Source organism: Clarias gariepinus, chromosome 26 (assembly GCF_024256425.1).
Source record: "Clarias gariepinus isolate MV-2021 ecotype Netherlands chromosome 26, CGAR_prim_01v2, whole genome shotgun sequence".
Lineage (NCBI taxonomy): Eukaryota > Metazoa > Chordata > Actinopteri > Siluriformes > Clariidae > Clarias > Clarias gariepinus.
Genome location: NC_071125.1, coordinates 21,501,032 through 21,629,394, shown reverse-complemented (window position 1 = coordinate 21,629,394; position 128,363 = coordinate 21,501,032). Strand labels below are relative to the sequence as shown.

The 128,363-nt window shown below is 42.9% G+C and overlaps 4 protein-coding genes across 7 annotated transcripts; 3 read left to right on the top strand and 1 right to left on the bottom strand.

The window, feature by feature from the left end:
- Positions 1 to 58,620: 58,620 nt before the first annotated feature.
- On the top strand, positions 58,621 to 75,209 carry gramd1c (GRAM domain containing 1c). The gene is made up of 18 exons (XM_053488376.1): positions 58,621 to 58,641; positions 59,625 to 59,732; positions 60,619 to 60,727; positions 60,907 to 61,007; positions 61,113 to 61,211; positions 61,379 to 61,459; positions 66,895 to 67,019; positions 67,113 to 67,275; positions 67,691 to 67,850; positions 67,953 to 68,096; positions 68,958 to 69,076; positions 69,159 to 69,301; positions 69,378 to 69,481; positions 71,089 to 71,256; positions 72,470 to 72,536; positions 73,128 to 73,247; positions 73,823 to 73,928; positions 74,137 to 75,209. Exons 1-18 carry the CDS (start codon positions 58,621 to 58,623, stop codon positions 74,203 to 74,205), a joined length of 2,007 nt encoding a protein of 668 aa, XP_053344351.1. The 3' UTR covers positions 74,206 to 75,209.
- Positions 75,210 to 78,139: 2,930 nt separating this feature from the next.
- zdhhc23b (zinc finger DHHC-type palmitoyltransferase 23b) lies at positions 78,140 to 83,645 on the top strand. The gene is made up of 5 exons (XM_053488250.1): positions 78,140 to 78,429; positions 80,451 to 80,634; positions 80,996 to 81,682; positions 81,820 to 81,987; positions 82,354 to 83,645. Exons 2-5 carry the CDS (start codon positions 80,498 to 80,500, stop codon positions 82,625 to 82,627), a joined length of 1,266 nt encoding a protein of 421 aa, XP_053344225.1. The 5' UTR covers positions 78,140 to 78,429; positions 80,451 to 80,497; the 3' UTR covers positions 82,628 to 83,645.
- A 317-nt stretch (positions 83,646 to 83,962) lies between these two features.
- ccdc191 (coiled-coil domain containing 191) lies at positions 83,963 to 96,315 on the bottom strand. Its single transcript, XM_053488251.1, has 16 exons — positions 96,077 to 96,315; positions 91,919 to 91,957; positions 91,697 to 91,865; positions 91,198 to 91,335; positions 90,697 to 91,099; positions 89,975 to 90,113; positions 89,491 to 89,681; positions 89,096 to 89,345; positions 87,293 to 87,645; positions 87,103 to 87,191; positions 86,325 to 86,407; positions 86,155 to 86,244; positions 85,545 to 85,688; positions 84,576 to 84,728; positions 84,276 to 84,430; positions 83,963 to 84,176 (listed from the first exon to the last, which is right to left on the bottom strand). Exons 1-16 carry the CDS (start codon positions 96,152 to 96,154, stop codon positions 84,005 to 84,007), a joined length of 2,646 nt encoding a protein of 881 aa, XP_053344226.1. The 5' UTR covers positions 96,155 to 96,315; the 3' UTR covers positions 83,963 to 84,004.
- Positions 96,316 to 96,676: 361 nt separating this feature from the next.
- Positions 96,677 to 115,584, top strand: qtrt2 (queuine tRNA-ribosyltransferase accessory subunit 2). Of its 4 annotated transcripts, none has more exons than XM_053487414.1 (9): positions 96,677 to 96,726; positions 98,882 to 99,117; positions 99,198 to 99,253; positions 103,038 to 103,114; positions 103,275 to 103,484; positions 106,055 to 106,254; positions 108,261 to 108,430; positions 111,812 to 111,917; positions 112,640 to 115,584. In XM_053487414.1, the coding sequence occupies exons 2-9, from the start codon at positions 98,918 to 98,920 to the stop codon at positions 112,860 to 112,862; spliced, it is 1,242 nt and encodes a 413-aa protein (XP_053343389.1). In that variant the 5' UTR covers positions 96,677 to 96,726; positions 98,882 to 98,917; the 3' UTR covers positions 112,863 to 115,584. The 4 variants fall into 4 exon arrangements, with proteins under 4 accessions (XP_053343389.1, XP_053343390.1, XP_053343391.1 ...); XM_053487415.1 differs by having other exon boundaries at positions 96,698 to 96,726; positions 98,885 to 99,117; XM_053487416.1 differs by lacking the exon at positions 96,677 to 96,726 and adding an exon at positions 96,767 to 96,869 and having other exon boundaries at positions 108,261 to 108,412.
- The last annotated feature ends 12,779 nt before the right edge of the window (positions 115,585 to 128,363 follow it).

Sequence of the window (128,363 nt, the reverse complement as noted above, 5' to 3'; positions counted from 1 at the left end):
ACCGCTCATCGCCAGGCAGAAGGGCCCCACCCAGCGCTCGCGGGCACCGCTGCAAGACTTTTGGGTGGGGGCACCTATGGGGCGAAGGGGCGTGGACACTCACAGCCAGCTCGGCTTTCCGATGTCATCTACCGGGTGCGGTTGGCAGGGCGGGCACGAGTTTTGCCCTACCGGGACCGTCTTGCGCCTGACCAGCCGCACGCCGGGGAGACATCGAACTCTGTGGAGGCCGGACCGCCTCAGGACTACGTTCGCGTTCATCCCTCACCTGCCAAAGGACGCCGGCGTTCCCACCGCCAGCGCCGACCGCCTCCACGCCTCCAATACAAAGTTCGTCATGGTGACCAGGGACGGTCACCGCTCGGGTGGGGGCAGTGTGGCGTGGGCGGGGCGGCGGCTGACGACCAGCATGCCTTGCGGGGATGTCGGTGTGTTCACCATATTGGGGAAAGGTGTTTTGGTTAGTGGCTTCGGCCCTGTTGTGTGTGAGGCGGGTGTGACGTGTGAAATGTGCTCCAGTTCAGGCTGGCGCTGAATTGGATGTAGGCTCCTGAGTGAAGGTGCTGCTCATGCCTGTGTGCTTAAATAAAATACTCCCAGCCATTGCATTGGGTTGCAAATGAGCTCACTCATCTCTCCAGCATTCCTTCCGGCGTAAAAATGCTACAATACTTTTTTTTCCTCTTTGGAAGCAGTAGGGGTTGGGTGCCATTTTCTTTAAAACCCGTTTTCTCCTGTTTTGTGTTTAGTTAGGGAGTTAGGTTAGACTTATGTATTTTGTTAATAGTTTCTTTTTTCTATAGGTTAGTTAACTTACGGGAGGAGATAGGGAGGGGTTTTGTTTATTGTTTTGGCCTTGGCCCAACCCTGAAGCCAAGAGCTTCCTGTGTGTGTGTGTGTGTGTGTGTGTACAAGAGAAGAAAATAAAAGACCACGCACACTCAAACCTGGTTGGAAAGGTTTCTTTTTTTAATTTTATCTTTTGTTGCGGCCCTGAACCCTAGACTAAGGGGTTGTAACAGCCTCATAAAATATAGAAAATAAAAGTAATAAAATCACACTTTAATCCAATAAGGACTCAGGACCAGATGAGACAGCAAACACGCATAGAATAAACCAGGTTACTAACAAGTAGATTTGTATGGTGGTTCAGGGTTCATATGGCTAAAGAGCTGAACCCTGAACCTCCCAATGATGGGGTGTCCCCTCAACACCCAATCATCCAATGGTAGCACCTGATACCCACTGATGATGGAATGACTCCAGCAAAGACGTGGAGACACCCTGGCCCCTGTCATCGGTGCATGAGGACAAGAACCCCCAAAACTCCACTGCCCTATGAAGACTGTGTGACCCCATGACCCCCTAATGTTGGGGCAATCCCCTAACAACAGAGTGGATGCCCCTATGATTGAAATAAATAGATAATTTACATGAAACTATGTGTATTTTTGTTTCTTTTAAATAAAGAAATAAGTAAAGATTCTCAAGTAGCCAGTAATGATTTTGTGAAAAGACCAAAATAAATGTTAAATTCTCTTCTAGGCTACATATTAAGTTGCAATTTGCCTGTGCTTACAAAACAACCCCACTGATAGATGCCATGTAATACATAATACATAACCATATATGTGATAAACATTACTATTTCTTAGTGGAGAATATGGTTGCAGTGTATATTTTTCATTGTAATTGGTGGCTCAGTCGGTTAAGGCTGTGTGTTACTGGGCTACTGATCGGAAGGTCGGGGTTCGAGCCCCAGCATCGCCAGGTTGCCACTGTTGAGCCCTTGAGCAAGGCCCTTAACCCTATCTGCTCCAGGGGCGCTGTAAGCTGGCTGACCCTGCGCTCTAACCCCAGTTTCCTAATTGGGATATGCGAAGAAGACATTTCACCGTGCTGTAAAGTACATGTGACAAATAATTGGATATTCTTTCTTCTATTCATATGCAGGCTTAGGGGTTAGCACTGTGGCCTCACATCTCTAGGGTCTAAAGTTTGCCACCTTACTTGGTCTTTTCAACCAAGTAAGGTGGGAAGTCGTTCTTTTGAAAGTAGAGCGCTGGAGTATGATAATGACATATAGCAGACACAGTTTTACCACACCCAACCTATAACAGCAACAAGCCATACTAACAGACGTTAGTGACATAACTGCAAAACTAAAAATTTCTGAATGTTGCACATAGAGTCTGGTTACAATGTGTAATGAGATTTGACTGTTCGCTTGTATTTGGGTCAAAAGCTCTGGGTTTCCCCTCCAAACCCAAAAAACATTCATATCATAAACTAAATTTTTGCTAAACTGAGTGAATTAGAGAAGATAGGTTTATTAAAAATAATATTTTAAAACTACAGGTAAGCAGTTGCAAGTATGCAATGATTTATTCATTAAATGACATTGTTCACACAAAAAAATCAGTATTAGTAAAAGAGCGGTGTCTGTTGCAATCTGCTATTAGTGACTGGAGACCACCACCACCCCCAGATGATGGGGAGCCCCTCCCTTTATGGAGCGACTGTGAACCCCTCTAATAATGGGGTGCCCCCCTATAATATATGGGGGTCAACCTGAACACCCCCCCCCATCATGGGGTGACCCTGAAGCCCCCCCCCCATCATGGGGTGACCCTGAAGCCCCCCCCCCATCATGGGGTGACCCTGAAGCCCCCCCCATCATGGGGTGACCCTGAAGCCCCCCCCCCCATCATGGGGTGACCCTGAAGCCCCCCCCCAACATGGGGTGACCCTGAAGTCCCCCCCCACCCAACATCATGGGGTGACCCTGAAGTCCCCCCCCAACATGGGGTGACCCTGAAGCCCCCCCCCCATCATGGGGTGACCCTGAAGCCCCCCTCGCAACATGGGGTGAAATATGAAATTTCAAATATAAATGCAAACTATTTATGTACAGTATGTTCAGTGAAAGTGACTTACAGTACTCAACCAATCTAACTTGAAACCTGTTAAACAAATTTTCTTGAAATTTAAACTATTAACACAAACAAGTTCAATACAATTGAAATAAACCACCCAGCCATCAGCTGACATTCTGAAGAAAAATCGTAAAACACTTCTCTGGTGATGCATACAACACTGAATATTGCAAGAGATCCTCAAACAGTCGTTCTTATACGACAACAGCAAATTGTGTACCAGCATTTTGGACCTCATTATGTAATCAACATGGATCAGACTTCCCAATGCACAGATGAAAAGAGAGGGTTAAAATGGTGGATGGCAAGGATAACTACTGCTGCAAACATCCTTCTGGGTTGCTACAAAATCTACAGGATCATCGTCAGTCTTTTTCAGCCATAGTGCCAGTTTAACAGTCAGCGTTGGGGTGTTACTGATAATGTACCATATCAGAACGTCCCGTCAGATCATCTGCATTAAGTGACTCATAAAATATAGAAAATAAAAAGAATAAAATCACACTTTAATACAATAAGGACTCAGGACCAGATGAGACAGCAAACACGCATAGAATAAACCAGGATACTAACAAGTAGATTTGAAGCATATGGCTAAAGAGCTGAACCCTGAACCTCCCAATGATGGGGTGTCCCCTCAACACCCAATCATCCAATGGTAGCACCTGATACCCACTGATGATGGAATGACTCCAGCAATGACGTGGAGACACCCTGGCCCCTGTCATCGGTGCATGAGGACAAGAACCCCCAAAACTCCACTGCCCTATGAAGACTGTGTGACCCCATGACCCCCTAATGTTGGGGCAATCCCCTAACAACAGAGTGGATGCCCCTATGATTGAAATAAATAGATAATTTACATGAAACTATGTGTATTTTTGTTTCTTTTAAATAAAGAAATAAGTAAAGATTCTCAAGTAGCCAGTAATGATTTTGTGAAAAGACCAAAATAAATGTTAAATTCTCTTCTAGGCTACATATTAAGTTGCAATTTGCCTGTGCTTACAAAACAACCCCACTGATAGATGCCATGTACTACATAATACATAACCATATATGTGATAAACATTACTATTTCTTAGTGGAGAATATGGTTGCAGTGTATATTTTTCATTGTAATTGGTGGCTCAGTCGGTTAAGGCTGTGTGTTACTGGGCTACTGATCGGAAGGTCAGGGTTCGAGCCCCAGCATCGCCAGGTTGCCACTGTTGAGCCCTTCAGCAAGGCCCTTAACCCTATCTGCTCCAGGGGCGCTGTAAGCTGGCTGACCCTGCGCTCTAACCCCAGTTTCCCAATTGGGATATGCGAAGAAGACATTTCACCGTGCTGTAAAGTACATGTGACAAATAATTGGATATTCTTTCTTCTATTCATATGCAGGCTTAGGGGTTAGCACTGTGGCCTCACATCTCTAGGGTCTAAAGTTTGCCACCTTACTTGGTCTTTTCAACCAAGTAAGGTGGGAAGTCGTTCTTTTGAAAGTAGAGCGCTGGAGTATGATAATGACATATAGCAGACACAGTTTTACCACACCCAACCTATAACAGCAACAAGCCATACTAACAGACGTTAGTGACATAACTGCAAAACTAAAAATTTCTGAATGTTGCACATAGAGTCTGGTTACAATGTGTAATGAGATTTGACTGTTCACTTGTATTTGGGTCAAAAGCTCTGGGTTTCCCCTCCAAACCCAAAAAACATTCATATCATGAACTAAATTTTTGCTAAACTGAGTGAATTAGAGAAGATAGGTTTATTAAAAATAATATTTTAAAACTACAGGTAAGCAGTTGCAAGTATGCAATGATTTATTCATTAAATGACATTGTTCACACAAAAAAATCAGTATTAGTAAAAGAGCGGTGTCTGTTGCAATCTGCTATTAGTGACTGGAGACCACCACCACCCCCAGATGATGGGGAGCCCCTCCCTTTATGGAGCGACTGTGAACCCCTCTAATAATGGGGTGCCCCCCTATAATATATGGGGGTCAACCTGAACACCCCCCCCCATCATGGGGTGACCCTGAAGCCCCCCCCCCATCATGGGGTGATCCTGAAGCCCCCCCCCCATCATGGGGTGACCCTGAAGCCCCCCCCCATCATGGGGTGACCCTGAAGCCCCCCCCCCCCCCATCATGGGGTGACCCTGCAGACCCCCCCCCCCCATCATGGGTTACCCTGAAGACCCCCCCCCCCATCATGGGGTGAAATATGAAATTTCAAATATTAATGCAAAATATTTATGTACAGTATGTTCAGTGAAAGTGACTTACAGTACTCAACCAATCTAACTTGAAACCTGTTAAACAAATTTTCTTGAAATTTAAACTATTAACACAAACAAGTTCAATACAATTGAAATAAACCACCCAGCCATCAGCTGACATTCTGAAGAAAAATCGTAAAACACGTCTCTGGTGATGCATACAACACTGAATATTGCAAGAGATCCTCAAACAGTCGTTCTTATACGACAACAGCAAATTGTGTGCCAGCATTTTGGACCTCATTATGTAATCAACATGGGTCAGACTTCCCAATGCACAGATGAAAAGAGAGGGTTAAAATGGTGGATGGCAAGGATAACTACTGCTGCAAACATCCTTCTGGGTTGCTACAAAATCTACAGGATCATCGTCAGTCTTTTTTAGCCATAGCAGAAAGCAGAAAATCCCGGCGCTGGATCTCGGGGCGGAGGCTGGCGCTGCGCAAGCGCCGGAGCAAGATACAGCTCCGTGCGCCGTTAGCTGGCAAATCGACCCGCCGCTGCGCGAGGCCGAGCGCGCTGAGCCCATATCGGCAGTACATCGCGGCGGAAGAGCCGAGCGACCGCCCGCAGCTCAGTGGAGCTCGGTTCGTGAACCTAGCCGGGGACAGGGCTACCCGTCGCGGCTAGGCAACGAGCAGCTCTCCGACGTTTCACGGCGAGGCGACGGCGCGGGTGACCGTAAGGAGGCTCTGTGCGAGGTCGAGTACGCTGAGCCCATAATGGCGGCACATCACGGCGAAAGAGCCGAGCGACCGCCCGCAGCTCAGTGGCGCTCGGTAGGTGAACCTAGCCGGGGACAGGGCTACCCGTCGCGGCTAGGCCTCGACACCGCTTCCGAGATTCCGCGACGACGCCGAGGCCAGGGACCGCCGGACTACCGCTGCAACGTTCTCAGGCCTGAGGGACAGCCGGACTACCGCTTCAACGTTCTCAGGCCTGGGGGACAGCGTACACCAGCAGCCGCTAAACTAGCGCCCGGTGGACGGTTGGGCTTTACATCGACTGTGTGCTGGACGGCGTCTTACTGCGGGCGCTCGTGGACACCGGCTCCACTGTTTCCCACAGGTTGTGGAACTGTGAACCGCTCATCGCCAGGCAGAAGGGCCCCACCCAGCGCTCGCGGGCACCGCTGCAAGACTTTTGGGTGGGGGCACCTATGGGGCGAAGGGGCGTGGACACTCACAGCCAGCTCGGCTTTCCGATGTCATCTACCGGGTGCGGTTGGCAGGGCGGGCACGAGTTTTGCCCTACCGGGACCGTCTTGCGCCTCACCAGCCGCACGCCGGGGAGACATCGAACTCTGTGGAGGCCGGACCGCCTCAGGACTACGTTCGCGTTCATCCCTCACCTGCCAAAGGACGCCGGCGTTCCCACCGCCAGCGCCGACCGCCTCCACGCCTCCAATACAAAGTTCTTCATGGTGACCAGGGACGGTCACCGCTCGGGTGGGGGCAGTGTGGCGTGGGCGGGGCGGCGGCTGACGACCAGCATGCCTTGCGGGGATGTCGGTGTGTTCACCATATTGGGGAAAGGTGTTTTGGTTAGTGGCTTCGGCCCTGTTGTGTGTGAGGCGGGTGTGACGTGTGAAATGTGCTCCAGTTCAGGCTGACGCTGAATTGGATGTAGGCTCCTGAGTGAAGATGCTGCTCATGCCTGTGTGCTTAAATAAAGTACTCCCAGCCATTGCATTGGGTTGCAAATGAGCTCACTCGTCTCTCCAGCATTCCTTCCGGCGTAAAAATGCTACAATACTTTTTTTTCCTCTTTGGAAGCAGTAGGGGTTGGGTGCCATTTTCTTTAAAACCCGTTTTCTCCTGTTTTGTGTTTAGTTAGGGAGTTAGGTTAGACTTATGTATTTTGTTAATAGTTTCTTTTTTCTATAGGTTAGTTAACTTAAGGGAGGAGATAGGGAGGGGTTTTGTTTATTGTTTTGGCCTTGGCCCAACCCTGAAGCCAAGAGCTTCCTGTGTGTGTGTGTGTGTGTGTGTGTGTGTGTGTACAAGAGAAGAAAATAAAAGACCACGCACACTCAAACCTGGTTGAAAAGGTTTCTTTTTTTAATTTTATCTTTTGTTGCGGCCCTGAACCCTAGACTAAGGGGTTGTAACAGCCTCATAAAATATAGAAAATAAAAGTAATAAAATCACACTTTAATACAATAAGGACTCAGGACCAGATGAGACAGCAAACACGCATAGAATAAACCAGGTTACTAACAAGTAGATTTGTATGGTGGTTCAGGGTTCATATGGCTAAAGAGCTGAACCCTGAACCTCCCAATGATGGGGTGTCCCCTCAACACCCAATCATCCAATGGTAGCACCTGATACCCACTGATGATGGAATGACTCCAGCAATGACGTGGAGACACCCTGGCCCCTGTCATCGGTGCATGAGGACAAGAACCCCCAAAACTCCACTGCCCTATGAAGACTGTGTGACCCCATGACCCCCTAACGTTGGGGCAATCCCCTAACAACAGAGTGGATGCCCCTATGATTGAAATAAATAGATAATTTACATGAAACTATGTGTATTTTTGTTTCTTTTAAATAAAGAAATAAGTAAAGATTCTCAAGTAGCCAGTAATGATTTTGTGAAAAGACCAAAATAAATGTTAAATTCTCTTCTAGGCTACATATTAAGTTGCAATTTGCCTGTGCTTACAAAACAACCCCACTGATAGATGCCATGTACTACATAATACATAACCATATATGTGATAAACATTACTATTTCTTAGTGGAGAATATGGTTGCAGTGTATATTTTTCATTGTAATTGGTGGCTCAGTCGGTTAAGGCTGTGTGTTACTGGGCTACTGATCGGAAGGTCGGGGTTCGAGCCCCAGCATCGCCAGGTTGCCACTGTTGAGCCCTTGAGCAAGGCCCTTAACCCTATCTGCTCCAGGGGCGCTGTAAGCTGGCTGACCCTGCGCTCTAACCCCAGTTTCCTAATTGGGATATGCGAAGAAGACATTTCACCGTGCTGTAAAGTACATGTGACAAATAATTGGATATTCTTTCTTCTATTCATATGCAGGCTTAGGGGTTAGCACTGTGGCCTCACATCTCTAGGGTCTAAAGTTTGCCACCTTACTTGGTCTTTTCAACCAAGTAAGGTGGGAAGTCGTTCTTCTGAAAGTAGAGCGCTGGAGTATGATAATGACATATAGCAGACACAGTTTTACCACACCCAACCTATAACAGCAACAAGCCATACTAACAGACGTTAGTGACATAACTGCAAAACTAGAAATTTCTGAATGTTGCACATAGAGTCTGGTTACAATGTGTAATGAGATTTGACTGTTCGCTTGTATTTAGGTCAAAGGCTCTGGGTTTCCCCTCCAAACCCAAAAAACATTCATATCATAAACTGAATTTTTGCATAAACTGAGTGGATTAGAGAAGATACGTTTATTAAAAATAATATTTTAAAACTACAGGTAAGCAGTTGCAAGTATGCAATGATTTATTCATTAAATGACATTGTTCACAAAAAAAATCAGTATCAGTATAAGAGCGGTGTCTGTTGCAATCTGCTAATAGTGACTGCAGACCACCACCACCCCCAGATGATGGGGAGCCCCTCCCTTTATGGAGCGACTGTGAACCCCACTAATGATGGGGTGCCCCCCTATAATAATTGGGGGTCAACCTTAAAGACCCCCCCCATCATGGGGTGACCCTGAAGACCCCCCCATTATGGGGTGACCCTGAACCCCCCCCCCCCCCATCATGGGGTGACCCTGAAGCCCCCCTCCCAACATGGGGTGACCCTGAAGCCCCCCCCCATCATGGGGTGACCCTAAAGCCCCCCCCCCATCATGGGGTGACCCTGAAGCCCCCCTCCCAACATGGGGTGACCCTGAAGCCCCCCCCCATCATGGGGTGACCCTAAAGCCCCCCCCCCCATCATGGGGTGACCCTGAAGCCCCCCTCCCAACATGGGGTGAAATATGAAATTTCAAATATAAATGCAAACTATTTATGTACAGTATGTTCAGTGAAAGTGACTTACAGTACTCAACCAATCTAACTTGAAACCTGTTAAACAAATTTTCTTGAAATTTAAACTATTAACACAAACAAGTTCAATACAATTGAAATAAACCACCCAGCCATCAGCTGACATTCTGAAGAAAAATCGTAAAACACTTCTCTGGTGATGCATACAACACTGAATATTGCAAGAGATCCTCAAACAGTCGTTCTTATACGACAACAGCAAATTGTGTACCAGCATTTTGGACCTCATTATGTAATCAACATGGGTCAGACTTCCCAATGCACAGATGAAAAGAGAGGGTTAAAATGGTGGATGGCAAGGATAACTACTGCTGCAAACATCCTTCTGGGTTGCTACAAAATCTACAGGATCATCGTCAGTCTTTTTCAGCCATAGTGCCAGTTTAACAGTCAGCGTTGGGGTGTTACTGATGATGTACCATATCAGAACGTCCCGTCAGATCATCTGCATTAAGTGACTCATAAAATATAGAAAATAAAAAGAATAAAATCACACTTTAATACAATAAGGACTCAGGACCAGATGAGACAGCAAACACGCATAGAATAAACCAGGATACTAACAAGTAGATTTGAAGCATATGGCTAAAGAGCTGAACCCTGAACCTCCCAATGATGGGGTGTCCCCTCAACACCCAATCATCCAATGGTAGCACCTGATACCCACTGATGATGGAATGACTCCAGCAATGACGTGGAGACACCCTGGCCCCTGTCATCGGTGCATGAGGACAAGAACCCCCAAAACTCCACTGCCCTATGAAGACTGTGTGACCCCATGACCCCCTAATGTTGGGGCAATCCCCTAACAACAGAGTGGATGCCCCTATGATTGAAATAAATAGATAATTTACATGAAACTATGTGTATTTTTGTTTCTTTTAAATAAAGAAATAAGTAAAGATTCTCAAGTAGCCAGTAATGATTTTGTGAAAAGACCAAAATAAATGTTAAATTCTCTTCTAGGCTACATATTAAGTTGCAATTTGCCTGTGCTTACAAAACAACCCCACTGATAGATGCCATGTACTACATAATACATAACCATATATGTGATAAACATTACTATTTCTTAGTGGAGAATATGGTTGCAGTGTATATTTTTCATTGTAATTGGTGGCTCAGTCGGTTAAGGCTGTGTGTTACTGGGCTACTGATCGGAAGGTCGGGGTTCGAGCCCCAGCATCGCCAGGTTGCCACTGTTGAGCCCTTGAGCAAGGCCCTTAACCCTATCAGCGCTGTAAGCTGGCTGACCCTGCGCTCTAACCCCAGTTTCCTAATTGGGATATGCGAAGAAGACATTTCACCGTGCTGTAAAGTACATGTGACAAATGAAAAGAGAGGGTTAAAATGGTGGATGGCAAGGATAACTACTGCTGCAAACATCCTTCTGGCTTGCTACAAAATCTACAGGATCATCGTCAGTCTTTTTTAGCCATAGCAGAAAGCAGAAAATCCCGGCGCTGGATCTCGGGGCGGAGGCTGGCGCTGCGCAAGCGCCGGAGCAAGATACAGCTCCGTGCGCCGTTAGCTGGCAAATCGACCCGCCGCTGCGCGAGGCCGAGCGCGCTGAGCCCATCTCGGCGGTACATCGCGGCGGAAGAGCCGAGCGACCGCCCGCAGCTCAGTGGAGCTCGGTTCGTGAACCTAGCCGGGGACAGGGCTACCCGTCGCGGCTAGGCAACGAGCAGCTCTCCGACGTTTCACGGCGAGGCGACGGCGCGGGTGACCGTAAGGAGGCTCTGTGCGAGGTCGAGTACGCTGAGCCCATAATGGCGGCACATCACGGCGAAAGAGCCGAGCGACCGCCCGCAGCTCAGTGGCGCTCGGTAGGTGAACCTAGCCGGGGACAGGGCTACCCGTCGCGGCTAGGCCTCGACACCGCTTCCGAGAATCCCGCGACGACGCCGAGGCCAGGGACCGCCGGACTACCGCTGCAACGTTCTCAGGCCTGAGGGACAGCCGGACTACCGCTGCAATGTTCTCAGGCCTGAGGGACAGCCGGACTACCGCTTCAACGTTCTCAGGCCTGGGGGACAGCGTACACCAGCAGCCGCTAAACTAGCGCCGGGTGGACGGTTGGGCTTTACATCGACTGTGTGCTGGACGGCGTCTTACTGCGGGCGCTCGTGGACACCGGCTCCACTGTTTCCCACAGGTTGTGGAACTGTGAACCGCTCATCGCCAGGCAGAAGGGCCCCACCCAGCGCTCGCGGGCACCGCTGCAAGACTTTTGGGTGGGGGCACCTATGGGGCGAAGGGGCGTGGACACTCACAGCCAGCTGGGCTTTCCGATGTCATCTACCGGGTGCGGTTGGCAGGGCGGGCACGAGTTTTGCCCTACCGGGACCGTCTTGCGCCTCACCAGCCGCACGCCGGGGAGACATCGAACTCTGTGGAGGCCGGACCGCCTCAGGACTACGTTCGCGTTCATCCCTCACCTGCCAAAGGACGCCGGCGTTCCCACCGCCAGCGCCGACCGCCTCCACGCCTCCAATACAAAGTTCTTCATGGTGACCAGGGACGGTCACCGCTCGGGTGGGGGCAGTGTGGCGTGGGCGGGGCGGCGGCTGACGACCAGCATGCCTTGCGGGGATGTCGGTGTGTTCACCATATTGGGGAAAGGTGTTTTGGTTAGTGGCTTCGGCCCTGTTGTGTGTGAGGCGGGTGTGACGTGTGAAATGTGCTCCAGTTCAGGCTGACGCTGAATTGGATGTAGGCTCCTGAGTGAAGGTGCTGCTCATGCCTGTGTGCTTAAATAAAGTACTCCCAGCCATTGCATTGGGTTGCAAATGAGCTCACTCGTCTCTCCAGCATTCCTTCCGGCGTAAAAATGCTGCAATACTTTTTTTTCCTCTTTGGAAGCAGTAGGGGTTGGGTGCCATTTTCTTTAAAACCCGTTTTCTCCTGTTTTGTGTTTAGTTAGGGAGTTAGGTTAGACTTATGTATTTTGTTAATAGTTTCTTTTTTCTATAGGTTAGTTAACTTACGGGAGGAGATAGGGAGGGGTTTTGTTTATTGTTTTGGCCTTGGCCCAACCCTGAAGCCAAGAGCTTCCTGTGTGTGTGTGTGTGTGTGTGTGTGTGTGTGTGTGTACAAGAGAAGAAAATAAAAGACCACGCACACTCAAACCTGGTTGAAAAGGTTTCTTTTTTTAATTTTATCTTTTGTTGCGGCCCTGAACCCTAGACTAAGGGGTTGTAACAGCCTCATAAAATATAGAAAATAAAAGTAATAAAATCACACTTTAATACAATAAGGACTCAGGACCAGATGAGACAGCAAACACGCATAGAATAAACCAGGTTACTAACAAGTAGATTTGTATGGTGGTTCAGGGTTCATATGGCTAAAGAGCTGAACCCTGAACCTCCCAATGATGGGGTGTCCCCTCAACACCCAATCATCCAATGGTAGCACCTGATACCCACTGATGATGGAATGACTCCAGCAATGACGTGGAGACACCCTGGCCCCTGTCATCGGTGCATGAGGACAAGAACCCCCAAAACTCCACTGCCCTATGAAGACTGTGTGACCCCATGACCCCCTAACGTTGGGGCAATCCCCTAACAACAGAGTGGATGCCCCTATGATTGAAATAAATAGATAATTTACATGAAACTATGTGTATTTTTGTTTCTTTTAAATAAAGAAATAAGTAAAGATTCTCAAGTAGCCAGTAATGATTTTGTGAAAAGACCAAAATAAATGTTAAATTCTCTTCTAGGCTACATATTAAGTTGCAATTTGCCTGTGCTTACAAAACAACCCCACTGATAGATGCCATGTACTACATAATACATAACCATATATGTGATAAACATTACTATTTCTTAGTGGAGAATATGGTTGCAGTGTATATTTTTCATTGTAATTGGTGGCTCAGTCGGTTAAGGCTGTGTGTTACTGGGCTACTGATCGGAAGGTCGGGGTTCGAGCCCCAGCATCACCAGGTTGCCACTGTTGAGCCCTTGAGCAAGGCCCTTAACCCTATCTGCTCCAGGGGCGCTGTAAGCTGGCTGACCCTGCGCTCTAACCCCAGTTTCCTAATTGGGATATGCGAAGAAGACATTTCACCGTGCTGTAAAGTACATGTGACAAATAATTGGATATTCTTTCTTCTATTCATATGCAGGCTTAGGGGTTAGCACTGTGGCCTCACATCTCTAGGGTCTAAAGTTTGCCACCTTACTTGGTCTTTTCAACCAAGTAAGGTGGGAAGTCGTTCTTTTGAAAGTAGAGCGCTGGAGTATGATAATGACATATAGCAGACACAGTTTTACCACACCCAACCTATAACAGCAACAAGCCATACTAACAGACGTTAGTGACATAACTGCAAAACAAGAAATTTCTCAATGTTGCACATAGAGTCTGGTTACAATGTGTAATGAGATTTGACTGTTCGCTTGTATTTGGGTCAAAGGCTCTGGGTTTCCCCTCCAAACCCAAAAAACATTCATATCATAAACTGAATTTTTGCATAAACTGAGTGGATTAGAGAAGATACGTTTATTAAAAATAATATTTTAAAACTACAGGTAAGCAGTTGCAAGTATGCAATGATTTATTCATTAAATGACATTGTTCACAAAAAAAATCAGTATCAGTATAAGAGCGGTGTCTATTGCAATCTGCTAATAGTGACTGCAGACCACCACCACCCCCAGATGATGGGGAGCCCCTCCCTTTATGGAGCGACTGTGAACCCCACTAATGATGGGGTGCCCCCCTATAATAATTGGGGGTCAACCTTAAAGACCCCCCCCATCATGGGGTGACCCTGAAGACCCCCCCATTATGGGGTGACCCTGAACCCCCCCCCCCCCCCCCCATCATGGGGTGACCCTGAAGCCCCCCCCCCATCATGGGGTGACCCTGAAGCCCCCCTCCCAACATGGGGTGACCCTGAAGCCCCCCCCCATCATGGGGTGACCCTAAAGCCCCCCCCCCCCATCATGGGGTGACCCTGAAGCCCCCCTCCCAACATGGGGTGAAATATGAAATTTCAAATATAAATGCAAACTATTTATGTACAGTATGTTCAGTGAAAGTGACTTACAGTACTCAACCAATCTAACTTGAAACCTGTTAAACAAATTTTCTTGAAATTTAAACTATTAACACAAACAAGTTCAATACAATTGAAATAAACCACCCAGCCATCAGCTGACATTCTGAAGAAAAATCGTAAAACACTTCTCTGGTGATGCATACAACACTGAATATTGCAAGAGATCCTCAAACAGTCGTTCTTATACGACAACAGCAAATTGTGTGCCAGCATTTTGGACCTCATTATGTAATCAACATGGGTCAGACTTCCCAATGCACAGATGAAAAGAGAGGGTTAAAATGGTGGATGGCAAGGATAACTACTGCTGCAAACATCCTTCTGGGTTGCTACAAAATCTACAGGATCATCGTCAGTCTTTTTCAGCCATAGTGCCAGTTTAACAGTCAGCGTTGGGGTGTTACTGATGATGTACCATATCAGAACGTCCCGTCAGATCATCTGCATTAAGTGACTCATAAAATATAGAAAATAAAAAGAATAAAATCACACTTTAATACAATAAGGACTCAGGACCAGATGAGACAGCAAACACGCATAGAATAAACCAGGATACTAACAAGTAGATTTGAAGCATATGGCTAAAGAGCTGAACCCTGAACCTCCCAATGATGGGGTGTCCCCTCAACACCCAATCATCCAATGGTAGCACCTGATACCCACTGATGATGGAATGACTCCAGCAATGACGTGGAGACACCCTGGCCCCTGTCATCGGTGCATTAGGACAAGAACCCCCAAAACTCCACTGCCCTATGAAGACTGTGTGACCCCATGACCCCCTAACGTTGGGGCAATCCCCTAACAACAGAGTGGATGCCCCTATGATTGAAATAAATAGATAATAATTTACATGAAACTATGTGTATTTTTGTTTCTTTTAAATAAAGAGATAAGTAAAGATTCTCAAGTAGCCAGCAATGATTTTGTGAAAAGACCAAAATAAATGTTAAATTCTCTTCTAGGCTACATATTAAGTTGCAATTTGCCTGTGCTTACAAAACAACCCCACTGATAGATGCCATGTACTACATAATACATAACCATATATGTGATAAACATTACTATTTCTTAGTGGAGAATATGGTTGCAGTGTATATTTTTCATTGTAATTGGTGGCTCAGTCGGTTAAGGCTGTCTGTTACTGGGCTACTGATCGGAAGGTCGGGGTTCGAGCCCCAGCATCGCCAGTTTGCCACTGTTGAGCCCTTGAGCAAGGCCCTTAACCCTATCTGCTCCAGGGGCGCTGTAAGCTGGCTGACCCTGCGCTCTAACCCCAGTTTCCTAATTGGGATATGCGAAGAAGACATTTCACCGTGCTGTAAAGTACATGTGACAAATAATTGGATATTCTTTCTTCTATTCATATGCAGGCTTAGGGGTTAGCACTGTGGCCTCACATCTCTAGGGTCTAAAGTTTGCCACCTTACTTGGTCTTTTCAACCAAGTAAGGTGGGAAGTCGTTCTTTTGAAAGTAGAGCGCTGGAGTATGATAATGACATATAGCAGACACAGTTTTACCACACCCAACCTATAACAGCAACAAGCCATACTAACAGACGTTAGTGACATAACTGCAAAACTAGAAATTTCTCAATGTTGCACATAGAGTCTGGTTACAATGTGTAATGAGATTTGACTGTTCACTTGTATTTGGGTCAAAAGCTCTGGGTTTCCCCTCCAAACCCAAAAAACATTCATATCATAAACTAAATTTTTGCTAAACTGAGTGAATTAGAGAAGATAGGTTTATTAAAAATAATATTTTAAAACTACAGGTAAGCAGTTGCAAGTATGCAATGATTTATTCATTAAATGACATTGTTCACACAAAAAAATCAGTATTAGTAAAAGAGCGGTGTCTGTTGCAATCTGCTATTAGTGACTGGAGACCACCACCACCCCCAGATGATGGGGAGCCCCTCCCTTTATGGAGCGACTGTAAACCCCTCTAATAATGGGGTGCCCCCCTATAATAATTGGGGGTCAACCTTAAAGACCCCCCCCCCATCATGGGGTGACCCTGAAGGCCCCCCCATTATGGGGTGACCCTGAACCCCCCCCCCCCCCAACATGGGGTGACCCTGAAGCCCCCCCCCCATCATGGGGTGACCGTGAAGCCCCCCCATCATGGGGTGACCCTGAAGCCCCCCCCCAACATGGGGTGACTCTGAAGTCCCCCCCCACCCAACATCATGGGGGGGCCCTGAAGCCCCCCCCCATCATGGGGGGACCCTGAAGCCCCCCCCCCCATCATGGGGTGACCCTGAAGCCCCCCCCCATCATGGGGTGACCCTGAAGCCCCCCCATCATGGGGTGACCCTGAAGCCCCCCCCCAACATGGGGTGACCCTGAAGTCCCCCCCACCCAACATCATGGGGGGGCCCTGAATCCCCCCCCCATCATGGGGGGACCCTGAAGCCCCCCCCCCCCATCATGGGGTGACCCTGAAGCCCCCCTCCCAACATGGGGTGACCCTGAAGCCCCCCCCCATCATGGGGTGACCCTAAAGCCCCCCCCCCATCATGGGGTGACCCTGAAGCCCCCCTCCCAACATGGGGTGAAATATGAAATTTCAAATATAAATGCAAACTATTTATGTACAGTATGTTCAGTGAAAGTGACTTACAGTACTCAACCAATCTAACTTGAAACCTGTTAAACAAATTTTCTTGAAATTTAAACTATTAACACAAACAAGTTCAATACAATTGAAATAAACCACCCAGCCATCAGCTGACATTCTGAAGAAAAATCGTAAAACACTTCTCTGGTGATGCATACAACACTGAATATTGCAAGAGATCCTCAAACAGTCGTTCTTATACGACAACAGCAAATTGTGTACCAGCATTTTGGACCTCATTATGTAATCAACATGGGTCAGACTTCCCAATGCACAGATGAAAAGAGAGGGTTAAAATGGTGGATGGCAAGGATAACTACTGCTGCAAACATCCTTCTGGGTTGCTACAAAATCTACAGGATCATCGTCAGTCTTTTTCAGCCATAGTGCCAGTTTAACAGTCAGCGTTGGGGTGTTACTGATGATGTACCATATCAGAACGTCCCGTCAGATCATCTGCATTAAGTGACTCATAAAATATAGAAAATAAAAAGAATAAAATCACACTTTAATACAATAAGGACTCAGGACCAGATGAGACAGCAAACACGCATAGAATAAACCAGGATACTAACAAGTAGATTTGAAGCATATGGCTAAAGAGCTGAACCCTGAACCTCCCAATGATGGGGTGTCCCCTCAACACCCAATCATCCAATGGTAGCACCTGATACCCACTGATGATGGAATGACTCCAGCAATGACGTGGAGACACCCTGGCCCCTGTCATCGGTGCATTAGGACAAGAACCCCCAAAACTCCACTGCCCTATGAAGACTGTGTGACCCCATGACCCCCTAACGTTGGGGCAATCCCCTAACAACAGAGTGGATGCCCCTATGATTGAAATAAATAGATAATAATTTACATGAAACTATGTGTATTTTTGTTTCTTTTAAATAAAGAGATAAGTAAAGATTCTCAAGTAGCCAGCAATGATTTTGTGAAAAGACCAAAATAAATGTTAAATTCTCTTCTAGGCTACATATTAAGTTGCAATTTGCCTGTGCTTACAAAACAACCCCACTGATAGATGCCATGTACTACATAATACATAACCATATATGTGATAAACATTACTATTTCTTAGTGGAGAATATGGTTGCAGTGTATATTTTTCATTGTAATTGGTGGCTCAGTCGGTTAAGGCTGTGTGTTACTGGGCTACTGATCGGAAGGTCGGGGTTCGAGCCCCAGCATCGCCAGTTTGCCACTGTTGAGCCCTTGAGCAAGGCCCTTAACCCTATCTGCTCCAGGGGCGCTGTAAGCTGGCTGACCCTGCGCTCTAACCCCAGTTTCCTAATTGGGATATGCGAAGAAGACATTTCACCGTGCTGTAAAGTACATGTGACAAATAATTGGATATTCTTTCTTCTATTCATATGCAGGCTTAGGGGTTAGCACTGTGGCCTCACATCTCTAGGGTCTAAAGTTTGCCACCTTACTTGGTCTTTTCAACCAAGTAAGGTGGGAAGTCGTTCTTTTGAAAGTAGAGCGCTGGAGTATGATAATGACATATAGCAGACACAGTTTTACCACACCCAACCTATAACAGCAACAAGCCATACTAACAGACGTTAGTGACATAACTGCAAAACTAGAAATTTCTCAATGTTGCACATAGAGTCTGGTTACAATGTGTAATGAGATTTGACTGTTCACTTGTATTTGGGTCAAAAGCTCTGGGTTTCCCCTCCAAACCCAAAAAACATTCATATCATAAACTAAATTTTTGCTAAACTGAGTGAATTAGAGAAGATAGGTTTATTAAAAATAATATTTTAAAACTACAGGTAAGCAGTTGCAAGTATGCAATGATTTATTCATTAAATGACATTGTTCACACAAAAAAATCAGTATTAGTAAAAGAGCGGTGTCTGTTGCAATCTGCTATTAGTGACTGGAGACCACCACCAGCCCCAGATGATGGGGAGCCCCTCCCTTTATGGAGCGACTGTAAACCCCTCTAATAATGGGGTGCCCCCCTATAATATATGGGGGTCAACCTGAACACCCCCCCCATCATGGGGTGACCCTGAAGCCCCCCCCCCATCATGGGGTGACCCTGAAGCCCCCCCCCATCATGGGGTGACCCTGAAGCCCCCCCCCCATCATGGGGTGACCCTGAAGACCCCCCCCCCATCATGGGTTACCCTGAAGACCCCCCCCCCCATCATGGGGTGAAATATGAAATTTCAAATATTAATGCAAACTATTTATGTACAGTATGTTCAGTGAAAGTGACTTACAGTACTCAACCAATCTAACTTGAAACCTGTTAAACAAATTTTCTTGAAATTTAAACTATTAACACAAACAAGTTCAATACAATTGAAATAAACCACCCAGCCATCAGCTGACATTCTGAAGAAAAATCGTAAAACACTTCTCTGGTGATGCATACAACACTGAATATTGCAAGAGATCCTCAAACAGTCGTTCTTATACGACAACAGCAAATTGTGTACCAGCATTTTGGACCTCATTATGTAATCAACATGGGTCAGACTTCCCAATGCACAGATGAAAAGAGAGGGTTAAAATGGTGGATGGCAAGGATAACTACTGCTGCAAACATCCTTCTGGGTTGCTACAAAATCTACAGGATCATCGTCAGTCTTTTTCAGCCATAGTGCCAGTTTAACAGTCAGCGTTGGGGTGTTACTGATGATGTACCATATCAGAACGTCCCGTCAGATCATCTGCATTAAGTGACTCATAAAATATAGAAAATAAAAAGAATAAAATCACACTTTAATACAATAAGGACTCAGGACCAGATGAGACAGCAAACACGCATAGAATAAACCAGGATACTAACAAGTAGATTTGAAGCATATGGCTAAAGAGCTGAACCCTGAACCTCCCAATGATGGGGTGTCCCCTCAACACCCAATCATCCAATGGTAGCACCTGATACCCACTGATGATGGAATGACTTCAGCAATGACGTGGAGACACCCTGGCCCCTGTCATCGGTGCATTAGGACAAGAACCCCCAAAACTCCACTGCCCTATGAAGACTGTGTGACCCCATGACCCCCTAACGTTGGGGCAATCCCCTAACAACAGAGTGGATGCCCCTATGATTGAAATAAATAGATAATAATTTACATGAAACTATGTGTATTTTTGTTTCTTTTAAATGAAGAAATAAGTAAAGATTCTCAAGTAGCCAGCAATGATTTTGTGAAAAGACCAAAATAAATGTTAAATTCTCTTCTAGGCTACATATTAAGTTGCAATTTGCCTGTGCTTACAAAACAACCCCACTGATAGATGCCATGTACTACATAATACATAACCATATATGTGATAAACATTACTATTTCTTAGTGGAGAATATGGTTGCAGTGTATATTTTTCATTGTAATTGGTGGCTCAGTCGGTTAAGGCTGTGTGTTACTGGGCTACTGATCGGAAGGTCGGGGTTCGAGCCCCAGCATCGCCAGGTTGCCACTGTTGAGCCCTTGAGCAAGGCCCTTAACCCTATCTGCTCCAGGGGCGCTGTAAGCTGGCTGACCCTGCGCTCTAACCCCAGTTTCCTAATTGGGATATGCGAAGAAGACATTTCACCGTGCTGTAAAGTACATGTGACAAATAATTGGATATTCTTTCTTCTATTCATATGCAGGCTTAGGGGTTAGCACTGTGGCCTCACATCTCTAGGGTCTAAAGTTTGCCACCTTACTTGGTCTTTTCAACCAAGTAAGGTGGGAAGTCGTTCTTTTGAAAGTAGAGCGCTGGAGTATGATAATGACATATAGCAGACACAGTTTTACCACACCCAACCTATAACAGCAACAAGCCATACTAACAGACGTTAGTGACATAACTGCAAAACTAGAAATTTCTCAATGTTGCACATAGAGTCTGGTTACAATGTGTAATGAGATTTGACTGTTCACTTGTATTTGGGTCAAAAGCTCTGGGTTTCCCCTCCAAACCCAAAAAACATTCATATCATAAACTGAATTTTTGCTAAACTGAGTGAATTAGAGAAGATAGGTTTATTAAAAATAATATTTTAAAACTACAGGTAAGCAGTTGCAAGTATGCAATGATTTATTCATTAAATGACATTGTTCACACAAAAAAATCAGTATTAGTAAAAGAGCGGTGTCTGTTGCAATCTGCTATTAGTGACTGGAGACCACCACCACCCCCAGATGATGGGGAGCCCCTCCCTTTATGGAGCGACTGTGAACCCCTCTAATAATGGGGTGCCCCCCTATAATAATTGGGGGTCAACCTGAACACCCCCCCCATCATGGGGTGACCCTGACGCCCCCCCCCCCCATCATGGGGTGACCCTGAAGCCCCCCCCCCATCATGGGGTGACCCTGAAGCCCCCCCCCCCCATCATGGGGTGACCCTGAAGCCCCCCCCCCCATCATGGGGTGACCCTGAAGCCCCCCCCCAACATGGGGTGACCCTGAAGTCCCCCCCCACCCAACATCATGGGGGGGCCCTGAAGCCCCCCCCCCCCATCATGGGGGGACCCTGAAGCCCCCCCCCCCATCATGGGGTGACCCTGAAGTCCCCCCCCAACACGGGGTGACCCTGAAGCCCCCCCCCCCATCATGGGGTGACCCTGAAGCCCCCCTCCCAACATGGGGTGAAATATGAAATTTCAAATATAAATGCAAACTATTTATGTACAGTATGTTCAGTGAAAGTGACTTACAGTACTCAACCAATCTAACTTGAAACCTGTTAAACAAATTTTCTTGAAATTTAAACTATTAACACAAACAAGTTCAATACAATTGAAATAAACCACCCAGCCATCAGCTGACATTCTGAAGAAAAATCGTAAAACACTTCTCTGGTGATGCATACAACACTGAATATTGCAAGAGATCCTCAAACAGTCGTTCTTATACGACAACAGCAAATTGTGTACCAGCATTTTGGACCTCATTATGTAATCAACATGGGTCAGACTTCCCAATGCACAGATGAAAAGAGAGGGTTAAAATGGTGGATGGCAAGGATAACTACTGCTGCAAACATCCTTCTGGGTTGCTACAAAATCTACAGGATCATCGTCAGTCTTTTTCAGCCATAGTGCCAGTTTAACAGTCAGCGTTGGGGTGTTACTGATGATGTACCATATCAGAACGTCCCGTCAGATCATCTGCATTAAGTGACTCATAAAATATAGAAAATAAAAAGAATAAAATCACACTTTAATACAATAAGGACTCAGGACCAGATGAGACAGCAAACACGCATAGAATAAACCAGGATACTAACAAGTAGATTTGAAGCATATGGCTAAAGAGCTGAACCCTGAACCTCCCAATGATGGGGTGTCCCCTCAACACCCAATCATCCAATGGTAGCACCTGATACCCACTGATGATGGAATGACTCCAGCAATGACGTGGAGACACCCTGGCCCCTGTCATCGGTGCATTAGGACAAGAACCCCCAAAACTCCACTGCCCTATGAAGACTGTGTGACCCCATGACCCCCTAACGTTGGGGCAATCCCCTAACAACAGAGTGGATGCCCCTATGATTGAAATAAATAGATAATAATTTACATGAAACTATGTGTATTTTTGTTTCTTTTAAATAAAGAAATAAGTAAAGATTCTCAAGTAGCCAGCAATGATTTTGTGAAAAGACCAAAATAAATGTTAAATTCTCTTCTAGGCTACATATTAAGTTGCAATTTGCCTGTGCTTACAAAACAACCCCACTGATAGATGCCATGTACTACATAATACATAACCATATATGTGATAAACATTACTATTTCTTAGTGGAGAATATGGTTGCAGTGTATATTTTTCATTGTAATTGGTGGCTCAGTCGGTTAAGGCTGTGTGTTACTGGGCTACTGATCGGAAGGTCGGGGTTCGAGCCCCAGCATCGCCAGGTTGCCACTGTTGAGCCCTTGAGCAAGGCCCTTAACCCTATCTGCTCCAGGGGCGCTGTAAGCTGGCTGACCCTGTGCTCTAACCCCAGTTTCCTAATTGGGATATGCGAAGAAGACATTTCACCGTGCTGTAAAGTACATGTGACAAATAATTGGATATTCTTTCTTCTATTCATATGCAGGCTTAGGGGTTAGCACTGTGGCCTCACATCTCTAGGGTCTAAAGTTTGCCACCTTACTTGGTCTTTTCAACCAAGTAAGGTGGGAAGTCGTTCTTTTGAAAGTAGAGCGCTGGAGTATGATAATGACATATAGCAGACACAGTTTTACCACACCCAACCTATAACAGCAACAAGCCATCCTAACAGACGTTAGTGACATAACTGCAAAACTAGAAATTTCTGAATGTTGCACATAGAGTCTGGTTACAATGTGTAATGAGATTTGACTGTTCGCTTGTATTTGGGTCAAAGGCTCTGGGTTTCCCCTCCAAACCCAAAAAACATTCATATCATAAACTGAATTTTTGCATAAACTGAGTGGATTAGAGAAGATCCGTTTATTAAAATTAATATTTTAAAACTACAGGTAAGCAGTTGCAAGTATGCAATGATTTATTCATTAAATGACATTGTTCACAAAAAAAATCAGTATCAGTATAAGAGCGGTGTCTGTTGCAATCTGCTAATAGTGACTGCAGACCACCACCACCCCCAGATGATGGGGAGCCCCTCCGTTTATGGAGCGACTGTGAACCCCACTAATGATGGGGTGCCCCCCTATAATAATTGGGGGTCAACCTTAAAGACCCCCCCCCCCATCATGGGGTGACCCTGAAGGCCCCCCCATTATGGGGTGACCCTGAACCCCCCCCCCCCAACATGGGGTGACCCTGAAGCCCCCCCCCCATCATGGGGTGACCGTGAAGCCCCCCCATCATGGGGTGACCCTGAAGCCCCCCCCCAACATGGGGTGACTCTGAAGTCCCCCCCCACCCAACATCCTGGGGGGGCCCTGAAGCCCCCCCCCCATCATGGGGGGACCCTGACGCCCCCCCCCCCCATCATGGGGTGACCCTGAAGCCCCCCCATCATGGGGTGACCCTGAAGCCCCCCCCCAACATGGGGTGACCCTGAAGTCCCCCCCACCCAACATCATGGGGGGGCCCTGATTCCCCCCCCCATCATGGGGGGACCCTGAAGCCCCCCCCCCCCCCCATCATGGGGTGACCCTGAAGCGCCCCCCCCCATCATGGGGTGACCCTGAAGACCCCCCCCCCCCCCATCATGGGTTACCCTGAAGACCCCCCCCCCATCATGGGGTGGAATATGAAATTTCAAATATTAATGCAAACTATTTATGTACAGTATGTTCAGTGAAAGTGACTTACAGTACTCAACCAATCTAACTTGAAACCTGTTAAACAAATTTTCTTGAAATTTAAACTATTAACACAAACAAGTTCAATACAATTGAAATAAACCACCCAGCCATCAGCTGACATTCTGAAGAAAAATCGTAAAACACTTCTCTGGTGATGCATACAACACTGAATATTGCAAGAGATCCTCAAACAGTCGTTCTTATACGACAACAGCAAATTGTGTGCCAGCATTTTGGACCTCATTATGTAATCAACATGGGTCAGACTTCCCAATGCACAGATGAAAAGAGAGGGTTAAAATGGTGGATGGCAAGGATAACTACTGCTGCAAACATCCTTCTGGGTTGCTACAAAATCTACAGGATCATCGTCAGTCTTTTTTAGCCATAGCAGAAAGCAGAAAATCCCGGCGCTGGATCTCGGGGCGGAGGCTGGCGCTGCGCAAGCGCCGGAGCAAGATACAGCTCCGTGCGCCGTTAGCTGGCAAATCGACCTGCCGCTGCGCGAGGCCGAGCGCGCTGAGCCCATATCGGCGGTACATCGCGGCGGAAGAGCCGAGCGACCGCCCGCAGCTCAGTGGCGCTCGGTTCGTGAACCTAGCCGGGGACAGGGCTACCCGTCGCGGCTAGGCAACGAGCAGCTCTCCGACGTTTTACGGCGAGGCGACGGCGCGGGTGACCGTAAGGAGGCTCTGTGCGAGGTCGAGTACGCTGAGCCCATAATGGCGGCACATCACGGCGAAAGAGCCGAGCGACCGCCCGCAGCTCAGTGGCGCTCGGTAGGTGAACCTAGCCGGGGACAGGGCTACCCGTCGCGGCTAGGCCTCGACACCGCTTCCGAGATTCCGCAACGACGCCGAGGCCAGGGACCGCCGGACTACCGCTGCAACGTTCTCAGGCCTGAGGGACAGCCGGACTACCGCTTCAACGTTCTCAGGCCTGGGGGACAGCGTACACCAGCAGCCGCTAAACTAGCGCCGGGTGGACGGTTGGGCTTTACATCGACTGTGTGCTGGACGGCGTCTTACTGCGGGCGCTCGTGGACACCGGCTCCACTGTTTCCCACAGGTTGTGGAACTGTGAACCGCTCATCGCCAGGCAGAAGGGCCCCACCCAGCGCTCGCGGGCACCGCTGCAAGACTTTTGGGTGGGGGCACCTATGGGGCGAAGGGGCGTGGACACTCACAGCCAGCTCGGCTTTCCGATGTCATCTACCGGGTGCGGTTGGCAGGGCGGGCACGAGTTTTGCCCTACCGGGACCGTCTTGCGCCTCACCAGCCGCACGCCGGGGAGACATCGAACTCTGTGGAGGCCGGACCGCCTCAGGACTACGTTCGCGTTCATCCCTCACCTGCCAAAGGACGCCGGCGTTCCCACCGCCAGCGCCGACCGCCTCCACGCCTCCAATACAAAGTTCGTCATGGTGACCAGGGACGGTCACCGCTCGGGTGGGGGCAGTGTGGCGTGGGCGGGGCGGCGGCTGACGACCAGCATGCCTTGCGGGGATGTCGGTGTGTTCACCATATTGGGGAAAGGTGTTTTGGTTAGTGGCTTCGGCCCTGTTGTGTGTGAGGTGGGTGTGACGTGTGAAATGTGCTCCAGTTCAGGCTGATGCTGAATTGGATGTAGGCTCCTGAGTGAAGGTGCTGCTCATGCCTGTGTGCTTAAATAAAGTACTCCCAGCCATTGCATTGGGTTGCAAATGAGCTCACTCGTCTCTCCAGCATTCCTTCCGGCGTAAAAATGCTACAATACTTTTTTTTCCTCTTTGGAAGCAGTAGGGGTTGGGTGCCATTTTCTTTAAAACCCGTTTTCTCCTGTTTTGTGTTTAGTTAGGGAGTTAGGTTAGACTTATGTATTTTGTTAATAGTTTCTTTTTTCTATAGGTTAGATAACTTACGGGAGGAGATAGGGAGGGGTTTTGTTTATTGTTTTGGCCTTGGCCCAACCCTGAAGCCAAGAGCTTTCTGTGTGTGTGTGTGTGTGTGTGTGTACAAGAGAAGAAAATAAAAGACCACGCACACTCAAACCTGGTTGAAAAGGTTTCTTTTTTTAATTTTATCTTTTGTTGCGGCCCTGAACCCTAGACTAAGGGGTTGTAACAGCCTCATAAAATATAGAAAATAAAAGTAATGAAATCACACTTTAATCCAATAAGGACTCAGGACCAGATGAGACAGCAAACACGCATAGAATAAACCAGGTTACTAACAAGTAGATTTGTATGGTGGTTCAGGGTTCATATGGCTAAATAGCTGAACCCTGAACCTCCCAATGATGGGGTGTCCCCTCAACACCCAATCATCCAATGGTAGCACCTGATACCCACTGATGATGGAATGACTCCAGCAATGACGTGGAGACACCCTGGCCCCTGTCATCGGTGCATGAGGACAAGAACCCCCAAAACTCCACTGCCCTATGAAGACTGTGTGACCCCATGACCCCCTAACGTTGGGGCAATCCCCTAACAACAGAGTGGATGCACCTATGATTGAAATAAATAGATAATTTACATGAAACTATGTGTATTTTTGTTTCTTTTAAATAAAGAAATAAGTAAAGATTCTCAAGTAGCCAGTAATGATTTTGTGAAAAGACCAAAATAAATGTTAAATTCTCTTCTAGGCTACATATTAAGTTGCAATTTGCCTGTGCTTACAAAACAACCCCACTGATAGATGCCATGTACTACATAATACATAACCATATATGTGATAAACATTACTATTTCTTAGTGGAGAATATGGTTGCAGTGTATATTTTTCATTGTAATTGGTGGCTCAGTCGGTTAAGGCTGTGTGTTACTGGGCTACTGATCGGAAGGTCGGGGTTCGAGCCCCAGCATCGCCAGGTTGCCACTGTTGAGCCCTTGAGCAAGGCCCTTAACCCTATCTGCTCCAGGGGCGCTGTAAGCTGGCTGACCCTGCGCTCTAACCCCAGTTTCCTAATTGGGATATGCGAAGAAGACATTTCACTGTGCTGTAAAGTACATGTGACAAATAATTGGATATTCTTTCTTCTATTCATATGCAGGCTTAGGGGTTAGCACTGTGGCCTCACATCTCTAGGGTCTAAAGTTTGCCACCTTACTTGGTCTTTTCAACCAAGTAAGGTGGGAAGTCGTTCTTTTGAAAGTAGAGCGCTGGAGTATGATAATGACATATAGCAGACACAGTTTTACCACACTCAACCTATAACACCAACAAGCCATCCTAACAGACGTTAGTGACATAACTGCAAAACTAGAAATTTCTGAATGTTGCACATAGAGTCTGGTTACAATGTGTAATGAGATTTGACTGTTCGCTTGTATTTGGATCAAAGGCTCTGGGTTTCCCCTCCAAACCCAAAAAACATTCATATCATAAACTGAATTTTTGCATAAACTGAGTGGATTAGAGAAGATACGTTTATTAAAAATAATATTTTAAAACTACAGGTAAGCGGTTGCAAGTATGCAATGATTTATTCATTAAATGACATTGTTCACAAAAAAAATCAGTATCAGTATAAGAGCGGTGTCTGTTGCAATCTGCTAATAGTGACTGCAGACCACCACCACCCCCAGATGATGGGGAGCCCCTCCCTTTATGGAGCGACTGTGAACCCCACTAATGATGGGGTGCCCCCCTATAATAATTGGGGGGCAACCTTAAAGACCCCCCCCATCATGGGGTGACCCTGAAGACCCCCCCATTATGGGGTGACCCTGAAGCCCCCCCATCATGGGGTGACCCTGAAGCCCCCCCCCAACATGGGGTGACCCTGAAGTCCCCCCCCACCCAACATCATGGGGGGGCCCTGAAGCCCCCACCCCCATCATGGGGGGACCGTGAAGTCCCCCCCACCCCATCATGGGGTGACCCTGAAGACCCCCCCCCAACATGGGGTGACCCTGAAGCCCCCCCCCCCATCATGGGGTGACCCTGAAGCCCCCCTCCCAACATGGGGTGAAATATGAAATTTCAAATATAAATGCAAACTATTTATGTACAGTATGTTCAGTGAAAGTGACTTACAGTACTCAACCAATCTAACTTGAAACCTGTTAAACTAATTTTCTTGAAATTTAAACTATTAACACAAACAAGTTCAATACAATTGAAATAAACCACCCAGCCATCAGCTGACATTCTGAAGAAAAATCGTAAAACACTTCTCTGGTGATGCATACAACACTGAATATTGCAAGAGATCCTCAAACAGTCGTTCTTATACGACAACAGCAAATTGTGTACCAGCATTTTGGACCTCATTATGTAATCAACATGGGTCAGACTTCCCAATGCACAGATGAAAAGAGAGGGTTAAAATGGTGGATGGCAAGGATAACTACTGCTGCAAACATCCTTCTGGGTTGCTACAAAATCTACAGGATCATCGTCAGTCTTTTTCAGCCATAGTGCCAGTTTAACAGTCAGCGTTGGGGTGTTACTGATGATGTACCATATCAGAACGTCCCGTCAGATCATCTGCATTAAGTGACTCATAAAATATAGAAAATAAAAAGAATAAAATCACACTTTAATACAATAAGGACTCAGGACCAGATGAGACAGCAAACACGCATAGAATAAACCAGGATACTAACAAGTAGATTTGAAGCATATGGCTAAAGAGCTGAACCCTGAACCTCCCAATGATGGGGTGTCCCCTCAACACCCAATCATCCAATGGTAGCACCTGATACCCACTGATGATGGAATGACTCCAGCAATGACGTGGAGACACCCTGGCCCCTGTCATCGGTGCATGAGGACAAGAACCCCCAAAACTCCACTGCCCTATGAAGACTGTGTGACCCCATGACCCCCTAATGTTGGGGCAATCCCCTAACAACAGAGTGGATGCCCCTATGATTGAAATAAATAGATAATTTACATGAAACTATGTGTATTTTTGTTTCTTTTAAATAAAGAAATAAGTAAAGATTCTCAAGTAGCCAGTAATGATTTTGTGAAAAGACCAAAATAAATGTTAAATTCTCTTCTAGGCTACATATTAAGTTGCAATTTGCCTGTGCTTACAAAACAACCCCACTGATAGATGCCATGTAATACATAATACATAACCATATATGTGATAAACATTACTATTTCTTAGTGGAGAATATGGTTGCAGTGTATATTTTTCATTGTAATTGGTGGCTCAGTCGGTTAAGGCTGTGTGTTACTGGGCTACTGATCGGAAGGTCGGGGTTCGAGCCCCAGCATCGCCAGGTTGCCACTGTTGAGCCCTTGAGCAAGGCCCTTAACCCTATCTGCTCCAGGGGCGCTGTAAGCTGGCTGACCCTGCGCTCTAACCCCAGTTTCCTAATTGGGATATGCGAAGAAGACATTTCACCGTGCTGTAAAGTACATGTGACAAATAATTGGATATTCTTTCTTCTATTCATATGCAGGCTTAGGGGTTAGCACTGTGGCCTCACATCTCTAGGGTCTAAAGTTTGCCACCTTACTTGGTCTTTTCAACCAAGTAAGGTGGGAAGTTGTTCTTTTGAAAGTAGAGCGCTGGAGTATGATAATGACATATAGCAGACACAGTTTTACCACACCCAACCTATAACAGCAACAAGCCATACTGACAGACGTTAGTGACATAACTGCAAAACTAGAAATTTCTGAATGTTGCACATAGAGTCTGGTTACAATGTGTAATGAGATTTGACTGTTCACTTGTATTTGGGTCAAAAGCTCTGGGTTTCCCCTCCAAACCCAAAAAACATTCATATCATAAACTGAATTTTTGCATAAACTGAGGGGATTAGAGAAGATACGTTTATTAAAAATAATATTTTAAAACTACAGGTAAGCAGTTGCAAGTATGCAATGATTTATTCATTAAATGACATTGTTCACAAAAAAAATCAGTATCAGTATAAGAGCGGTGTCTGTTGCAATCTGCTAATAGTGACTGCAGACCACCACCACCCCCAGATGATGGGGAGCCCCTCCCTTTATGGAGCGACTGTGAACCCCACTAATGATGGGGTGCCCCCCTATAATAATTGGGGGTCAACCTTAAAGACCCCCCCCCATCATGGGGTGACCCTGAAGACCCCCCCATAATGGGGTGACCCTGAACCCCCCCCCCCCCCATCATGGGGTGACCCTGAAGCCCCCCCCCCATCATGGGGTGACCCTGAAGCCCCCCCATCATGGGGTGACCCTGAAGCCCCCCCCCAACATGGGGTGACCCTGAAGTCCCCCCCCCCCCCATCATGGGGTGACCCTGAAGTCCCCCCCCAACATGGGGTGACCCTGAAGCCCCCCCCCCCCATCATGGGGTGACCCTGAAGCCCCCCTCCCAACATGGGGTGAAATATGAAATTTCAAATATAAATGCAAACTATTTATGTACAGTATGTTCAGTGAAAATGACTTACAGTACTCAACCAATCTAACTTGAAACCTGTTAAACAAATTTTCTTGAAATTTAAACTATTAACACAAACAAGTTCAATACAATTGAAATAAACCACCCAGCCATCAGCTGACATTCTGAAGAAAAATCGTAAAACACTTCTCTGGTGATGCATACAACACTGAATATTGCAAGAGATCCTCAAACAGTCGTTCTTATACGACAACAGCAAATTGTGTGCCAGCATTTTGGACCTCATTATGTAATCAACATGGGTCAGACTTCCCAATGCACAGATGAAAAGAGAGGGTTAAAATGGTGGATGGCAAGGATAACTACTGCTGCAAACATCCTTCTGGGTTGCTACAAAATCTACAGGATCATCGTCAGTCTTTTTCAGCCATAGTGCCAGTTTAACAGTCAGCGTTGGGGTGTTACTGATGATGTACCATATCAGAACGTCCCGTCAGATCATCTGCATTAAGTGACTCATAAAATATAGAAAATAAAAAGAATAAAATCACACTTTAATACAATAAGGACTCAGGACCAGATGAGACAGCAAACACGCATAGAATAAACCAGGATACTAACAAGTAGATTTGAAGCATATGGCTAAAGAGCTGAACCCTGAACCTCCCAATGATGGGGTGTCCCCTCAACACCCAATCATCCAATGGTAGCACCTGATACCCACTGATGATGGAATGACTCCAGCAATGACGTGGAGACACCCTGGCCCCTGTCATCGGTGCATGAGGACAAGAACCCCCAAAACTCCACTGCCCTATGAAGACTGTGTGACCCCATGACCCCCTAATGTTGGGGCAATCCCCTAACAACAGAGTGGATGCCCCTATGATTGAAATAAATAGATAATAATTTACATGAAACTATGTGTATTTTTGTTTCTTTTAAATAAAGAAATAAGTAAAGATTCTCAAGTAGCCAGTAATGATTTTGTGAAAAGACCAAAATAAATGTTAAATTCTCTTCTAGGCTACATATTAAGTTGCAATTTGCCTGTGCTTACAAAACAACCCCACTGATAGATGCCATGTACTACATAATACATAACCATATATGTGATAAACATTACTATTTCTTAGTGGAGAATATGGTTGCAGTGTATATTTTTCATTGTAATTGGTGGCTCAGTCGGTTAAGGCTGTGTGTTACTGGGCTACTGATCGGAAGGTCGGGGTTCGAGCCCCAGCATCGCCAGGTTGCCACTGTTGAGCCCTTGAGCAAGGCCCTTAACCCTATCTGCTCCAGGGGCGCTGTAAGCTGGCTGACCCTGCGCTCTAACCCCAGTTTCCTAATTGGGATATGCGAAGAAGACATTTCACCGTGCTGTAAAGTACATGTGACAAATAATTGGATATTCTTTCTTCTATTCATATGCAGGCTTAGGGGTTAGCACTGTGGCCTCACATCTCTAGGGTCTAAAGTTTGCCACCTTACTTGGTCTTTTCAACCAAGTAAGGTGGGAAGTCGTTCTTTTGAAAGTAGAGCGCTGGAGTATGATAATGACATATAGCAGACACAGTTTTACCACACCCAACCTATAACAGCAACAAGCCATACTAACAGACGTTAGTGACATAACTGCAAAACTAAAAATTTCTGAATGTTGCACATAGAGTCTGGTTACAATGTGTAATGAGATTTGACTGTTCACTTGTATTTGGGTCAAAAGCTCTGGGTTTCCCCTCCAAACCCAAAAAACATTCATATCATAAACTAAATTTTTGCTAAACTGAGTGAATTAGAGAAGATAGGTTTATTAAAAATAATATTTTAAAACTACAGGTAAGCAGTTGCAAGTATGCAATGATTTATTCATTAAATGACATTGTTCACACAAAAAAATCAGTATTAGTAAAAGAGCGGTGTCTGTTGCAATCTGCTATTAGTGACTGGAGACCACCACCACCCCCAGATGATGGGGAGCCCCTCCCTTTATGGAGCGACTGTGAACCCCTCTAATAATGGGGTGCCCCCCTATAATATATGGGGGTCAACCTGAACACCCCCCCCATCATGGGGTGACCCTGAAGCCCCCCCCCCATCATGGGGTGACCCTGAAGCCCCCCCCATCATGGGGTGACCCTGAAGCCCCCCCCCCCCCCATCATGGGGTGACCCTGAAGCCCCCCCCCAACATGGGGTGACCCTGAAGTCCCCCCCCCCCCCCATCATGGGGGGACCCTGAAGCCCCCCCCCCCCCCCATCATGGGGTGACCCTGAAGTCCCCCCCCCAACATGGGGTGACCCTGAAGCCCATAGTGCCAGTTTAACAGTCAGCGTTGGGGTGTTACTGATGATGTACCATATCAAAACGTCCCGTCAGATCATCTGCATTAAGTGACTCATAAAATATAGAAAATAAAAAGAATAAAATCACACTTTAATACAATAAGGACTCAGGACCAGATGAGACAGCAAACACGCATAGAATAAACCAGGATACTAACAAGTAGATTTGAAGCATATGGCTAAAGAGCTGAACCCTGAACCTCCCAATGATGGGGTGTCCCCTCAACACCCAATCATCCAATGGTAGCACCTGATACCCACTGATGATGGAATGACTCCAGCAATGACGTGGAGACACCCTGGCCCCTTTCATCGGTGCATTAGGACAAGAACCCCCAAAACTCCACTGCCCTATGAAGACTGTGTGACCCCATGACCCCCTAACGTTGGGGCAATCCCCTAACAACAGAGTGGATGCCCCTATGATTGAAATAAATAGATAATAATTTACATGAAACTATGTGGATTTTTGTTTCTTTTAAATGAAGAAATAAGTAAAGATTCTCAAGTAGCCAGCAATGATTTTGTGAAAAGACCAAAATAAATGTTAAATTCTCTTCTAGGCTACATATTAAGTTGCAATTTGCCTGTGCTTACAAAACAACCCCACTGATAGATGCCATGTACTACATAATACATAACCATATATGTGATAAACATTACTATTTCTTAGTGGAGAATATGGTTGCAGTGTATATTTTTCATTGTAATTGGTGGCTCAGTCGGTTAAGGCTGTGTGTTACTGGGCTACTGATCGGAAGGTCGGGGTTCGAGCCCCGGCATCGCCAGGTTGCCACTGTTGAGCCCTTGAGCAAGGCCCTTAACCCTATCTGCTCCAGGGGCGCTGTAAGCTGGCTGACCCTGCGCTCTAACCCCAGTTTCCTAATTGGGATATGTGAAGAAGACATTTCACCGTGCTGTAAAGTACATGTGACAAATAATTGGATATTCTTTCTTCTATTCATATGCAGGCTTAGGGGTTAGCACTGTGGCCTCACATCTCTAGGGTCTAAAGTTTGCCACCTTACTTGGTCTTTTCAACCAAGTAAGGTGGGAAGTCGTTCTTTTGAAAGTAGAGCGCTGGAGTATGATAATGACATATAGCAGACACAGTTTTACCACACCCAACCTATAACAGCAACAAGCCATACTAACAGACGTTAGTGACATAACTGCAAAACTAGAAATTTCTGAATGTTGCACATAGAGTCTGGTTACAATGTGTAATGAGATTTGACTGTTCACTTGTATTTGGGTCAAAAGCTCTGGGTTTCCCCTCCAAACCCAAAAAACATTCATATCATAAACTGAATTTTTGCTAAACTGAGTGAATTAGAGAAGATAGGTTTATTAAAAATAATATTTTAAAACTACAGGTAAGCAGTTGCAAGTATGCAATGATTTATTCATTAAATGACATTGTTCACACAAAAAAATCAGTATTAGTAAAAGAGCGGTGTCTGTTGCAATCTGCTATTAGTGACTGGAGACCACCACCACCCCCAGATGATGGGGAGCCCCTCCCTTTATGGAGCGACTGTGAACCCCTCTAATAATGGGGTGCCCCCCTATAATATATGGGGTCAACCTGAACACCCCCCCCCATCATGGGGTGACCCTGAAGCCCCCCCCCCCATCATGGGGTGACCCTGAAGCCCCCCCCCCCCATCATGGGGTGACCCTGAAGACCCCCCCCCCATCATGGGTTACCCTGAAGACCCCCCCCCCATCATGGGGTGAAATATGAAATTTCAAATATTAATGCAAACTATTTATGTACAGTATGTTCAGTAAAAGTGACTTACAGTACTCAACCAATCTAACTTGAAACCTGTTAAACAAATTTTCTTGAAATTTAAACTATTAACACAAACAAGTTCAATACAATTGAAATAAACCACCCAGCCATCAGCTGACATTCTGAAGAAAAATCGTAAAACACTTCTCTGGTGATGCATACAACACTGAATATTGCAAGAGATCCTCAAACAGTCGTTCTTATACGACAACAGCAAATTGTGTGCCAGCATTTTGGACCTCATTATGTAATCAACATGGGTCAGACTTCCCAATGCACAGATGAAAAGAGAGGGTTAAAATGGTGGATGGCAAGGATAACTACTGCTGCAAACATCCTTCTGGGTTGCTACAAAATCTACAGGATCATCGTCAGTCTTTTTTAGCCATAGCAGAAAGCAGAAAATCCCGGCGCTGGATCTGGGGGCGGAGGCTGGCGCTGCGCAAGCGCCGGAGCAAGATACAGCTCCGTGCGCCGTTAGCTGGCAAATCGACCCGCCGCTGCGCGAGGCCGAGCGCGCTGAGCCCATATCGGCGGTACATCGCGGCGGAAGAGCCGAGCGACCGCCCGCAGCTCAGTGGCGCTCGGTTCGTGAACCTAGCCGGGGACAGGGCTACCCGTCGCGGCTAGGCAACGAGCAGCTCTCCGACGTTTCACGGCGAGGCGACGGCGCGGGTGACCGTAAGGAGGCTCTGTGCGAGGTCGAGTACGCTGAGCCCATAATGGCGGCAAATCACGGCGAAAGAGCCGAGCGACCGCCCGCAGCTCAGTGGCGCTCGGTAGGTGAACCTAGCCGGGGACAGGGCTACCCGTCGCGGCTAGGCCTCGACACCGCTTCTGAGATTCCGCGACGACGCCGAGGCCAGGGACCGCCGGACTACCGCTGCAACGTTCTCAGGCCTGAGGGACAGCCGGACTACCGCTTCAACGTTCTCAGGCCTGGGGGACAGCGTACACCAGCAGCCGCTAAACTAGCGCCGGGTGGACGGTTGGGCTTTACATCGACTGTGTGCTGGACGGCGTCTTACTGCGGGCGCTCGTGGACACCGGCTCCACTGTTTCCCACAGGTTGTGGAACTGTGAACCGCTCATCGCCAGGCAGAAGGGCCCCACCCAGCGCTCGCGGGCACCGCTGCAAGACTTTTGGGTGGGGGCACCTATGGGGCGAAGGGGCGTGGACACTCACAGCCAGCTCGGCTTTCCGATGTCATCTACCGGGTGCGGTTGGCAGGGCGGGCACGAGTTTTGCCCTACCGGGACCGTCTTGCGCCTCACCAGCCGCACGCCGGGGAGACATCGAACTCTGTGGAGGCCGGACCGCCTCAGGACTACGTTCGCGTTCATCCCTCACCTGCCAAAGGACGCCGGCGTTCCCACCGCCAGCGCCGACCGCCTCCACGCCTCCAATACAAAGTTCGTCATGGTGACCCGGGACGGTCACCGCTCGGGTGGGGGCAGTGTGGCGTGGGCGGGGCGGCGGCTGACGACCAGCATGCCTTGCGGGGATGTCGGTGTGTTCACCATATTGGGGAAAGGTGTTTTGGTTAGTGGCTTCGACCCTGTTGTGTGTGAGGAGGGTGTGATGTGTGAAATGTGCTCCAGTTCAGGCTGACGCTGAATTGGATGTAGGCTCTTGAGTGAAGGTGCTGCTCATGCCTGTGTGCTTAAATAAAGTACTCCCAGCCATTGCATTGGGTTGCAAATGAGCTCACTCATCTCTCCAGCATTCCTTCCGGCGTAAAAATGCTACAATACTTTTTTTTCCTCTTTGGAAGCAGTAGGGGTTGGGTGCCATTTTCTTTAAAACCCGTTTTCTCCTGTTTTGTGTTTAGTTAGGGAGTTAGGTTAGACTTATGTATTTTGTTAATAGTTTCTTTTTTCTATAGGTTAGTTAACTTACGGGAGGAGATAGGGAGGGGTTTTGTTCATTGTTTTGGCCTTGGCCCAACCCTGAAGCCAAGAGCTTCCTGTGTGTGTGTGTGTGTGTGTGTGTGTGTGTGTACAAGAGAAGAAAATAAAAGACCACGCACACTCAAACCTGGTTGAAAAGGTTTCTTTTTTTAATTTTATCTTTTGTTGCGGCCCTGAACCCTAGACTAAGGAGTTGTAACAGCCTCATAAAATATAGAAAATAAAAGTAATAAAATCACACTTTAATACAATAAGGACTCAGGACCAGATGAGACAGCAAACACGCATAGAATAAACCAGGTTACTAACAAGTAGATTTGTATGGTGGTTCAGGGTTCATATGGCTAAAGAGCTGAACCCTGAACCTCCCAATGATGGGGTGTCCCCTCAACACCCAATCATCCAATGGTAGCACCTGATACCCACTGATGATGGAATGACTCCAGCAATGACGTGGAGACACCCTGGCCCCTGTCATCGGTGCATGAGGACAAGAACCCCCAAAACTCCACTGCCCTATGAAGACTGTGTGACCCCATGACCCCCTAACGTTGGGGCAATCCCCTAACAACAGAGTGGATGCCCCTATGATTGAAATAAATAGATAATTTACATGAAACTATGTGTATTTTTGTTTCTTTTAAATAAAGAAATAAGTAAAGATTCTCAAGTAGCCAGTAATGATTTTGTGAAAAGACCAAAATAAATGTTAAATTCTCTTCTAGGCTACATATTAAGTTGCAATTTGCCTGTGCTTACAAAACAACCCCACTGATAGATGCCATGTACTACATAATACATAACCATATATGTGATAAACATTACTATTTCTTAGTGGAGAATATGGTTGCAGTGTATATTTTTCATTGTAATTGGTGGCTCAGTCGGTTAAGGCTGTGTGTTACTGGGCTACTGATCGGAAGGTCGGGGTTCGATCCCCAGCATCGCCAGGTTGCCACTGTTGAGCCCTTGAGCAAGGCCCTTAACCCTATCTGCTCCAGGGGCGCTGTAAGCTGGCTGACCCTGCGCTCTAACCCCAGTTTCCTAATTGGGATATGCGAAGAAGACATTTCACCGTGCTGTAAAGTACATGTGACAAATAATTGGATATTCTTTCTTCTATTCATATGCAGGCTTAGGGGTTAGCACTGTGGCCTCACATCTCTAGGGTCTAAAGTTTGCCACCTTACTTGGTCTTTTCAACCAAGTAAGGTGGGAAGTCGTTCTTCTGAAAGTAGAGCGCTGGAGTATGATAATGACATATAGCAGACACAGTTTTACCACACCCAACCTATAACAGCAACAAGCCATACTAACAGACGTTAGTGACATAACTGCAAAACTAGAAATTTCTGAATGTTGCACATAGAGTCTGGTTACAATGTGTAATGAGATTTGACTGTTCACTTGTATTTGGGTCAAAAGCTCTGGGTTTCCCCTCCAAACCCAAAAAACATTCATATCATAAACTGAATTTTTGCATAAACTGAGTGGATTAGAGAAGATACGTTTATTAAAAATAATATTTTAAAACTACAGGTAAGCAGTTGCAAGTATGCAATGATTTATTCATTAAATGACATTGTTCACAAAAAAAATCAGTATCAGTATAAGAGCGGTGTCTGTTGCAATCTGCTAATAGTGACTGCAGACCACCACCACCCCCAGATGATGGGGAGCCCCTCCCTTTATGGAGCGACTGTGAACCCCACTAATGATGGGGTGCCCCCCTATAATAATTGGGGGTCAACCTTAAAGACCCCCCCCCATCATGGGGTGACCCTGAAGACCCCCCCATTTTGGGGTGACCCTGAACCCCCCCCCCCCCCCCCATCATGGGGTGACCCTGAAGCCCCCCCCCCATCATGGGGTGACCCTGAAGCCCCCCTCCCAACATGGGGTGACCCTGAAGCCCCCCCCCCCATCATGGGGTGACCCTAAAGCCCCCCCCCATCATGGGGTGACCCTGAAGCCCCCCTCCCAACATGGGGTGAAATATGAAATTTCAAATATAAATGCAAACTATTTATGTACAGTATGTTCAGTGAAAGTGACTTACAGTACTCAACCAATCTAACTTGAAACCTGTTAAACAAATTTTCTTGAAATTTAAACTATTAACACAAACAAGTTCAATACAATTGAAATAAACCACCCAGCCATCAGCTGACATTCTGAAGAAAAATCGTAAAACACTTCTCTGGTGATGCATACAACACTGAATATTGCAAGAGATCCTCAAACAGTCATTCTTATACGACAACAGCAAATTGTGTACCAGCATTTTGGACCTCATTATGTAATCAACATGGGTCAGACTTCCCAATGCACAGATGAAAAGAGAGGGTTAAAATGGTGGATGGCAAGGATAACTACTGCTGCAAACATCCTTCTGGGTTGCTACAAAATCTACAGGATCATCGTCAGTCTTTTTCAGCCATAGTGCCAGTTTAACAGTCAGCGTTGGGGTGTTACTGATGATGTACCATATCAGAACGTCCCGTCAGATCATCTGCATTAAGTGACTCATAAAATATAGAAAATAAAAAGAATAAAATCACACTTTAATACAATAAGGACTCAGGACCAGATGAGACAGCAAACACGCATAGAATAAACCAGGATACTAACAAGTAGATTTGAAGCATATGGCTAAAGAGCTGAACCCTGAACCTCCCAATGATGGGGTGTCCCCTCAACACCCAATCATCCAATGGTAGCACCTGATACCCACTGATGATGGAATGACTCCAGCAATGACGTGGAGACACCCTGGCCCCTGTCATCGGTGCATTAGGACAAGAACCCCCAAAACTCCACTGCCCTATGAAGACTGTGTGACCCCATGACCCCCTAATGTTGGGGCAATCCCCTAACAACAGAGTGGATGCCCCTATGATTGAAATAAATAGATAATTTACATGAAACTATGTGTATTTTTGTTTCTTTTAAATAAAGAAATAAGTAAAGATTCTCAAGTAGCCAGTAATGATTTTGTGAAAAGACCAAAATAAATGTTAAATTCTCTTCTAGGCTACATATTAAGTTGCAATTTGCCTGTGCTTACAAAACAACCCCACTGATAGATGCCATGTACTACATAATACATAACCATATATGTGATAAACATTACTATTTCTTAGTGGAGAATATGGTTGCAGTGTATATTTTTCATTGTAATTGGTGGCTCAGTCGGTTAAGGCTGTGTGTTACTGGGCTACTGATCGGAAGGTCGGGGTTCGAGCCCCAGCATCGCCAGGTTGCCACTGTTGAGCCCTTGAGCAAGGCCCTTAACCCTATCTGCTCCAGGGGCGCTGTAAGCTGGCTGACCCTGCGCTCTAACCCCAGTTTCCTAATTGGGATATGCGAAGAAGACATTTCACCGTGCTGTAAAGTACATGTGACAAATAATTGGATATTCTTTCTTCTATTCATATGCAGGCTTAGGGGTTAGCACTGTGGCCTCACATCTCTAGGGTCTAAAGTTTGCCACCTTACTTGGTCTTTTCAACCAAGTAAGGTGGGAAGTCGTTCTTCTGAAAGTAGAGCGCTGGAGTATGATAATGACATATAGCAGACACAGTTTTACCACACCCAACCTATAACAGCAACAAGCCATACTAACAGACGTTAGTGACATAACTGCAAAACTAGAAATTTCTGAATGTTGCACATAGAGTCTGGTTACAATGTGTAATGAGATTTGACTGTTCGCTTGTATTTGGGTCAAAGGCTCTGGGTTTCCCCTCCAAACCCAAAAAACATTCATATCATAAACTGAATTTTTGCATAAACTGAGTGGATTAGAGAAGATACGTTTATTAAAAATAATATTTAAAAACTACAGGTAAGCAGTTGCAAGTATGCAATGATTTATTCATTAAATGACATTGTTCACAAAAAAAATCAGTATCAGTATAAGAGCGGTGTCTGTTGCAATCTGCTAATAGTGACTGCAGACCACCACCACCCCCAGATGATGGGGAGCCCCTCCCTTTATGGAGCGACTGTGAACCCCACTAATGATGGGGTGCCCCCCTATAATAATTGGGGGTCAACCTTAAAGACCCCCCCCCATCATGGGGTGACCCTGAAGACCCCCCCATAATGGGGTGACCCTGAACCCCCCCCCCCCATCATGGGGTGACCCTGAAGCCCCCCCCCCCATCATGGGGTGACCCTGAAGCCCCCCCATCATGGGGTGACCCTGAAGCCCCCCCCCCAACATGGGGTGACCCTGAAGTCCCCCCCCACCCAACATCATGGGGGGACCCTGAAGCCCCCCCCCCCCATCATGGGGTGACCCTGAAGTCCCCCCCCCCAACATGGGGTGACCCTGAAGCCCCCCCCCCATCATGGGGTGACCCTGAAGCCCCCCTCCCAACATGGGGTGAAATATGAAATTTCAAATATAAATGCAAACTATTTATGTACAGTATGTTCAGTGAAAGTGACTTACAGTACTCAACCAATCTAACTTGAAACCTGTTAAACAAATTTTCTTGAAATTTAAACTATTAACACAAACAAGTTCAATACAATTGAAATAAACCACCCAGCCATCAGCTGACATTCTGAAGAAAAATCGTAAAACACTTCTCTGGTGATGCATACAACACTGAATATTGCAAGAGATCCTCAAACAGTCGTTCTTATACGACAACAGCAAATTGTGTACCAGCATTTTGGACCTCATTATGTAATCAACATGGGTCAGACTTCCCAATGCACAGATGAAAAGAGAGGGTTAAAATGGTGAATGGCAAGGATAACTACTGCTGCAAACATCCTTCTGGGTTGCTACAAAATCTACAGGATCATCGTCAGTCTTTTTTAGCCATAGCAGAAAGCAGAAAATCCCGGCGCTGGATCTCGGGGCGGAGGCTGGCGCTGCGCAAGCGCCGGAGCAAGATACAGCTCCGTGCGCCGTTAGCTGGCAAATCGACCCGCCGCTGCGCGAGGCCGAGCGCGCTGAGCCCATATCGGCGGTACATCGCGGCGGAAGAGCCGAGCGACCGCCCGCAGCTCAGTGGAGCTCGGTTCGTGAACCTAGCCGGGGACAGGGCTACCCGTCGCGGCTAGGCAACGAGCAGCTCTCCGACGTTTCACGGCGAGGCGACGGCGCGGGTGACCGTAAGGAGGCTCTGTGCGAGGTCGAGTACGCTGAGCCCATAATGGCGGCACATCACGGCGAAAGAGCCGAGCGACCGCCCGCGGCTCAGTGGCGCTCGGTAGGTGAACCTAGCCGGGGACAGGGCTACCCGTCGCGGCTAGGCCTCGACACCGCTTCCGAGATTCCGCGACGACGCCGAGGCCAGGGACCGCCGGACTACCGCTGCAACGTTCTCAGGCCTGAGGGACAGCCGGACTACCGCTGCAACGTTCTCAGGCCTGAGGGACAGCCGGACTACCGCTTCAACGTTCTCAGGCCTGGGGGACAGCGTACACCAGCAGCCGCTAAACTAGCGCCGGGTGGACGGTTGGGCTTTACATCGACTGTGTGCTGGACGGCGTCTTACTGCGGGCGCTCGTGGACACCGGCTCCACTGTTTCCCACAGGTTGTGGAACTGTGAACCGCTCATCGCCAGGCAGAAGGGCCCCACCCAGCGCTCGCGGGCACCGCTGCAAGACTTTTGGGTGGGGGCACCTATGGGGCGAAGGGGCGTGGACACTCACAGCCAGCTCGGCTTTCCGATGTCATCTACCGGGTGCGGTTGGCAGGGCGGGCACGAGTTTTGCCCTACCGGGACCGTCTTGCGCCTCACCAGCCGCACGCCGGGGAGACATCGAACTCTGTGGAGGCCGGACCGCCTCAGGACTACGTTCGCGTTCATCCCTCACCTGCCAAAGGACGCCGGCGTTCCCACCGCCAGCGCCGACCGCCTCCACGCCTCCAATACAAAGTTCTTCATGGTGACCAGGGACGGTCACCGCTCGGGTGGGGGCAGTGTGGCGTGGGCGGGGCGGCGGCTGACGACCAGCATGCCTTGCGGGGATGTCGGTGTGTTCACCATATTGGGGAAAGGTGTTTTGGTTAGTGGCTTCGGCCCTGTTGTGTGTGAGGGGGGTGTGACGTGTGAAATGTGCTCCAGTTCAGGCTGACGCTGAATTGGATGTAGGCTCCTGAGTGAAGGTGCTGCTCATGCCTGTGTGCTTAAATAAAGTACTCCCAGCCATTGCATTGGGTTGCAAATGAGCTCACTCGTCTCTCCAGCATTCCTTCCGGCGTAAAAATGCTACAATACTTTTTTTTCCTCTTTGGAAGCAGTAGGGGTTGGGTGCCATTTTCTTTAAAACCCGTTTTCTCCTGTTTTGTGTTTAGTTAGGGAGTTAGGTTAGACTTATGTATTTTGTTAATAGTTTCTTTTTTCTATAGGTTAGTTAACTTACGGGAGGAGATAGGGAGGGGTTTTGTTTATTGTTTTGGCCTTGGCCCAACCCTGAAGCCAAGAGCTTCCTGTGTGTGTGTGTGTGTGTGTGTGTGTACAAGAGAAGAAAATAAAAGACCACGCACACTCAAACCTGGTTGAAAAGGTTTCTTTTTTTAATTTTATCTTTTGTTGCGGCCCTGAACCCTAGACTAAGGGGTTGTAACAGCCTCATAAAATATAGAAAATAAAAGTAATAAAATCACACTTTAATACAATAAGGACTCAGGACCAGATGAGACAGCAAACACGCATAGAATAAACCAGGTTACTAACAAGTAGATTTGTATGGTGGTTCAGGGTTCATATGGCTAAAGAGCTGAACCCTGAACCTCCCAATGATGGGGTGTCCCCTCAACACCCAATCATCCAATGGTAGCACCTGATACCCACTGATGATGGAATGACTCCAGCAATGACGTGGAGACACCCTGGCCCCTGTCATCGGTGCATGAGGACAAGAACCCCCAAAACTCCACTGCCCTATGAAGACTGTGTGACCCCATGACCCCCTAACGTTGGGGCAATCCCCTAACAACAGAGTGGATGCCCCTATGATTGAAATAAATAGATAATTTACATGAAACTATGTGTATTTTTGTTTCTTTTAAATAAAGAAATAAGTAAAGATTCTCAAGTAGCCAGTAATGATTTTGTGAAAAGACCAAAATAAATGTTAAATTCTCTTCTAGGCTACATATTAAGTTGCAATTTGCCTGTGCTTACAAAACAACCCCACAGATAGATGCCATGTACTACATAATACATAACCATATATGTGATAAACATTACTATTTCTTAGTGGAGAATATGGTTGCAGTGTATATTTTTCATTGTAATTGGTGGCTCAGTCGGTTAAGGCTGTGTGTTACTGGGCTACTGATCGGAAGGTCGGGGTTCGAGCCCCAGCATCGCCAGGTTGCCACTGTTGAGCCCTTGAGCAAGGCCCTTAACCCTATCTGCTCCAGGGGCGCTGTAAGCTGGCTGACCCTGCGCTCTAACCCCAGTTTCCTAATTGGGATATGCGAAGAAGACATTTCACCGTGCTGTAAAGTACATGTGACAAATAATTGGATATTCTTTCTTCTATTCATATGCAGGCTTAGGGGTTAGCACTGTGGCCTCACATCTCTAGGGTCTAAAGTTTGCCACCTTACTTGGTCTTTTCAACCAAGTAAGGTGGGAAGTCGTTCTTCTGAAAGTAGAGCGCTGGAGTATGATAATGACATATAGCAGACACAGTTTTACCACACCCAACCTATAACAGCAACAAGCCATACTAACAGACGTTAGTGACATAACTGCAAAAGTAGAAATTTCTGAATGTTGCACATAGAGTCTGGTTACAATGTGTAATGAGATTTGACTGTTCGCTTGTATTTGGGTCAAAGGCTCTGGGTTTCCCCTCCAAACCCAAAAAACATTCATATCATAAACTGAATTTTTGCATAAACTGAGTGGATTAGAGAAGATACGTTTATTAAAAATAATATTTTAAAACTACAGGTAAGCAGTTGCAAGTATGCAATGATTTATTTATTAAATGACATTGTTCACAAAAAAAATCAGTATCAGTATAAGAGCGGTGTCTGTTGCAATCTGCTAATAGTGACTGCAGACCACCACCACCCCCAGATGATGGGGAGCCCCTCCCTTTATGGAGCGACTGTGAACCCCACTAATGATGGGGTGCCCCCCTATAATAATTGGGGGTCAACCTTAAAGACCCCCCCCCATCATGGGGTGACCCTGAAGACCCCCCCATCATGGGGTGACCCTGAAGCCCCCCCCCCATCATGGGGTGACCCTGAAGCCCCCCTCCCAACATGGGGTGACCCTGAAGCCCCCCCCCCCATCATGGGGTGACCCTAAAGCCCCCCCCCCATCATGGGGTGACCCTGAAGCCCCCCTCCCAACATGGGGTGAAATATGAAATTTCAAATATAAATGCAAACTATTTATGTACAGTATGTTCAGTGAAAGTGACTTACAGTACTCAACCAATCTAACTTGAAACCTGTTAAACAAATTTTCTTGAAATTTAAACTATTAACACAAACAAGTTCAATACAATTGAAATAAACCACCCAGCCATCAGCTGACATTCTGAAGAAAAATCGTAAAACACTTCTCTGGTGATGCATACAACACTGAATATTGCAAGAGATCCTCAAACAGTCGTTCTTATACGACAACAGCAAATTGTGTACCAGCATTTTGGACCTCATTATGTAATCAACATGGGTCAGACTTCCCAATGCACAGATGAAAAGAGAGGGTTAAAATGGTGGATGGCAAGGATAACTACTGCTGCAAACATCCTTCTGGGTTGCTACAAAATCTACAGGATCATCGTCAGTCTTTTTCAGCCATAGTGCCAGTTTAACAGTCAGCGTTGGGGTGTTACTGATGATGTACCATATCAGAACGTCCCGTCAGATCATCTGCATTAAGTGACTCATAAAATATAGAAAATAAAAAGAATAAAATCACACTTTAATACAATAAGGACTCAGGACCAGATGAGACAGCAAACACGCATAGAATAAACCAGGATACTAACAAGTAGATTTGAAGCATATGGCTAAAGAGCTGAACCCTGAACCTCCCAATGATGGGGTGTCCCCTCAACACCCAATCATCCAATGGTAGCACCTGATACCCACTGATGATGGAATGACTCCAGCAATGACGTGGAGACACCCTGGCCCCTGTCATCGGTGCATGAGGACAAGAACCCCCAAAACTCCACTGCCCTATGAAGACTGTGTGACCCCATGACCCCCTAATGTTGGGGCAATCCCCTAACAACAGAGTGGATGCCCCTATGATTGAAATAAATAGATAATTTACATGAAACTATGTGTATTTTTGTTTCTTTTAAATAAAGAAATAAGTAAAGATTCTCAAGTAGCCAGTAATGATTTTGTGAAAAGACCAAAATAAATGTTAAATTCTCTTCTAGGCTACATATTAAGTTGCAATTTGCCTGTGCTTACAAAACAACCCCACTGATAGATGCCATGTACTACATAATACATAACCATATATGTGATAAACATTACTATTTCTTAGTGGAGAATATGGTTGCAGTGTATATTTTTCATTGTAATTGGTGGCTCAGTCGGTTAAGGCTGTGTGTTACTGGGCTACTGATCGGAAGGTCGGGGTTCGAGCCCCAGCATCGCCAGGTTGCCACTGTTGAGCCCTTGAGCAAGGCCCTTAACCCTATCTGCTCCAGGGGCGCTGTAAGCTGGCTGACCCTGCGCTCTAACCCCAGTTTCCTAATTGGGATATGCGAAGAAGACATTTCACCGTGCTGTAAAGTACATGTGACAAATAATTGGATATTCTTTCTTCTATTCATATGCAGGCTTAGGGGTTAGCACTGTGGCCTCACATCTCTAGGGTCTAAAGTTTGCCACCTTACTTGGTCTTTTCAACCAAGTAAGGTGGGAAGTCGTTCTTTTGAAAGTAGAGCGCTGGAGTATGATAATGACATATAGCAGACACAGTTTTACCACACCCAACCTATAACAGCAACAAGCCATACTAACAGACGTTAGTGACATAACTGCAAAACTAGAAATTTCTGAATGTTGCACATAGAGTCTGGTTACAATGTGTAATGAGATTTGACTGTTCACTTGTATTTGGGTCAAAAGCTCTGGGTTTCCCCTCCAAACCCAAAAAACATTCATATCATAAACTAAATTTTTGCTTAACTGAGTGAATTAGAGAAGATAGGTTTATTAAAAATAATATTTTAAAACTACAGGTAAGCAGTTGCAAGTATGCAATGATTTATTCATTAAATGACATTGTTCACACAAAAAAATCAGTATTAGTAAAAGAGCGGTGTCTGTTGCAATCTGCTATTAGTGACTGGAGACCACCACCACCCCCAGATGATGGGGAGCCCCTCCCTTTATGGAGCGACTGTGAACCCCTCTAATAATGGGGTGCCCCCCTATAATATATGGGGGTCAACCTGAACACCCCCCCCCCATCATGGGGTGACCCTGAAGCCCCCCCCCCCATCATGGGGTGACCCTGAAGCCCCCCCCCCCATCATGGGGTGACCCTGAAGCCCCTCCCCATCATGGGGTGACCCTGCAGACCCCCCCCCCCCCAATCATGGGTTACCCTGAAGACCCCCCCCCATCATGGGGTGAAATATGAAATTTCAAATATTAATGCAAACTATTTATGTACAGTATGTTCAGTGAAAGTGACTTACAGTACTCAACCAATCTAACTTGAAACCTGTTAAACAAATTTTCTTGAAATTTAAACTATTAACACAAACAAGTTCAATACAATTGAAATAAACCACCCAGCCATCAGCTGACATTCTGAAGAAAAATCGTAAAACACGTCTCTGGTGATGCATACAACACTGAATATTGCAAGAGATCCTCAAACAGTCGTTCTTATACGACAACAGCAAATTGTGTGCCAGCATTTTGGACCTCATTATGTAATCAACATGGGTCAGACTTCCCAATGCACAGATGAAAAGAGAGGGTTAAAATGGTGGATGGCAAGGATAACTACTGCTGCAAACATCCTTCTGGGTTGCTACAAAATCTACAGGATCATCGTCAGTCTTTTTTAGCCATAGCAGAAAGCAGAAAATCCCGGCGCTGGATCTCGGGGGGGAGGCTGGCGCTGCGCAAGCGCCGGAGCAAGATACAGCTCCGTGCGCCGTTAGCTGGCAAATCGACCCGCCGCTGCGCGAGGCCGAGCGCGCTGAGCCCATATCGGCGGTACATCGCGGCGGAAGAGCCGAGCGACCGCCCGCAGCTCAGTGGAGCTCGGTTCGTGAACCTAGCCGGGGACAGGGCTACCCGTCGCGGCTAGGCAACGAGCAGCTCTCCGACGTTTCGCGAGGCGACGGCGCGGGTGACCGTAAGGAGGCTCTGTGCGAGGTCGAGTACGCTGAGCCCATAATGGCGGCACATCACGGCGAAAGAGCCGAGCGACCGCCCGCAGCTCAGTGGCGCTCGGTAGGTGAACCTAGCCGGGGACAGGGCTACCCGTCGCGGCTAGGCCTCGACACCGCTTCCGAGATTCCGCGACGACGCCGAGGCCAGGGACCGCCGGACTACCGCTGCAACGTTCTCAGGCCTGAGGGACAGCCGGACTACCGCTGCAACGTTCTCAGGCCTGAGGGACAGCCGGACTACCGCTTCAACGTTCTCAGGCCTGGGGGACAGCGTACACCAGCAGCCGCTAAACTAGCGCCGGGTGGACGGTTGGGCTTTACATCGACTGTGTGCTGGACGGCGTCTTACTGCGGGCGCTCGTGGACACCGGCTCCACTGTTTCCCACAGGTTGTGGAACTGTGAAGCGCTCATCGCCAGGCAGAAGGGCCCCACCCAGCGCTCGCGGGCACCGCTGCAAGACTTTTGGGTGAGGGCACCTATGGGGCGAAGGGGCGTGGACACTCACAGCCAGCTCGGCTTTCTGATGTCATCTACCGGGTGCGGTTGGCAGGGCGGGCACGAGTTTTGCCCTACCGGGACCGTCTTGCGCCTCACCAGCCGCACGCCGGGGAGACATCGAACTCTGTGGAGGCCGGACCGCCTCAGGACTACGTTCGCGTTCATCCCTCACCTGCCAAAGGACGCCGGCGTTCCCACCGCCAGCGCCGACCGCCTCCACGCCTCCAATACAAAGTTCTTCATGGTGACCAGGGACGGTCACCGCTCGGGTGGGGGCAGTGTGGCGTGGGCGGGGCGGCGGCTGACGACCAGCATGCCTTGCGGGGATGTCGGTGTGTTCACCATATTGGGGAAAGGTGTTTTGGTTAGTGGCTTCGGCCCTGTTGTGTGTGAGGGGGGTGTGACGTGTGAAATGTGCTCCAGTTCAGGCTGACGCTGAATTGGATGTAGGCTCCTGAGTGAAGGTGCTGCTCATGCCTGTGTGCTTAAATAAAGTACTCCCAGCCATTGCATTGGGTTGCAAATGAGCTCACTCGTCTCTCCAGCATTCCTTCCGGCGTAAAAATGCTTCAATACTTTTTTTTCCTCTTTGGAAGCAGTAGGGGTTGGGTGCCATTTTCTTTAAAACCCGTTTTCTCCTGTTTTGTGTTTAGTTAGGGAGTTAGGTTAGACTTATGTATTTTGTTAATAGTTTCTTTTTTCTATAGGTTAGTTAACTTACGGGAGGAGATAGGGAGGGGTTTTGTTTATTGTTTTGGCCTTGGCCCAACCCTGAAGCCAAGAGCTTCCTGTGTGTGTGTGTGTGTGTGTACAAGAGAAGAAAATAAAAGACCACGCACACTCAAACCTGGTTGAAAAGGTTTCTTTTTTTTAATTTTATCTTTTGTTGCGGCCCTGAACCCTAGACTAAGGGGTCGTAACAGCCTCATAAAATATAGGAAATAAAAGTAATAAAATCACACTTTAATACAATAAGGACTCAGGACCAGATGAGACAGCAAACACGCATAGAATAAACCAGGTTACTAACAAGTAGATTTGAAGCATATGGCTAAAGAGCTGAACCCTGAACCTCCCAATGATGGGGTGTCCCCTTAACACCCAATCATCCAATGGTAGCACCTGATACCCTCTGATGATGGAATGACTCCAGCAATGACGTGGAGACACCCTGGCCCCTGTCATCGGTGCATTAGGACAAGAACCCCCAAAACTCCACTGCCCTATGAAGACTGTGTGACCCCATGACCCCCTAACGTTGGGGCAATCCCATAACAACAGAGTGGATGCCCCTATGATTGAAATAAATAGATAAAAATTTACATGAAACTATGTGTATTTTTGTTTCTTTTAAATAAAGAAATAAGTAAAGATTCTCAAGTAGCCAGCAATGATTTTGTGAAAAGACCAAAATAAATGTTAAATTCTCTTCTAGGCTACATATTAAGTTGCAATTTGCCTGTGCTTACAAAACAACCCCACTGATAGATGCCATGTACTACATAATACATAACCATATATGTGATAAACATTACTATTTCTTTGTGGAGAATATGGTTGCAGTGTATATTTTTCATTGTAATTGGTGGCTCAGTCGGTTAAGGCTGTGTGTTACTGGGCTACTGATCGGAAGGTTGGGGTTCGAGCCCCAGCAACCACAGGTTGCCACTGTTGAGCCCTTGAGCAAGGCCCTTAACCCTATCTGCTCCAGGGGCGCTGTAAGCTGGCTGACCCTGCGCTCTGACCCCAGTTTCCTAATTGGGATATGCGAAGAAGACATTTCACCGTGCTGTAAAGTACATGTGACAAATAATTGGATATTCTTTCTTCTATTCATATGCAGGCTTAGGGGTTAGCACTGTGGCCTCACATCTCTAGGGTCAAAAGTTTGCCACCTTACTTGGTCTTTTCAACCAAGTAAGGTGGGAAGTCGTTCTTTTGAAAGTAGAGCGCTGGAGTATGATAATGACATATAGCAGACACAGTTTTACCACACCCAACCTATAACAGCAACAAGCCATACTAACAGATGTTAGTGACATAACTGCAAAACTAGAAATTCCTGAATGTTGCACATAAAGTCTGGTTACAATGTGTAATGAGATTTGACTGTTCACTTGTATTTGGGTCAAAGGCTCTGGGTTTCCCCTCCAAACCCAAAAAACATTCATATCATAAACTGAATTTTTGCATAAACTGAGTGAATTAGAGAAGATAGGTTTATTAAAAATAATATTTTAAAACTACAGGTAAGCAGTTGCAAGTATGCAATGATTTATTCATTAAATGACATTGTTCACACAAAAAAATCAGTATTAGTAAAAGAGCGGTGTCTGTTGCAATCTGGTATTAGTGACTGCAGACCACCACCACTCCCAGATGATGGGGAGCCCCTCCCTTTATGGAGCGACTGTGAACCCCTCTAATAATGGGGTGCCCCCCTATAATATTTGGGGGTCAACCTGAACACCCCCCCCCCCACCATCATGGGGTGACCCTGAAGCCCCCCCCCCATCATGGGGTGACCCTGAAGACCCCCCCCCCATCATGGGGTGACCCTGAAGACCCCCCCCCCATCATGGGGTGAAATATGAAATTTCAAATATTAATGCAAACTATTTATGTACAGTATGTTCAGTGAAAGTGACTTACAGTACTTAACCAATCTAACTTGAAACCTGTTAAACAAATTTTCTTGAAATTTAAACTATTAACACAAACAAGTTCAATACAATTGAAATAAACCACCCAGCCATCAGCTGACATTCTGAAGAAAAATCGTAAAACACTTCTCTGGTGATGCATACAACACTGAATATTGCAAGAGATCCTCAAACAGTCGTTCTTATACGACAACAGCAAATTGTGTACCAGCATTTTGGACCTCATTATGTAATCAACATGGGTCAGACTTCCCAATGCACAGATGAAAAGAGAGGGTTAAAATGGTGGATGGCAAGGATAACTACTGGTGCAAACATCCTTCTGGGTTGCTACAAAATCTACAGGATCATCGTCAGTCTTTTTTAGCCATAGCAGAAAGCAGAAAATCCCGGCGCTGGATCTCGGGGCGGAGGCTGGCGCTGCGCAAGCGCCGGAGCAAGATACAGCTCCGTGCGCCGTTAGCCGGCAAATCGACCCGTCGCTGCGCGAGGCCGAGCGCGCTGAGCCTATATCGGCGGTACATCGCGGCGGAAGAGCCGAGCGACCGCCCGCAGCTCAGTGGCGCTCGGTTCGTGAACCTAGCCGGGGACAGGGCTACCCGTCGCGGCTAGGCAACGAGCAGCTCTCCGACGTTTCACGGCGAGGCGACGGCGCGGGTGACCGTAAGGAGGCGCTGCGCGAGGTCGAGTACGCTGAGCCCATAATGGCGGCACATCACGGCGAAAGAGCCGAGCGACCGCCCGCAGCTCAGTGGCGCTCGGTAGGTGAACCTATCCAGGGACAGGGCTACCCGTCGCGGCTAAGCCTCGACACCGCTTCCGAGATTCCGCGACGACGCCGAGGCCAGGGACCGCCGGACTACCGCTGCAACGTTCTCAGGCCTGAGGGACAGCCGGACTACCGCTTCAACGTTCTCAGGCCTGAGGGACAGCGTACACCAGCAGCCGCTAAACTAGCGCCGGGTGGACGGTTGGGGAGCCCCGCGGGGCTTTACATCGACTGTAAGCTGGACGGCGTCTTACTGCGGGCGCTCGTGGACACCGGCTCCACTGTTTCCCACAGGTTGTGGAACTGTGAACCGCTCATCGCCTGGCAGAAGGGCCCCACCCAGCACTCGCGGGCACCGCTGCAAGACTTTTGGGTGGGGGCACCTATGGGGCGAAGGGGCGTGGACACTCACAGCCAGCTCGGCTTTCCAGCAATGACGTGGAGACACCCTGGCCCCTGTCATCGGTGCATTAGGACAAGAACCCCCAAAACTCCACTGCCCTATGAAGACTGTGTGACCCCATGACCCCCTAACGTTGGGGCAATCCCCTAACAACAGAGTGGATGCCCCTATGATTGAAATAAATAGATAATAATTTACATGAAACTATGTGTATTTTTGTTTCTTTTAAATAAAGAAATAGGTAAAGATTCTCAAGTAGCCAGCAATGATTTTGTGAAAAGACCAAAATAAATGTTAAATTCTCTTCTAGGCTACATATTAAGTTGCAATTTGCCTGTGCTTACAAAACAACCCCACTGATAGATGCCATGTACTACATAATACATAACCATATATGTGATAAACATTACTATTTCTTTGTGGAGAATATGGTTGCAGTGTATATTTTTCATTGTAATTGGTGGCTCAGTCGGTTAAGGCTGTGTGTTACTGGGCTACTGATCGGAAGGTCGGGGTTCGAGCCCCAGCATCGCCAGGTTGCCACTGTTGAGCCCTTGAGCAAGGCCCTTAACCCTATCTGCTCCAGGGGCGCTGTAAGCTGGCTGACCCTGCGCTCTGACCCCAGTTTCCTAATTGGGATATGCGAAGAAGACATTTCACCGTGCTGTAAAGTACATGTGACAAATAATTGGATATTCTTTCTTCTATTCATATGCAGGCTTAGGGGTTAGCACTGTGGCCTCACATCTCTAGGGTCAAAAGTTTGCCACCTTACTTGGTCTTTTCAACCAAGTAAGGTGGGAAGTCGTTCTTTTGAAAGTAGAGCGCTGGAGTATGATAATGACATATAGCAGACACAGTTTTACCACACCCAACCTATAACAGCAACAAGCCATACTAACAGATGTTAGTGACATAACTGCAAAACTAGAAATTCCTGAATGTTGCACATAAAGTCTGGTTACAATGTGTAATGAGATTTGACTGTTCACTTGTATTTGGGTCAAAGGCTCTGGGTTTCCCCTCCAAACCCAAAAAACATTCATATCATAAACTGAATTTTTGCATAAACTGAGTGAATTAGGAAAGATAGGTTTATTAAAAATAATATTTTAAAACTACAGGTAAGCAGTTGCAAGTATGCAATGATTTATTCATTAAATGACATTGTTCACACAAAAAAATCAGTATTAGTAAAAGAGCGGTGTCTGTTGCAATCTGGTATTAGTGACTGCAGACCACCACCACCCCCAGATGATGGGGAGCCCCTCCCTTTATGGAGCGACTGTGAACCCCTCTAATAATAGGGTGCCCCCCTATAATATTTGGGGGTCAACCTGAAGCCCCCCCCCCCACCATGGGGTGACCCTGAAGCCCCCCCCCCCCCATAGGGGTGACCCTGAAGCCCCCCCCCCCCCCCCCCCCATCATGGGGTGACCCTGAAGCCCCCCCCCCCCATCATGGGGTAAAATATGAAATTTCAAATATTAATGCAAACTATTTATGTACAGTATGTTCAGTGAAAGTGACTTACAGTACTCAACCAATCTAACTTGAAACCTGTTAAACAAATTTTCTTGAAATTTAAACTATTAACACAAACAAGTTCAATACAATTGAAATAAACCACCCAGGCATCAGCTGACATTCTGAAGAAAAATCGTAAAACACTTCTCTGGTGATGCATACAACACTGAATATTGCAAGAGATCCTCAAACAGTCGTTCTTATACGACAACAGCAAATTGTGTACCAGCATTTTGGACCTTATTATGTAATCAACATGGGTCAGACTTCCCAATGCACAGATGAAAAGAGAGGGTTAAAATGGTGGATGGCAAGGATAACTACTGCTGCAAACATCCTTCTGGGTTGCTACAAAATCTACAGAATCATCGTCAGTCTTTTTTAGCCATAGTGCCAGTTTAACAGTCAGCGTTGGGGTGTTACTGATGATGTACCATATCAGAACGTCCCCTCAGATCATCTACATTAAGTGACTGTTACGTGCAGGTGTAGTGCACGTATGTGTGCGTGCGTGGCTGCTGGTGCCGCTCTCTCTCTCTCCCTTCCTTTCTCTCTCTCCCTCGCTCTCCTTGCTATGGGAAGCCCCGCCCTGATTAAGCGTGCCGTGACGTGCGACGGGATTGGCTGGCCTGGGAGAAGCACGTCCTTTTAAGCTGGCCGGTGAAAGCCGGAAGCGCGTGCTGTTGTGTTTTTGAGATGTGGATTGTGTTGGCTGTTGTATGCAAACTGTTGGGTCGCGCCGGTATTTTTGTGAGTTGGGTTAAGTGTTTTGTTTCATTCTTTATGTTTTTGTTCTCTTTTGTTGTAAATATTGTAAATAGTCTTCTGTTTGTTTGTATATACTTTTTTTTCTCTTTGGAAGCAGTAGGGGTTGGGTGCCATTTTCTTTAAAACCCGTTTTCTCCTGTTTTGTGTTTAGTTAGGGAGTTAGGTTAGACTTATGTATTTTGTTAATAGTTTCTTTTTTCTATAGGTTAGTTAACTTACGGGAGGAGATAGGGAGGGGTTTTGTTTATTGTTTTGGCCTTGGCCCAACCCTGAAGCCAAGAGCTTCCTGTGTGTGTGTGTGTGTGTGTGTACAAGAGAAGAAAATAAAAGACCACGCACACTTAAACCTGGTTGAAAAGGGATCTTTTTTTAATTTTATCTTTTGTTGCGGCCCCGAACCCTAGACTAAGGGGTCGTAACAGCCTCATAAAATATAGAAAATAAAAGTAATAAAATCACACTTTAATACAATAAGGACTCAGGACCAGATGAGACAGCAAACACGCATAGAATAAACCAGGTTACTAACAAGTAGATTTGAAGCATATGGCCAAAGAGCTGAACCCTGAACCTCCCAATGATGGGGTGTCCCCTCAACACCCAATCATCCAATGGTAGCACCTGATATCCACTGATGATGGAATGACTCCAGCAATGATGTGGAGACACCCTGGCCCCTGTCATCGGTGCATTAGGACAAGAACCCCCAAAACTCCACTGCCCTATGAAGACTGTGTGACCCCATGACCCCCTGGCAATCCCTTGACAACAGGGCAAGAGGCAAGACCCCAACCCCACGCCAAAACCCACCAACCCCTGACAACAGAGCAAATATACTCCCATGACCCCCCCCCACCAACACCCACACACACTTTGATGGGACCATTGTGGATTTCAATATGATTGAAATAAATAGATAATTTACATAAAACTGTGTATTTTTGTTTCTTTTAAATAAAGAAATAAATAAAGATCCTCAAGTAGCCAGCAATGATTTTGTGAAAAGTCCAAAATAAATGTTAAATTCTCTTCTAGGCTACATATTAAGTTGCAATTTGCTTGTGCTTACAAAACAACCCCACTAATAGATGCCATGTACTACATAATGCATAACCATATATGTGATAAACATTACTATTTCTTTGTGGAGAATATGGTTGCAGTGTATATTTTTCATTGTAATTGTATAAATCTCCCCCATATGCAGGCTTAGTGGTTAGCACTGTGGCCTCACATCTCTAGGGTCAAAGGTTTGATTCTCGCCTTGGGTCTGTGTGTGTGTGTGTGTGTGTGGAGCTTGCACTCTGGTACGCGGTTTCCTCCTACAGTCCGAAGACATGCAGATTAGGCAACAAAAAAAAGTGAATAAATGCAAAGGGGATCACCATGGGCCTCCACGATGGACTACAGAGGTTCCTACACTAATGTTTAAATAACTTAAGAAAAGGAAATTTAAATCAATATTTAAGATTGTATGGGGTTGCTCAGATATTAAGTAAAACCAACCACACTACAGGACGTTTTATTATTCATGGTCGTATTGTGCAGTACTGCTATCTAGTGACTGAAAAGTGAAGTGTCGCTATGTATCTCGCAGGCGCAGAAGAGGGACGGAAAACAGCGCTAAAACAGTAACTCAAACTAATGTGTACGGAGGCAAACATGTGCAAAATGTGTACAGATGTTATTGATATATATAATTTTGCCTTAATGTGTAATCTCGAGTGGGCAGCATGGTGATGTAGGGGTTAACACTGTCGACTTGCGGGGTCAGGGTTCGATTCCCACCTCAGGACTCCATGGAGCTTGCATGTTCTCCCCGTGCTTGGTGGGTTTCCTCTGGATACTTTCCTCCTACAGTCCAGAGACATGTAAATTAGACTAATTGGTGTTTCCCTGTGATAGATTGGCACCCATTCTAGGGTGTACCCCACCTTGTGCCCTAAATCTCCTGGGATAGGCTCTAGGCCCTCTGCTATATCCCCTGTATACAGGATAAAGTGGTATAGACGATAAGTGAGTGTGTAATGTCCATGAATAAACAGCAGCAGAAACGTTTTATTAACAAATTAAAGACAATTAATAATGTCCTTTTGTGTATATACTTAGGTCTACACTCTCAGCACAACAGGAAAGCGGTTAGGAAAGTTATTTTGTCTATTTTTACTGTTACAATCATGAAAATCGCTGCTGCATTTTGTCCCACAACAACGTTTTACCATAAATACATATACAAATAAAATATGTATAATAATTATAATAATAATAATAAGGGAATACAGAGCAAATAGGCCATGTGCCCCTGACTGCTAGAGCAGATGAAGTTTGTGCTGGCTACAAACAACAACACAGAATGACATCACAACGCCCAATCCGCAATGTGGTCTTTAGTCTTTTTGCTATATAATTACAACATACCAGAACTTCCAGAGATGCTGTACTGTAGGTTCACAAACTGAATTATGACAGGGTGGATGTCTGTCAACTAAGACCAAGATTGAAGGTCTCTTCATTGTCAGTCTTTGACAATAAGTTTTTTTTTTTCATTAATAGCCGTCATCCTTCAGGGAAAACAATGATGTCACCAAGTTGTGCCAGTTCCATTGCCAAACTTATTTCCTCCACAGTGGATCCAAAAACAACCTGATAGTTCCTCATTCTCACTTCAGCGAATTTCCCAGTTGATATGGCTACCAACAGGCAACAATATCATGTACCCATTGTGTGTAAATACAGCTAAAGTACAAAACACTACATTCTGCACGTAGAACTAAATACTAAACTATTTTTGGCACTTCAGTTCTGACTGTTGTGTCAAATGTCAAGATCCTTTTAAAATTATCCCATGGTGGTGTGAGAGCAGTAAGCAACGTGCAAAACATGCATCCACCCATATAGTCTGTAGTATGAGGAGTGAAGGCCAATGGTCATTACCATTGTATTAATTCCCATTTTTACAACCATGATAGGACCTCCAGTCAACATCCATACCCGCATTTACACACCATGGGCAATTTGGGAACACTAATTAACCTAATCTGCATGTCTTTGGATTGTGGGAGGAAACCCACCAACCACAGGTAGAACATGCACACCGATCCCAAAGTGGGATTTGAACCCAGACCCTGGAGGTGCAACCACTAACTACTAAGCCACTGTGCCACCAGTAAGCAATCGCATATACCTTTAATAAACATGTCTGTTAAACCTTTTTCCCACTGAGGTCTCAAAGGAGATATATCTTTGGTTGCTCTTTCCAAGGGTGGAATGACATCAAAATCTTCAAAATTTTGGTGATGTCAGTAATTCCTTTGCCATACAGGCACCTCCAGGTTTCACCACGTCTAAAATTCCTGCCTAAGTCATTGCTTTTGGGTTTTTACCCTGGATCTCTGTGCAATCCAAAATAACGCTCTTTAGTGATACAATTGCAGGGAGTGTAAGACTCAAAAAAAAATCTGTCAAACTAGTGAGCTGGGTCTTGGTTATATATCTACTGTCCAGGGGCTAAACTTTTGTTATTTATAGACTGACTTGTTCTCGAGTCCACAAGGTTTAGTTTAACCCAGTCAAAATGTCTGTTTTTTATTTGCCATGTTGTGACTGAAGACACGTCCAGGGTGTATCCAGGTGTGTCCAGGTTCTAATAAAATAAAAGAATGGACTGAATGCCATAAAAGGACAAAATTCTAAAATATTTCTAAACTGTTGCTGAGATTTTTTTTTTGTGAGTCATACTGAACTAAACTGGTTTAGTTGCATTTCTAGCTTTCGTTTAGGAATCCTGCTCATCGAGTCCAGTGTCCTGGGACTCTCACTGTACATGTATGTGACATAATGAATGGGTGTCCTTTATTTCCTGTTTATATACTGCTCTTATCCATGTGTATGAGCTTAAGTATGAGTAAATACCTGCTTAATTCATAACTTAACACTAAGGGGGGAAAAAAACATGAAAGTATAAAAATAGGTTTTAGATCCAAGATCCATCAAATATGTAAATGCATCTATTGGAAATGAAGGTAAGACATAAAATGTAATCGATATAGATAAATAATGAAATGTGTGAAAATCTATCTAAATGCAGAATATGACAAGAGAATAGTGTGTTCCCTCCTGAGCCCCTGGGCCCTCCTGGGTTGGGCCAGGTGACACACTTGTCGCCAGGTGAGGACACGCTTCTAACCCAGCAACGCTCCAGCATTTCACTTGTAGACATCACTTAGAACCTATGCTTCCATATTGTTTTATTTTTCGACATTTGGATCACATTTGGTTTTTAGGTAAAAACAGGTAGGAGAACTTTCCTTTTCATTGCTGAGCAGTTTAACATAGAACCAACCATCCAGGAAACATTGGAAGTACTTATACATCTGTTTTTGTTTTTATTTTACTTTTATTGCATTTTGATATTGAAATGTTAGATAGTTTTTCATTTAGATGTGCTTTTAAAGTCTTTCCTGAGTGTAGTGATTTGATTAAAGCTGGACTGTTTGAGCTGATCTGGTGACCATGAAACGAGCTATTAGTGGCCAACTGTATGCAGGGGGTATGCAATAATGACATATTACACAATTATAATCCAGACAATCACAATTATTATCTGCTTTTTATTCTGCTGGTTTTCTTGCACAGGTGAATTCGGGGTGTGCAGACGTTTTCAGGTGCTTAAGTCCCTTGAATTGCAACCTTAGAGTGTAATAAGTTTACTGTAACACTTCATCTGGTTCCAGCTGAACAAACACATACACTGCAGGTGTTAATAGGATTTGTCTGTTTAATCTTCACTGGAGTAACTCAAGCCTTTTTTTTGGAGACAAGTCACGGGACAGGATGAGCCAGTTTTCTTCTTTGTGTTCTGGGTTTTACCTGTGTCAATTAGAGCAGTGTACTTTGCATAGCTTAAGGACTCGTCATACTGTGCTAAAAGAGCGCATTGAGATCTAGCTTGTGTTTAAACTTTTGCTGAAACTCCATCAAGCCTGGTGTGGTTTTGCTTCTTCAGCAAGCTGACAGGAAGATGTCCCATGTAACGAAATCAACAACAGGCCCTGATTGCACGGGGGAGAGCAGCCCGGCCGGAGACGTCCGAGTCACCTTAGACGAGCATGAGGTGAACTTTAGATTTAAATAGTTAATAGTTAATAGAATTAGAGGTTAACAGTTTAGATTTGATTTGAGGGAGAAAGCACGTCTCGATTACATTGGACAGGCCATGTTTCAGCTGGTTTGTGGTATGAGCTTTGCTTTTACATAGAAGGAAAGAAATTTTAGATTTTAAAATATTTAAAGTCCCAGATGCACATACTGTAGTTATTTTAAAAAAAAAGACAATTTGTGGAATTTAGATATTAAATGTATGTTTTGTCCATTTATAAAGATCTGGATTTTAGATATTACATGTAATTAATACAAATTTATAAAGTCTGGAATTTCCTACGGGATCAATAAAGTAACTATCTGTTTATTTATCTCACAAATTATAGGAATTTAAAAAATCATGTTGAATTTAAATATGACCTTTTTCAAATATGAGCAAGGGGAAAAAAACTTAAAAACTTCGCAGTCACAAATTCAACCCCGGCTCGAGAAGATAGTCTGCGTGGAGTTTAATTTTCTCCTTGTGTAAATGTCACCTTACTTTTGATCCTCTGATTTCCTTACGCCCTTCAAGACGTGCTAGTACATTGATGGGCGAAGAGAATCGCCCCTAGGTGCAAATGCGCCTGTGCATGGTGCTCAGAGTTGGTCTGGTCTTGCTTCAGGGTGTATTTTTAGTCTCATTGTTCGTTTATTCATTTAGTTATTTATTCATCCCTTAATTCATCCTCAGTAAGCTTTACATTTCGGTCAGGGTTACCATGGATCTATGTAGCTGTGAGGCAGGAACTCTACCTACCTGTATGTATGACAAAATGTGACTTATAATTTAATTGAAGAATCAAAAAAAAATGTAAACATTTTCCTTGACATTTGTATTCATTTATTTACCCTTTCAGGGAGTGAGTAGTGTAACCCCACAATCATCCACAACCAGTTACAAACAGAGAAGTGAAGAGTTCAGGAAGGCTTTTAAAGAAGTGTCTGAGACAGAACGACTTATAGTAGGTGAGTAATAAGGCAATGCAGATTGGGCTAATTGGCACCTCGACGTGAGAATGAATACACTGGTCACTATTAGCCTCCATTGTCCCTAGTTGGATTACAGAGGTATTAATGCACTAGAATGTGTTTATATTATACAGTGTCGTTTTATATCTCTAACCCCCCCCCCCCCCCCCCCCCAGAATACAGCTGTGCACTGCAAAAAGAAATTTTACTGCAAGGACGCATATTCCTGACAGAAAACTGGATCTGTTTCTACAGTAATGTCTTTCGGGGAACGAAGGTAAGAGAAATAAAAAATAATCATTTGACTATGATTTCGCTTAGACTGAAGATTTGCTACAAAGTAATCCAAACTAGGGAGTTATTTTAATGTCATTTCTTTTAGATAATGGTGAAAATGAAAGACATCACATCCATTTCGAGGGAGAAGACAGCTCGACTGATACCAAACGCCATTCAGATCACCCAGACCAACACAGACAAGGTGAAATGAAACCACCAATAGAAACCACTAAACTGCACATTACTGTCCAATTAATGTTTATGATGCCTATGAGGTTGTACTTGGGATTTTGTTTATTTTTTTTATTTTAAAATTAAAGTTTTTTATAAACTTTGTGTTTTTTTGTGATACTGCTTCCACACCTCTAGATCTTCTTCACGTCTTTTTCCGCAAGGGAGAAAAGTTACCAGAGCATTTTCCGGATATGGCAGAATTTTCTGATGGAGAAGGTAAGCGCTGATGTGTTCCTCAACAAATAAGGCATTCTGTATAAAAATAGATTGTACATTTTGATTGAGTCAACCTTTGTAATTAGATGTAAAACAGGTTCGGTTTGAAAACATTTACTCTGATCGAGGTCTGAGTAATCTCAAATGCCAGCTGCACCTTAGTACCTTAGAAATATTTTATAGCTTTTTGATACTAAGCATGGGCCGAGACGGTGATGTATCATCAACTGTTTCCGCCTTATAGGTCCAGCGTCTCTGGTTCATATCCTGAGTTTAGGTTACTGTTTTCTTTACACGATCTCATCATGAGTGTTTCAGCTCCTTTAAACATCCCTGTAGTGTACAGGTGGCCCATCCTCGGCGTATTTCTGCCTCACACCCAGTATTACTGGCGTAATCTCCTGATCCTGAACCAACCATAAACAGTGGTTACTAATGATGAATGCATGAACGATATTGAACACCGTGATCAGCCCATTACTGGCCAGCATTGAAGGGTTAGGTTCTGGTTCTGGTTAGATTTTCCCATTCATGCTTTTTAAATGTGGTGCAAATGTCATGACAATGATCTGGGCTAGGATTAGGATTATTTTTTAACTTTAGAAACCTTTGTAGAAATTGATCTGAGGCAAATACTTTTAGTGTTAAGAATGTTTTTGGAATGTGGCTCTAGTCAATCACTAATTGTAGAGACAGAGTATATTGTGGTGGGCGGAGCTTCATAAACAAAGGTGTAGGTGTGAACGGGGATGGCCTTAAGAGCAAAAACTGACACAAATTAATACTTTAAATCCAACAACTTAAGGATGAAGGAGAAGGTTATCTTATTAACCCTTTTTTAACTCTGTTTGATTTTTGTGTATACATGAAATGAGATACATCAAATGCATTTTGGGACTGTTAAGGTACAAAATAAATATGAAACAGACATGCAAATAGTGCATCATTTTCATCATTTAAATGTGCATGACTTTGCAAAAAAGGAAAATTCATGCTGAGCACGTGAAAATATTTCAAATTGCTTTGCTGTGTGAATTCTACTTTGATTGCTTAGTGCCACTTTTTTAAACATTTTTTAAACAAGATATCTATTTTAATTAAATTTGAATTATTCAGCCATTAAACATTTTGATCTTAAATATATCACAATACATCACCTAGTTACAAACCTCTCACTCAATCATATATATATATATATATATAGATACAATAAAGCCAAGAACTTACAATAAAGAACTTACAATAAAGACAGAACTTACATAATGCACCTATAATTCATTTAACATCATGTTATAAGAAAATAATATTTATTCTTCCCCATAATAAAGGTGATTAAACCAGTGAGTGCTGTGTGGACTCATAGGTGTAATTTGGAGTGGTGGGGGAACTTAATGAGAGTAATACAAATTACTCTCTAAATATAAAAATATTCATAATAATGACAATTTTAAGTAAATAAAATTTTAATTCTGTTATAAAAATGTGACAAAGTGAATTTCCTGATTTAATGTAATTGGAAAGCAAACAGTAACATTCCCACCGCGCCTGTGTTAGACTTGGTTGCATCCAATCCATCATTCTTAAGTAACTTCAGGCGCAAGCAATAAAAAAGTGCATACACAATTAAAAGAGGCAAATGGTAAAAGACCAACAATAAAAAAGCATATTTGCAAATAAATAAATAAATAAATCAGACACTCCTACATTGGTAGAGACACCCCCCCTTTCCCCCCAATCATGTTGAACCCAGAGTTAGGTCATAGTGTTGACTGAGAAGCAGCGACGTAAAAGTGGGAAAAACAAACCACAATCACTTTAGACGGGAGTTTCACACAAAACAGCCGACAGAATGTAAAGTTCAGCAGACTCTCTGGGTGTGTCCTTCTGCTTTGCATAATAAAACAAGGCTTTCTGTCAGCTCCTATGTTCAATGTTAGGCCTCTGAGGGGTTAGAAGTTGTATTTTACAGAGTATTACTTTAATTCAAGTTTCAACACTTGTTATCGCCAAGCAAGAATAGCTATATTAATAAATCCCTTGAAACCCAAGCGGTACAGATCTGTGCTGGCAGAACAACATAGGTCAATAGCAATTAAAATCAAAAGTACAGTATATGCTTATACTGAAGCCTTGCTGGTGTGTGTTAACTGGGAGACTTCAGACTTTAAACTGTGCATTTGGGTTTTTTACAAAAATGCAGAACTATAAAATACACTCACTCACTACGAGCAATTTGGTAACACGGATTAACCTAATCTTTGGACTGTGTGAGGAAACTGGGGTACCCGGAGGAAACCCAGCGAGCACTGAGAGAACGTGGAAACTCCACGCACACAGACCCGAGGGGGGAATCGCCCCGGAAGGTGCAAGGCGATGGTGCTAACCTCCATGCCACCATGCCACCTGAAATAAAACTCAGTTCATCATTTTGCATATTCAGGTTGTGTGCACAATCCTGAGCACTTTATATGTTTGTAAAAATGCACATAAACATCCTATATGACAAGCTAATTTGCATACTTTACGCTAATAAGAACGTTAGCATAGCTTTTGGTTTTAATTAGCAAACGGGTTAAGATTAGACATGGGTAATTAGTTTCAAGTTTTATGAAATAATTAACTCGTGAAGTGAGAGCAGTCAATCTGGCAACCTGAGAGTCAGCGCCAGAAAAGGCTTCCTGGTTGGTTACACGATCAGAACTGGCGCTCGGTCCCAAAATCCTTTCTATTGGACGTGCAGTTTGCTACGTAGGGTGTTCATCACGTCACCTCGTTCTCTAAGAAGCGCATGAACACAGGGCGTAGAGCGCGGTTTGGGAGTGATCCCGGGTGTTTTAGTTACAAAGGTCAGTTTCGTTTATTTGAAGGCCAGCGACAGGTAGCAAGCGCGTTTTTCCCTCCCTGAAGCACTTGTTCGTAAGTAAAGCTCACTTAAAACAATCTAACATGTTGTCATTAATATTTATCTGTTTACTACATGTTTTGGGAATGTTGTAATTTAAACGGCACGCTCTGTTGTTGTTGTTGTTGTGCGCGTGTCTTTCATGTTGATTGTTTGATGTTTGTTTACTTTTGATGTTGGAACATTGTTTCCAGTTTTTGATGCTTTGTAGAAAAAGGTTTTCTTTTTAATCAAGTTCGATTGAGATTGAGGTTATTTGACACTTTTAAAGTTCCCTGTAATTGATTTATATATATATATATATATATATATATATATATATATATATATATATATATTAGTATATAATTTAAAATATATACAGCTGTTTGTTTTAAAGCAGGTGCTCTTGACGCCAGAACAGGGAAGAGCAGCTGGTTTACTCTCAGTCTGAGTTAGGTTCCTTTTCCTACATGTCTGCTGATCCTAAATACAGATTGTTAAGCGAAGGACAATGGTTAAACTGTGCTGGATTTCAAATACAGAGAGAGACAGAGAGCCCTGACCACCACAAGTTTGACTTTAAACTTGAATCCAGAATATAATGATGACGACTACTAAAGTTATATTATTTCAAAAAAATGAAATAAAAACACACATTAGTCATTGTTTGATGTTAATCAAACTGTGTTTAAAAGAAAAAGAAAAAACTGGTTATACCTCTGTGTATGTGTGTGTGTGTGTGTGTGCGTGTGCGTGTGTGTGTTTTAATACACCCTGATTGTTTCAAGAACCGTGATATTATTCAAACAATAACCCTGAAGTTGGCCGATGTGATTGTAGGATATCAGTATTGTGTTCTTTCAGGTTGTTGAGTGTATTTAATGTGTCCCTGACATACACACAAAGCCTGTTTGTTTGTTTTTTTGTATCAGAGATTCCACTTTCCTTCTTTTTTATTAACTCTATATTTATTCGGCTACTCACAATGAGGGCTCACCACAGAGGACCATCTGATCATCAAACAACTTGGCACAGGTTTTTGCCCTCGCATTTTATCCAGGCTTGTGACCGGCACTTTATGCAGTGACTGGGTAGTATATGTAGGGTGTGGCAACCCACTGATGGCAGGGCTCGAACCAGGATCCTTAGATCCCCAAATCGATAACCTAGAGCCACCACTCCCCTTTCTTCTTTAATAACTACTTAAAAAAAAAAAAAAAAAAATCTAGTTTGTTAATCAGTGCAGTGGTTTGCATAAATGTGCTTCTATTGTTTCCCTGAAACTGTTAAACAAAAACAAACAAAAAAAGTAGCCAGGTTGAAAAAAGCCATATTAAGGATTTGTCCTATTATATTTTTGGAAGTTGTTAATGAATTTTCTATAGCAGCAGCTCTGAGGTTGGTTCAGCTGAAATGTTAAGATTAACACACTCTTTTTATACGCACACTGAAATTATCTTTATCGAATATCCCAGTTAGGAAGCTGGGGTCAGAGTGCAGAGTCAGCCAGGAGCAGATAGGGTTAAGAGCCTTGCTCATGGGCTCAATAGTGGCAACTTGGTAGTACTGCGGTTTGGACCTCCAACCTTCCGATCAGTAACCCACAGCCTTAACCAACTGAGCCACAACCACCCTTTACATATACACATAATTAACTGGAACTATAAATGTATAAAAAGAGGGCTTTTGTGGCTCACTGGTAGGTGTTTCACCTTACTTGGGTTCGATTCCCAGTCAGTGTCCAAACCCAAGCCTGGATTAAATAGGAGGGTTGCGTCAGGAAGGCCGTCCAGGGTAAAATCAAGTTGTGTGACGATCAGATAGTTCACTGTGGCGACCGTGTGACTGAGCAGTCGAAAGATGAATGATGCTGATTTCTGTATTAAATGAAAAAAATGAGCTGTTAAAAAATTGCTGTGGCATGAAAATAATAATAATAATCATACACTTCAGAATGGACAAATAATCAACTTTGTGACAGACCAGATCAAACCGTTCAGTTGTGCATGATTATTTTCCTTACATTCCTTGCTTTTTTTTTTTTTTTTTTTTTTTTTTTACTTTATCCAGATGTTTTAGCTTTCCTGATGGTCTTGTTGTCAGTGAAAGGCATTTGAAATCAGTAGAAAAAAAACACCGTCAGATCTGTAATGTACAGTAGGTTGTCCTGTATGTTTGGTTGTATGTGTTAGGCTTTCCAAATCAAAAGGTGTAAAAAAAAAAAAAAAACCTTATTTTTAGGAGTATATTTTTACTAAAGTGAATTCTGATCTGATGCTATCGCACGTTAAAATCCAGATGTGAAGGCATTCGAGAGTGCTTAACAAACTTGATTTAACGTGACTTTCACTTTAAACGACACAATAGATCATTACATCTTAAACAGGTTGGGTGTGTTTTTTTTTTTTTAAGCTTGAGCTTAAATCAGGAAAGAAAGGTGGGTTGTGACGGGTGTTGAGTAAAGGCTAGATCAGACAAACATTACCAGGGAGACAACAGGCTTTTGTTGCGCAGGTCGATCAGCTCATTTTGTTGTTTGTTGTTTCTTTAGCGACTGACCAGGCAAGAGCTGTGGCAGATGGTCAAACAGCATTATGGCAATGACTTGGGGTTGAGCCAGGAGGAGATGGATGGTATGCCGATGACATTAGATACAGTTGCACAGACTCAGCCCAGGTGAGTCGACCACGTGCTGTAATATGTTATAAACATGTTGGCTTTATGATGGTGTGAAAGCGATTTATTTATTAATTTTGTTATAAACTTTAGTTTAAGCTTGAACATGAAAGCAGAGGATCATGCAGTAAAATTGGAGAGACCTTCCTCTCTACGACTTCCTCAGATCGAGCAGACGTCACACGAGACCTCGACGCCGCAGGGAGACGACACGCAGTCGTCCATCGGACTGCCGAACACGTTATCTCCAAACGGGGTACAGTTTGTTTTCTGATATGCAGTTTGTTTTAAGTGTAGAAATAATAATTATGGCAGATAAAATAACAGACACGTGCTGTTCAGTAACAATGCAGCGTTTGTGTTTCATTTAGTTTTAAGTTAAATAATAAATGATTGAATTAGAAGTTTGTGTGGTTTAAATGCTACACTTGTTTTTTTTATTAAGGACTAAAAATTGGGACAGAAAAAAACTTATATTAAATCAGAATACTTATAAATTCATAATACTTACACAATCGCAATATAAATCAAATCGGTATCGTGATATCGTATCAGGCAGGTCCCTGGTGACTCCCTTTCCTGCTAAACTTGAGACACGTTAAACATTTTTAGATAGGCATATTTGTATTGTTGCACTTATACCCTAACTATGTGTTTGTAAGCACATTTAGGATGATGCCCGGAGCACGCCGTCTCATCCACGCAGTCCCAATCTGTCCCTGGATCGCTTCAGCAATGATCGAGTGTCCAAGCACTCTTCTCTCTCCTTAGATCTGAATGCCAATGAGGACAGGCTCTCGGATAATAGCCTGTCTGATGACCTGGAGGATGGTGGGAGCCTCTCTCTCTTTCTTTCTGTGTGTGTGTGTGTGTGTCTAAATGGTAATGTGTGGCTGTTTTATTGTAATCATTCTGTCCTTCTGTGTTGTGCAGTGGAACGAGAGTATGTGTCCCAGGCGTCTCAGGGAAGGCTGTACGTGAACAGGGTGTTCCGTTTCAGTGCGGCGAAAATGTTCGAGCTGCTTTTCACTGATTCCTATTTTGCCCAGCGCTTTATGGATGCCAGGAAGATCACGGGTGAATATCACCTTTATATTCACATGTGCACGTGTCATCTTATGGTCAGAAATGGCTCAAGGGAACATAACTGTATACAAGAAGCTATTAAAAACAACAACAAAATAAAATCTTGTCATTTTCAAGTCAAACCGGGACTTATGATGAATTTTCTTGTGACTGAAAGTGTAAGAGCAATTGATACTTACAGAAGACATCAAGCACAGTACGGTGATGAGACTCTTGGCCATAGTAAAACATGTAAATTGTGCAAAGGTTTTAAAGAAGCATGTACGTCCCTAAATGACGATCCTGGCTGCGATGGCTCGGAGCCCATTTGTAGTCATTCCCGCGAACATTCAGTGAGTGGAACATGTGATGCTTGTAAATTGATGGATACCTTGCCACCAACGTGCAGAAGAGACGCATCTGTCTGCGGGAAGTGTACACACGAACAGTGGGAGTTATTACCACATCCCTCGTACATTCCCGACCTCACTCCAAGCCATCACCATTAAAGGAGTTCCTGGGAGGCCAACATGAAGCAGAAAGTCCGATCATGGCTTCGGTATACTGACAAAACTTTCTACCTTGATGGTATCCAAGCTCTAGTGAAACGCATTAGAACGAGCAGAGGATTATATAGAGAAATAAAGAGGGTTTTTACTCTCCTAACTGTTCTGTTATATTGCGTAATCAAAAGTCCAGGTTTGACCTGTACAATTGTGATTTTCAAGCATTAATCCAATAGACATTTCAGAAATGTTATTATATATATAATTGGACTAAAAAATTATGCACTGGAAAAAAAAAATTATGCTTTTTATAATAATTATTGCTGCTTATAGTTTCCTACTTGTTTTTTTTTTTGACCCTTTGTAGGTATAACCTCCACATCTTGGCAAAGGGATCCCTCTGGCTCTATGAAGAGAAACTTAAAATACACCATCACCATCTCCAACCCACTAGTGGGTAAATTTACCACTGCAACAGAAAACCAGGTCAGTCGTCAGTCTGGCAGAACTAATGAAGCTCACTGTGCGTCTGCTGCTTTGTTTTAACCGATTCCACTATTTTCTCTAGACACTATATAAGGAATCCAGGGAGGGTCATTACTACTTGGTGGAATCAGAAGTCTACACGCACGACGTTCCGTACCACGACTACTTCTACACTTTAAATCGCTACTGCATCATACGCATCTCCAAGCACAAGTGTAGACTTCGGTAAGCGCTGGAATTTTCAGCTTGTGTTGCTCTCTCGCTGTGATGTAACGCTAACTGGTGATCAATTCTTGCGCAGGATTTACACCGATGTGAAATACAAGAAGCAGCCATGGGGATTCATTAAGTCTTTTATCACCAAAAACTCTTGGAGCGGCCTGGAGGACTACTTCAGACATCTTGGTTAGTGTCAGACTTTAACTGCTGGTTTTTGTCCTTCAGTCTTCCTGACCGGGTTCAGAGCGTGACATGTCTCCTTGGTCTTAGAAACCACTGCTGATGTAGTTCATCATGACTTATTTACTGTGAAGCTGATTTACTTTGTCTTATGTGCTTTAGACTTTTGAGATTTAGGTATATAATTAAGCAATATCACACGAGAGGGAGTGCTGTTGTAGTGAATATCAGCCTGAAGCCGAAGATGTCCCAGCCGTGCTGATATCCAGCACGACCTCAAATGTAATATTTCTGTTATACAACCGTTCCACAAACACTATTTATTATTAGCAGATTATGATTTATTTGTTTATTTACCCCGTTATTTTGCTCCACCAACACGTATCCTAACTCGCCGCGACTGACAGGTAGTGTAATCAACAGGAGTGAAAGTAGTTTTAAATCCTTACTGGTACTATGTAGCCAAAACGTGAACAGAATAAACCATGGAGGTGGTGGACAATCGAAATTAACGAGATTTACTTTATATGTACATTTATTATTATACGTGCTTCTACATTTATGAGTCTGGTTCCTCTCAAGGTTTCTTCCTTTACCATTTTAGGGAGTTTTTCCTTGCCACTGTCACAGTCCCCCCTGCTCCTCAGGGACAATCTTATCATTTTGATTTATTCACATTCACATTTCATACAACCTTCCATAATTCTTTTGATTGTGTAAAGCTGCTTTTCGACAACGACAATTGTTAAAAGCGCTATAAAAATGGAATTGCATTGAATTAAATTGAATTGCATTATTCCTCTTTAGAATATCCACTCTGCTAACTTTAGGGCTCTGGGATTAAATCCCAAACAGCGCAAAACGGAATGCTAGTGCATTATCCCTTGTTCCACACACTAAGTAGTGCCCTTGATCAGGGGTTGGAGAGGGATTTGGGATTTCGCCTTGTGTTAGAAACTAGTTAGTTTTGCAGCTCGGTTAGTCATAAACAGAAAAACACGGATGGTTTAGAGGCGATTCATAATTACTTAGAAGCAGTTAATAAGTGTGGAATTCCTCTCGTCCAATCATATTACTCGGTTGGAACTACCCATTATGTCGTCTAAATTGACACAACAAACTGCAGGTCCATTGACATGAGTATGCTTTATTTGTTTATTCGAGGCTGTTAGGTTTTAATTTTGATAATCGATTAACAAGTCTTATCAGGAGAGTAATTAAGAGAAGTGATCGGATCAAAGTGGCTGTAAATGACGGTAAGGACAAAGTCCCGGTTTGGATTCCACATGTCTCGTAATACAACTCGTCACTCATGTCTGTTTTTTGAAGGCAGTGCAAGACAAATGAGTAGCATTATTATTATAAAATCTTATACACCGCATCACAGACAAAACATTTTGAGACTTATTTCAACACCTAGTTAAATTGATTCTTCTATTACGTTTCTCAGTATAAAGAAACGAGTCAAAGTTGTCACCCACGGTGATCCCACATACTGTACACTGTAGATGTAGTTGAGAGAATATACAGTATTGCTCGAGTTATATTTTAACTCCTGTACAGGTACGCTTTATATAAAACGCACAATTTTTTTCTCCCTTTTCTAAAAACAGAGGCGGAGCTTCTTGAAGAGGAGGCGGAGTTGACCCAAGGGTCTGGCGATGCTGGAAAAGGCGGTTTGCGTAGAAGGCGGAGGACGTTCAGTCGCTCCATGCAGGATCACAAGAGACCCAGCAGGCAGTTCAGTGTCGACCCCGAGCAGCTCAGAGAAAGCTCCATCGGTATGACTGGTTACTTTTTTTTTTATTTCCTCCATCCTCATGATTGAATAGCAGGAACAGCTTGCAAACATAGTGCTAATGAGTTATACATTCGACGAAAATATTTCTGTATGAGGTCACATGGCTCACTTAGTCTACGTTCACATTACAAGCCACATTGTTTAAAAAACGGAGCCTCGTCTTATTCAGAGCGACGTATTTTTTTTTTTTCTCAGTTTATATCTGAGCAGATGAGAGTTAAGGGCCTTTCTCAACTTGGTTGGTGGTGCTGGGGTTTGAACCTGAGACCTAACGATTAGTAGCCCACTGAACTACCCGATGTTCCTCGTTATTATATAACCACCCTCAGGTTTACCCCTTTAATTTACTCTCTAGATCGCAAACATTTACTAAAGCATCCAAACAAGAAATCCCCCGTTAGTGTACACGCTTGGTTTCTCTGTCAGGCAGGTGTGAATATCTGGCCAAACTGAAGTAGCTAATCCGGTCAGATGTCTCATCATATACCGTACATCTGGTCCTGGTGGTTAACGTAAGCTTATTCTATTAACATTCCCGTTTTTTTTTTTGAGTGAGCAACTGTCTGTATTCAGATAAACTAGTATTTCTTTCAACCAACAAAACTTATTAGCTGGCATTCGTTCGGCCCACAAAAAGGGGTCTATTGAGATGCACTGATTTTGTAAGGTACCTTGAGAAATCCATAACTGTTATATGGATGTTCAAGAAAACACTTTGACCAAAGTTTATGCAGAATGAAAGATTTTGTTTCTTTCTTTAAATCAGGCCGTCTGAATAATTGGATCAGTTTTAGCGAATATATATATATAAAACTTTCATCTAAGCTCTCACAATCCAGACAAAATACATTAAGAATGAAATGTAAGGCACAGCTAGGGCTCAAACCTTTTGATCAGTAATGTGGAACACAATAACCAATCCATAAATTAAAAAAAAACATCTTAGTGCTGATTTACTGAGAACTTTTTATTTTTTTATATTCCTGCACTAATTATGCCTCACTGTTACATTTCATTACAAGGAATTAGTCTCTCTCTCACCTGCACTAGTAGCTTTAGCACATTTTATTTATTTTTTTAGTCACTCACCTTTTGCACACAGCCTGCCATGCTTTATGCCTTATTGTGTGGTTTGCGGTAATACACACTAAGCAAACTGCATGACTAATAACAGCCTTGGTCTTATATTTCAGGTGCAGCAGACACGAAGAATACACAAAAGTGGAACATCACTTCCATTATCGCTGCAATGAGCTTAATGTAAGCCTGCGTACAGTAACTCATCGTTCATGTGCAGTGAGGTGCCACGACTGCTTAAGATCTCACGTGTTGTGTCTTATTTATACCACCAGCTGTTAAATTTTTGAATTTCATTAGTTTTTCTGAATCCGGTCATGGGTTTCTATTAAGTTGATGGTTCTTACATGTCATTTTTTTAATAGTGAAGAATAAAAAACAAATACAAAGTGTAAGAGCATCACATAATCCAATATGTAGATAAAATGGAAGTCAGATGTGATAAAATGGCTCGTGGTCATGTTGGAACCTAACCACGAGCCATTGCTAAAGGAATGCTGAAAACCTACAGTACAGTCGATAAAACATGAATCATTTCTACGATCCAAATGGAGAACATGAATCTCACTGTGGTGCTCTGAAGAGGTTTCCTTACCGAAACGCTTGTTGACATGATTTTATATATTGTATACGTTTATGCGATTTTACTGTTGGTTGAATATCTGTTGATCAGTGTCTGTATGCTAATCTCTGCTCGTGAGATGAACAGCTGTTAGAGTTCAGGTTTGTAATTTTACCCATGTTACCTTTTTTTATTTTTATTTTTTCCCCCAGATTGTTGGTTCTGACCATACTGAACCTGGGACTGTTCTTTAAGCTATGGGCCATGGAGGACGTAGCGCATCGAATGTACTTAAGCACAACGCAGCGAATGAGGGAAAAAAACAAGCCCAGGTAAGAGCCACGCAACATGCAAAGTAAGCGAGAGTGTATTAGAGAATGATGCAAATTCAGACGGAAGCAGGTTATTTTTAATCGCACCATAATCAAGATCGGATGAAAAATTTGCCTGATCCTTCCACTGTGACTCTGTTGAGCCATCTCCTCTTTCGCTTTAAATGTTGTACTGATTTTACTTTGGTTAATGTTTTTCCGTTAATGATTTAGCTCTCACCTGAGTCTCTACATAACAAAGAGATGCAGCAGAGCTTTAGTGTATTTGGGCTGTTCAGAGCTGTCAACTTTCAGTCTAGTTTGCCTGATGCAGCTCAGTTCAACTGCGTCACATCTCTGCATTGCATTCTGGGAGTACAGGGTTTGCAACAACTAGAGTTTGTCTCAAATGAGGAGGAAAAAAAGCTTATTCTTTCAGTTTTATGAGCAAACAGTAAAATTTGTTCTCCAACATTTGAGCATACAGGAATAAGCAATATCAGCGCACATTATTTACAGTGCAGTATTTTAATTTAGGGATATTTATTGTGTTTGACTTTGGATTTTAATTTCTTCTTCTTCTTCCTCTTTCTCAGCTTAGCACCTGACCTGGGCCCTCGACAGCCTTCGTTCCCGAGGAGCCAAGAGGAGACGCGTTTATTGAGGGCCGTGCTACAGGACTCCATCAACCTTCTGGAACAGGTCTGCTATGCTTAGCGATTTTTTGTTTTGTTTTGTTTTTATTACCTCTGTGCACAATCTTTTGCAATCTCAGCAAAGGAAATTCTATCTGCCTCAGTGCTTCTGTGCAAAATATCTTCATCTCGTCTCATATTTCGCTGAGAGGTCTTTTAAAACCCGTGGGTTTTGTCTTTTTGCCGTTCGTGACATCTCCTCTTTCGTTCCACAGTTACGCAACTCTCTCGTGGTGCTCCAGCAGAACTTCCACAGGTCCAATAAGACAGCTACTCCGCTATGACCTGCTGCCTGGTGACCCACAGAGTGCAGGAGAATTTGTCCCACAGGGGTTTCGCCCACATAATGGGACGCCGCCGTAGGCAACTGTTACCTCAGAGACGCCTTTCCGCCATCAGGTGTTTCTACCTCAGGCCTTCTGCGCTGTGGTTGTTTTTGAGCCGTTTGCGGGCGTGTAGGGATTTGTGCTGGAGCGGGGAGCGATGCAGGCCCGTTGCCCCTGCAAATTGTGAGCTCAGGGTACATTTAAATTCACAGGTGTCACCTTTTCCCTTTTGATTATTGTGTAAATGCTTGCAGTCATCAACCTTAATTATTGAATGTATCCAGTTTTTGCCTGTTGATTTGCACAATTGTTAACACCTCTGTTTATAATCTCTCTCCAGGGCTATGTGAGTGTGTGTGTGTGTGTGTGTGTGTGTGTGTGTGTGTGTGTAAGCAGGTATAATGACTATAAATATAAATATTCCGTTAGTGCACTCTTAACCAGAGCATTACTAAGCTAATTTATTATTATTACTTTTTTTTTTTTTTTTTTTACCATGTTGGTAAATCTGTTAAAATCTACTGACCACTGTTGAATGATGGGTAAATATTCTGCCTGCGTGTATAGGACATATTACAGATATATAAATACTACAGATTTTTAGTTTCTAGATTCATAGATTCTGGATTATTTTATGTTCCTCTGCAGGAATACATATGTACAGCAACGTCATAAATGATGCCGAGAACGGGACAGGTGTGTGTAATTATACTTGATTTTTTTTATATATATATATTTTAGCTGTAAGTTGTTTAAGTGACATTTTGCTGTAATTTGTAATTGTACAGATTGTAGAGACTTAAACAGTCGTAATAATATTTTTGCACAGCAATTCCCCAAAGATGGTGGAGTTTAAAGGATTTTAAGCCAAGCCTTGTAAATCTTTTCATTTTCTTCGTGGAGATTTTAAAACTGTGTGATGTTTATTTATGCCTTAAATAAAAAAGACATGTTTGTCGTGATTTTGCAGCTTATAGTTGTATGAACACTAGAAACTTTGTTTCAACAGAGGAAAAATGTCTTTTCTTTGACTGTTGCTGCTCTAGTTGATTAATTTCCCACAGACTGAACCGCATCACAATAATGACTCCTGAGCCTTGCATATTAAAAAGTAATGTAATACACTATGATTAAAGTTAAGAATTGCTGGATCCACATTAAAACCAACATTAGTTTAACAAAGTCTTTACAATTCGCTGATGATCATTTTCAAGAGCTATATTTGAGAATAAAGTGCCCCGTTGTGCATCTAATAAAAGCTTCTCAGTGTCCCTGTGAGAAAACGTTCAGTAATTTGAGTCTACAGTAAAGATTCACCTCCCAAATTGAAAGCTAAGCAGGACACTGTACAGGCAGGGCTCACATCAGTGTTGCCAAATAGAGAGAAATCCCATAACTTGGAAGGCGACAATGCATAACACTACATCATTTAATATTGGATATCCACTTTATTAGGAATAAAAGTAATACCTCTTACACAATATATAATATGATTTTTAATTCCTTTATATTGGCTGAAACTGCTAAATATATTACGGTATGATCTGATTAGACTATACTATTAATAACCTGCAATCAACATGGATTCTCATGTAGATCTAGTATTCATTTGTTTTGTTTTATTGTTTGAAGATAACCAGATTTACAGGCCAGTCACCTTACTTGTCTATTTCCACCAGTGATTTATGATTGCTGCAACAATTAATTTTATTCCATGCCCTCTAAACATATTCAACTTGTTAGATCATTAAATCCTAGCGACGAACACGTGTACACCTGCACATTACCTAATACAAGATATAATTAAGATTCAGATCAAATGTGCTGGTTAAGGTTCACGTCAAGCATCAGAATGAGGGTGTGACCTGTATAAGTTTGACCTTTGACCATGGTTGTTGTTACCAGATTGGCTGGTTTAAATATTTCAGAAACTGCTGGAATTTAATACATAGGAGTCTGTAGACGTTCCCTAATATTTTGCAACGAACAAAACCACAACAAAATGTTGTAAGTTGTGGTTCTCTGTGTGGAAAACAACTCTTCATTGGAGATGATGGTGAAGAACAAACAGACATGTTCAAACTGCAAAGGGTATGGTAACACAAATAACCCGTCTGTTCTACTGTGTTGAGCAGGAAGCATCTTAGAAAGCACATAAAACATTATGACAAGGGCTCAAACCACAATGTTTTTCTTATTAAACTTACTAGGTTTAGATGAGTACGTGTATGTACTATACTGTATGTGGGTAAGTGTCTTAACAAGATTGTATTCCTGCCTCACATGAAGGCCTTGGCCACACATTCAGATTGAGTAATCAGATCATTAGTGTGACATCTCACAATAAAAATGTACAATAGCTTTATTTGCCTACAGCACATACTAATACTAGAATTAGTTTCTCTTGAGAGACACAATGGTGACTTGTTCTTTCTGAGATGTCACATAAGCCTACTTGAGGATAAATACAAAAGTCAGTCAAATCACTTTTAACAACCACACACATAGTGGCTTATAAAGCTCTAAAAGATAGACTAGGTGATTATAAAACTAAGATGCTTAAACAACTTTGATTGCACTGAGTATTCCTAAATGATACAGTACCTAGTGCGATCAGACATGCTCGTTTTCTGAGGCCCTGCAGCCAGGGGTGATGCCGAAGTCATCATTATCGCCACTGCTCGATGATGAGCTAGACCCTCCTTTCTTTTTATTTACAGCTTTAAAGAACTATTTCTTTTTATAAAAAACTATTAGTTTTTTACAAATAGTTTTTTACACAGCTCTTTCTTTTTGACAAGCACCATTTTCAAACATGTCTGACATTGTGACCATAAGCTTTACCTGTCACTCACTTTTAATTACGTTAAAACTGTTCCTATACATTCTAAGATAGTGTTGTGTCCTGGTGCCCACATGGGTCACTTCATGAATGCCAAGTGGTCTATTACCCCTTTTTCATTAAAGGGAACCAGGTGCTAGTTCATGACTGGTGCAATGCTGGCAATGCTATTAGCACAACAAAAAGAAAGATGCTAATGGCAAGCACGACAACAACAGTGACGGAATTCAACGTGGCTTCGTGAGCAGTTTTTCTAGCTTTTTTATTATAAGGAAGCATTTGAGCTACTCATTGCATATTAAATCCATCTTTGAAAGATGGCGCTCACAAACTTTTTATTGGTTGTGACAATCCCAGCCTCCAGCAGCTGATGTTAGTGGTTCTTTGTTCTACCCTGTTCCCCAAGTGTTGGCACTGCCATGGAACTGTTTTCTCTGTCTGAACAGTCTAGGGCCTGGGTCGCTCAGTGGTAAATGGCAAACTACTGCTCGGAAGGTCCCAGGTTTAACCCCCATCACCAGTGATGTGCCCTTACCCCTCAACTGCTCAGATGTGAAATAAGAATGAGATAAAAATGTTAGTCAGTCTGGAAAATGGGTATGTGCCAAAATGTAAAAGGGTATTTCTAGGCCCTTACCTTCATCCCAGGTAAGTTTGTGCATTAAGGTGAACCTGTCAAAAAAGTACATTTTCCATTATAGATTACATTTAATGTTTCCTTTTTAAGGAAAGGGAATTTAAAGGAGCGATTTTGCCCCGGTATGGAGTGGCGATTGTATTCCTGCCACACACCAAGGACCTGGTCACATATTTGAGGGAAGTGATCTGATCTGCATTAGTGTACATCTTACAGTAGAAATGTGCAGAAGCTATATGTTTGACTACAGCACAAATACTATTCGTTTCTCTTGGCAGTCTAGTTCATGTGAACTTTTTTTTAAAGTACATTTTCCATAGTAGATGACCTTTAATGTGTGTGTGTTTTTTAACGAGAAGGTTAAAAGAGATGGATCTGGCAACCCTCTCTAAGCACTGCTGAGTAGGCTTCATGGAGCGGATATGAGATGAACCAGAGGACCATGTGTGAGATAAAGGACAGGGTCTGGGCCGAGGTTCTTTACTGCTTCACTGTTCAACACCTTGGTGAAGAGACAGAGAGACACTTCGACCTCGGATAACGATTTATTCCAAACCTGTGCGTTCAGTGAAACCGACGAGACGGGAGTGCTTTCCTTGACGGAGAAGGGGGGTAAAAACGCAACCTGGCAACCAGACGGGCGGGCTTGTGCGTTACCGTGGCTAAGAGATCTCCCAACATGTCACATCGACACACACACACACACACAGGTAAGGAGAAGAAGAAGAGGTGATAAAGGGGGGCGCGCGCATGTTTGTGTATGAGTGAGTGAGTGAGTGAGCGCGCGCGATGATACCGTTTCAGGTGAAGAAAAAGTTTCTAGAAACGCAGTAAAATCCTCGCGCTTCCGTGTCATGTGTAAACATTTCTGACACAAACAACACGTCAATTAATGACTGGAACGTTTTCCTCGAGCCTTTAAACGCACACGAGGCACTTTAGAGAGCAAACGGACTGTTGAGGGCGGGGTGTGTTCTCTGTGTGACCTTGGTCTTCTCTCTCTCTCTCTCTCTCTCTCACACACACACACACATACTATACTGAGTGTATCTCTGTGGTCATTCTTTCTGTTCAGTCATTAAGCTTCACACTTTTATGACTCCTGACCCGAGCATTGACCTTAACTGTGAGTTACACTGTTAGCAGTGTGTCAGGATACCATCTGCACATTCCAGTTTACAGAAATAAAAGGAAAACTTGTCCCAGCACTTCTTTAGTAATTATACCCCACCCACCCTGCATTCTGCCCCAACTTCCGGTTGCGTCTCCAAGTGGTCTTACTTCTTACCTTCCTGATATTTACTCACTCTCACTCACTCAGTCATCGTCTGTACCACTTTATCCTGTGTTTATCCCAAGACACTTTGGGCACGAAGCACCGTACATCCTGGATGGCAAGCCAGTTCATCGCAGGACACCCATACACACACTCATTCACACACTATGGGCAATTTGAGAATGCATAATTGGCTTAATCTGCATGTCTTTGGACTGTGGGAGGAAACCGGAGTACACGGAAGAAACCCACGAAGCATGGAGAGAACATACAAACTCTGTGCACAAAGAGGCGGGATTTGGACCTGGCCCGGGAATCGAACCCGGACCCTGAAGGTTCAAGGCAATAGTAAGACCACTTTCAGACCACTAAGCCATCGTGCCGCCCCGATATTTAAATTAAGTAAATTAAAGGTGCAGTAGGCACCTTTAATATAAAATTGTTTTTAAAACATGCCCTTCTTGTACCAAAAAACCCTCAAGAAATGTAAAACCTGATCATTTACATCAGTTTAAACCAGTGCTTCTGCACAACTGGCTGTGAGAAAACTGTTTTATATAACAGACTTCCGGCCCAGAAAGCTGCTTCTCCTTCTTCTTCTTTTTCTTGTTGTTTAATGGCTTAATGGTTGGAATCCATTAGGATACATTATCGCCAACTGTAGGTCTCACTCTCCCTCGTCTTCCCTTCTCAGTGATCTTGCCCGGAAAGCTTGTTTGTAGGATGTGAATCAACAGTCACCTCCTGATATGTTATCATGAAACCTAAGTGCTGATTCGATTAATATTGCAATTCTGCAAGTACTGCACTGTGATTATGTAAATAATCTGATTTAATATATTTTTTTCCTTTTAACCTTTAAACAAATTGCTGTAACTTAAAAGTTAAAAAAATTAATTTAGTTTAACTAAATTAGGTTTTCTTGTGCAAAAAAAAATCATTTTAATAAACTGCATGTATAAAGTCTTTTCTTTAACTGTAGTAATTAACGAAGCCTAACATAAAAAGAACCTGTTAATTTGTCTGTTTTTGTCAATCTAATCTGTTGGCTCTGCCCACAATCACACCATATTACAAATCTCTGTTAGAGGTAATACACCAGTTAAAAAAATAATCATTCTGTGCTGTAATTATTTTTCATTCGAAGAAAGAAATTCAAGGTTAAATGTCTGGCTCAGGTGAACAATAGCAGCAGCATGATCCTATCATCTGCGATCGAACCCTAAGGTTTTTTTTTTTTTGGCTTGTAGTTCAGGGTCTGATTGCCTGGCTTAGGCCATGCGATACACGGCTACACTGTTCAGGATTGAATGAAGCGCTCGCCTCTGAAATCTGAGCTATTAAAGCAAACGCTGGCAGCAGAACAAGGGATATATAATGGATGAGGCTGTAGTGTGTAAACAAGCCGCCGGGATCAATCCGTGTCTGCTTTTCTTCGTTCCCCTACAGGTGAACGATGATGATCTGAGGCTTTTCCGATGAGCCGCTGTCCATCATGAAGAAGCGCACCAGTAAAGCGACGGAGCTGGACGATCCGTTGTGCTGCTGCGAGTATGTGGACCGGCATGGTGGGCGGAGTCACATGGCAGCGTGCTGCTGTGACTGTGAGGATCTGGACGAGGCTTGTGACAGGTGAGGGAGGAGCTGTGTAGGATGGAAGGGAATTATGGGTATAACAATAAGGGAATTATGAGTTAGATAGGGTTAGAGGGGCCAACAGATGATCCGGCCAATTCTAAAAAAAATATAAAACATTATTGCATGCAAATCATTAAAAACATCCAATAACTGTCTTGTTAGAACGAGAATCCTGGAACAGGAACTGTGATGTAGTGCCAGAACATTCTCAGAGTTTATAAAAGTGAGCCAAAAGTAAAGGAAGTGTACTTCATTTAAAGTAGCAGATTTTTGATTATGTGCTGTTTGTGTAGATATCAATCTCTAATAGCATAAAATTTGCACCTCTTATAATAAATTCTCTGCTGTTTCACAGATGGATGAAGAGAGAAGCCCAAAAGCCGGACTCGCTGACTCGAGTGTCGGACACGGTCACGGATCGTCTACGAGTACCCTGGATCACAGGAGCTAAAAAAGTCGACCTGTCCTTGATCCCACCTCTTATCCTGCTTCCCATCCTCCTGCACATCGCCGCTCTGCATTACCTGCTGGGTGTCGTGGTCCTGACGGCGCTTCCCGGCATGGTGCTTTGGTATTACTACTTCACCCACCGCAAGAAAGGACGCACGCTGTTCTTCCTCAGCCTGGCACTGTTCTCCCTGTTTTACATGTACTACCTCTTCCTCACCACAGTCATGCCACGAGGCGATGTCACTAACATCCAGCTGGGAATCATAACACTAGGGGTGGCGCTTACCATCGTTGCTCTTATTCGGACCAAGAAAGGGCCGGGCTATCTCCAGCTCGGTCCCGCTGACACGCACAGCACCGTGACGTATCACAGCCCTCCCCCCGACGTAGACCCTGTCTACCACCACGGCTCACGGCATCAAGTGGTGATCGCCAATCGGACCAGTCCTGCTGAGCAGGGCGCCGAGCTGGAGAAAGACGGCAGCAGCAGGAGGAACTGGTGTCCGTTCTGCAAGCTGGTGCGACCTCCAAGAGCTGGACACTGCAGGATCTGCGGCGCTTGTGTCCTACGTCTGGACCATCACTGTGTCTGGTGTGTCTCAGATTAAGAATTTATATCCATAAATGAGTGGGGAAAAGGTTTGAGAACTATAGATAGTGAAGAATTGAATCTTTCGAGAATGGTATGATTACACAAGTGAATCCTGAGTTGTGTTGTTGCTTCGACAGGATTAACAGCTGTGTGGGTCAAGCCAACCATCGTAGCTTCCTGTTGACGCTCATCTTCTTCCTGTTGACCTCACTGTATGGGATCAGCCTGGTGCTGCGCAGTGTGTGTCCCACCCAGAGCGTCCTGACCGCCCTGTTCTACTGTCCTGATGTCTACAGTCAGTTCAGGTGTGAACCCTTTTACACAGCTACTGTGAATGTAATCAGCATCTCTATCATGATGCCTCTGCAGGGTGGTTACACTACGAGAATAAAGGATCTGGAGCTGCAGATCTGGATACAGCTGAAGGGATGTCATAAAAGAGCAGTGTTGTTCTAATAAATAGTTATAAAAATGATTGGATATTATGTACAATTTTACGGTTCATCGAGTGTAAGAGCCCCTAATGTTGTCCTTAAAGGACGCCTCTAAGGGTTTAAACCTAATTTAAATTTGGTGTAAAAGTTTCAGGCCCAGTTATTAAAACTTAAAGCTTCAAAATGTAAAAATTAATCTGTCATCAATAGTCCAATCCTGTGTGTGTGTGTGTGCAGCTCGGCCTTGTGCTTCACCTGTGCCTGGTACAGCAGCATCGTCACTGGAGGTCTTCTCCACCTGCTGGTGCTGCAGCTGATCAACGTCAGCTACAACGTTACGGAGCGCGAGGCTCGGGCTGCTCTGAGGGATAGAACGGGGCGCAGCCTCGTCTGGGGTCTCATCATCGACACCGGCGTGTACTCCCACGGCTTCTGGAGCAACTGGACCGAATTCCTCACCATGGCTGAGAAGTTGCAGCCCAAAGCCTTGAAACCCACAGATCTGGTGTAGACATCTGCGTAAAGTCTGAGCCTTAAGGAAGTGTGACTTTTCAGAGGTCAGGTTTAAAGCTGTCGCACTGAAGCGTTATGCACATGCAGATCTCCAAGATTGTTCTTTTTTTTTTTTTTTTTTTCCCTTGTTTGCAAAAAGGTTTGTTATGGTTTTCGTCCACTAGGTGGCAGCAGGATATTATATTTCATCTGGCTATAACCAAATCACAATGCCTGCCTCATCGATGCACCTCAACAGTGAGGGAGTATGGGTATCGAACTGTTTATCAGACCCAACATCTCTTAGTCTTAAGCCATAGAATGTATTCCATGAACCCATAACATTTAATCTGCTGCGTCTCTGTCTCCACCCAGTATGTAAAGTGTTCTTGTGTAGACGCCGTCATAGCTTGATTTAGTGCCTTGCTGGGACATAGGTTGTCCAAGATTCCAGACGTCTATAAAACGCAGACGGCGTCAAAGTGAATGTGCAATAACAGCCTTCAATATACAAGGGGTGTTCGAGTCAAACCTCGGAACACAGTTCGGAGAGTAAAAACTTCGGAGTGTTTATTTCTCTGTATAATCAGTGCATTTACTGTATCTCAGCATTTCACAAGTGCTTGGATACCATCACGGTAGAAAGTTTTCTCAGCTCACCAGATCCATGATCGGGTTGTATGCTACACGTCTGAAACGCCGGCCTCCCAGGAACTCCTTTAATAGTCCAAACATGTGGAAATGGCTTGAAGAGAGGATCCCAGCAGAGTTACCCGCAGATTTTCAAGCATCTGGCATTTTAAAGTCTTGTGGAAATATTAATCAGATTTATGCCTTCATTCAGGAAAAGTTTTGTCCAAAGTCCCGGTTTGACTTGAACAGCCCTTGTATGTGTTATAAAAGTAGTCAAGTTGCAGTGTTTAAGAAATCAGGTCTTAATAAATAGGTGGAATTTTCATCTCATTGTAAAGCCTTGTTAAGAACACACACACACACACACACACACACACACACAGTATATGCAAAAAAACAACAACGAAAAAAGGGTTTATGAAAGAACACAGGTTTCATCTGTTTTAACCAAGCAGTGTTTGTTCTGATCTGTGTACCATCATGCATCAGTAACCAGCTGTTCAAACTGATTGTGACTCACAAAAGAGCAAAATAAAACTTTTTCGAAAAGATTATAAACAGCTGATTTTTATTTTTTTGATTTTTATGTGTTCCACAGATATATATTAGGTTTATTTGGCCTTCCCAAATTGTCTTTAGCGTGTGTGTGTGCGCTCCCGTCCAGGGAGAACCGCGGCTTATTCCCAAAGTTTCCTGGGATAGGCTCCAGGCCTCCCGCGACCCTAGAAAATGAATAAATGAATGAATGGTCACAGTGGTGCTGTTAGCCGTGTGACGCCGAGCTCCAAACGTCGTCCACTGGGGGCGGCCGGAAATCCGGGAGGATCTCGGACACCCTGCGTCGGAGCTGCTCTCTCCTATCCTCTCTCTCTCTCTGTTCCCGGAGCGCCGCCGGCAGACGCCGCCAAGCAGCAAAACACCTGCTCACCACTCGCCTGAGGCACACACACACACACACACGTAAATACAAACACCAGGTCAGCTTATAAAGCTCACACAAAGCCTTGAGTTTTGTCAATGGTTAGTTTGCTGACCTGGCACTGTACTCGTCAGCCCTCTGCTCTTTGTCCCAGCCTTCTAGTCTCTGCTGCATTGCGTAATCCAGCAGCACCTTCAGGACCTTCCTCTGAATCTGAATGGCGTGAAAGTGCTCAGCTTGTACCTCCAGGTGAGACTGCAGGAGCTTAAACTGAGTAATCACAGGGGGATTAGTCAGCAAAGGTGCAATAAGCGTGAACACGTCTGAAATTTATTCTCTCAAACACTTCACTGCATCTAAAAAGCTGGAGACAAGAATAGCTTGGAAGGAAATGGATTGCGGCTATAAATCCTACCATTTTCCAGCGGGACAGAGCTCGCTGAAGCAGGATGCGCTCGTACAGTTGGTCTGCGTGGCTCTTTTTCTCTGCCAGGGCCTCGTCTGTTGTGTGGCGCCAATGCAGAAAGCAGCGTCTTTGTAGAGCCTGCGTGTGATGCACCTCGGCTTTCTGATGAAGGGAAAAAACAAAACAATTTGTCTCCAAATGCACCATATGGTTGAACAAGCTGAGGGGAGGAGATCTTGTCATATGAGGTCACAATAGGGGGGAAATATAATAGACCAGTTTAAGCACCAGGTTAAAGCCAAAGGCTATACAATACAAGCATTTTCTTCCCGTCTGTACATGCACACTAAAGACACGTCTGTCTAACAAACTGAAGTTTGCATAATAAGATACCCTGGTTCCCTGAGACTGGCATCATCGCTGGCATTCCGTATGCCCCGTGAGCACAGAAGAAATGTCTCGCCCTCAGTGGGATAAATCTGTGTATCGAGATCCCCAGGGAATTTGTCGAGCCTTGTTTTCGTGTGTGTGTGTGTGTTGGGTTGTTTTTGGAATAATGCGATGCTATGCTTCAGACACAGCAGAGAGAGAGAGAATGCCAAGCCTGGCACTCGCTCGGGTGTCTAATGAGTCTATGGATCACCGGACAGCCACGTCCTCAGACTGCACAGGCCGTCTGGTTGGCTGGCACCTCTTGCTGCTTTTGTGACTAATAGGACTTGGAGCATACTTCTTTCTCCTCCTTGTTTTCTTCTCCAACGAGACGTCCAATATCCTGTCTTTGCCCGTCCATCTTGATAAGCAGGTGTAAGAGCACAGATATGACGGGGACATCAGTAAAGCCGAGGACTGAAGTCGCGCTGGGTGAAAGGCAGCAGATGGGCTTCGTGCGGAGCGTGTGTGTTAGCGGTGGGCTGATATGTGAGGCTGGGAACAAGTCACAACCCACTGACTGGGGAGGGGTGTGTGTGGGGTCACCTGATCATTGGCGTGGCTCTGCTTCACCAGACGCTTCCATGGTGTTATTCCTTTGTACAGCAGCAGGGATCGGAGGTAGTGCTCTCCGGCCTGCTTTAACAACGTCTGCTCCAGCTCTGCTCTCCTTTGCTTCTCTATTTCCCTCTAAACACACACACAAACACACACACACTCACACTTAGTATTTCAATGTTTTTTGGTTGTTGCTTTTTTTTGTACTTTACTTGAGTACATTTTTATTAAAAAAAAATTCTTTATCCCTCTCCTCTGAGAGAGCTCGGCCAATCAGCTCTCTCCGGGCCTCTGGGTGCGAGAGGTTACAGCCTCACAATTTTTTTACTTTTACTACTTTCTTCATGGTGTTACGTTACTCAAAGCCTGTGATGTGCAGGAATTTCACCACCTGCTTGTGCGTAATCGCGTGATTTGCCTTTCCTTCGAGACCCGCCTAAAAACGTAACAGATGGGAAACCCACCAAGCACGGGGAGAACATGCGAACTCCATGCACACAGAGACGGGAATCGAACCCAGAACCCTGGAGGTGCGTGCCGACAATGCTTGTGCCGCCTTTATTACTGAATATTTTCACCGAAACACACCAACACGTACCTCCTTCTTCTTTCTCCACTCCTCTCTCTTTCTTTCCGCCTCTATGCGCTCCTGCCTCTGCCTCTCCTCCTCCTCAGCCTTCATCTGAGCCTGAGGAAAGAAAACCAAAAAGAAATTATTTAAATTAAGAAAACCATCTGATTGTTTTTGGTGACCCTTCCGACGCTCACCCTCTTCTCCTCCTCCCGCTTCCTCTTTATCTCCTCCAACTCCCTCCTGCGCTCCGCGCGCTGCCGAGCTCGCTCATCCATGGCTGAGAAAGAACACAAAGGTCAGGCCCGGGATTCTCGAGCAACGTCTCGCTATAACGCGTCCGTACAATCAGCGTTCCTACATTAGCATTTGATTATTATTATTTTTTTTTTTATATTAGCTAGAAGGTTGTGCTTGTTTAGTGAAGCGGCACACTCTTTTTAAGAATCGGCTCAGATTTCTACCACATTTCACATTTCTCTTATTTAAAAACAACACATGCGGCGTGCTTTAGAGATGTACAGTAATTCTGGTCAATCCCGAGGGAGGAATCTTGAAATTACTCTTAATGCTGATTAGAGAATTCTAGTGCCGTTTAGAGAAACAAAGAAAAAAGAATTAAGTGTTTATGCTGTTGAGAAGATCTGTTGAGAAGATTCTCTCATTACGCCTGGAAGAGTTGCTGTTAAAGCCGCTAAACAAATGTATTAATAGCTAATCCTTACTTTATATATTAAAAAAGGAAATATCAAACGAATCCTGGTGCCTACATTTGCTCATAAATCTTAAATGTGTATCGTATTACTCGTGCGTGAACAGACTTCATCTCGTATTCTCTGTCATCCATCGTGGTCCTAAATTCAGCCTGCGAGACTTTGAAGTGTTCTCATGAAATATTCTCCCTCAGAAAAAAAGCATCAGCTGTCAGCTCCAGCGGTGGAGGCGTGTGTGATTGCGAATGTATGTAAATCTGACCTCGCAGTGAAGAATGAGGGCTAGCCAGATGACCGTCATGCTCTTTGGGGGCTGGACGACTGGCGCCGCGTTCACCTTTCGATCCGTTACTGTGAAGAACATGAACACCTTATCTGCAAGGCTTCCTTTTCTCTGGATTTCTTTTACGTTCACGTATTTTCTATCGTGTGAAAGATGCCAGAGACGGTACCTTGTCTTGAAGACACTCTGCGATGGAAACGGTTTGAGCTGGACTGCTAGCTGTTCAGCTTTTTCTGCTTCCTGTCTGAGTTCCAGGATCTTCTGTCTCTCCTGCAGCTCGGAGATAATGTCCTGCTGTTCTTTAAGACGGCGTTTCTGCTCGGCGATGGTCCTCTGCTGAGCCAGGTGACGATGGTCGTACCGTCCTCCGCGCATCTCCGCGCTCTGACAGCGGGGGGCGCCGCTCAGTTTCTGCCCCTCCCGAGCCTCGGCTGAAGAGACTGCGGCGTGACGATGAGTCACCTGCCAGGCCTGGGTGGGTGTCGAGGGAGCTGAGGTGGCTCTTTGTACTGGTACCTGGGCCTGAAGATGAAACGTTAATAAAGAAGAAGGAATTGTATTGTGATTATTATGTTAATGTCTCCGTCGGGGCTGTACATGTTCGCCCGAACATCATGAGTCTTCTCTGAGAGGTTCCTTTTTTTTTTTTTTTTTGCTGGTGTTTTCATTTTTTAATTAACTCAATCGTTCATGTCTCATTGGAGAGAAAAAGCACAAAAGCACAGGAGATAAAACTAACAAAGTCCAGCGGGAGAAATTTCACTGCTTTTAAATATTCAGTAAGGAGAAATCTTTGCTGCTGAGAGAAGAGAAAAACAAGCAAGGTGTGAGAAATGATTTTAATTATCCATGAGTCTTTACATAAATATAAAAGGAATGAACTTGTGATTAAATAAACTGTAGAAGCCTTGTCTGTCTGTCTGTCTGTCTGTCCCCTCGGAGCATGTCTCCACAGGGTCTCCGGGGGCGCTGTGGTGCCTGGCACCAGGACGTTCATTGCCAGTGGATCCTTTGGGTGATGTGGGTTGCGAGGTGGGCCATCGATGGATCAGACTAGTCGGGCTCATCCCACTGGTGGCTAATCACACTGGCATCGGGTAAAGTTGGCAACCGTGGTCAACGACCTTGGGCACTTTACTTGCTGGTCTCCGTGTGCTGTGGTACGTCGGGTATTCTAGTCTTTGACTGTTTCTTGTCCAGCACTGATTGTTTTTGGCAATTTTGTGCTGGTTTTCTGTGGGATCGGACCGGACCGGACGGCCTTTGGTCCATGGAGGAACTTTGCCCATGGTGCCCATGATCCTGTCACCAGTTTACTGGTATATAATTGATAATCACTGTTAATGTGGTAATGTTAGGGCTGATTAGATGAAAAACCTAATGCGTGCAGATGACGGGCCAGATAAAGAGAGTGATATTATTGAAGGGCTGCAGTGCTTTAACCTCTCAGTACATGGATGAATAAAGCACTGGTGTACAAAGATGTAAGAAAATCCTGATCTGGTCCTAATATCCCAGCGTTATACTTTGGGTGGCGAGTCTTTATTGATTTATTTACTTTGCTGCCACGATTTGGCTCCATTTGCCCCCCCATGGGGCAACATGTCACTATTTGGCGAGGATGAAACTGTTGTTAATTAAACGCGATGACCTTTACTGTATGACCAGATCTGAACTTAATTGAGACCTGTGGGTGAGTCCGGAGGGCAGTGTTGGACACCATCACTAAACCCCACACCAGCTCAGGGATCCAATCTTCTGGAAGAACAGTGTTGGTTACAGATGTGGAGGATTGATGCCAAGGCACAGTGAAGACTTCTGGTGATTTGTCTTGGCACAACATCTTGCTCACACACTTTATTTTTATTTAACATTTATGTGTGTATATATTGATATCAAGAGATATTTGACATTTATGTATAAAGAAAAGTATTTTACCACAATTTAAGAAATGTTTAATGGTTTCACTCACCAGCTGAGTGGCATTCTCTGATTGGTTCCTACTCTCTGGCTGGACTGTGATCAGTGGTTCGGTGCAGTTCTTTGTTGTTAGCTTCCCCGAGGCAGCTGCATCGATCAGGGCAATCATCTTCCGCCTGGTTTCCTCCTGCTGCCTGAGCAGATCCCGCCGCTCTCTCTCCATTCGGCACCACAAACGCCAATCACCCAGGCAGCGCCGCAGGAGCCGTCTTCGATCGCTCTCCTCTGCCAGCTGACAGCGTCTACACGGAGCGGACACACAACTCAGATCAACCCTTCGGGACTGACCTGGAGTCCTGTGACATTTCTAAGTGCAACTTTTCAATACAGACTTCACTACTAACTGTGTATGTGTGTGTGTGTGTGTGTGTGTGTGTGTGTGTGTACCTGTTTTCCAGCCTCAGTTCCTCCTCGATCTTTTCAGCTTCTTTTTCTTTCCTCCTTTCCCACACCAGCTCCCTCCACGCCCGCCACGCCCTCAGCTGCCTCCTCCAATCACAGAGTGCGGCGGCTTTACCCAGACGCATCCTCCTCTCTAACACCAAGGAGTACCAGGCGGAGAAGTGCTTAAGCATACACTGGAGAAAAAAAAAAACACTATTATTAGTGTCACGCATACAGGCCGCGACAAAAAAAAAAAGTACTTTCATTAAAAAAAAATAATAAATTCCATCCACTGTTTCTGCACATCCAGAGTTAGTTGCCATGGAAACAATAAAAGCATTTGAGCAGGGAGTACAGTATGTCTTATCACTCAATATAAACAGATTCTTGTGGGAGAAATGTCATCACAAGTCCCGGTTCGTCCCATCCAATTACATATATATTATTTCCGAGTACAGATCGGACTTTGATTTAGACATTTCCTTACCTGCAGGTTGAGAGTGCAGATCTTGGCCTCCACTTCTTGCTCTCTGTGTCTCAGCTGCCTCTGTGTGACAAAGCCAGGTTTTGCCATGCCTGTAACCGTGCTCTTGATGCTGTTCTGGTTCTTCAGCCTCTCTTGGTCCCTGTTCAGCGAAAAAATATATTTCAAGCACAGTCGCCTTTATCTTGATTAGCTCTTCCATGCCTGTCAGGATTACTGCTGAGAATTGACTCTCATACGCATAACTGTAGTTAACTATTTAAATCTGTTGTATGGTTGGTTTTCCTGAACATTTTTTGGAAGGAGTCTCCAGTTTTAGAGCTTCAGAACGATTAAAGTAACATGAAATGTTCACGACAGACGAGTTCGCATTTCCTTGCAACATGACCTTTTAATCTGCCTTCTCTTATTGACCGTATGGAAGAGAAAGAAGCTGCTATGATGTACCGAGTAAAAGGAAATAACATGTTTTGTAGAAGTCCTACAATATGAAATGTAACTGTAAATGTCATTATGTAATAAATAATCTAATCTGTCAAATTGCTGTGGTATAAGAGGAATAAAACACTTTGGAACCTGCTGTTACAGGAAAATAATGAACTTTAGGATGATAAGCGTAACATTGCTGATTGTTTTCCTTTTTATTCCTTACCTTAACAATGTCCGATCGCAAAAAAAAAACATTTAAATAAACACGATCTTGTGACAACCATGTTGTTTATGACCTTTTGCGTCCCTGCTGCTCTGTGCTCCTCTTCTCCCGCATCAGCTTGCGCAGACGCACCACTTCCTGCTGCAAAAGCCCGTCCTGTCTCTGAGCCTCCTTCTCCCTCTTCCTCTGTTCCTCGCACTCCAGCCGCTTGACCTCCGCCAGCGCCTCCTTCCGCGCCTCCTGCTCCCTGAGCCGCCTCTCCCGCTCCGCTTCCCTCTGCGCACGCCGCTCCTTGACCTGCTGGTGTCGTACCTCCATGGTGACGTTTGGGTCACGGCCTCTCCTCTTCTCATCGTCCGCGTCCAGCCAGAGCCCCCGTACTGCCTCGCTGTGCATCACGTCTTTCTCCATCAACTCCTGGAGGAAGTGACGCGCCTCAAAGCTCTCATCTTCACACGCGAGTTGGGAATAGATACCTGAGAAAAGAAAAATCGGGGGGAATAGTGAAAGAATCACATGTGATCTGTTAATATTGCCGTTGAGTTCTTTTGGGTTCCGTCACATCAATCGGTACCGTTAAAATTTTTATAGTTCAGGTTTGCAGGTCGCTCTTCGATCCGCTCTTCCTCGTCCTCTTTCTCTTCCTCGTCCTCATCCACTTCAAGCTCTAAGCGCAGTTTCTTGTTCATCCAGTCGTTGAGAATAGTTTGGGCTGTGGGTTACAGAGCAAAGAAAGTACACACAAACCTGTCAAAGTGAAGCATGAAGTTTGATCAAAACGTTTCAGGACTAGTTTTATCACATGGCAACAGATGGCAGCACAAGGCTGCACGCACAGTCACAGGAAGCCCCGAGCTTCATAAGTCAGTGTGCCAAAAGACATCGTCCTGTGTACATCAGGAGCTGTGTGACCAGTGCTATTCTGACCACCTGCGTTACCACGTCTTCTATTTCATCATGGACAGCAAGTTAGAACAAACAGCGAACATAATCGCCTGAATGTACTTAATCCTTATTTATTGATATATAATGTTATAATGTTTTACGAATAAGATGAGCAGATGCATGTGTACCTTCGCTGAATGCGTCGTCATGGTCCTGGAGCTGATCGGTGCTTTGAAGCGCGACAGTGCGGCTTGTTTTACCGTTGTGCTTTTTCCGCGATGAAAACACTTCGGATACAGCAAACTCCGAGGCCATCTCGACCTTCTGCAAAGAGAGGAAATGAGCTGATCTTTCATTCTGTGAATAAGGATTTAAAACAGAAAAACATGCAACACGTCTGGAGTACTAACCTTTATCCATGTTTTTATATCCCCTTCAGCCAGAAGTGCCTGCAGGGATTGTTTAAACAGTTTGGGATTGGTGAAGTTGCATCATAAAAAAAACATTAGACAGAGAAATCAGAGCTGTGTGTAATAGTGAAAGTAAAGGAATTTCCATACACACACACAGTGTGATGAGAGCTCATAGAATTGGGACTAAACAGCTGTGTGTGAATCACAAAACCACTAGTTAGTGAGACTAATCAGAAAAAAGAAATCAGTTTGCTAGGGAGCACAAAGAATGGACTTCGGAGTGAAGACAGAAGGTCATGTGGTGTGATGAGTTCAGATCAACCCTATTCCAGAGCGATGGACGCGTCAGGATAAGAAGGAAAGCGCATGAAGCCATGCACACATCATGCCAATGCACAAGACACTGTAGATCGATATCTTGTCCAGGTTGCTTCAGTTGCTCAGGTCCTTTTTCAGCAACGTTGTTTCAACTAATGAACTGAATGTACTGAATGACCAGGTTATGGCATCTAGGGAGTCGTATTCAAACGACTGCATAGATGGAATCATTTACACACTCATTTTACACTTTTTTTTTTTATTTTGTCAGGCATTGTATATATTTTTCCTTGTTTAATAGATATCTCTGTCTGGTAATGTGGTAATGGATCTGTCCAATCTCAAATATATGTAATATAAACCCTACAAGGTGCCTTTAAAATCACTTTTCACTGGAGTATCCAGGATGGAGCCTTTATCTGGGTAAATACTCCTCTGGATTGATTTATCCCACAGGATGATGTGTGAACAGGATTAGGGGTGCAGAGGGGAGGGTGTGTGTGGGGGGTTGTTATGAAGTGGGTAGGGTTACAGGCAGAGGGGTTGAAAAACACAGAACACAGAGGCGTTTTAGGGCACCTCATCAAATTTCTGTACGAATAAATAAAGTGAGGTACTTATTACTTACCAGCCTACAGTATGTGTGCCAATTATTCAAAACTTCTTCTTATATACACCGATCAGCCTTAACCTTATGACCACCTAATATTGAGTATGTTGCTCCCCCGCAGTGTTGCCAACTTAGCGACTTTGTCGCTATATTTAGCGACTTTTCAAATCCCTCTAGCGACAATTTTTTTTAAAAGCGACTAGCGACAAATCTGGCGACTTTTTCTTGTGTTACTGGAGACTTTTGGAGACTCTGATGTGTCTGTACTGACTCTTCTCAACTTGCCACAGCAGCTGCTGCCGCCGGCCCCTCCCCCGTCCCAAAGCACTCACAGACAGGGCTGTCCTCTCGCAGGAGCCCCCCCCTAGTGTTAACTAGTGTTAGTGTTGAGGAGGGTCTGGAAAAAACAAAAAAATTTGGACTACTCTGTTAAATTGTTAATGTAGATGGTATTTAAAAAATGTTACAATTTTATGGTTAAACTGTTCATGTTTAAAGGTTCTAAGTGGATTATAAGATTATAAAGATAAAAAAAAACAAGCAAAAAAAAAAAAAAAAACAACAGAAAAACAAACAAACAACAACAACAAAAAAAGATCCGCCAAAGTGTCTCATTTGGGTCACTTTTGCCGATCCCAAGCCCGGGTAAAGGAGGAGGGTAGGAATTGTGACATTAAAAAAACTAAACTAATAACACTAGCTTTCCTGTTTTTTTATTTAGGCTATTATATATATTAAAAAAATAAAAACAGAGGCCTACCATAAGCATGTATTATTCTTTTTCTATTCTATCATCAGCATTTGCTAAATGCACTGTGTATAAGCTAACTGAGACATGGCAAAGCATTTGCATGTCTTTGCTATTTTTGTTGATTTTAATTCCTTTAAATGTCCTCATTTATAAGTCCCTTTGGATAAAAACATCTGCTAAATATGAAAAAAATGGTGATATATATATATATATATATAGTAATATATATTATGTATAAAAACTACGACGGTACGATGGAGCTTTAGTGCCACGTTAAAAATAAAAAAAAATGTAAATCTACAAGAATAAACTCAATGTTATGAGATAAAAGTCGAAATGCTACAAATGGTTTTGTCAGATACAAATACACATTCTTACCATATTTCAAGCTTCAAATAAGTGTCACGTATCTTTTTGAAAGCCATATGACAGAATTGCATTATGCAAATTACGTGATGACGTCATCTAGCGACTTCTAGCGACTTCTACCACAGCCAATAGCTACTTTCCTTACTGACGAGTTGGCAACACTGCTCCCCCGCCACACACACTTTTGCCACCATAACAGTGATGCACTCTGTGTTCTGACACCTTTCACAACCAGCATTAACCTTTTCCTTAATTTTGTCTACATTACCGCTTATACTGGATTGGACTACCCTCCCCATGAGCATCAGTGAGCCTTGGCCACCCATGTCCCTATCCCCAGTTCACTTGTTTTCCTTCCATGAATCACTGTTAGTATTTCCTGACCACTGTAGTTGCAGTTTTGGAGTTGCTCGTATCCAGTTCTCTAACCATCACAATGTGTCCCTTCACTCAAATCCCTATGCTTGCCTGTTTTTTCTGCCTCCAACACAGCAACTTCAGGGACAAACGGTACATTTACTCCCTAATATATCTCACCCACTTCTGGCCGTCATTGTAACGAGATATGGAAAATGTAGCTACTGTTAAAAGGGCCAGATTTTGATGGCTAGACAACTGGATCAGAGCGACTGATCAAACCAGCTGCTCTTGTGGGACAGTTCCTGTCTGCAGTAATCAGGACATAACAAAAGTGATCCAAGGGGTTGAAAACCCTTGAACCGGCGACAGGCTCACGGGCGGCCGGGGGGTCACTGATGCACATGTCGAGAGCATTCTGAGCAGCTGCATCACTGTCTGGTTTGGGAATTGTGCCATATCGGACCGCAAAACCCTACAGCGGATAGTAAGAACAGCGGAGAAGATCATTGGGGTCTCTCTTCCCTCCATTGAAGACATCTACACCACACGCTGCATCCGCAAAGCCAACAGCATTGTGGCTGATCGGACACACCCCTCTCACACACACTTCACACTCCTGCCATCTGGAAAAAGGTACCGAAGCATTCGGGCACACACATCCAGACTGTGCAACAGCTTTTTTCCACAAGCCATCCGTCTCCTCAACAAAAAGGGACTGAACTGATACACACACACACACACACACACACACACGCACACACACACACACACAAACATTATCACTCAGCTTAACTACTACAACTCAACTACATCAATACATCAAAACACTGTGACTGGACTGACAAATCAACACAAGCGCAGACACACTGACCCACACAAACTATTCTACACACATCTGTAAATGCCTCATTGTTTATCTCTTCTGCACAATATTCATTACTTTTTGCACAAATACCAATTCTTGCTGCTATGTTTTTTACTACCTCAACACCATATTTTATGTTTTATGTTTTATGTTCTGATATGTCGTTGTTGTCGCACTGTCACTTTGTTGTTGCTCGTTTTGCACATTTGCACGTGCACTTTATGTTGTTGTCTGTTGTCTGGGAAAAAAAAAAAAAAGGAAAAAAAAAAAAAAAACCTGTAGATAGTCTTTTAGTTTTTTTTTTTTTTTTTTTTTTTTGGTTAATTTATGTTGTAATTTATGTTAGGAATATCTGTCTTGTCTCTGCTAGCCAGCTAACTAGGCCTCCTAGCTAGCTAGTTTAGCTTCTCTGTTAATTTATGTTGTAAGTTTATGTTGCATGTAGCACCTTGGTCCTGGAGGAACGTTGTTTCGTTTCACTGTGTACTAACTGTATATGGTTGAAGTGACAATAAAGCCTACTTGAACTACTTGAACTTGAACTTGAACATGGAGAGCAAAGGCTGCCCTGTGTAATCCGATCCAATAGAAGTGTTAGTGTAGATCAAATTGAAAAAGGTTAAGGTGTCAGAACAACACTGGTGATGGCAAAAGGGGAACAAACGCAATGTTAGTGTTAATGGAATATATCATGACACATACACGATATTCATTTATTATTCATAATCTAATTGATTTATAGGTTATGGGAATTAATTTGTAGGGAATAATTACTGCACTTTTGTCAACCTGGTCACCTCCACAAGGTACACCTCTAGAGATCAAAAGATAGTTGAATGAATACGAGGACGCATGATTATATGAGATGGAGGATAAACTTGCCTTGCTGTTTGCTTGAGTTCCAGGTTTTGAGACTCTTTTCCAGAGAAACAGATCAGGCCGATGTGATGAATGAGCCATTTCCAAGTCATACAGTTATATCAAAACAAACGGAATCTAGCTACTTAATACACCGAGTAAACATTACATTATACTTGAATTAAATAAAATGTTTTGTAAAACATTAGCATGTATGATCCTAAACTTTTTCATTCAAAGACCGAAAAACATCTACAGCTCGTGAAGCGTCAAACAGTCCCTGGATGAATCATGGGAAATGTAGGACAAAAACTAAATTGTTCTGCGCTTGCGAACGAATATATTCCTGCAAAAAACTACAAATCCCAACATTCTTAACAATGTGTCCTCTCGTAGCCATGGCAACGGGTTTCGGCTCTTTCACGAGGAGCTCGTTTTATAAACCTTTATTTATTAATTTTTTTGTAATAAAACCAAATTATAATGGAGCCAAATGACAAAATGTAAAATATATTTTCATACAAATAAACGTCATTTAAAATTAGCGAACTGTGAAATGACGGCATAGTATGTTGGTTGTGACGTCACAAACATGCGACTTTACATCCTGGTTTACTCATTATTCTGCGACTTGTAGTACTTCACGTTGTTTTGAACGTGTTCCCCAAATTCTGGTAAGAAGATGATGGTAATAATAAAAGTAGTGAGGATAAATATGTGGAAAGTGTGTTCTTTTGTTTACGGACACGCGTAACTGTTGAAGTGTTCATACATTCCCTTGGCGTAGCATTAGCTAACTGTTGGTCTGAAGATACCGGTAGGTGCTGCTTCTATTCCCCTCACATGTTTAGACTGAGGAATTAAACTAGTGTGTGAAAACTTTTAAACTTAAATAGCACGTATTTCTTTTTGGTTTATAAAGCCATTACCCCGGAAGACCAAACTAGGCGACACTTTCTGTCGGGACCACAGTGTTCATTAAATACACATTTGTTAATAACTTCTAAAGCTTGAGAAATTGATCATATTGGTAGTATAATATGAGCATAATGAAAATAATGGGTGACTGAATTTGGAATAGAATAAATAATATTGAAAATATTTACCTTAAATAATAATAAATTGCTCCTTAATAATAATAATAATAATAATAATAAAGAGATTAAAACAACAATAACAATGCAAGTTCTGTATTATCAACATCACCCAAAACTGTCTGGACAGAATTTAATGAAACTTTTGCAGTATTTAGATATTGAATTGAAGATGAAGAATAGATGATTGAAGTTAAACCTGAACCATAAGTGAAATCAAGATGTGCTGTAAAAGCAATGGTATTTATGTACTGGATATCATAATCTACTTTAAAATAAGATACTAATGTGCTTCTTGCTCAGTGTAAACAATCACCTGCACCAATAGATATTAATTAAAAAAGTCAAACTGGATATTTTTCCTGGGATTAGTTCATATTTTCACCGCCAAAATAGCAGCCCTGAAGTGATAATAGTGAAATTTTTTTTTTAAGACAAAACTTTATCATTTCGATTTATCATTTGACTCTCTGATTACCGAACAGGAAGGGTATTTTGACAACTTGGTGTAAACAAGGCATAACTTTTCTATTTTTAACTTTTTTTCATACTTCCCTCTCTTTCCCATTGATTCCAAAAAGAAGAAATGACAACAGATTCAAAATATTCCTGTGAGCTATGTACATTTTGTGCAATGTCCTCATATTTAGCCACCAATCCAGTGAAAGCCAATGCCGTCTAATATTGTCACATGAAACAAAATTCTGTGAAATTACAGTTTTAAAAAATTAAGTGGTTCATCTTTGTTGCAGACAAACATGTACGTTGGCTTTAAGCTGAAATAATATCACTGATTACATTAGAGCTGATCAGCTTATATTTAGCTTTAACCTTTTAACCATTTTCCATCTATTTTCCCATCAAAGACTGGAACAAACTCTAGTGTTAAAAAATTTAGATCTCGAACAAGGTGGTTTTAAAATCTTTCAAGATTAGATCTGTAACACCCTAACAGATGGCAGCACAAGTCTGCATTCGCAGTCAGAGGCAGCACCGTCAGTATGTGTTCATCAGGAGATGTGCAACTGGTGCTATTCTGACCATGTGCATTACCACATCTGCTATTTCATCATGGACAGCAAGTTAGAGCAAAGAATGACCTTAGCATGAAACTGCGCAAATCTGAAATAGAGACATTTGGCATCATTCGTTCGAGGTGTTTTGATTGGCCCGCGTGCTTAAAGAGCGGAAGAATATTACTGGAAGACAATGAGAGATCTGGGTGATCTTCAACAGGCCCAAACCGTGAAAATGTCAATCATTTAGTGACATGTGCATGATGATCGTTGGAGAACAATCCACAACATTGCTGCCGTTGTCAGTGTGTCGTACAGAACAGTCCAGGCAATTCTCATGTGTGATTTGAACATACGCCGTGTTGCTGCCAAGTTTGTCCCCAGGCTGCTGACCCCGGAGCAGAAGGAACATTGCGTCAAAGTCTGGCAAGAACTCCATCAGCGTGCCATAGATGACCCATCTTTCATGTTGAGGATCATTACCGGTGACCAAACTTGAGTGTCTGGGTATTCGTCACCCAGAGGCCAGACTATCAATAGCGAATTCTACTGGCATGTTTAGGCTGTTTGCGGGAGGACGTATGGTGAAAGCAACCGCGCTAATCTTGAAACTTTTTAAAACCACCCAGTACTTCCTGTTTCTTGTTTTTTTTCTAAACTTGAAAAGTGATCATATTATGGTTTTGTATTAACTTTGTCTTTCTGCTTGACTTTTCCAGTAGCTGCTTGTTGATTCTATTACTTTGTTAACTACTATGAAGCTGGAGATCTCTAAGGTGGTTCGAGGATGCCGTCTAGGGCTTTTGACAAGCGTCGGACAAACCGAACAGCATTCACTTGAAATCCCAGGCTGTCTGCTGTACACCCGCTGTGCCACCGTGCCCCATCTGACCCAGGACACGCTCCACACCCTGAGCAACCTGCCGGCGGTTACGCAGGTCACGCTGGAGAGCCTGTGAGTATCTGCTGATTTAAATGTACTTGACCATCACCGCTTTTAAAGGGTGGCCTGTTCTAAGACGTTTTCTCTTTTAGCGCAGAGCACCAGGAAGTATTGGAGGAGTTTAAACATGGTGTAAGAAAGTTTGCAGGTTAGTAATGCTCTGGAATATCACACCAATGTCCTGCTGTTTTAAAGTTGACTTGTCTGGGTGAGTTGTCTGGTGTTTTGGGGAAAACCTTCCTGAATGTCACTGTAGGTGAAATTTGGAGACGACACGTAGCAGGTTTTTCGGCTAGAAGAGCATACTTTCACACCTCACTTTCCAAAGACCATCGATATTCAGTGACATGAAGCAGAAATAATTTTAATTTTGACCGCAGAGTACAAACTCGACGAGGACGAAGACGATTAGATATTCCAGTGGGAGCCGGCCAAACACATAAAGAGCCCTGACACACACACTGTTGCCAGATTTGTGAAATGAAATTAAAGTTGTGGAAATCACTTTTATAATTGACATTTTCCCAAACGCTGTCAGACACCTTTCACTTCTCGTTTAACTTTATTTCTGCATGATCAGACGTAATCGGCTCAGAGGGACTTGCCTTTTATTCAGATATACTAGAGCTAATATAGAGAGACGGTTTATTCAGGGTTCATCCAGAGGTTAACGTTTTAAGTAGGAAATTGCAGAGTTTTGATAAAACACCTTTTATATAAAGACTTTATAGGTCATAAAAAAGAATATAATATTGAGTGCAGTATTTTCCATCTTTAGAATGTGACATCTTTCCTGGAGCTGTATGATTTTAATTCATTGTGCAGTTTAAACGCTCTTTTGGCTATTGATCTGCTTGATTCAGTTTTTGATTCACAATTGATTCACACTTTTTAAAACTGTTTTGTTGAACTTGTTAAAACGCTAAAATGCACCCTCTTAGACGTCTTTCAAAATTATTGCTGCCTCTTCTTCTTTTGAGTTGATGTACAGTTGGTGCGATACCGCCACCTACTGGTGTGGAGTGTGGTGCAGAAGATTGGCAGGGGAAAAAAAAGATAATCGATTTGTTTAGGATATGACATAAAAAAATTTTGTACATAATTAATGCATTTAGTTGTTTTTTAATATTTTAAATCCTGTTTGAAGTAGAGCTGACTGAGACAAAAAAAATTTATAAAAAAATTAAATCGAATGGAGTCGACAGGCTACTAATTTTTACACTTTTTCACCAGTTTTATTTGTAGACTAAAAGTAGAATAAAATGTATGTGTCTGTTCATGGAAAGCGTTAAAGCCATAAAAAATTTGCTGCAGCTGCTACAAGAACAATAAAATTTCTTATATAATATGTATATAATATATTCCTTAACTAATATATATATATATATATATATATATATATATATATATAAATATATAAAATTATTATTCGTTGTACTTGGAATGGTCTGTTTTACCTAAAATTTAAAGAAAGTGCTTGAAATTAAATTTTCTCTATTATAAAATGTTAGTATTTTTGTGTCAGCACTGACTACATGTCCTGGATGTAATGTGATTTCTTGTGCTCAGCAGTAACAATACATATTTTTTGCACGTTTAAAATCAGTGACTCTCTGCAGTGGATATAAAAAGTGTCCATGGGTTTTGTCATGTGAAACGATTAAACTAAGTTATAGATTGAGAATCGTGTCAGATCTTTACCTTTAATGTGATCCAGCAGCAATCAAAAAAGGAGGAAGATTTAATAATACTCAGTCTTTCAGGGAAAGATTCTACAAGCTAAGCTTGCCTCATCTGTTTCTCCAATACTCTTTGTAAAAAATGTTCCATAATCTTTCAGGTTGTAACAAGGATTCACAGGTTTGTGAGGGGATTTAGATCTGGGCTCTGAGTCGGGCGTTTTAAAAGGTTAATCATGACCTTCTGAAGCATTTGCTTTATTGACTCTGATTGGTGCTTTGGGTCATTCTCTGGCTGGACTGTGAAATCTGTCTTCATCTTCAGCTGTGTAAAAGAGGCCTGCAGGTTTTGCCAAAATAGATTTGTGTCCAGAGCGATCAATGATTCCCTGTATCTTGACTAGAGCCCTAGTTCCAGCTAAAGAGAAGCAGCAATATAGTGTGATGCTGCCACCACCATGCTTCACCATGGGCTTGTTTTTTTAAACATATTAATCCTATTTTTTTAATTCATATTAATCCTTGGCTTCATCGGACCATAGAATGGTTTGGAGTGATGTGGACAGACCTATAGTGTTGTTTCTGTAAGAAAGAACTTCTGTCTAGTCTTCATACTCTGAAGAACATGAGCGAGTGTTTTTTTATGAAGGTACCTGCCAGCTATTTTTGCAGCTCATTTAATTTAGAGTTGGGTCTTGTGGCAGCGTCCATTATGATTTTTTATCAAGGCACATCATGGCCATGGCCGCCTTTTCTGTCTTCTGTAATGCATCTGATGATATGGAAATTCTTCCAGATCATGGAACCTCCACGGCTTTAGCGGTCGAATGAAACCACAAAGCTTTCAATAAAATCTTTTTGAGAGTAATCAAAAGTAATAAATCAATGGAAAGGTGTATATTGATGTTTTAATTATATAATCAACATATTGAATGGTTTAGTATTAGCACAGTCACATGTCCTGGTATAATAAGTGTTATTGCTTCACTTCCCAGTTGTGACGCCATCCTAAGGTCCATGCTATAGCAAGCTCTGTAAGTCAACACAACGACTGAATAGGCCCTGGAGAAATTAGTTATTCTTCCTGAAACTTGGCAACTCAACCCTTCATTTGTTTCTCAGACGTGCTTAAAAGAACAGCATGGTTTTCCATCCAGCAGAGTTGAAGAAACGTCCTTTTTTCATAACAAATGAGTATCTTTCTTTTTGGATTTGAAACAGGTTACAAAATACTGATTTCAGAGGAGATTGAGATGAGCAGAAAAGTGCCTTTGTCTTTATTGAGTTTCCAACCTAATGAAATAAAGTAGATACATGAGGCACTTTTATAAAAATATTAGTTTTTATAAATATTACCATAGTTACCATGATTTTAGTGTCGCACCGTATACTGTTACTAAATACAATACAGCATTTCGAGAAGCTGGTATATAGAGAGTGATGTAGTCTGAGGTAGTGTGTGTGTATATATAATATTTTATTAATGATGTTTAATTATGTATATTTTACGTAGATTTTATGTGGAGTGATGGTGTATGTAAAGTGATAATGATGTATGTGAAGTTCCTAATAAAACCCAGTAACCCACAAGTCTTGGCTAGTACAGCAGGCTGCTGTAAATAATGTATATCATAAAAGATTATGCTATATCTATTAATTCTCATCAAAATGTTTTCTAGGTACAGTATCTCACTAGCTAATTACAGTAGGCCCCTTTGCTCTAACAAGTTTATTATTTCAAACTTTTCCCCTGAATTTTCGTTTCTGCTCTTTGAGTCTAGTGGCTGGGGTTTAAAGGGGAAAGGTATCACACATTGACCTACTCAAGCATAGAAAAACCATCTAACTTAAGGCATGAACCAGTGAGAAACAGGGGAAGACGATGACAGATGTTGATGCCGGTGATTAGTGTACTGCTGATGCTGAATGCTGAGTGGATGCAAAAGACGAGAGGGGAAATGAGGCTGCTGCTGAGGTGGTTACATAAACATCTTTTTTAAAATAGTATCTTTGAGAACTTTGCAGCCTGTCACAGTAAAACACTTATTCCCATTTATTTGATTTTATTCTGCACCATTTGCTTTAATTTAACATGAAGACTTTGCACTGTACTGGAGTTAACAGCCTCCAACTTATGATTAATGGAAAGCCAGAAAAAAAACTTCACCCCAGGCAGCTGAACTACATTTAGGATAAATTGGCATATGACTGAATATTTAAATTCTTGATAATGCTCTGTTTTTATTTAATCAGGTCTACACGACTCGCTGCTTTTCTGCTCCCTCCATGACCCTGCCGTGACCCATCCCGCCGGACATGTCACCAACAAGGTCACTGCACGAGCTGTTAAAGTGCAACTCGGTCATTTCAGTAGTGATTAGTTTGAGCTATAAAGACGGGGGGCGTTTATGTTCCCTTCAATTTTAGTGCCAAGCAATTTGTCGAAGAGTGTGTGTGTGTGTGTGTGTGTGTGTGTGTGTGTGTGTGCAGACAGTGTCCGTGTGGGGCAGCGGAGGAAGAATAGAACTGTCAGTGGCCAAGTTTATGGCCATGCAGGCAGCTATCCGGCCAGACTGTTACGAGAGCATGGCAGATGGAGAGACGTGGCAGGCGAACACCTCGCGAAAGCGGGTGCGTAAAGCAGTGGAGCGCTCTCTCGCACACCTGGACGAGTGCCTCCAATTGCACCACAAAATGCAGGTACTGTAAAAGAGGTTATCACCTCATTGTTCTGTAATACTCCCATGCAGCATAGAGATTGCTTCCCTCTCTCTCTCTCTCTCTCTCTCTGCAGTAATTGAGCAAATTAATGCGAGCCATTTGCAGCACAGCGATAATGAGGTTTAATTGGCTTAATTAACATGACGTGGATTAATCGCTTCACTTTGGGTTGTTTATTGGTTTTTGAAGGTAGATTTAAGTTCACATACTTGGACATTTACCAAATTTGGAGTTTTGATGCTGCCAGGTTGCCTTTTTCCGCCACATGAAGTCAAGGTCATTGTGTTTTAAAGATGATTTGGAAAAAAAATATATCGTCAAACCTTATGGAGTATTTCTGCATCCACCACATTTGTAATGTACAGTATGTCTGATTACCACAGACTGGAATTTACTTAAAGCTGTCTCTGTTGAGAATGGACCGGTCTAAAGGTATGTTTACTCCCTTATTGAATCCCTCAAATCACTTATCATGGACGTCAAGGGGCGGTTCAGTTGGCAGCTAAACATATACAGTATAACTTTTTTAAATTTCCCAGCTATAGAGAAGAAATAGATTTAATGTTTAAAATCAAATTTTATTCAAATTTCCAAATATAAATCTGGTAACTGATATTTCCCAGAAGATTTCATAGTCTCCAGGCACCATCTGAATTATTTCTTTCTTTTCTTCTTCATGGACAGGATATTTTACGAACCCCTAAAGGGACAAAGAAAAGTAATGCATAGAAGAAAAATGTTCACATTAAAAATATATATATTTAAAAGAAAATTGGAAAATTGTTATTTAAGTGACATCTTTTGGAAAAGTGTGATTCACATACTTTCAGGTGTTTTAAACTGCACTTAACAACACAATGATTTAAAGTTTTATTTAATCAAACTTTGGCAGTTGTTTGGTATTTGCCTGCAGTTAAACCTGTGCCGTGAATTATATCATAAAAAAATGTTGAGTAGAAGTAAGATTCTGAGCAGTTATGTGCCAGATTATGCCACAGCGTCTAATGTTTTTTGGATAAATATGGTGCTTTTTCCCTCGAGGTGGGCGTGGCTAAATGTAACACTCAAGAGCCAGTCAACACAGAGTATGTGGACGATACAGAAACGATCATAATGGACCAACAAACAGAAGTGAAACTGCGACACAGCGTGACTTACTCCAAGGAAAGAAACGTAGACTATAAGAACTGAACCCTTTAAAGATAAATAGACAGATCACTGTACGTTTATTCTTCTGCAGGACATTTAAAACCAGATTGTCTCATATGTCCCGAAGTGTGAAGTGCCACTATGAGATAAAACACCTGGGTCGTTAAAGCAAACATATCTGCAGCAGTCCGAAGTGAGGGTGTATAAAATACCCGAGCTGAGAGCCGGATGTTATGCGGTAAAATTAAAATGTTGAGTAATAAATAATCTGATTTTTTTTTTATTTACTGGGATTACTTAGGATTTTCACTTTGGCCAATATAACATCGCTGAAGTGGTATAAGTGAACTTTAACATGCTGAAGTTGTTTTAAGACAAAATCTACTTTTTCGAGTACTTGTCTGTGATTCATTTAACGATTACCAAACAGGCAGTGTGTTTAGCTGACAATGAAAGAAGTACAATGTGGGCTTCAGTCGGAAGTAATATCAACGATTACATTTAATTAGCTTAGTTTATTTTAGCTTTAACCTTTTAACTCATTCTACACACTATTTTCCGATCTTATCCAGAGTATTAAAGCTAACTATTTATATATCACTTAATTATACAAAAATAAATGAGATTTAGTCTAAAAGTCTAAAGTTAACAAATATAGTGGGAAATTATTTACATTCATGGTCTAGTTTCTGAAGAAGATTTAAAAGATTTAAATTAAATTAAAAAAAAGATTTATTTATTTACCAATTTTCGGTGTGTAAAGACGAGTGTGTTTGATGGGGCACAGTGTCAAATGACGCGCGCACACATAACGGCAGACTGATACAGAGAGAGAGAAAATGGATCTTTAGCCTTTCTAATGAGATTTTCTTTTGCTTTACACGCACTCACGTGTTATAAGAAACAGTACACGCGCGCTGTACATACATGCTTAAAACACAAAATAAAATGTGTTTTACGTGCACACACGTGGTCACAGCGTTGTAGTAAACAGTACACACGTGCACGGATGTTGTTTATACCAGTAAGAGATGCGCACTAAGACCCAGCAGGGGAGACAATTGCCCACAATTCCGCAGCGCAAGAGAGAGAAAAAACTTTGGCTTAGTTGTGATCACGTGACGCTCGGTGTCAAAACAAGAATCGCATGCGTGATAAATGATACTCGGTACTCGTAATCCAAGACTTGCTTGTTTTTCAAGTCAACATTGATTGAAAATCTTTGCTCGTCTTGTGGAACACTTGCAAACTGCGTTACTTGCAATCCAAGGTTTCACTGTATTTGAATAGATTTTAACAACTGCCCTCAGACTTTCTTTATACATCACATGTGAAATAAATATGGTAACGCTGAAAGTAGACTTAAAGTCTATTAAGGTTACAAGTCTGTTTTCTAATAGGAGCTAAAAGGGTCCAAAATATTCGGCGTGGTGGAGGGAGGGGACATCTTGGAGGAGAGGCTGAGGTCAGCACGCGAGACGGCCAAACGGCCGGTGGCAGGATTCGTCCTGGACGGCTTCCAGTCCACCTCCATGGAGCAGGAACTCAAAAAGCAGCTGATCACTGCAGTGACTGCAGAGCTTCCTCAGGAAAAACCGAGGTATAAAGCACCCTAAAGCCCTGACGCTCTTGTATGTAAAGTCAAAACACGGAAACATGCTTTATGTGAATGTGATCGTCTCAACCGGAGCCTAAGCACTTGTTTCGGTCTGTGCTTTACATCTCCTGTTACTGATTTCATTCCTCCACACCCTGTAACCACTTCACCACACCTCCTTGCTCCATGGTCCTCAGTCGCCTCCAGCTTAAGAAGGAGCAATTCAGTGAAAGAGATCAGAATTCTAGGAATAAACTTTGTATGTGTTCACGCTGTTATAATGATGTAATGTAGGACTTTACCTCGGTCATAAGAAAACAGCCTGAGGAGGGCATTGGTATGAAAGAAGATTATAAAGACTTTATATTCTGCAGGAAAAGAACTTTTTGAAATATGTATTCCTAAACATGAGTGATGATGAGATTCAAAATGTCATTTATTTTATATTCCATCTGCATATTCAGTGTAAGAACAGAAATGACTGAGTGTTAAGCAGAGCAGCAGTTAAAAGCGAGGAGAATGGTTTAATCAAACACTCCGATGAATAAAAGCATTGTTCTAAGAAATGAACTGAAATCTGTTGGATTTGCATTTTAATGGCTTGTGCTAAATTATTTATTACACCCAAATCACTCGTATCCAAAATAAAATTTGTCCTTGTAGGGAAAAGACGATCAGTCACAAGAGCTGTTTGTTTATTATTTTTTTTCTTCTTGCGAAAAAAAGACAACCAAGCCCATGTACAAGGGATGTTCAAGTCAAACCAGGACTTGTGATAAGATTTCTAATGAATGAATTCATAAAACCGGTAGTCATTTGCGTATGTCTTCCAGCACAGTACGATGATGAGACTCAAAACTTGAATGTTTTAAAGAAGGTCTTACGTCTGTGAGTGACGATCCCGACGGAGGTGACTCAGAGCACACTGCAGTCGTTCATGTGAACATTCAGCGAGTGAAACGCCTCTAACTACACACACCACTTGCGCGTTACAGGAACTCGGCTTATTCTCGCATCCTCTGTACAGTCCTGACCCCGCTCCAAGCCATTTCCATGTTTTGGCCTGGGAGTTTCTTGAGTTTCTTCATGTTTTGGATTTGAAGCAGGCAGTCCAATCATGGATCCAGAGTACTGAGAAAAACTTTCTACCTTAATGTTACACGAGCACTAGTGAGACACTGGGATAAGTGCATTAGTTCTGATATCATGTGCAATCAAAAGTCTTGGTTTGGCTTGAACATCTTTCATATACTGTATGCGTTTCTGTTTTTTTCTTTATATCATATAAAACTAATACATCAGCTTCATGGTCATTACATGCTTCCGACCACCATACCCAATCTTTACATGGTATCTTTTTCACTACTCTAAACACTGATGTCTCTGTTCCTGTTAAAACATGAGCCGTTCTGGTAGTTTTTGCCCTGAAGCTCCTGCCTCCTGCTCCCCAGTGATGAGCTTTAATTCGTAGTCATTTGAATCTTTTTAACTTGCAATTTTGATTCAGGTTTTATTTTCCACTGAGTATGGTAAGAAGCTCCTGTGAAAATATTAATACATCATGTGAAGTCCAGTTAACTGAGCACGTACTACTCTAGATGCTTCGGAAAGCTGAAGGGCTTGTTAATCTGCCTTTTTTTTTTTTTAACAGACATCTGTGGACTGTCATTAAATACAGGCAGCTAACAATATGTGCCCCAGGCTGCTCGGAATATGGAGCAAGTACACATATTGCCTACAAAGGGATTGACTCGAGCAGGGTGTTAACACGCCATCTGTTTTGCAATGCCCTGTCAGGCTGGAATATACAGTGTGTATCCTTAAGCCACATAATATGGAGTTGCGTTTTATTTATTTTTATTTGACTTTGCCCCATCATTAGGGAAATTCAGTCATCTGGGCTGCAAACTCTGTCTGCTTTCAAAGTTTAAAAAGACCATTCCAGTGCTCACTGTGACTTTGTTTCTCAGCTTGTTGTTCTGAATTATTTGTATCTTGGTGTGTGTCAGGTTGTTGAGAGGCGTGGGTCGTCCGGATGAGGTCATAGCTTGTGTGGAGGCCGGAGTGGATCTGTTTGAGGGATTCTTCCCTTTCCAGGTGACGGAGAGAGGCTGCGCTCTCACCTTCAACTACACCATCACACCTGACCCAGAGACTGCAGGTACATCTCCCCCTAAAGGTGGGCTACTGTATGCACTCCCCAGTCTGCACAATTTTTAAATAATCATGTCAAGTAAATTAGATGAGTGTTGATATGAATAGTAGGTTTTACATTAAGTCTGTGTTAAGTCTGACATCACACACAAGAGCTCTTATTGTTGGCATGGATAGATTGCTTGATGGGAGCTCATGCCTTAGTGGTGACTTTTTTAAACGAGTTAACCTAAGTATTGGACGTCTCCATAATATAGACGCCCTAGTGGTTAGTACTGTGTCCTCGCACCTCTGGGGTCGAGGGTTTGATTCCCACCTCGGCTGTGTGTGTGTATAGTTTGCATGTTTTCCCCGTGCTTGGTGGGTTTTTCCATGACGCTCCACACTGGATGAATGGAATGAAAATGAGGAAGGAAGTCCTATCTGAATGCTTAAAATAACAAATTTAATGTAATCACTGTTTTTGCTACTTCCAACCAAAATGCATCACATGTTTTTTTTTTGTTGTTGTTGTTGTTGTACAGATCACATTGTGATTTTATTTAATACATTTCCTTATCCCTGCTAAACCCAATTCCTGGTTTAGTCACTGGCTGGAGTTATGGCGGTATTGCTGCTGTCTGTCCAAAGCAGCCTGCTTTCTGTAATAGTGACAACCAGGTTAACGGATAAATGAGAAAAGGTCAGGAGATTTACTTGCTGTTCGTGTGTCTCTGCTGCTTCAAGACTACTCAGTCAGTGAGGTTAATGAGTTAAATCTGGCTTTAATAGACGGAAGTCCTGCTTTCTCACCTACCGGGTTATAAACCCGTTCACCTACACCAGAGCTGATTAACTCTGCAGACTTTAACTGAGGCTGTTGTCAGTATTTGAGTTTGAATTGTAAAATACAGACATGTGTGTGTGTGTGTGTGTGTGTGTGTGAGAGAGAGAGAGAGAGAGAGAGAGAGAGAGAGTGGAATTCACTGTTGACAAATTTTCACAGTTAAAGCTTACCAGCTAGCACACATGATATTGTATTATTATTTTTTTTATTGTCATATATTTTTATAATTACTCCTAACAAATGAGCTAAAATGAGCAAACCTGACAGGATTTATGATTCTATAGTTAATTAAGTTAGCATAGGTTAGCTACTTGTTTCTAGACAGTTAGCTAACCTAAGCTAACTTGACACAGCATTTCTGAAGAGATTTTTAGTTGTACGTGTACGTTTTTAATAATATTTTCTTCCTACACTAGCTAGATATTATTAATTAATATGGCAAAAATGATGGGTTTTGTAATGTTTTGTTTAATGTAATTCTCCTCTGATAATTCTAGTCAGCTAGCTAACAGATATTAACATGGCAGTGTTTCTGGGAGGATTTTATTTCATTTTTTCATACCAAACATTTTTTAACCCTTATTTCTCTTATTCAATTAATATTTTTGGCTAATATGAGCTAGCTGACAGGACTCCTTAGAGAATTTAAGATGCAGACTTGTATGTGTATAAATAATTACTTCTAACATTAGATGGTTAACTAATAAGAACTAGCATGACGTATGATGTTTTTTGAATTCTTGAACATGTGGCTAATAATAAATTAGCTGGGACGATTTATGAGAGGATTTCACATTTCATCTATTTATTTGTAGAATTAATCATAACTAGAACAGTTAGAAGTTAGAATAATTTGAACAGTTAAGTCCCACATTCTGCGTTGTGATTGGTTAGAAGAATTCTGTCTCTTCTGTAACTGGTTAAAAACCTGGAGCTTGAATGTAGGTTCTTTAATTGTGTTTTAATTCTGTTCAAGTTTAGCACAATACGTAAAAAGTTAATTATTAAAGCTTGTGTCCGTCTAAACCTTCATGTATTATTAAGTAGTTTTATAAGTAATGATGATTATTATGAAATTAATTTTAAAAATAACTATCGCAAAACTGTTATCTCGAGTTTGTTAGCAAGTTTATGTAAGGATATAAAATCCCGCCTTCTGCATAATGATTGGTTTGCAAGAATTAACTCCAGTCTATTACTGGATAGAAACCTAGCAGATGAGGGTGTTTTAAATTTAAATTATGTTTTTAAGTGCAGAGTAAAATACGTGAAAGTATATGAGTCAGGGTTTTTGCAAGATCTTGCAAGAAAAGTAAACAGTTTTTTGTTCTATATAGTTTACACATAGATTGTATACAGTGTTTTTTTTCTTCTCTTTATATATATATATTTTTTCATGTCCTTTGAGGGCATTTAAATGTTCAAATCACTGTCATACATTTTTGTAAACATTATTTTTATGATAAGTTAATTGGCTAGTATGAGCTAAGTCCTCAGGATTTCTTTGTGGGTTAGTCATACTAATAAATAATTAGTAAACTCCTTTGATTCATGAGTCCTGAGTGCATGTACAGTGTGCTTGTCAGTTAAAGCCATGATCGCTGCTCTGCAGCACTCTTTTTAAAAAATTTTTTTTTTGACTTTGCAGCTCAAGCAACTAATAATTAAATTGCAGCTATACTAAAGGCGCTTATGTTGGTCTGTCTCCTCAGCAGGACAGAGCTTCTAATTTATTCTCTAAGCCTACTGACCACATGTGAAGGCCATAACACGGATGTCTGTAATGGGCAGCACATCTAACCCTCAGAGTAGCATAATTAGACTCAGTGATGTGTAGAGAGCTGCTGTGTCAGACGTAGCGAATCGATTACGAGCGATGAGAGTAATAAAAAATCTGAATGTTTTGCTGTTCAGCACTGCTGCTGGGATTTCTTTAGATTTCCTCCGAGCACATTAGCAAGCTCTACAGGAGTGTTGAACCTCAGGTTGCTCTTTAATGATCTATTGCAGGACACGTCTTCATATGAAATTATTAGATTTATATATTGTATGTCTTGTCTTGGGCCATTTCTAAACTTTGTAGATTATTCTCAATCCCTTGTGTTTAATGTCCCTAGATTTTAATTATTCTATAATAATTAAATAATAATTAGGTAATAAAACAGGGATGCTTTAACAGTTAAGCTTATGTGCTTCCAGAATGTTTTTGTCTGTCTGGTGGTATTTGATTGATTAAATATTTAAGCCAGTAAACAAACAGTAATTTTTTACTGTATGTACTTTTAATAGTATATACAGATAGAATTGCTGTTTGTTCATTTTCACTGTCTGTCTTTGTGTCCAAGCCTGTTTTTTGCATCTAACCATCTTTGTGCGTCTGCGCGGGAATGTCTGTGCTTTTGCACAGGTGTCTCCGTGGGGGGTGTCTGCGCATCACCGTCTGCGTGTCTTCATCTGAGCAAGGGTGTCATCTGGCGTCTTGTTTTATTCACACTAATATTGGGTTGTGGAAGTTTTCTATTGAAGAATCACAAAGTTATTTGAAATCAATGTATGTTTATATATGTGTGTGTGAGACAGTTTTGGAACTTAATGGAGAGGAGCCTGCTGGTGAAGAGCTGAAGAAACATGGAAACGGCAGCCCTGAAAATCTGGCCAAATTTGAGATTAACCTGAAGGACACAAGGTATATATAAGAGGATAATTGTATTATTTATATTTTTGTGTGTGTTTTGTTTTTTGCTATCTTATTGCACCCACAGTGATTTCATTCTAGTAAGCATGACTCTCCAATCTGATCATCTTGATAAAACCGGCGGATGGGTAGAATAAATATTTCTCTCATTCTGACCAAGCTTAGTGGACACTCTGGTGTTTCCACAGCACGGCTTTGCTGAGTGAGATCAGATTAATGGGGTGAATAAATAAAAAGGCTTTGGCAAAATTATTCTTCGGGTCTCTAGTGCAATATGAATCAGATCACTGAAGGTACATATCATTTAAGGAACAGTTGGGCATTAAAATCTAAATTTCCACAGATGTAACTGATCAGCCAGGAAATGTTAGTTTTCTAATGAAAGTCTATCTAAATACTGTACACTTCCAGTTTATTATACTGTACTACTTACAAAATGGCAGAAAGCATCGCTGCTCATGTATGTAACTACACCATATTATTATTATTACCATAATATTCAGGTTTCTATTAAATATCTGAGTTTAAATTTTAAGATGCAAGGAAGTCCTGCCGTGGTTCAGATGAAATAATCAGGATCATACTTGCATTTACGTCGACTCTCTCTCACTTTGTAACTAACCCTGATCTAACAAAGCACTGTTCCCAATGAGGATAGGGTTCGAATGTCTCTAATGAAACCAGGAGAAATCTTGTAACGCTGTGTTTTCCAGGTACCGAGATGATTTCCGCCCGCTGGTAGAAGGCTGTAGCTGTTACTGCTGTAAGAACCATAAAAGAGCTTACGTCCATCATCTCCTGGTGACCAACGAGCTTCTGGCGGGGGTGTTACTGATGTTACACAACACAGCACACTACCTGGGATTCTTCAACACTCTGAGGGAAGCCGTGGCCAACGACCAGCTCCAGGATTTAAAGAACAAATTGTTACAGTGACCAACGTGGACTAGAGAACATGGAACCAAAGCGATCATGGAAAGTCTGAGGGAACATCAAGTATAGAGTTGAAGTCAGTTTGGGTGCTCCATCAGTTTTAAACCTCAATCCTTCCACATTTTATTTTTTATTTATTTATTTTTTTCTGCTTTGTTTCACATCATCCATAAATGTATAATTAATGATGAACAAAACAAGCCTTTCAATTAGGACAAAAGTAATGGCGCCTTATAACTAGAGGAAGCGTTAGTCTGCTCTTGTTATAGATTATCCACTGCAGTCGCTGAGCTGCTCTACTTGAAGATTTTAGACCACACTACCTTTAGGTAGCTCTTTTACTACTTTTACCACCATTGCCCCAGGTGTTAAATCTGATTAATTATTCATTATTATTCATTCATTTGCATATTATGTACTGTTTATGCAGGACTAGGATTGTGAGATGCAAGCACTTTAAGTTATATATTGGGCGCAAACATGAAGCAGTATGTTATTCTACAAAGACAAGTAGAATTTCGGTGCTGGTTTTGATGGCAACTGCCCCCCTCACCCACCCATCATGATAGTTTCTAAAAATTTATTTATTTTAATGATTAAATAAACAATGGTTTCTTGGAGATTTTTGGAAAAAATAAATGTTTAGGCAGTCGAACATGAAAGCTCTTGTGCATACATCACATGCATTAGTGACAACAAATGTGTAAATGGACGTGGAGGAGTTTTGTCTGTGTGTGTGTGTGTGTGAGATTATCTAGATTGTCTTTGAGAATGCCTATTGCCTTGCTCCGATGGTTGTAGAGTCACATGATCTGTATAATTATGGCTCTGGGTGTGTGCGATAGTTAAAAATGACAGCTGGCAGCATTTCTATTTAAAAGGTGCTGAGTGACTATCGCAGCCTGATCATTCCAGTCAATTAATGTGGTGGCGAGAGTCCAGGCCAGATCATTAAACCTCTCGCTGTGCCGTGCTGAACACTTTTCTAAAGCTCCCACACTTCCAAATCCACACTTTTCAAACTAAACAAAATAGAGAGATTTATTAAGTTGCCGATAAGGGAATATAATTCATCATACTTCAATAATGGATCCTTTCTTGTGCAAGTTGGACGTTTCTTCTGAGTTGGCTATATTAAAGTAATATATGTTTCTTTTGTGTGCCCGTTCATTACTACTCCTTCAAGAGGTTAAATAATGAGTGCTGGCTAAGCTGTCCACTTAAAACCATCATCATCATTTTTTTTTAACTTAACCGAAGTCTTCTTATCTTCATGGAGAACAAGATAATTTGAAGGGGACATGGCTATTTGACCCGAATGTGCAAGTCGCAGATGATGTAGTCTATAATGAGCTAACTAATAGTTTGATCATGCTGTCATGTTAAATCATATTTCCGTCTCCAGTTCTGCTTCCTTATGACAAGCCATGCATTAGTATTTAATCAGAGCCCATGCTGTCATGAATGTGAAAGCATGTCTGGATAAAATATAAGAGAAATAATTCCTCTCCCTTGTTGCTCCTACTGTATGTAAATCCAGGATTTCCCAACATCATGTCTTCGGGTGCCTGCTTTGGACTTGAGGCTAAGCATCATATCCAGGTTACCTCGTCTACCGTTCGACTTAGATCTACCCCAGTATTTTGTGTCTTTCCTCCAGAGCCTTGTGAGGTCAGGCAGAGTTGAAGTAAAGGTCAGTGATGTCGGCTGTGGTGTGCTGAGAAGGTCAAAGAGGGCGTGTGACCTTCTCCGAAATCAGGCTTCATGTGCGGTGTTTGTAGCTACAAATCGATTTCTTATGTACTTACTGCTGGAGGTGATGAATGGAGCTTTCACTTTGTTTAAATCTGGAAAGTGAAATAAAGTCCTTGTAAGTGTGACTTGTAGGTGAGTTTGTGCTATAGTGTGTCATAACTCATAATGGTGCATAAATTTAACACTAGGGGGAAAAAAAGTCCAAAGGTTTTAAAGTTTCCCATTTGGGACTTTTTTTTTCTGTCCCAGAGAGTTGTACTGTATGTAAATACCATATTTTTTAATCACCTGATTTACAGGTTATATTTAAAAATTGCATATAGGATTTCTCCATTTTTTTCTATTGATGATCAGGATAAATGGTTCCTAAAGTGATTCCTTTTTACTGAGGATTTCCAACAAAAACACTTTGTTTGTTGATTTTTTTTTAATGTATGTCCATAAAGCTTCTGGAAATAAAGGTCCCTGTTGATATAAAGACTTGTATTGTACCTAAACTGCTAGAGGAATAAAAAAAGTTTTCATCATAGGTCCTTTTTGTTGGGTTCACAATGTCTAACTTTAGGAGTTCTTTCCCTGTGGTGAAGTTTAATGCTGGAAGCTTTTTCAGCACACATATTTGTCATACTTGAAGGTTTGTCTGGATCGATGCAATGCTAAGCAGATGAAAGTACAGTAACACCCTTGAGAAAGACCTGCTCCAGCGTACTCAAGATCTCAAATCAAGATGGCCGATGTGAAAATGATTGCCTTTAGGAACATCCTTGAGAGACTCAGGCAGAACCTGATCGTAAAACCTGATTGATCATCTCTGGGGAGAAGTGAAAATAGCAGTACACTTACTCACTCGATAAGGTAACTGGTTCTGCAGAGAGAGAGAAATGGGTGAAGATCTGCAAGTCCAGGTGTAGAATTAAATCTAAGAGGAATAAGTGGTATAATTAAGTACTGCTAAGATGATTTAACAAACATAGAAATATATAAAATGTATGTGTGCATGTCAACAATTATTATTATTTTTTGTAATTAAACTCAAAGTGAAACTCATTCTCTTGCTCTTGATGCATTGACTCCAGCCTCGCTACACTCCATGTGAAGATCTCCCAAGGTCCTGGATCAGCTTTGCACGATAATCTTTGTAAGGCTGTGGTCGTTGCTGTTGCTTGTACCTTTTCGTACCTTTTCGTACCTTTTCGTACCTTATTTACCTTACGGTTAACTTTTTATAAATGTGCTTTGATATAGTACTCTGCGAAGGTGGGTTACTTTCCTTGTGGAAGTTGTTGATCATCTTCTGGATACCCATCGAGCCAGCAGTCTGCCCTAGGCGTGTACTGAACTAGAACAAGAGATACTGTATTCATAATGTATGAAAAGTTTTTTTTTTTTTTTTAATATTGTAATATTTTGAGAAATTGGATTTTTGATGAGGATTTTCATGAGCTTTAAGCATGAAATGGAAACTAGGAGTGGAACGATTGAGGGGCTCAGAAAGCCTTCTAAATGCAGTGTACTTCAAAGATGACTATTTTTAAATATAATTTTTTAAATGGAATGAATGGATGGATGGATGCATCTTGCCGGCTGTAGCTCCCTATCACTTACTTAGTGTTGTAGAACCACAGCCTCTTGACCCGATTTTTCAGTAAGCTCTTCTGTTTGACTGGAGGCATTCTTGCCAACATTTCCATCTGGTTATGACAAACTGGACCTTTGCTTATTTATAACAAACCATTTCATTGGGACCTGCCTCTCCATAGCTGCACTGACCAGGTCATTGAAATGGACATAAATAAGCGCAGCTTCAGAATTATATGACCTCCTCACGGACCATCATTTATTAAACCCAAATATGGGATTAGACGGGAAAATATACCATGTGCAGGATTTAATACGCATAAAATGACTCAGAGCCAGCAGTTTTATTCCATTCTAGCCTGCGGAAGTCGTACTTATCTCAGCAAGGAAACCTGAGAAACTCAGAGAACGAGCTACAGAGAGAGGAACTTTGGATGAACCTGTTTATTATCCTTTAAAGGCGGGAAATCTGTAACGGCAGCACCGCAGACAAATAATAGGATAGTTTTCCAATTGGGTAAGAAAAAAAAATTATGCCCACTTCCTTATTTTTCTCATCTCCTTCAATCTGCCACCGAAGCGAACAGAAGCAAGTACAAGAAAAGTGTGTGTAGTCTGGGAATTAAACTGTAATACTGGAAGTTGTATGAAATGAGAATCCAGGCCTGTGGTATTGTGTGCATGGAATCGAAATGGTGTCAAATAAGCCTCTAGGCTCAGTGCGATGTTCAGGACATCTTTTGTAATCACTAAATGGTTTACGATTTATTGGTCAACAAGCGAGAAGTGGTGCAGACCCTCGTTTCACCTACAGACTTTGAGCGACTGAAATGCTTTTGATACGGCTAAGGTATTGGTATGCCGGGCGGTAACACGGCTGGATGCTGCGGTGATTGAAATCCGGAGTCGTGAGCGAGTGTGTGAACAAGATCTTGACTGGCCGTCGCCTCGCACCACCTTTTCCTTTACACTGACTGATGAGGAGGGGAGTCTCATCAAACATGTATGAGTTTCTCAGAAATAGTGTGTGAGGCACAGCCACGTGAATCCCCAGCCAGTCTGCACGTGTGCATGTGCGTTAACATGCTGAAGAATACACTGATTACTAAAAACAAGTGATGAATCATGAGATGCACTGTTTTTCCAATGGTTTGGGCTTGTGCATGTAGAGAACAGGAGCAATTTAGGGTTCAGAGGTTCACACCATGCATCATTTTCATTTCAAATTATAGTCATTCAATGCAGTCTAACGAATCAGCGTCGACGAACCACTGTGTATTCAATTCAAACTTGAAAAAAACTAACAGCAAAAATTCAACACGTTCTGCAAGATTTCTGCAATGTTCAAAAAGCACCTGCTGTAAGTTCTGCTGTCAATTTCTATTAGTGTTTTTGTTATTAACATGTTGTTTCTCTTTCTCTCTTGAGCTAACTCTCCCTTATTTGTCTCTAAACGAACATCTGTACAACTTTCATTCTTTGTTCTCCAGGAGGACACTCGGAGGACAGCACTTTCCGCCCACAGAAGCCCATGATTACCTGTAGAGTGATGATTGATGTGAGAGCGCTAAGTGCCTACCATCCCTTCACTCTGAGAGAGCTCGGGCAATCATCTCTCTTAGGCCCCTGGTGCGAGAGGCTACAGCATCACCTGGGATTTGAACTCGTGATCTATTTTACTGCTGTGCCACTCAGGCACCCCATTTTTACATTTTACAACTTTACAATTTCCCAGTTGGTTGTAAAACTAGGTAGCTGTGCTAATGACCCTACGGTATAAACACCCGTGCCCCACCGTGTTTGGGGGTTTAAATCTCGCCTCGGGTCTGTGTGCATGGAGTTTGCCCATGTTCTCCCCGTGTTTGGTGGGTTTCCTCCAGGTACTCCAGTTTCCTCCCACACTACAAACAGATCCGGTGTAGGCTGATTGGCAGTTCTAAATTGTCTGTAGTGTCTATAGTGTGTGTGTTGTGATTTGTTGCCACCCCAGCCAGGGATTGAGTTCCTTAGAATAGACTTCAGGGGTCCGTTCTTCGTACGTTGCTAACTTAGTTAGCTGGATTTAATTGTTGTAGATTTGTCCTGATCTTGGATTGTTTCGTTCTTCGATGCGCTTCTAGCATTTGTTGTCATAGCAACATATCCGTAAGCTTGAACCTGCTCGGGAGCAGGTTTATTTCATGTAAACAGGATTTAGCCTGCGCTCCTGTCGGGTTATGATTGGTTGAAATTGCGAGGTCACATCTGATTGGTTAAAGAGCATGACTGACTCACGTGGAAAAAAAAAGTATATGCCCCCTGCCATGGACTCCCCCCCACCCACACACATAATCGCTATCAAATATTATATATGAACATAAATTCATAGGTTTATTGTTATCAAATATGATATTACTATTATAATAAACCCTAGGCACGAGACAGCCGTCAAGACCATTAATACAAATTCTTGAATAATGTTTATTTTGTAACACATTTATTTTTCAGGGGTTTGTCATAAAAATATGCAAATAAATAATTATATATATCAAAAATAAATATTTTATAATGATAAATTGGACGAAACTAATTTTATTATAAATTAAACAATATAAAAGTATACATAATATTTCTTTTTTTTATATACAACATATTTATTTTCATATTGCTTATTTTATTTTATTGTCTCATGTAATTTGTAATTTGTAAACCATAAACCTATGAATTTATGTTCTAATATAATATTTGATAGCGATTATGTGGGGGGGGGGGGGGGGGCAAACCATGGCAGGGGGGGGGGGGGGTCATTCAGCGCATAACACGTGTTACAAAAAAAAGATGAGCCGCTCTTTTTCCATTACGTCAACCAATCGAAGGGCTTGTGATCAGTGTTTCTACTCTCGATACATATCGCCTTTTAAACCAACGCACGAGCGCGCAATAATCCTAGACAACTCAGTCCAGCCATACTAATCATCAACAACAGGTGAGCTCGAAGAACCGAATTAGCTGGATCGTAATTAGCACGATGATCTGATCTTAGATGTGTCAGTTTATCTCGGATGTGTCAAGCGACGTACGAAGAACGGACCCCAGGCCCGTGGGTGAATGTTTTTGTTTAGGAAATGTTTAATTATGTTTATTATGTTTATTATTATTATTATTATTATTATTATATTTCAGTTCAGGAGGTTTTTACAACTAGTTGACAATCTCAGAATTTAATTGTGGAAGTGGAATTTGGCACTGTTATACTTTCATATATAATAAACCTGTTCATTATATCTTACATGAACAATGCAGATGGTCTGCCATCTTATCCTCGGTGTGTCCCTGCCTTGTGCCAGGTGTCCCCTTGAGAGAATCCGGCTACTTGGTGATTCTGACTGATTGTTTCTCGAGATATCCAGCTGTTTCTACTTGTTCAATCATGAAGTGTTAATTAAGCCTTAATTATTTTTTTTTCCCCTGGATGTTTTATGGAACAGCGCTCTTTTGTCCTGATTATTAACTAAAGATAAATAAAATGTTTAAATATAGTTTGTGATATTTTTTTTTTGTCGTAACTCTCAAATATTTAGTTTGCCCTTTTTTTTTTTTTTTTTTGTTATAGAATCAATGATAATTTAGTACATAAGAACTAAAAGGTCATTCTTTGCTGAATTCATAGTAAAATTAAAGTCCACCTCTTGGTCCTTATTAGTAAGTTCACATGGTGTCATAAATTTTGTTAGCAAATGTTTTAACCATTTTTATCCATAAATTCACCGTTGTTTGTTTGTGGTATGATCGGGCTGGAGATTACACACAGTGCACCTGCTGAGCGATTACTGTACAGTGGATTAATGCAGCTTTTCCTTTTAGTGAAGGAATGCCATTACTTTAAGCTGCTGGAGAGAGCGAGAGAGAAATTAGACTTGGGTACGTGAATGAGCAGTGCTGAGTCATGGCCGGGCCACACTGCTGTGTGTCTGAGTGAGTGTGAAAGATTTTGGCCAAGAAAGAAAACTTTAGGGTTTGCTGATGTGAATTATTTCACAGAACCTTTTACAGGAGTATGACGTACAAAAGTATTCATACCCTTCAACTTTTCCCCATTTTGTAAAAATTAAAACCATAAATGTCAATGTATTTTATTTATTTATAAAAAAAGAGATGTATCGCTTTCAATCAGACTGAAAAGCACAGAGGCCACACCTATACTTGAAGTAGACGAGCATAAATGCCTCTCCTCAACATATTGGGCACGCCACCTTCTCTGGAGTTGGCAAACACAGAGGGCACGCCTCCTTTATTCAGGTTGGCAAACCCACAAGGTGCGTTCCAAACAGCCTAAAGTATCCTGCTAAATGTACAGTACACTACACAGGGTGGTCAGCCATGTTAAGTGTGATTCCAAACTGCAGTGAGCGAAAATGTTCAGTTCAAAGGGAACTGCGAACGGTGTAGGGAACGAGTGAACAACATTCCCATCAGTCATTGCGTCTCGCTGAAGTATGAAAAAATGGAGCTTGAAAAAGGATTTATATATTTATTTTCATTACTATCAGGATGAGATCATATTAAAAGGACACAAAAAATTACATTTTAATTTAATCAGGAAATCCTTAGTATTTTATACGCTAGTAATTAGTACAAAAACATCTTTAATTAATTCTTATAATTAATCAAGAATTTATTTCCAAGTTATACATATTATAATGGTATGTTTTATAATGGAGTTTTTGTTTTAATAAATATTCAATATTTAATGTCTATAGTGTGAAATTTTAATGGCAGCAATGACAGTTATCTGAGGGGCGTATGTTACCATGGTAACACCTGGTTGAGTTTTGTCGAGGAAAGTTCCCTTCCCTGACATTCCCTGCAAAGGAAGGGGGGAGCACGTCTGTGAAGTACATCTCGAAAAGGGAACGCAGCCATGGAAAGCGCCTCCTTCACCAGGGCATGAGAAAACAGAGACCACACATCCTTTACCAGAGTTGGCAAAACCATAGGCCACGCCTCCTTCACCAGGGTTGGCAAACCCATAGGCCACGCCTCCTTCACCAGGGTTGGCAAACACATACTGTAGGCCATGCCTCTATCACTGGGGTTGGCAAACACAAAGGCTATGCTTACTTCCCCAGGTCTGACAAATACAGATGCCACACTTCCCTCACCAAGGTTGATAAACACATAGGCCACACCTCCTTCGCCAAGATTTAAACGCATAGGCCACACCTCCTTCGCCAAGGTTGGCTAACTCATAAGCCACACTTCCCTCACACAGGCTGACAAACACTGTGGCCACGTCTTTTTCACTGTGGTTCGCAAACCACACTTTCTTTACTGTCATGGAAATCCATTACTGAAGAGAGAAACAAGTTGCTAAATTTTCTGAACAAAAAGTAAAGTGCTGCCATTAATAAACACTGTACTCATCACAAGTAGAATTTCTTTGCCCTGAAACTGCTGTGTACTTTTTTTTTATTTACAATCAATAGTGAAGATCAAGAGATCTCCAGATCTGAAGAATGCGTTATTGATCACACTACGGCTACTGCTATAGAATATTATATTTAAAACAATAATATTTCAGAGGACAAACCATTACTTTTCAGCCTAATCTCTATTTACTGAGTCTGATGCACAGTGTGTGATTACCACAAACAATAACTTCAACTATTTATTTTTCTGTAAAAAGAAAATAAGAAAAAAATTACTTTCCTAAAATGGAAACGCATGTGCAGGTGTCGAGTTCAATCAGCAACTGTCAACTAAGGAAACCTACAACTTACTTGCTCGAGTCCTTAAGTCTAAAATTAATTTAGAACTTTTATAGACGTGCCAAAATTTGTGACTAATAGCTGCATTTATATGGAAGATATATTCTGTTTGATTAGAGATTCCAGTTTAACCCTTTACATGGATGGATGGCTTTTAATCAGAATATAAACCCTTAAAGTGGTTCTGTTGTCTGTGGAGCGTTTATTCTAACAGAAATACAACAGAAGTAGGACACCTTTGAGATTGGGTTAACCTTGTCATCTTTTCTAATTAATCCCGCCTCCAAGAGTTCATTCTCATAAAGGATTGGTTAGATGCTTTACTACTGTATGTATGAGATGCGAGCCAATCAGTGCTCCATTCTCAAGCGAGACCCAGTGGATGAGAGTAAACACAGGTGGGAAACAGTTGATTGAAAGCTAAATTATAGTTATATTAAAGAATATATTTATTCCAACAAGAGAGAAATGATCAGATCAATTGTTCACATGGCTAATATTTATCTATAGGTCAAATTTGTACAGGTTTAATGTGGAGTCCCTTTCCTTCTGGTTGAAAGTTCATTCTGATGATCGCAGCAGATGGGGTTGAGTGATTATACTGAGAATGGAACCTTAGCCCATAAGAACCCACAGAGACACGCGTGTCACAAACTCTTTAATTGTTTTGGAAAGTTCCTTATTCAGCTTATCCTTGACTTAAACTAATGAAGTCCCTAATTGAAATCTAATTGACATCCTGGTGCAGTCATGTGACAAAAATAGTTGTGTTTTTTTTTATTAGATTTTTTTGATGTAACTAGCTTATTTTCAAAAGCTTGTTTTATCCTGTTTAACAATTCCAATTTTATTAAAAATCTGATTAATTCTGATTTAATAACATATTTTATGTTTAACCTGTTCTGGCTGCATTTCTTATTTTTATTTTATTATAATAAAACAAAATTGAGAAAATATCGCTGTGACATATGTCACTAAGGCATTTAACCCTAAAATTGTCAAGGAAATCAATTTGATGTCTTCCAAAATGTGTTGTTCCATGTGGTCTATTATATCCACCATAATGTCCCTCAAAGGAGAAACATTATGGATCCTAACTCATAATGAGTCTTTATGGATTAGGGTCCGTGAAAACACACATATTGACTCTTTAGTTTAGTCCTAAATGTCTTCAGCTGGAGTTAGACAAATGTTCATTTTCCAAACCTGAATGGGATTGGGCAAAGAACTCATAACATGCACTTACCATTTCATCAGCAATAGACTTTAAATGATGTATGATGGATGAGTTTGTGTCAACCCCGACAATTGCTTCATATGTTCTTATCTGTGTTTGAAAAAAGCTTTTGGATTATTTTTGAAAATAGAATATGGTTCATTTTTTCCCATTGGGATTCTTCTGGTTTCATTTTTAGCAGAACATTTCCTCTGACTCATTTATCCTGCAGGATGTTTAACAAGTCAACAGGCTGAAAAACCAAGAGACTTGATGCATCTAAGCACTCACAATGTCTCGCAGAGATAATTACAAACATCATGTCTTACTGTAGAGTGAACATCACCAGTTTCTCTGGACGCCGACAATAAAGGATCTCTCACTTCCTGCAGCAGTCACACTGGCAATGCGGTGAGGAGATAAATATTCCGATGCTGACGTCAGTCAGAAAGTGACAGGATAAAAAGTGAGACGAGGTGAGGTTAGAGAAAACAACCATTGATCTTCTTCAGCGCCAAACCCGATGCTGAATCAGAGCACTGATATGGTGATAAATAGTGACTGTAGTGTGGGCATGATGAAGATAATGATTTTCTCCTTATCTCCTAGTGTTTGCAAAGAAGTCTCTGCATTTCACTGATAGCTTGCATAATAGAAATAGGATATAAATGTGAAATGATTAAAGTATCATCATGATACCTTTGTGTCTCTTTATCCCTGCTTACTTTACTTATACAATCACTCTTAATTTAAAAATAACTGAATATATTGAAACCCACACACAAATTGAAATTCATGTCCGTCCTCTTTCTCATACGTGCCAGTGGTTCCTTTATTCTGTCTATCTGTTGCAGAAGGAGTGCATACTAATAAGTGTCCTACATAGGGAGGGTAGTGGGGTGCGACACCCTGACAGAATGAGGATTGCTCTTCAAATAAAGTACAAAGCATCTGTCGAGTGGAGTTGTGTCCTTTTAGTACACCATGAAGAATCATATACATATACCAACCCCTCCTCATCAAACAGCTTTTATTCCTGTTATGTCCTACATGCAGAAGTTAAAACTTCTGTCCAAGTTCTAGTTGTGTAAACCATTTTTCATGCAAACATAAATATACTTATTCCTATTCGGGGTATGGACCATACTGGTGCACTTTACTCTCTATGACCAATAGAACGATCGGCAAAAAACTTATTTTTTTAACATCTTACATCTGAACCTCAGTAAACGATATGAAGCAACTGAGTACTTCATTAATGCCTTGTCCTTGTTAGAGTGCTGGTGGATCCAGAGCTTTTCTTCGAAACAAGGCAGGAACATAGACTACACCACAGATTGGATGATTTCTACAGGATCAATGTATCAAGGTAATGTGCTACCCTCTACATCCACACCACATCATCATTTACAGCTTGTCCAGAGGCTTTGGAATTGGCTTGATAGTAAAAGGGGCTAATGGGTGATTTCACATCTGTTCCAACTCCAGTTTATGTCCTCCTTGGTGCAGTAACAGTAATGTGAATGCAATCGCACTCTCTCTCTCTCTCTCTATACCACATATCCTGTACAGGGTCACGGGAGACCTGGAGCCCCAAAGGACTCCAAACATGAGGCAGAAAACTGCAGATCATGGAGAGGGTGCCATCCAATCGCTGGGCACACAAGCACACACACACTACAGGGAATTTGTAAATGTGAATTAGCCTCCTCTGAATGTCTTTGGAGGAAACCGGAGTGCCTGGAGGAACCAAGCACTGGGAGAACATGGACGCAGGCTGGTGGCGGGAGTCGAACCCGCGACCCTGGAGGTGTGAGGCCACAGTGCTGCCCAATCACTCTGGCTCAGACCAAAACAAATACTCTGAGACGCTTTCTGGATGAGGTCTTGGACTGCCCCCAAATGCACTCTGGAGCAGTATAATTATAGAGCAGAGGCAATCTGTTCTCAATCTTAACTAACTACAATGAGCTTAAGCTTGAGACCACCAATAGTTTGATTTTCTTTGTGTTCGTGCTTAGCACGAACATCTTTTGAAACAAATATTATTGTTTCAAAAGACATTTTCAGGTGAACAAGTTGAAGGCCGGCATGTCTTTGGACCTGTGAGCATTGTGTTGGCATGGTTTTGTTTGGTATAGTGCCCAGATAATTACCCCACTTATGAGCTAATGCCAATTGATTCATTTCTCCATGTTGCAGAATAGATTTCTTCACCAGCACAGAACACAGATCTTCTTCCTGTGTTAAGCTCCTTGCTTCTATCTCAAATTCATCTAACCAGTGAGCAGAGGGAACATGTTTCTTACTAGTATTAGTGCATTTGGGTTCACATTGATATTTTGGTGTTTGAAATGAAAACAGGCCAAGAACAACCCAGTCCAAGTTTATAAACTGGTCCACTGATTCTGAGTAGTGTGGACAAAATACAGTAAGTCCCCTACATACAAAAGAGTTGCATTCAGAAAGGTCATTCATAAGTCAAATTTGTTCGTAAGTCTAACAAACATTGTCTAGATACTGGGATGCTAGTACAATTGGCTTTACTGTACACAGTATAAAACTGTAGAGGAAAATGTTTTCCTTGTTTTTTAGGATCGTGCTGATGGTTGAACGATTCATATTAAAAGCCATCTTTTCACCTTGTTCCTTGTGGTCTACTGTAAGTTCTGCGACTGAACATGTGCAAACGCTTGTTCGAAACTCTAATATGTACAACTCAACTTGGACCTGAGACCTGCAGCCTGTTGCCCTGACACTTGACTTGATTATACTTTTAGAAAGAAGCAAAGTGTTAGATATACTGTGTGGTGTCATAAATAGATTAGGTTCAAGCAGTTGTGCATAAACATTATACAGCATAAAGATTTTAGACTATCTATGAATAGCGAACAGTGAATAAGATAAGGGAAGGATGTCTGTTTCCTTCACATTTGTACTCAATATGCGCTGCAATTTTCTACAACACCAGCGGTAAATATATTCCTCTGCCTCTTCCACTACATTGGGCTTTCCAAAAAACCTTTTGATCCAAAAAAAGGACCAAAAAAGACTTTTTTTTCCCCACTTAGCACCTGTTCCCATGAGTTATTTTAAATGCATTGTTTTGGAGTTTCTCTACATTAGTCACGCATAGCTTCGACCTGCTGCCCTCTACTCCTTATCATACCAAAGCCAGAGGGTTTAAGCACAGCAGGGAATTGGAAATTGTTCTGAAGCGAGTCTGACGCTGAGTACGTGCCTCTCGGGTTAAAAAGACGTAGCGTGAATTCAAACCGGCGGAGACATTTCCATAAGTATCAGCTGCTACACCACATCCGCAAGCTCCTGTAGTCAATAAGGGCTGATTAATGCTGCACGAGTTTGAAGATTGACCTGCGGCCAGGGGGTGGCGTGTGTGTGATGGGGCGTTCACGCTTAAGCGTCTCACAGCTCATCATTTAGCACTTCAATACAAACATGCAAACCTTCAGGGTTTACTGGGAATAATGAGGCCGCGGCCAAATCATGCATTTTGAATGAAATACCAACCGAGCGTGTGTTCAAGCGGCGGTCATGTTTTGTACGTTTGCGTGAGTAAAACACATTGACAAGCTGTACTCCAATAAGAAGCCCGCTAATTGTCCCAGGGGGCCTGCTGCTTTTGATGCACAAAACTCAATTGCTCGGTGCAGAAATTCTCTCTCACACATCTTTATTGCTTTCTCTCATTAATGAAGCACAATCAAACACTACAGTTTATTGTAATCATAAATAAACCCATTGCATTATGACCACATTTACTTCTTTCGTCCTTCCGCCCTTTCCTTTTTCTTGCAGCTTTAACCATTTCAACCATAATTGTGTTTTTTTCCCTTCTGCTCAATTACTGTACGGGTTTGAAAAGGCACCCTTTTCCATTCGTCTTGTTATTTACCTAGTTATATTTTTATTTCCTAACTGTTTTAGAGAAATGTTTATTATTTAATTGCATATTAATTTTCCCAGCCATAGATGAACGCATAACTTGCATTAACCAATGATGACCATTATATTTTTTCCCACTTAATACAACTGTGCCAGGTCCTCCAGTCAACATTCACACACTTTGGGCAATTTATTCTGCATGTTTCTGGACTGTGGGTGGAAACCGAAGTAAACCCATCAAGCACGGGGAGAACATGCAAACTCCATGCACACAGACCCCAAGGGAGGAATCAAACCTTTACCCCCCAGAGATGAAAAGTGACAGTGCTAACCACTACGCCACCAGTATATCTCAGCAATACTAAATATATACTGGTAGTAAGCTGTGTTACTATAGATATATGATGTCCTACCAGTCCATTGTGGGGTACAATACAGATCCATTTTTTACACATAGGGGCAATGCAGCTTCCACCCAGCAGGATTTCTGTGTGAAGTTGGTGGAAACCAAAGAACCTGGAGGAAACCCAAAATGTTCCACTTGACCATGAAGACCGAGTCCTGAACTCAGCTGATGCAGACAGTTGTGTCCTGATGACTTGTGATGGCAGTTGTTTAATAGTCCAGTCCCCTAACCCTGTATGACTGCAGATCAATCTCTTCTATCTGTTATCACCCTGGTGAGTCCGGTTCCTCTCAAGGTTTCTTCCTATTGCCATCTCAGGGAGTTTTTCCTTGCCATTTTGATTTATATATATTTCCTTACACATTTTATACTAATTTCCCTAATTTCGATTTGATCTTTTGATTTTGTAAAGCTGCTTTGCAACAATGGGAATTGTTAAAAGCGTTATACAAATAAAATTGAACTGAACTGAAAACGGGGAAAATGCACAAAATATACATACAGATACTGTAGTCACTAAAGCTCAGAAATATGAGCCAGGATAAAAATGACAATAAAAAGCCTTCTGACCTAACTTGAAATGAATAAATAAAGATTAAATAAGTAAAAGAACTATGTCAATTTGAAAGTTGTCTGTATTGTGGCCTCGCACCTCCAGATTCGAGGGTTCGAGTCCTGCCTCGGATCTGTGTACGAGGAGTTTGCATGTTCTGCCTGTGCTTGGTGGGTTTCCTCCTCGTACTCTGGTTTCCTCCAACAGTCTACAGACTAGGGTGTACTGGTATACGCTCCAATCCTCCTGCGACCAAGTTGAGGATACGCACTATAGCGAGTGAGTAATGGTTTGAAAGTTTGCATCTCACCTTGCCTTCTGTGCTACATTTTATGTGAACGTG

What these genes read in the sequence shown, in the direction of transcription:
- gramd1c (XM_053488376.1), top strand. Translation starts at nt 58,621, where the DNA reads ATGCATCTATTGGAAATGAAG. An exon ending in ATGTCTTTCGGGGAACGAAG is followed by an intron (nt 61,008 to 61,112) that starts GTAAGAGAAATA and finishes CATTTCTTTTAG; the next exon opens with ATAATGGTGAAAATGAAAGA. An exon ending in AGGGAAAAAAACAAGCCCAG is followed by an intron (nt 73,248 to 73,822) that starts GTAAGAGCCACG and finishes CCTCTTTCTCAG; the next exon opens with CTTAGCACCTGACCTGGGCC.
- zdhhc23b (XM_053488250.1), top strand. Translation starts at nt 80,498, where the DNA reads ATGAAGAAGCGCACCAGTAAAGCGACGGAGCTGGACGATCCGTTGTGC. An exon ending in CTGGACGAGGCTTGTGACAG is followed by an intron (nt 80,635 to 80,995) that starts GTGAGGGAGGAG and finishes GCTGTTTCACAG; the next exon opens with ATGGATGAAGAGAGAAGCCC. An exon ending in CTGGACCATCACTGTGTCTG is followed by an intron (nt 81,683 to 81,819) that starts GTGTGTCTCAGA and finishes TTGCTTCGACAG; the next exon opens with GATTAACAGCTGTGTGGGTC.
- ccdc191 (XM_053488251.1), bottom strand. Translation starts at nt 96,154, where the DNA reads ATGGCTCATTCATCACATCGGCCTGATCTGTTTCTCTGGAAAAGAGTC. An exon ending in GAACTCAAGCAAACAGCAAG is followed by an intron (nt 91,958 to 96,076) that starts GCAAGTTTATCC and finishes CAATCCCTGCAG; the next exon opens with GCACTTCTGGCTGAAGGGGA. An exon ending in AGTGGAGAAAGAAGAAGGAG is followed by an intron (nt 85,689 to 86,154) that starts GTACGTGTTGGT and finishes GTGTGTGTTTAG; the next exon opens with AGGGAAATAGAGAAGCAAAG.
- qtrt2 (XM_053487414.1), top strand. Translation starts at nt 98,918, where the DNA reads ATGAAGCTGGAGATCTCTAAGGTGGTTCGAGGATGCCGTCTAGGGCTT. An exon ending in CCGGACATGTCACCAACAAG is followed by an intron (nt 103,115 to 103,274) that starts GTCACTGCACGA and finishes GTGTGTGTGCAG; the next exon opens with ACAGTGTCCGTGTGGGGCAG. An exon ending in ATTAACCTGAAGGACACAAG is followed by an intron (nt 111,918 to 112,639) that starts GTATATATAAGA and finishes TGTGTTTTCCAG; the next exon opens with GTACCGAGATGATTTCCGCC.